This window comes from Podarcis gaigeae (genome assembly GCF_964106915.1).
Source record: "Podarcis gaigeae genome assembly, chromosome: 17".
Lineage (NCBI taxonomy): Eukaryota > Metazoa > Chordata > Lepidosauria > Squamata > Lacertidae > Podarcis > Podarcis gaigeae.
In genome coordinates this window covers 37,702,329-37,834,300 of record NC_139694.1, presented here as the reverse complement: position 1 = coordinate 37,834,300, position 131,972 = coordinate 37,702,329, and the positions used below count along the sequence as shown (strand labels likewise).

The window sequence follows — 131,972 nt, the reverse complement described above, 5'->3', positions numbered from 1 at the left end:
AACGTTTGCTGGACTTTTTTTGCTTAAAAATGGCTGGCAAAATGGTGAAAACCTCTACTCACTCCAATGGCTCTACCAGGCCCCCTCTCCCATTGCCACCTGTAGATTCACCCTCAAAATGCCTTCTTTGTTTTTTCACACTGAAATCAGCAAGGCATTTGATACAGACAAAGGAAGCAGTTTGATGCACCAGCTTTTAAAATGGGTACTGTATTCCAAACACCTAAATACCCCTAGGAACAGAATTACTGGCAAGGATCCAAAATGCTGGCATGTTTGGAACCTTTTGGATTTATATACATCTGAAGGAACAAAAACTCAACAATATTATGGTGACCCTCTTCTGCAGTTGCCCAGTAAGTACAATTCCTTTGGCTTCATGTGCCAAATGCCACCACTTTTAAGCAGCTGCTCAAGAGGGTTTGTTATTCTACTCCTTGGAAGCCACATTCCCATTAGCGAAGAAGCTTATCTATAGTCCCCAAGAAGCTATCACAAAATGGCTGCAAAGCATTTTTGTCAACAGGGCAGCAGCAGCCTGAGCTAACATGAAATTAAATGGAACTATGTTATCTTCTCCCCCCCTGGATCCCCCTACCCTTCTCACTTCTAAGTCTTACCTGTGTCAAAATCTTACCCGCCTTGGTTTTTCCAACTTCTGGAGCGAGGTTCTGGAGCGAGTGGTCGCAGACCAGATCCAGGTGCCCTTGGAAGAAGCTGCTTTTCTGGCTCCATTTCCATCAGGGTTTAGGCCTGCTTTTGGCCCAGAAAGGGCCTTGGTCGCCCTGCACCTCTGGCGAGAGACAAGGGTGACCCCCAGTCAGCTCAGTGACCCCCAGTGCCTTCCATCAGCTTCGGCTGGTGTCCCAGTTGCGCCCCTCTCTGGACAGGGGTAGCCTGACTCCTGCTGTCTCTGCTCTGGGAACCCCTTCTTGGGTCGTTCTTTCTGTTTTGATTTTGTACATTTGATATTTTATGTGAGCCGCCCTTAGACCTTCGGGTATAGGGCAGTATAGAAATTCAATAAATAGTAACAACAGTAATGATAATAATCACTTCGGCAACAGAAACGCCAGCCTTCTTTTGATGAAATGGCTTCTCCAGTTGCCTTTTAAAATAAAAGCCTTCTATTTTCTGCAATTATTCTTCATCTCCACCTACCCTTTCCTGTGCTCCTTTGTACATCCAAAGACTTGTTGGTCGAAAGGGAAATAAACTTGATTTCGCCCCTCACATTCCTTCATGTGTCTTTGTTTTCTCTTGGCTTTTTAGTCATCAGGTGTATCTGCTTTTCTTGATTCTCTTTAAAATCTTCATCTTGGTGTTTTATATGAGTTTTCAGTTTAAGTTTTTCTTGGCTAAGCTTTCTTTTGGGGGCTTTCTCAAAGTCTAGCATCTGTCCACAATTTACTCTCCCTGTTTTACTATGATTAATTCTTTTTTGGTCTTCTTGTTTTCTTTCAGTTTCCTTTAAATTTAAAATGTATTGCGTCTCCTAACACTTTTTAGGGAGTTACTGAATCTATTTATCTTCTGTCTGTATGTCTTGTCTATCATCTACAAGCAACATTTTAAATTGCCATCTATGGAGATCACGAGGGAAAATTTGTTGTATCTCTTTTTAAAGTTGTAAATAACAACTTCAGCTCTGACCAGTGAGAGGGCAAAAACCAGTATTTATTGCCAGGGACAGTCTCACTCCCTAGACTCTGGCTCGCTCCTTCCACCACCTGTCAGTCATAAGGACACATAAAAGAGTCCCTTGGCACATTAATGCAGTGGATACAAATGGGTTTGTTTTCAACATGGGATCACTGCGCATGGGTGAGAAAGTAGTGCCAGCCCCACTCTCTAATAACAGGGTTGCTGGGGGGCCATCTTGAATAAAATATGGGTGCGGGTGGGTGGTAAGCCCTGCCCTACATAGTCACATGACATCACACACACAATTAAATGGCAATGGCCATCAACTGGGGGGGGGGTTCATGGCCCCCTTAAATATTTTTTTGGGGGGCTTAAGAGGAGTTAGCTCCTAAGCCAGGGTATGTCTCATTCCTGGATCCATGTCTTTGTTTGCTTGGCTATGTGTAGAACGTGCTGTGCCTTTTAATGACATTTTGCCCATGTATCGCACTGATCTGAACATTAAAGATTTTGGTAGACACTGCAGCCTGAGTTTGAATTCTTCTTTGAGTGACAGGCAGGAAACTCTCCTCCACAGTGTGCTTTTTTGGAGGTTCTCCTTGGGGGAGGGGCCCCAGGGCCCCCAAAATGGATAGCCTATCCCTTTAAGAAAATGCTAAGAAACTGTTAAAGCTATCTACCTCTATCTATCTATCTATCTATCTATCTATCTATCTATCTATCTATCTATCTATCATCTACAATCAACATCTAAAACTGCCAACTATGAATATCACAAGTGAAAATTTGTTGTATCTTGTTTTAAAGTTGTAAATAATAACTTCAGCTTGGACCAGTGAGAGGGCTAAAACCAGTATTTCTTGCCAGGGACAGTCAGCGGCGGAGGAAGCCACTCGGGCGCCTGGGGAGCAAGCTGCCCATAGGGGCAGGGCGAGGGTGGGGTGAGGCGTCCATAGGGGCAGGGTGCACCGTGGGGCCTCCAGAGTCTGCCTGCCTCCTCCCACTCACTCGCCCTACAGCTGGGGGGGGGGGAGGCAGCGGGCGGACAGCACAGAGCCTGCGAATGCCTGAGCCACCACGTCTCTCCCAGAAGCTGCAGGCCCTGCTGCAGGCCCCATGGTGAGTGCCGCCCGGCAATTTGTCAGCCCCCTCAGTGGGGACACCTGGGGCGGCCCCACACCTAAAGTACCACCCTTCCTCCGCCCCTGGTTGCAGGTGGTGTGGCCGGGGGTTCGGGGGGGGAACTGCCCCCCTAATCAAGTAAATAAAAAAAATATTTAACTGACCAATTGTTTCGCAAGTAATTCAATTCTGCCTCCCCCCCGGTTGCTGTGTGTCCTCTTTTTCCAAGAGATATCCTCTTTTTCAGGGGTAACATTTTTTAAATTTGCCATAATGTCTCTGGCTATACTTTCTGGATAATTCCAAGACATGACTGGTGACTGAAGACTTGCTTTCCCCATTTCTTCTCTTCTCCTGCCCCCCTCAGCAATATATCACAGCTTCTATAGCCTACATATACTAAGGGTATTTAAAATGAGAATTGTCTTGAGGTCCTCTTTTTTGCTCTTTGAAATGTGGCAACCCTAACTTGCCCCCACCTAAAATAAATCCTGGCTACACCCATGGCAGGTGGTCATAGCAACAGTGCCAATTTGTTGATATAATCAATGAACAATTACCATGTATTCAGAAATTTATCCTTCTTACCCTGCCCATTTATCATCTCATTGCTGTGTTGATTCAAACTCCCAGGTAGTGCCATGTCCCATACCTGGATCGTAAAGTGAGGGCCTCCCCCGTTACCCACCTGACAGCTATTTCCATTCTGGCAGTGCCTGTCAGAAAAGTGACCATGGTCAAAGAAAGGAATATTGGGGTTGAGATTCCGCCCCCCCCCCCCCTGAACCAAAAATGTGAGCCACGGATCCCTGTTTAGTTTATAACCAATTATAATGATTTCAGAATTAATTAATTGATTTGGTCGCTTATTTTGCCAAAATGGTACACAAGTTTTTTTGCACCATTTCTTCCCTACCGGGATGGGGCTTTGCAAACCATTGGACCAACAGTAAAGGTAAAGGTAAAGGTACCCCTGCCCGTACAGGCCAGTCTTGACAGACTCTGGGGTTGTGCGCCCATCTCACTTAAGAGGCCAGGGGCCAGCGCTGTCCGGAGACACTTCCGGGTCACGTGGGCAGCGTGACATCGCTGCTCTGGCGAGCCAGAGCCGCACACGGAAACGCTGTTTACCTTCCCGCTGGTAAGCGGTCCCTATTTATCTACTTGCACCCGGAGGTGCTTTCGAACTGAACTGCTAGGTTGGCAGGCGCTGGGACCGAGCAGCGGGAGCGCACCCTGCCGCAGGGATTCGAACCGCCGACCTTTCGATCGGCAAGTCCTAGGCGCTGAGGCTTTAACCCACAGCGCCACCTGCATCCCTACCAACAGAGAGACAAATAACCAGTCATTTTTGTTTCCTCTTCTTGGCAAGCCTATTCACTCAACATGTGCATGGTTGGTCCTTAATGCAGGAGCCGGGAAGCTGTGACCCTCCAGACGCTGGAAGCCAACTCCCATCATCAGCCCCAGGCAGCAGGGATGAGGAAACCTCAGAATACTGTGGTTTTGTTCCCACAATGTTTGTCGCTAGACACTGTAACATTAGAGGATGAATTGCTTGTGTGAATTAGCTGTCTTGGGTTTAAGGTCATATATGAGACATGCGAAAACAAAGGAAAGACCGTAATTCTGTGAGCAGGGCCTGCATTGTTTTAGAAAATGTTAGAGAGAAAACATTAGACACTTTATAATTAAAATAAAAACCCTCTCCATAATTTTGTTTCTCTGCATTTACCTGCTGAATGTGCAAACAGATTTCATTGAGGGGAAACAATATTGCATTTGAAGCATGGTAAAAGTCCAGTCTGTGGTGTCCATTCACAGGTGAAATTCATTGCTGGGCGCTGCAGTGATCTGGTGATGAATATTTGTGTGTGTACCAGCCCAGAAAGCAAACTACAAAACTAAATACTTGTTTCAGGAGTCAAGTCCCCACCATATGAACCTAGACATGGTAACATCTTCTTTTGGACTGATGACGTGGAAATATGGGGCTTTTCTGTTTTTTTTTCGGATTTCACCTGAAACAAACAAATATGCTGCTACTTGCTCTGAGACCTGGGGAAAGGACACAATATAAATAAAACATCATCAGTTTACATAGCAATGTGCTATCTTTGTTTCTAACCGGAATGCACCTTCCTTCAAATGACATCTGTTGTTTTCCCTTTTGGGCTCAAACTATCTATAACTCTGTGCCTTGGTTTCTTTTCTGTATTACAAGAAACGCTTCCCAGCATGTTGGGAGATGTGCCAAGTCGTTTCTCATCATCAGGACTCTTTGAACCAATGGGGTTGGCAAGAGAATTGCCGCCACGTCCTGAGCTTTTGACAGCTGTACAGCAGGCAGCAATCCAACAGGCACAGTGTTTGCTGGCATAGGGATGTGCCAGTGAAGAAAACAGTGTTTGTCTGAATTTATGCATGGCATGTAGTTGTTCAGGAAGAGGGTGGTTGGCAGCATTAGGTGGCACGAGAACTGGCATATCTTTAGTTCAGCATCAGATTCATAATAGGCATGTTAAAGTTACGACAATGCCTTACATATCAATCCTGACTGTATACTCAGATCACACATGTATGTACATCAGTGGTGGGTATCTCAAGCTCTCTGCAGCTGAAGATATAAGCTGTTTGCCCACCTCTATTGAAAGCATTGTGGTGATATGCAAGTTCTGGTTGCATTCTTATTTCTTCTCCTACATGCAAGTTATGACAGGATGTGGTCGTGCTCAAATAGTAAACACGTATGCCCCAGCTTTTGAGGCCTTACAGCAGAATGCATGGATGACTACAGGAAAAAAGGTTTCGCCTGTGATTATCTGCCTGCGACAGCTCTTCACATGTCACTAATCCATACCGCAATGGTCACATTTACATTGTACACGTAAGGCACTACCATAACAAGACTTCCTCCAAAGAATATTAGGAACTGTAGTCTGTTAAGGGCGCTGAGAATTGTTAGGAAACCCTGCCCTGAGCTAGATCCTAGTGCCCTTAACCAATTCCCAGTTCCCAGGATTGTTTGGGGGAAAGCTATGACTGTTGAAGTGTTTTAAATGCTTGCAAATAATTATGTTCTGCCTGTAGAGTTTGATCTGTGAGGATGCAGACACATACCCAACTCTGCAATTCTATTATTCTATTCTGTATGCAGATTCACAGTGGATGCCGCAGAGGTAAACATTCAGGTGCCAACCTGTACCTGGAGGCTCCATTGATTATTATGAAACTTGTTTTTCAGTAAATGAATTTCCAGGAGAAATCTGCTTGCCTCCTTGGCTCATATAGTCAGTGATATGCTATCCTTGTAATATGTGTATGCAGTGCTCCCCCCCCCCCTAAAAAATGTTTAGCGGTACTCTCATTTTGACTCAAGAAAATCACCATTTTATAGTTCAAATCAGGGAAAAGAAATACAGTAAATGGACAAAAGTACAAAGATTCACAAAATGTTTAGGGGTATGTGTACCCCCAGAAAAAAGCACTGTGTGTATGCAAAACATGTAAGTACAATCAGAAGGAAGCATGTGTTTGCTAGATTTCTGCCTTTAATCATTTTCATTGGAGAAAATGGAGTTGCCCGCTCAGCTTTGGGTACATCATGCTGCATACCATTTGAAGTTTTTTGTTTATTCCTTCCTTAAGCCGTGTGGGCTGGGCTAGAAGTTTTGTTTTCCAAGGTTTTCAGTATTCAAAGCAAGCTTGCAAAAAAACATGGGTGTGTAGGTGCTATAGCTCTCCCTTCCAATTAGACCCTCAACAAGGAAGAAAATTCCCTTCACTTCCTTTGCAGCCAGGGCAATTCATTCATTTGAAGAGCACACATTTAACTGTGGAGGGTTCCCTGTTCAGAATTCCCCAGGCCCCAGAATTCCCTTTCTCCCCAACACTCAGCTAGCATTTCGTGGCCACTGGGCATGCTGAATCCTCTTTGACCGGTTTGGGGGATTCCCCCCTCTCCATTTGGGTTTTCTCTCTGTGTTTTAATTTTCTCTGTATGTGATAGACATGCTTGTCCTCAACGCCAGGTACAATCATTTCATTTCTCCACTTACGCCACTGGGCAGTTCTTGCATCCGTTCCTCCCTGGGGAAATTTGTAAATAGCATCTCAGTGTGAATCAGGAACTGACCTTTCCAGACAATGAGATGGTGCTCTCTGAACTTTTTATGACTGTGTCTCTTTCTCCCCCCACCCTCATCCATGCCACTCTATTCTATTCCCCGCTCTCTCCACACTGGCTTTCAGCTCCAACAATCAATCAGTCCTAATGAGGCATCTAATCATAAGCCTGCATTTTTTATCAGAGCTTCTATATTTTATCAAGGCTTGTATTTAAAAATGAGCTTAAAAAGATTTTCAAATGTTTCATGCCAGGCAAAAGACCAGCTGCTTAGAAAAGGCCTTGGCAATGTTATTCTCCTAAGACAAAGGGGCCCCCTGATTTATAGCAGAAAAACAATTCTCAAAGTCATAAAAAAGGGGGAATTACAGACAACTGACCTTGCAGATTGCAAAACACAATTAGGAATGGGCAAATAGTAAAATGATACCATGTGCCTCCCAGTAAAATGAGCCATATCTTCTTCCTAAGGTTAAAAAGGCCAAGAGCAATGGAGAGGCATCTAGCTGGCAGAAAAAGAGAGCATTTTAAGGAAATCTTTTAAAGCTGTTTCTTTTTCTTAAACTGAGAGAGTTAAAAAGGTTAAATGTGGGAAAGGCAACTGGCTTGGCTGGAGAAGAAGCTTCTTTCTATTTTATTTTGAGGCTGGAAAGGAGGGTGAAGGGGGGGTGTAAACTGAAGAGGCTTCTTTTTAAAAGCTGTTTTTTACTGAGTTCCTTCCTTTTTACTTTGAGAAGCTTTATTCTTTTAAGAGGCTACCTATGATAATGTATGAAATATATTGGCTTAAATGTAATTATGCAAAGGATTTAAGAAATGCTAGATTCTTATTTCATAGAGTCATATTGCAATAGGAGACCAGAGGGGCAAATGAGCCCAGCCTCCTGCCAGACAGGAGACGCCATCGAACACTCTTGATATATAGTTGTCAGGCATTTGTTTAAAAGACCCTCAAATGAAGGAGATCTTTCAATGATGATTAACTCAAGATCCTTGAAGATAAAAATGTAAGATTAACTATTTGTTTTAGAAGGCAATAGGGCAAGGAGGGCAAGAGGTGAGCTGGTAATTAAGATTCCTTGTTGAGACACATGTAAGATATATTACTACTTATTTGTCATTTATAGATGGAAGAATATATAGCTCTTTGTGTTCCATAAAAGGACAGAAGGAAGTGGGTGTATCTTTTGTGATTGGTTCTAGCAAACAGCCAATAGGAATTTCAACCAGGCTGATTGGATAGAGGCAGCCACAGGAGGAGCAAAGGGGGCTGGATTAAGGAAATATAAGTGCTGGCCAGGATGGCAGGAGGCCAGGCCAGAGCTTGGTAACCATATACCACTGAGCCTCTCATTTATTTGTCTGACAAATAAATTATTATTTTAATTTCTCTATTGCTGCGTTGAATATTTCATTCCAGCTAAGCGTTAACCACAAGCAGGGTGCTACATTTTATGGTGCCTCTGTGACTCGGATAAGTGGTCTGCTGGAACGCAGCCCCTTCGCCCTACTGGGCAGGGTACAAGAGAGAGGACCACTGCTTACCCAAAGCGCGCACTGGTAAATTTTTCCAGGGGGAACGCAGAAGACTCGTCTGTCTGATACCCTGCTCACTGGCGGCGACGGACCGGGGGGAAACAGGGAACCAACCAAGGGTAAGTGCACAAAGGGATTTTTGGCCCTCCAATTAACTGGGAGGAAGAGAAGTCTTGATCAAACTTCTGCGTCTCAGTAAGGGGAAACTGAGTACGCTAGGTGGTTGGGTACATCAGATGTTGGTCTGGTGGAGGAAAAGGGAAAATTGGGAGGTAGAGTGTGGTGAAGTATCTAGCGCATTGTATGTGTGAGAAAGTACAGAGCAATCTGTAGCTGACCTGAGTGTGGAGTGGGCAGTACTTCGGTTCCTAGTAAGGCGACTTCACTAGGCAAGGAAACCCACAAAGCGCGTCTGTGAGTGACTGAGTGGATACTTCACAGGGCCATACAATGGGAGTTGGGGGTTCAAAGGGGGAAAATACACCTCTTGAATGTATGTTAAATAATTTTAAGAAAGCCTTCTCAGGGGCATATGGAGTCAAAATGACGCCAGAGCGCTTGAGAACGTTATGTGAACTAGAATGGCCAAAACAAATTACTGGATGGCCATCTCAGGGAACCTTTGATATAAATTTAGTAAGCAAACTTTGGACTGATATCGCCAAAGAAACTGGAGGGTGCCCAGAACAATTTTCATATATAGATTCCTGGCTGAGCACATTAAATAAAAATCCTCCATGGATAAGGGAATGCAAAGTCAAACGATGCAAATTATTGGCTGTAAAAGCTGAAGCTAGGAAAGGAATCTTGCCAAATAAACTCAAACCCATTTTTGAGGGACCAGAGGAAGAGGTGCTTCCACCTCCACCCTATGCTCCACATCGAAGGGAGCCTAATCCAAACACTCCACCAGTTGTAACCCCAAGGCAAGAAACTGGAATGAATAATGGGAGTGGAGTCATAGAGCTTGATTCCTTGATAGATTATGATAAATATCTTCAGGAGGCACTGGAGTCCTATAATAAAGCCCAAGCAGAAGTGGTTATTCCACCTGTGACTCCTAATAGACCTCCATCTACAGTCTCCTTTAGTGGAACAACTGATTGCCCACCCCAAACCCCTGTACATCCAAGTCCCAGAGAAATATTACAGAAGTTACAGGGAGACCTTGATCGGTCAGCAAGCAATACAGCCAGGCGTATAAAGCTGCTAAAAGAACGCCTTGCGACAGATACCATCCCCTATGATTTGAGGCCCCTAGAGCAAAGTGAAGAGAAAGGTCACGTAGTAGCCCCTCTTAGAAGAGTATTTGATGCACTTGAGGAGCCTGCGCTGGTTAACAGGCAACCCGGACCACGGCCACCTCGAACTTCGACCCTGCAATATATTCCATTCACAACTACAGATCTGATGAATTGGAAAACACACACCCCATCTTTCGCAGAAAAACCTCAGGCTATGATGGACTTGGTGACTTCAATAGTAAATACTCATAGCCCTACTTGGACAGATTGTCGCCAGCTCCTAAATACTCTTTTCACCACTGAGGAAAGGAGAGACATAATTGAAAAGGCACAGATATATTTGCGTGAGCAGGCCAGAGTGGGAAATATTTTTAATATTGACCGTCATCTCCAAGACAACTTTCCCTTGGAAGATCCTAATTGGGATCCAAACAATGGAATTCACCTGGCCAGACTTACCACCTACCGCCAGACACTTGTGCAAGGTATCCACAGGGCATGCCAGAAGCCCACTAATATGTCTAAAGTCTCAGAAGTAGAACAGAAACCAAATGAGAGTCCGGGAGACTTTTTAGAGAGGCTGCAGGAAGCCTATCGTATATGGACTCCTTTTGACCCTGAAGCCCCTGAAAACAGCAGAATGATTACTGCTACATTTGTGGCCCAGTGCGCTTCTGACATTCGTAAGAAAATTCAGAAATCAGAAGGATGGGAAGGGATGCTGATGAGCCAAATTATGGCCATTGCACGCCGAGTTTATCGGAATAGGGATGAGGCTGAGAAACAAGAGAAGAAGAAGTGGCAGAAGGAAAAGATGGTAATGCTAGCCACAGCAGTGAAGCAAGACCACCGCCCCTTAAATGGAGGGAGAGGGCGAGGAAAGAATCCACCACTGGGAAGGAATCAATGTGCAAATTGCAAGAAGGAGGGTCACTGGAAGCGGGAGTGTCCTGAACCCTTGAGGTTGGAAGAAGTACGCCCAGGCCCAGGCCCAGGCCCAGGCTCCGGCCCAAGAAACCAGGGACGGGGACGGGGAATGATCCGAGATGGAAGATATCAGAGACCAGGACAGGGACGGAATAGAGACAATTTCATTGGACTGGCAGAAGAGGATTTTACTCAAGACTAGGAACGACCGGACTCCATAAAGTTAGGCTTCCAGGAGCCCACGGTCACGATTCAATTAGGGAGCCATTTAATAGACTTTATGATAGATACTGGGGCTGAATACTCAGTACTCCCAGAACTATTGCAGAAAAAGGCATCCAAAAGTGTAATCATTAAAAGTGCCACTGGACAGTCAGCTAAGAGGTCTTTCCTCCAACCTTTGGAATGCCAGATTGGGGGACATCGTTTAACCCATCAGTTTTTGTATATACCTGAGTGTCCAATACCTCTCTTAGGCAGAGATATGCTGTCCAAATTGCAGGCCCAAATCACCTTCACTCCTCGAGGTCCAGAAATGAAACTGCCATCAAAAGCAGCAGGAATAATTACCCTCTCAGTACCTAAGGAACAATCATGGCGCCTAATGTCAGCCTTGCAAGTCCAACCCACATTGGATACAGAATTAAACAAGCTCCTCCGAACTCTACAGGTGCCACCAGGAGTATGGGCCGAAAATAGCCCACCAGGAATGGCTAAGAATATAGCTCCAATTGTAGTAACCCTAAAACCTATGGCTACCCCCGTATCTGTAAAGCAATATCCCTTACCCCGGTGAGCAGCGGAGGGCATCCAGAAACATTTGGACCGCCTATTAAAATATGGTCTGCTTAAGCCCTGCCAATCAGAATGGAACACACCCCTTTTGCCTGTTTGAAAACCTGGGACAGATGAATACAGGCCAGTACAGGACTTGAGGCTCGTAAACCAGGCTATCGAGACCTTGCACCCAAATGTACCAAACCCATATACCTTGCTGAGTTTGATCCCACCAGAAGCAACATTTTTTACTGTATTGGACTTGAAAGATGCATTCTTCTGTTGCCGGCTGGCACCACAGAGCCAACCTATATTTGCCTTCCAGTGGGAAGACCCTTTGACAGGAACAAAAGGCCAGCTAACCTGGACAAGATTGCCCCAGGGATTCAAAAATTCCCCAACTTTATTTGGCACTGCCTTGGCGAGGGATCTAACAAGTTACCCCTCAATACCGGGAGAAAAGGTGGTTCTGCAATATGTAGATGATCTTATACTAGCGGCAAAGGATTTTAATACCTGTAAAGAAGGGACAGAGGAACTGCTCCACTTGCTCTGGGAAGCTGGCTACCGAGTTTCCCAGAAAAAGGCACAGTTATGTTTAGAAAAGGTCAAATATTTGGGCTTTGACATCTCACACCAACAACGAGCATTGAGACCAGAGAGGAAAGAAGCTATTTGCCTTATCAAGGAACCTACCACAAGAAAACAACTTAGGGGATTCCTGGGAACAGCAGGGTTTTGTAGACTATGGATACCTGATTTCAGCAGTCTGGCCAAGCCCTTACATGAAAGCACTCGAGGTGCAGAAAAGGACCCATTCGTATGGGGACCTGAGCAGAAACAAGCCTTTTTAGTTATCAAACAACGACTTATGGAGGCACCAGCCCTTGGATTGCCTAATTCGGAAAAACCCTTTCAGCTGTATGTACATGAACAGAATGGGATTGCAGCTGCAGTCCTGACCCAGAGATTAGGAAGTTGGAACCGCCCAGTAGCTTATTTGTCTAAACAATTGGACTCAGTAGCAAAAGGATGGCCTCCATGCCTAAGGGCAGTAGCGGCCACTGCAAGCCTTGTCAAAGAAGCTGATAAATTTACCTTCGGCCAGACAATGTATGTGAATGTACCTCATGCTGTTCTGACACTCATGGAATATAAGGGTAGTTATTGGCTAACGAACCCAAGGATGGCTAGATACCAAGGCCTATTGTGTGAAAATCCCAGGATTCATCTACGAGTAGTGAATATGCTCAATCCAGCGACTTTGCTGCCCCTACCAGAGGTAGATGATGAAGAATCACATGATTGTCTCCAAATAATGGATGAAGTTTATTCCAGTAGACCTGATCTGAAAGATGAGCCATTGAAAAATCCAGATGTTGTATATTATACTGATGGTAGCAGTTACTTGCATGAAGGTGCCAGACGAGCAGGATATGCTGTGGTCACCAATGAGGAAGTTGTGGAAGCTGAAGCTTTGCCTGCTGGCACCTCAGCACAAAAAGCTGAACTTATAGGCTTAACTAGAGCTCTGCAATTGGCAGCCGGATGTAAGGCAAACATCTATACTGATTCTAAATATGCCTTCTTAACCCTGCATGCACATGGAGCTCTATGGAAAGAAAGAGGTCTAATCGGAGCCCACGGGAAGGCCTTGAAATATGGACCTGAAGTAGAAATCCTGTTAGAAGCAGTATGGGCTCCAGAACAGATTGCTGTAATGCACTGCAAAGGTCATGGACGAGGAAGGGATCCAATAACCAGAGGAAATCATGCTGCTGACAAAGCAGCCCGAGAGGCAGCCCTAAAGCCTGTGGGAGGATTTATAGCAGCCCTCATACCAGAGATAGTTCCAGAAGAAGTTAAACCTCACTATACCCCAGAAGAGAGGAAGTGGGCTGAACAGGAAGGAGCGGTTGTGAAGGACGGTTGGATGATCCTGCCGGACAATAGGATTTATGTACCTCATCATCTAGCAGGCACAATTGTAAGAAATTATCATGAATCTACTCACCTTGGCGGTACTGCAACCAGAGAGAGTCTCAGTCGGAAGTTGTATATTATTAATCTATCACAATTAGCAACTTGCATTTCACAGAAATGTGTTCTTTGTGCTAAAAACAATCCCAGGCAGGGACCGGTACAACCTCCTGGAATTCAGCATGTGGGATACGTCCCCATGGAAAGCCTAATTGTGGACTTCACAGAGCTGGTCCCTTCTAAGGGATTCAAGTATCTCCTTGTGTTTGTAGATACTCTTACCGGATGGGTTGAAGCTTTTCCCACCCGAACTGAAAAAGCACGAGAGGTAACTAAGAGACTCCTCACTGAATTGATCCCGAGGTTTGGATTACCTAGATGCATTGGAAGTGATAATGGGCCAGCGTTCATTGATCAAGTAGTACAAGATGTATGTCGAGTCCTACAAGTAAAATGGAGACTGCATGCAGCATATAGGCCTCAGAGTTCAGGGAAAACTGAAAGAATGAATCGGACTCTGAAAACCCAATTGGCAAAATTAACCCAGGAAACGGGATTGGGATGGGTAGATGTGTTACCCATAACACTGTTTCGTGTTCGGTGTGCACCCACAAAAAGACTTAAGTTGTCACCTTTTGAGCTCCTGTATGGGAGACCGCCCTCCTTTGTTCAGGATATTCCAGCTGACCTTAAACAAATAGGAGACCATGTGACACAGGGACAAGTGCAATCTCTCTCCCGTGTTTTTGTTTCTCTTAACAGGTGGGCCCTCGAACGCACGCCGTGCAGCATTGCCGAGCCGATTCATCAGTTCCAGGCTGGCGATAGCGTATGGGTGAAAGAGTGGAAACGCGATCCACTTGCACCTAAGTGGCGTGGACCTTACACCGTCTTGCTCTCTACTCCAACAGCGGTGAAGGTAGCTGAGGTGACCCCCTGGATTCATCACTCTCGTTTGAAGAAGTCCGAAGGCAGTTGGACGTGCAAAGGTGACCCCTCTAATCCTTTAAAACTAACTCTCTCCAAAAACCCCTGTATCTAGCCCTACCGGGAACGGGCTAGGTCACGGGCAACATTTCGACGACCGGCCTGCTGCAGCCACAACCTGGAAGCTGGCTGACCTGCGCACGCCTGAAGCTTGAGGAGCGTCTGAACCAGCGACTGTGAACGGGAAGATTCTCTTATACAATTGATTGACTGCCCCCTTGTGGAACAATTATAAGTGATATTACTCATTGGGGATCCTCGGGATATATGTTTTGGTCTTGGTGGTTCCCCATTTCTGTCACTGGGGGAATTATATTGGGGCTAATAATTATTTGCTATCACAATAAGGTAATCTTTTGTGGAAGGAATGCATATGCTAGACATCAACATGATTTTATTATTAATCCTGATCCCTTGGGAAGGGGAAGGGTCCGTGAATCTGACCAAATTTGCTAAATATGGATTCCGCCATGACCACAATATGTGGGTAGGCTTAGCTGAGATGGTAGCCAATGTTGCAAATAGGACTAATTGCCTTGTTTGCTCTCTTGGGCCAGATGATTCAGAGGGAGGTATGCCCTTATTACCAATACCATTAAGTGCCATTGGTATGGTAAGCGAAATGCCACACCAAACAGAAGTACAGAATTTCCCCGGATGGAACTCAACTAAACCAATACGAGTTATACCTGTGCAAGGGGAAATCTGTGTGCATAAATCATCAGATGCAGCTGATCCTACCATGATAGGCTCTTCTCATTGTCACCATACTTGGGATTATATTAAGAATAGTCAAACCTGGGCAAACGGTACTACCTATCGAACTCGGAATACCTTGCCCTGTGCACCTCCTTTTATTCATGCATGGAAAGTGGTATGGAACATAACTGTGACAGAAAAAGGCAATCTAACATACTGCACTGTGAACTCTCTACCCCTTTTGATATTTCGCCTTTTGCACTCCACGTACCAAAAACCTCAGACCCGATGGTTGTGGTGGATATGTGGAGAATGGGCATACAAGAAACTCCCTTCCAAATGGAGTGGGACTTGTTTCTTGGGATGGGTATTACCGCCAATGTGGATTATGCCCACTAGTTCGGCCAAGCGTACACGAAGAAACGCTGATATTTCTCATATAGCAGGAGGAAGTACCCAAAGTTGGAGCGATACTGATGATTGGCCACCAGAGCGCATTATAGCCTATTATGATCCTGCCTCCTGGAATCCTGGTGAGCTCATACAAGGGGCACGGGATCCTATTTATAATCTAAACAGAATAATTCGATTGCAAGCAGTAGTGGAACTTGTAACCAATGCAACGGCCCAGAGTTTGAGACTTATTGCACAACAGTTGGATGAAAGTAGAGCCGCCATTTTGCAGCTGAAAATAGGAATGGATTATGTACTTGCCAGGCAGGGAGGCCTATGTGGAGTCTTGAACTTGACAGGGAATGCCTGTTGCTTTAACATTTCTGATAATGGTGAGGCAATCCGTGTGTTGGCCACAAAGATGGAGAATATAGCACATGTCCCAGTACAAACATGGGAAGGATGGGATATGGGATGGCTCACCAATTGGTTACCTAATGTCGCAGGACTCAAAGGGATACTATTGTCTTGCTTGTTTTTCTTGACAGTAGTAGTAATGGTTTTATGTATGATGCCATGTATCATTTCATGTTTTAGAAGTACAATTAGCAAGATGGTTTCAAATGAAACTCTACCTCATATCATGGCCCTATACAGAGCTTTACCTCAGGAATATGATGAAGGTCAAGCTATCAAGGACACTTGGGATGAAGGTCCTTGAGCTTGAAAGGGGGGAATGAGGCATCTAATCATAAGCCTGCATTTTTTATCAGAGCTTCTATATTTTATCAAGGCTTGTATTTAAAAATGAGCTTAAAAAGATTTTCAAATGTTTCATGCCAGGCAAAAGACCAGCTGCTTAGAAAAGGCCTTGGCAATGTTATTCTCCTAAGACAAAGGGGCCCCCTGATTTATAGCAGAAAAACAATTCTCAAAGTCATAAAAAAGGGGGAATTACAGACAACTGACCTTGCAGATTGCAAAACACAATTAGGAATGGGCAAATAGTAAAATGATACCATGTGCCTCCCAGTAAAATGAGCCATATCTTCTTCCTAAGGTTAAAAAGGCCAAGAGCAATGGAGAGGCATCTAGCTGGCAGAAAAAGAGAGCATTTTAAGGAAATCTTTTAAAGCTGTTTCTTTTTCTTAAACTGAGAGAGTTAAAAAGGTTAAATGTGGGAAAGGCAACTGGCTTGGCTGGAGAAGAAGCTTCTTTCTATTTTATTTTGAGGCTGGAAAGGAGGGTGAAAGGGGGGGTGTAAACTGAAGAGGCTTCTTTTTAAAAGCTGTTTTTTACTGAGTTCCTTCCTTTTTACTTTGAGAAGCTTTATTCTTTTAAGAGGCTACCTATGATAATGTATGAAATATATTGGCTTAAATGTAATTATGCAAAGGATTTAAGAAATGCTAGATTCTTATTTCATAGAGTCATATTGCAATAGGAGACCAGAGGGGCAAATGAGCCCAGCCTCCTGCCAGACAGGAGACGCCATCGAACACTCTTGATATATAGTTGTCAGGCATTTGTTTAAAAGACCCTCAAATGAAGGAGATCTTTCAATGATGATTAACTCAAGATCCTTGAAGATAAAAATGTAAGATTAACTATTTGTTTTAGAAGGCAATAGGGCAAGGAGGGCAAGAGGTGAGCTGGTAATTAAGATTCCTTGTTGAGACACATGTAAGATATATTACTACTTATTTGTCATTTATAGATGGAAGAATATATAGCTCTTTGTGTTCCATAAAAGGACAGAAGGAAGTGGGTGTATCTTTTGTGATTGGTTCTAGCAAACAGCCAATAGGAATTTCAACCAGGCTGATTGGATAGAGGCAGCCACAGGAGGAGCAAAGGGGGCTGGATTAAGGAAATATAAGTGCTGGCCAGGATGGCAGGAGGCCAGGCCAGAGCTTGGTAACCATATACCACTGAGCCTCTCATTTATTTGTCTGACAAATAAATTATTATTTTAATTTCTCTATTGCTGCGTTGAATATTTCATTCCAGCTAAGCGTTAACCACAAGCAGGGTGCTACATTTTATGGTGCCTCTGTGACTCGGATAAGTGGTCTGCTGGAACGCAGCCCCTTCGCCCTACTGGGCAGGGTACAAGAGAGAGGACCACTGCTTACCCAAAGCGCGCACTGGTAAATTTTTCCAGGGGGAACGCAGAAGACTCGTCTGTCTGATACCCTGCTCACTGGCGGCGACGGACCGGGGGGAAACAGGGAACCAACCAAGGGTAAGTGCACAAAGGGATTTTTGGCCCTCCAATTAATTGGGAGGAAGAGAAGTCTTGATCAAACTTCTGCGTCTCAGTAAGGGGAAACTGAGTACGCTAGGTGGTTGGGTACATCAGATGTTGGTCTGGTGGAGGAAAAGGGAAAATTGGGAGGTAGAGTGTGGTGAAGTATCTAGCGCATTGTATGTGTGAGAAAGTACAGAGCAATCTGTAGCTGACCTGAGTGTGGAGTGGGCAGTACTTCGGTTCCTAGTAAGGCGACTTCACTAGGCAAGGAAACCCACAAAGCGCGTCTGTGAGTGACTGAGTGGATACTTCACAGGGCCATACAATGGGAGTTGGGGGTTCAAAGGGGGAAAATACACCTCTTGAATGTATGTTAAATAATTTTAAGAAAGCCTTCTCAGGGGCATATGGAGTCAAAATGACGCCAGAGCGCTTGAGAACGTTATGTGAACTAGAATGGCCAAAACAAATTACTGGATGGCCATCTCAGGGAACCTTTGATATAAATTTAGTAAGCAAACTTTGGACTGATATCGCCAAAGAAACTGGAGGGTGCCCAGAACAATTTTCATATATTCCTGGCTGAGCACATTAAATAAAAATCCTCCATGGATAAGGGAATGCAAAGTCAAACGATGCAAATTATTGGCTGTAAAAGCTGAAGCTAGGAAAGGAATCTTGCCAAATAAACTCAAACCCATTTTTGAGGGACCAGAGGAAGAGGTGCTTCCACCTCCACCCTATGCTCCACATCGAAGGGAGCCTAATCCAAACACTCCACCAGTTGTAACCCCAAGGCAAGAAACTGGAATGAATAATGGGAGTGGAGTCATAGAGCTTGATTCCTTGATAGATTATGATAAATATCTTCAGGAGGCACTGGAGTCCTATAATAAAGCCCAAGCAGAAGTGGTTATTCCACCTGTGACTCCTAATAGACCTCCATCTACAGTCTCCTTTAGTGGAACAACTGATTGCCCACCCCAAACCCCTGTACATCCAAGTCCCAGAGAAATATTACAGAAGTTACAGGGAGACCTTGATCGGTCAGCAAGCAATACAGCCAGGCGTATAAAGCTGCTAAAAGAACGCCTTGCGACAGATACCATCCCCTATGATTTGAGGCCCCTAGAGCAAAGTGAAGAGAAAGGTCACGTAGTAGCCCCTCTTAGAAGAGTATTTGATGCACTTGAGGAGCCTGCGCTGGTTAACAGGCAACCCGGACCACGGCCACCTCGAACTTCGACCCTGCAATATATTCCATTCACAACTACAGATTTGATGAATTGGAAAACACACACCCCATCTTTTGCAGAAAAACCTCAGGCTATGATGGACTTGGTGACTTCAATAGTAAATACTCATAGCCCTACTTGGACAGATTGTCGCCAGCTCCTAAATACTCTTTTCACCACTGAGGAAAGGAGAGACATAATTGAAAAGGCACAGATATATTTGCGTGAGCAGGCCAGAGTGGGAAATATTTTTAATATTGACCGTCATCTCCAAGACAACTTTCCCTTGGAAGATCCTAATTGGGATCCAAACAATGGAATTCACCTGGCCAGACTTACCACCTACCGCCAGACACTTGTGCAAGGTATCCACAGGGCATGCCAGAAGCCCACTAATATGTCTAAAGTCTCAGAAGTAGAACAGAAACCAAATGAGAGTCCGGGAGACTTTTTAGAGAGGCTGCAGGAAGCCTATCGTATATGGACTCCTTTTGACCCTGAAGCCCCTGAAAACAGCAGAATGATTACTGCTACATTTGTGGCCCAGTGCGCTTCTGACATTCGTAAGAAAATTCAGAAATCAGAAGGATGGGAAGGGATGCTGATGAGCCAAATTATGGCCATTGGATTCTCTAGCCTTTTTGTACCTGGTTTGTGTACTTTTGCTGCTACCTCTCTCTTAGTTGGGGGAGAGATGCTGTTTAGGATACAATAAACAATAGCACTCACAGCATGCAACATCAGAAATAGAATGATGAGAAGAGACCTGCTAGATCCGATCAAAAGCTCTCTATAATTCAGCATCCTCTTCCCAAACATAGCCAGCCAAATGCTTCTGGGCAGCCCGCAAGCAAAGCATGAAGGCAACAACACCAATTTCCTGCCATTGCTCCGCAAGCCGCTGATATTCAGAGGTATTTTGCCACTGAATAGGGAGGCTCCATTTAGCTGAGGAGTGAGGAAGCCTGTGCCCTTCCACATGTTGTTGGACCACAACTTCCATCATCCCTGACCACTTGGCTATGGTGGCAGGGCTGATGGCCGTTGGGAGCTCAGCAGCATCTTAGAGGACACAGGTTCCCCTTCCCAGCTCTAGCCATTAGCAGAACCATAATTCCCAGTTCTCTCTTTTTTTAAAAAAAATAATATTCAAATTTTAAAGGTTACAAAAAGAGAAAAAAGAAAAATAAAAAAGACAGAAAAAATACAATCAATTAAAAAAAAGAACAAATCGAACCTTTACATAGCTTTCTTTCCTTTACTTATTTCCTTGACCTCCTCACACCTCCCATTTTTGTATTCTAATTCAAATTGTTATTTCAGCAAATCCTTCCAACCTTGTTTTTATCTTAATAATTTGTCTTAATATACTATAATTTTACGTTCTCTCTTTCATCAATTCATTTTTACTTAATCTTTTATGTCATTTCTGCCAAAACCACATAATTTTCTTTTTCCAACATCTTTCTAACAATCCTTAATTTTACAGTATTTTTGAAGATAAACTTTAATTTTTTTCCAATCTTCTTCCTCCGACTCTTCTCCTTGGTCCCAGATTCTGCCAGTCATAGAATCATAGAATCATAGAGTTGGAAGAGACCACAAGGGCCATCGAGTCCAACCCCCTGCCAAGCAGGAAACACCATCAGAGCACTCCTGACATATGGTTGTCAAGCCTCTGCTTAAAGACCTCCAAAGAAGGAGACTCCACCACACTCCTAGGCAGCAAATTCCACTGTCGAACAGCTCTTACTGTCAGGAAGTTCTTCCTAATGTTTAGGTGGAATCTTTTTTCTTGTAGTTTGGAACCATTGCTCCGTGTCCGCTTCTCTGGAGCAGCAGAAAACAACCTTTCTCCCTCCTCTATGTGACATCCTTTGATATATTTGAACATGGCTATCATATCACCCCTTAACCTCCTCTTCTCCAGTCATCTCAGCCAGTTCCATGTATTCCATCACCTTCGTCTGCCATTCTTCCCGGGTGGGTAAATCTTGTGTTTTCCAATACTTTGCAATGAGTATTCTTGCTGCTGTTGTAGCGGACATAAAAAAAGTTCTATCCTCCTTTCGCACCAATTGGCCGACCATGCCCAAGAGAAAGGCCTCTGGTTTCTTCTGGAAGGTATATTTAAATACCTTTTTCATTTCATTATAGATCATCTCCCAAAAGGTCTTAATCTTTGGGCATGTCCACCAAAGGTGAAAGAATGTGCCCTCAATCTCTTTACATTTCCAACATTTATTATCGGGCAAATGATAAATTTTTGCAAGCTTGACTGGTGTCAAGTACCACCTGTAAATCATTTTCATTATATTCTCTCTTAAGGCATTACATGCCCATAATTCCCAGTTCTCTTCCACTATTGAGCTGTGCAAAGGTTTGCCTTCTGTTACTAGTGCAGAATTACCTCCCTCCTTTAGACTCCAATATCTGCAGTGATGCCAGCCCAAAAGTGCCTAACCTTGAGATGCAGGGCTCAGTGCAGAATAGGATTTTAACCTCCCTCACCAAACAACAGCAGCAGCCAAGCATATGCCTTTGAATGTACACAGCACACATTTCCCTCCCCATTGTTTAGGCCGAGCCTGCCTGCACACGTCAGAAATCAGGGTGCAGAGCAATCACAAAGACAGCAACTCAGCACTGCACAGCTGGCTGTTTTGTTTTGGAAGGGAACCACTGAAGGCCACGTAACAAAAATGATTGCTGGGCTAGCAGACAGCCTCCAACTGGCCCTGAGCATCTCCTGACTTTATTACGCACACAGCAGCTGCTTCTTCCAAAGCCTACTGGCAAAGGGCACTTGACCATCCCACCCTCCCAGTATCATCCCACCCTCCCAGAGTCATGACCATCCCACCCTCCCAGAGTCTAAAGGAGGGAGGTAACAATAACAAGAAGGGGAAGGAGTTGTCAAAATTAAAGGAAGCTTATTCTTCTAACAAGGATGTTTGCTACCCACACTGGGAAGAAAGGTGTCAAAGAACTGTCTGTTTGCATTCTAGTTCACATGGATGGGAGTGAATGAAGAGGCAGAGCCAACTGTTTTGATAGCTTCTATTTAACTCAAAATATAATCCCTGTTAAAATTAGCTGCAGTGTCATAGGTCCAAGAGAAACCCCACCAGCCCTTTCTCCCATAACCCCTGCTGCCACATCTCTCTTCAGTCCATAGCTCCCAGACACAGCCTGCTGCTGCTGCTTCACATACCCCCCGATGTATCCAGCCTCCCTAATCTTACATCTCTGTAAATTATGTTATTGCTAGCCACCACCACAACCCCCTCCTCCTCCTCTCAGGCTCTCTTGGCCTGACCTTATGCCTAAGAGTTAAGTATTTCATGTGAAATGTGCTATATTTTAAGTTTATAGCATGGTTAATTGGCTAGCGCCTTAATCCAAATAAATCTGAACTTGAACTGTTGCCTTTTCACCTCACAGGAACAACGTTCATGAATACCTTGCAGAATCCAGATTGTTCATTGTCTAAGTCCGAGAGCATAAATTGATAATATTGTGCCAACATCCATCTATGGTGTTGATTACCCAAGCGGCGACATCTTGGCGTAGATCTAGAGTGAGGAATCAGTTCTCCTCTGCCCCCAATATGTTGCTGGACTCCATCAGCCCCAGCCAACGAGGCCAATGGTTAGGGATGATAGGAGCTGGAGTCCAGCAACATCTGGAGTGGCAGATGTTACCCCCCCCGATTCCCACTGCAGTATGGGCTATACCAGGGGTAGGCAACCTAAGGCCCAGGGGCCGGATGCGGCCCAATCGCCTTATCAATCCGGCCCACGGACAGTCCGGGAATCCGCGTGTTTTTACATGAGTAGAATGTGTCTTTTTATTTAAAATGCATCTCTGGGTTATTTGTGGCCCATCACATGGTCTGAGAGATGGTGGACCGGCCCACGGCTGAAAAAGGTTGCTGACCCCTAGGCTATACACTGTAAGTAAGTAAGCAGAACTTGTAAGTAAGGCCTGAAACAAAGAGATCAACGACTGGACTTTCCTATGTGTTTATTCACCTACTTAAAAAGCAAAGATATTGGGAGAAATAGGAACTAAACCCTTCCTAACAATTCTATGATTGTTTCCCAGATCTAAATTACCCTATCTAGACACACAAACACCAAAGATGCTATGATCCCCACAGTGCTGAAGAGGGGAGAAAGAGAGGCTTGCCTTTTCTTGCTAGGAAATACTCAAAGCACCTTTTGGGCAGGGAGATTTAGAACTGACAGCATCGCTGGTGGGGTAGGGGCTGGTCACTCTCTCCCCTCCCCAGAGCCATGGCTCTGACAACATGCATAGCTCTCTGCAGCTGCTTTTAAGTGAAAAAGAAAAAAATGTTGGATATTCAGTCCCAGATCTCCTGCATCATGTCCATTTTGGCTTGCCAGTAGTGAACAGTGTCTTTTTCTTCTGCACAATCCTGGAATATACACAGCCTTGATTTGGGATGCCTTTCCGTAAGACAGATCCAGTTTCCTTGAGCTGGTTATCTGGCTACCATTCAGAAACCACAAAAAGAAATATTAGCAATTGCCTCTGACAGCCACATAAGCAACAACTAAACATCTTCAGAGCGTTTGTTTGTGGCATCCTGAAGATGGAGGATCTACCACGCTGTTTGAATGAGGTGGGGAATCTTTCATACAATCTGAACAGGATGAGTCAAGAATGATCTGTACTCTTAGACAAATCATTCTGTAACTTTTGCCTCCCCTTTCCCCTCCTACTGGCATCTGATTGGATGCTGAGGCTGGAGGTGGGTGGGGGAAGATGATCTGCCTGATCCCTGTCTGCTGCTGTTTCTGAGTGGTTAGGGACCTGCTTTGTGAGATCTGCAGCATGGGCTTGAGTACCAGTTGCACATCACTTTACGCTTTTGCAAATGATATTACCGTATTTTTCGCTCTATAAGACACACTTTCCACCTCCAAAAAAGTAAGGGGAAATGTGTGTGTCTCTTATGGAGCTCCTGCTGCACACCGGAGGCTTCGCGTTGCTTTCACTGAAGCCAGGAGAGCAAAAGGGATCGGTGCTGGAGAGGCACTGCACAGCTTTCCCTCTCTGCGCAGCACCCCTGCAGCGAAGTGGGAAGAGAAATGGAAGGGGCCCCGTTTCTCCTGCCGCTTCGCTGAAGGGGCGCTGTGCAGAGAGGGAGAGAATATTTTTTTTCTTGTTCTCCTCCTCTAAAACTAGGTGCGTCTTATGGTCGGGTGCGTCTTATAGAGCGAAAAATACAGTACTTCCCTTGCTTCACAGGCATTCAGAAGGCAACTAGGACCATAGTTATCCTTTCCTCCTAAGGGGCTCACACTCCTGGCTCCTGCTTCTCAGCCCCTCTGGCCCATGCAGTGAGCCTATGGGGGCTACTACCAGTGTGTCTTCGCCCCTGCCTTTGGCTGCTTGGCAAAGGAATCTTCTTCACCCTGGGCAGGTCTTGAACCCTTGTCCATAGGAGGGCCATGTATACTTCCTGCAGGACCCCTACCCAAGGAACTATGGAGGTGCTACGTTCATTATGAGGGTCATCCTCTCTCCCCTCTGTGCATTTGTGTGTTGTGTTCATAAGGAGCATCAAAATATTAAAACCTCTGATTATAGGGATGCCCAGGGACTAGTGCTGCTGGGGCCACTGCTGTTTGTTCTACAGGAACTGAGGGAAAGTGGGTATGCTGGCATTACTGTTGACATTATGTGTGCAGTGATGGAGGGCTGTGTGATGAGAACATGTCTGCACCTTGGTGATTTCATTGGCTGCCTCTATGCTCTGGGGTAAGCATTATACAGGTGGCAGTGCCAGGACAGTCCCTGGTTAATGGTTTTTAGTAGGGTGTCCTGGAATGCTGTAACCATCTCTTGTTGATTTCCTGTTTTTGTATTTTCTGGGCTGTGCGTTTTTCCTCCTCCAATGAGCATATATTGGATTGGATTCTGTGGCTGCTCTACTAGCAAAAAGGCAACATCGTTCTGCTCCCAGCACAATAGAAGTCTGGTTCTCTCTCTCTCTCTCTCTCTCACTCACTCTCTCTCTCACACACATATATGAAAGCATCAATATTAAGGTTTTCAAAACTTGTATTTTAAATTTGGGTTATTCAGATTTGATTTTCTGTCTGAAAATTTTGGTAAACTTTATTTTTAGGATGGCCTTTGGATACAACAATAAATATGAATCTATTAGATGCAACCAGGCTTAGGTGATGAAAAAGAAACCCCCCATATTATTAAACACAGCAGCACCCAACCCCAATGGCAGCTGCATCTCTCAGTACTGGGCAAGCAATCTTTCCCCAAGAGTCATTCCCCCACTTCGGATGAACACACTAGACAGAGTAGATCATTCTCACCCATCACCACCTTTAATGGACGGGGAGTGGCTACAGATGCTCTGTGCCCCTTTAACAGCAGTCCAGAGGGATCGCCCCCATTAAGCCCCAAGCTGGGCCCTGCCCAGGGGCTCTCTGTCCAAAAAGGAAGGCTCAGTCCCCAAGTTCACCAGCTAGTCCAGAAAGCCCATTTCTACAGCTTCAGCCACCTCAGGGTGAAGCAAGCGTGTGGCCAAGCGCTCAATGTCATCCAAGCTCAGTAATCGAAGGCTTCGCTCATAATCCTGGGATGGGGGGGGGGGAGAGGAGAGAGAGAAAGAGAGAATTGAACACATCGTTCAGAAGCACACCTGCCAGATTGTCAAACATTTTGTAGTTAAAAGGGCCCCACTGAGAAACTGCTGTGTGTGTTAACCAATGCAATACAGTGACAGATTTTGATGTGGGAGACAAAAGTTAAAAATCCTGCTTATTGGGTGATCTTGGGCAAGTCATTAGTCTGATTCATACACACTTGATGCATGTGTGCGAGTGAACCAGGTGCCTGGCTCATTCTCAGCTCCCGCTGCCATCAAATAAAAGCAGGTTATTCCCAAGGAGCTGTTGGGACATCGGCAGCACAACAGCTTATATATGTCTTCTCAGAAGTAAATCCCACTGAGTTTAATGCGACTTACTCCCAGATAACTGGGTACAGAACTGCAGCCTGAATAAGATAAAGACAGCAATAATGTTTTGCATGCTGAAACTGCAAACACAAGCACACTCAGTCAAGATCAAGGCTGCAGTCCTAACCCCACTTGCCTGGGTGTAAGCCCACTGAGTTTAATGAGATTCCCGCTCCCCTCCATGGCACATAGTTAGGACTGCACTGTAAGCCTCACTGAACTCGGAAGGAATTACTTCCAAGTAAAGGCACTTAAAGGATGCAGGTGGCACTGTGGGTTAAACCTCAGAGCCTAGGACTTGCCGATCAGAAGGTCGGCGGTTCAAATCCCCGCGATGGGGTGAGTTCCCGTTGCTCAGTCCCAGCTCCTGCCAACCTAGCAGTTCGAAAGCACATCAAAGTGCAAGTAGATAAATAGGTACCGCTCCGGCGGGAAGGTAAACGGCGTTTCCGTGTGCTGCTTTGGTTCGCTAGAAGTGACTTAGTCATCCTGACCACATGACCCGGAAGCTGTACACTGGCTCCCTCGGCCAGTAAAGCGAGATGAGTGCCACAACCCCAGAGACGGTCACGACTGGACCTAATGGTCAGGGGACCCTTTACCCTTTACCTTTAAAGGCACTTAGGATCAAGCTGCAAAAGTGTCAGAGGAACCAATAAGCCAAACCTGAGGGGATTCCCACCTACACTCTTCAGTCTTACCCATAGAGGCTAGTGGCGCAGGGTGCCAAGTTCTAGAGGGCGCCAGGGAAGAGGCGGAGGCTGGACGTGTGCCTCCCGGCATCAGCTTGCCGCCCTCGCCCGCCTCTGTCATGCCGCGCCGAAGCAGCACCATGCACAGTGTCTTTGTCTGCCATGGCCACCACGGCACAAAGTGGCCAGCTGAGCCAGGAAGCGTCGTGTCCAGCTTCCACCTCCTCCCCGCTGGAGCCGCACTCCAGACGCTGCCCACCTCCTCCAGCCCCGCCGGCAGCGCTGTCCTCCCTAAAAAACTCTGGGAAACCGGGGGGGGGGACCAGAGGGAGCTTTGCACCACAGCGCCGCATATGCTTAAGACGGTCCTGACACTCCTGTTAGAAAGTTACCTTTTGCAGTTGCTCCAACACCTTCTCAGCATCAGCTACGCTGAAATGCCTGCCTAGGACCTGGGCCAGTGTGTGCCAGATGACAGGGTTCTGTGGGGGTCCAGCTCTGCGGCCAGGTTCCTCGGGCGATGCCTTCTCTGGCGGCTTGATCACAAGGTTCAGTTTTGACTCGGGTCCAATAGAGTAATCAGAGAGACGGTGTTCATCTAGGAAGGAAGCACAAGCTGCTGAAAAGCCAGGTGCCAGCCAGCAAGAGGCCTCACTCTGGCAACCAGAACTTCCACAGGGCCACAAAGCTATGGACTCACACCAGCCATAGCTTTGCACAGACTGGAAGGATACAATTTTCTACAGAAAACTAAAGGGCAAAGCATCCAGCTAGTGCAGGTGTGGCAAACCTCTGGTTTTCCTTATGCTGCTGAATGTAGGAGCCAACTTTTAGGGGCCGAGGTTCCTTCAGCTCCCTCTATAAAATATTTGAGGGGCCTGGCGCCCCCACAAAGTTCATGGGCATTGTCATTCAAATGGTGTGTGTGTGTTGTGTCATGTGATCAATTATGTGGGGTGGGGCTTAGCTCCCCCCACCCCAATATTTTATTCAAGTTGGCACCCCTGCTGCTGAACTACAACTCCCAACAGCCCCAGGCAGGCATAGCCAATGTGTGTGTCCCCCCGCTGCGAGAAGTGAAGTTACAGGGAACTAAGTACAGGGCCTTCTTGGTAGTGGCACCCACCCTGTGGAACGCCCTTCCATCAGATGTCAAGCAGATAAGCTACTACACAACTTTCTGAAGACATCTAAAGGCAGCCCTATATCAGGAAGTTTTTATTGTCTGATGTGTTTGCTGTGCTTTTATTAAGCTGGAAGCTGCCCAGAATGGATGGGGAAACCCAGTTAGATGAGCAGGGTATGGAATAAACTAATATCATTATTATTATTGGAGTTGTTCATCTAAAATGCTAAATTTTCCACAATCCTAGCTAGTCACATCTCCATTTGCATTCAAAGTCAAAACATCCTTTGCTGTGAGTTCAGAGCAGAAAATATATGCCCCCCCCATAAAGGCAAAGATTATAGATTCTTAATATCTGCTGCAAAATAAATCTGTGTTTTGGCTTATGAAAACCAGGTTATTTCATATTGTCACAGAACATCCAGTCCCCACAGCGACATAGGAGGTTTTTTTGCAGGCATATTGGCAAATCTTAAGAGACTATTCTTTTCTATGAAACATGTCACAAATCTCACTGCCATGAGTCTAAAATGAAATAAGGGCAAATGAGATTTGAAAAGGCTTAGAAAAAAAACAGCACAAATCAGAGCTATAGCTGGGATGCTTTGGGAAGACGTTAGGGAAATGAAAGGAAGTCATCAAGCTCCATTTGTAGGTAGCAATTTTTTTAGAAAGGTTGCAAGCATAAGAAAATATACTTTCAGTACAGATAAAAGCTTTCTTGAATTTCAAACATCGCATTTCCTATATCAATGCAAATCTCTTACATATACGTACAGGTCATTTACAAGCCCACTTACATGCCCCAAAACCAATCCCACTGATTCCTATCCAAAGATGCCCTCCTTCTCTCACACACAGTCAGGTCTGGTCCAAGACAGGAAATCGCACAAACACCTCACTCTGAGAGTAAAATACAATAATAAAAAATAAACTTCTTCCTACCCTTTCAATAAACTTAGCTGCCTGAGACAGCTGCTTTATTATTATTATTATTATTATTATTATTATTATTATTATTATTTATTTATTTATTATTAAACTTGTATACTGCCCTTCATCTGCAGATCCCAGAGCAGTTCACAACATAACATTGCAATATAAAAAACACAAATATATAATAAAAATAAGAACAAAAACAAACCTATAACACCTCCCTCCCATCACACATTTAAAAGGATAAAAGGTATATATATAAAATATATAATAAAAATAAGAACAAAAACAAACCTATAACACCTCCCTCCCATCACACATTTAAAAGGATAAAAGGTAAAGGGACCCCTGACCATTAGGTCCAGCAGTGACCGACTCTGGGGTTGCGGCACTCATTTCGCTTTACTGGCCAAGGGAGCCGGCGTACAGCTTCCGGGTCATGTGGCCAGCATGACTTAGCCGCTTCTGGCGAACCAGAGCAGTGCACGGAAACGCCGTTTACCTTCCCACTGGAGGGGTACCTATTTATCTACTTGCACTTTGATGTGCTTTCGAACTGCTAGGTTGGCAGGAGCAGGGACCGAGCAACAGGAGCTCACCCCGTTTCAGGGATTCGAACCGCCGACCTTCTGATCGCCAAGTCCTAGGCTCTGTGGTTTAACCCACAGTGAGGGTATCGGATGCCACGTAGCCAAAGGCCTGGTTGGAGAGGAATGTTTTCACCTGGCGCCTATTCTACCTAATGATAGGACTGGCCTTGCCATACTCTAACATAGGGGGCCACCAACACAGTCACACCAAACCACCATCAGCACCCACCTGCCAAAGCTTTGCCTTTGAAAAGCAGGCGCTGTTGGGATACTGGGACATTCAACTTCTCGGAGACCAAGCGTTTGAGAGAGGAGATCCGTTCATCTGGGGAGACCTGAGAAGAAAGAATGTGATGAAGTGGGGCTGCACCCCAAAGTTGACAGGCTCAGAGCAAGGGCTTTCATATGCTGGAGAATATAGGCCCTGGTCAAGCACAGAACTAGAAAAGCTGATCAAACCTTTTGTTCAGTAATATACACTACACTTACAGTACCTGTCTGTTCTCAGGTCCTTCTCAGAGTGAATTCCCACCCCCCCTCCAGTTGCTCTAAGAAGCTTGCCCCACTGACAAATTGGTCCACAGGAAATAATTTTGTTCTATTTATGGCTGGCATTTTTTCTTTCTCCTTCTGGCAAAGCTCCTGTGAAAGGTAGAAGATCAGTAAGTGCAGCTTTTCACAGCATGAATATTTTCTGCTTTTCAGGTAGTTGTTAAATAATATTACTGAGTAGGCACATAGTGTTTTTCAACTTAAGTTAGTGTTGGCTCCTTTTTCTCCCAGGCATGAAAATGCTGATATAACTTGAAGGTAGAAAGTACAGTCAAACCTCATTGATGAAAGTAATCTGTTCTGGAAGTCCATTCGGCTTCCGAAAAACGTTTGAAACCCGGAGCATTTACTTCTGGGTTTTCGGTGTTTGGAAGCCGTAACGTTCCAAAATGGAGGCTTTCAGGAGCCAAGGTTTGACTGTACAAGGTATGAACTGGAAATTCATAGTTAAAATCTCTGTTTTCCCTTGAAACCACTGAAAGTCTGTTCCCCCAGCTGTAACATGACAATAATACTATTATCATTTATTGATATCTTTATAAATACAGGGATGCCTTACGCAATTGTTATAAGAACGACCATGTTCATGCGCGTGCAATGCTTAGGAAGAGCAATGCACATTAAGTGCTGGTCCTGGTGCTCAAAGCCTTCTATACAGCTTGGGACCAGGATACCTAAAAGATGGTCTCACCCTTAATATAGCCAGCCAACCACTGCACTCTGTAGGAGAGGGCCTCTTGCAAACACTTATCTCAGCAAGAGTTCTGTTCCACACAATGCAGGAATTGAGTTCTTAGTGTGGCAGCATCTATCCTTTGGAACTCCCTCCTACTGCATATCAGACAGGCACCATCTCTATTGTCTTTTTGGTGCTGCTGAAGACCTCCTGATTTTTCAACAGTTCTTTTAAGTGGAGATTGTTATGCTCTTATATGAGAAACTGTCTTAGTTGTTGATTTTTTTACTGTTAAATCACTTGAGATTTATGAAAAATGAAATACATTTTTTAATGTACTTCTAACGTTACTGGATGTTCCAACCTTGGAAGGAAGTAATCTTTTTTCAAGGTACAATCTGAGGGGATATAAAAGCACAAGAAGAACCTTGCCAGATCCGATAAAGAACCATCTAGTCCGGCATTTGGTTTCCAAAGTGACTAACCAGATGCTTGTGGGAAGTTTGCAAACAGAACACGAGTACAACAACCCTCCCACATGATGCAACCACTTGCTGAAGCTGAGGTGGTTTAGGTCTGGTCTGCTTTGAGCGTTATGGAAGAAATGTGGGGTATAAATGTGCTAAATCAGGGATGGGGAACCTCTGACCCTCCAAATGTTGCTGGGCTCCCAACTCCCACAGGTACCCCAACCTTGTATTAAGAGCCCTTAACCCTGACCCAAAGGCATGTGGTTACTTTCCTGCAAAGTGAAGACACAGAATGCACGGTTAGAAACACTTACCTTCCTCTTTCCAGATCCTGGGCCTGAGCCCTAGTAATAGCAGACACTATAAAGCCCTTAAGAACTTAGGACCAATTTACCTATAAGATCGCATTACCCTAATCAACTCATCCAATGGATTGAATTTGCACTACTGCAGGTTCCACATTTGTAAGAACTTGGCTGTTTAGCATGCCCACGCCTACACTTTGGAACTCCCTGCCTATTGAGATCAAGCAGGAGCCATTTTGGTACAGTGAGGGCTCCTGCTTGATCTCAAATAGGTACAGGCTGTTTAGACAAGCCTACCCCACCCAGATACTTAGAAGTTGATGCCACTTTTAATCTGTTTTAGCATTTTAACTTGATTCTGCCATTTTGTATTTTTGAGGTTTTTGGTTTGTTTGTCTTTTACAACTAAGCTGTGTACACATTTTATGAAATGAAGCAATACCACCACTCTATTTTGCCTTGGTCAGACCACACCTGGAATACTGTGTCCAGTTCTGTGCACCATAAATTAAGAAGGAGATTTGACAAGACGGAATATGCGCAGATGGGGGAGACCAAGAGGTTCAAGGGTTTGGAAACCAAGCCTTATGAGGAACGGTTGAAGGAGCTGGGTATGTTCAGCCTGAAGAAGAGGAGACTGAAAGGAATGAGACGACCCTCGGGGTCCCTTCCAACTCTACCGTTCTATGACTCTATGAAAATAAATATTCCAGTGGCAGAGCTGAATTCGACTTTGTAAACAGAGGAAGAAAAAGGCGACAGGAGAAACAGCTGAAGGCGGGGAGGTGTCAGATCTGCCCAGGAGCCCCCACTCCCAGAGTGCATGAGATCCCTAGATCCCTTCACAGCCATCTATATGATACGATAATCTTTATTGCCATTGTCCCATACAGAACAACGAAATTGAAAAAATCTACATCAAACATTCAAAACCCAACAAGCCTGCTATCCCAGCCTTGTTAGCCCCCTAAAAACTGATAAAGGTAAAGGGACCCCTGACCGTTAGGTTCAGTCGTGACCGACTCTGGGGTTGCGACGCTCATCTCGCTTTACTGGCCGAGGGAGCCGGCGTACAGCTTCCGGGTCATGTGGCCAGCATGACTAAGCCGCTTCTGGCAAACCAGAGCATCACACAGAAATGCTGTTTACCTTCCCGCCAGAGCGGTACCTATTTATCTACTTGCACTTTGACATGCTTCCGAACTGCTAGGTTGGCAGGAGAAGGAACCGAGCAACGGGAGCTCACCCCGTTTTGGGGATTCGAACCGCCGACCTTCTGATCAGTAAGTCCTAGGCTCTGTGGTTTAACCCACAGCGCCACCCGCGTCCCTAAAAAAACTGATACCCCATAATTAAATGCAATACACTCCTTTGGAGACTGCCTTACACTGCATTTAAAACCAAAATCGCATTTGAATAGAGACTGTTTCTCAGTCAGCTAGTCCTAGGCTTTATAACCCTGTACCTTCTTCCAGAAGCTGAAAGAGATCATTTCCGGGTGCGCACTGTCCTGCGCTATCTCTACAGCTTTCTTATGGCACCTGGAAGCATAGATTAGATCCAAGGTGGGAAGAGTGCACCCAATTATTCTCTCTTTACAACCCTGGACAGCATTGTTTTCCCCCTGACCGTGCAGCTCCCAAACCACACACAGAGACCATAAGTTAATACACTCTCCACAGTGTACAATGGTAAAATGCCATCAGCAGGTCCTTTGAGAGATTGCTTTTCCGGAGGATTCTCAGGAAATATGACCTCTGCTGTGCTCTCTTCGTCCTGGAAGGGAGCCCTCGCTGCCCTCCGACCCCCCGCCCGCTCCTGCCGCCCTCGGCCTCCTTCCTCCGGGCCAGGTCCTCCCGGCGGCTCCTCGGGGCTCGGGGCGGGCGAGGGCTCCACCCAGGCAACAGCCCACACCCAGCTCGGGCCTCGGCCCCTGACTCAGCATCCCAGCGCCCGGGAGCAGCAGCACGAGGGATACCTGGAGGCTGCATTCCCGGCCCTGGAGCGCCTTCACCGTAAGCAGCATCTCGGGACCCCGCAGCTCGGAAAGCCAGAAGCGGCCCCTTTAACTGAACCATAGACACGCGCGGAAGAAGCTGTCCGGAAGGCAGAGCGGCGCGGCGAAGGGAAGCTACGTAGGCGAAAGGAAGACGCGGGGGCCTCTCATCTCGACGGGGGCCGCACGCGCAATGAAGCTGCCAGAGAGAGAAAGCGGCCAGAGAGGCGGAACTTGAGTCTGCAGGAGGAGCGCAACGTCCGAGAGACCGGAAGGCGGCGGGCGCGGCGAAACCCAACCTCTTCTACGTCATATGAAACTCTATGATGCAAAGGGCTCACGTGTCCAGGCGTGATTAACCATAGAGTGGAGGTGGGGTAGAGCGGGAATAAGGGAGACTGAGGGTCGCAGGGGCCGCAGCCTGAGAGACTTTAATAAGATGCTTAGAAAGCGGAGGTAATTTTATTTTCATTTTCATTTTCGGTATTTTAACTTGTGTATGTTTTGAAGTAGGGTTGTGAGTTTCCCCCCCGATTCTGTTGTTTTATCTTTTTGTAAACCGCTGTGAGGGTTTTTGAGGTGTGTAAATTTTATGAAATTAATTAGTTGATTAACTGATTTCAGATTGTACATTGCGGCGCTTAAAATCTGCCAAGCGCGGGGCGAAATCAGTAGAAATGGAGCCAATATAAAAGGCCGAAATCCAGGCGGACTCGAAGCTTTCCTTCGCTGAAGTGCTTTGAAATATAAATAAATACAGTAGTTGTGCCGCCAGGGCCTTGCAGAGCCAGGTAGAGGCCCGAGACAGGTAGATCATGTGCCCCCCCTTTTTTTTACCCTGGGGATAACTGAAGTCTTATAAATAAGTAAGTATATAAATAATTTTCACAGAAGTTATGCTGACAATTTTATTTCAAGGCTTGAACCGTATCTGCATAGAAAGACAAAATGGAAAATATAAATATGCTGACCGAGGCCCCCTTTGGAATCGGAGGCCCGGGCCAAGTGGCCCATATGGCCACCCCTCTGTCTGGGCCTGTGTGCCGCCTCTCAAAGAAAGCACAAAAGAAGCTAGAAAATGTCGCTGTGTCGCTCTCTCTCTGGGCAGGCTCACTCACAGAGGTGCCAACTTCCTGGGGCCCTGGAAGCACCCATAAAATTCCCCGTGAAAGGGCTGGGGACCCACACCTTTCAGTGCCAGGACCATGGGCGCTGCGGGCACCCACAGTCGCAGGGCCAAGCTGACACTCCTTTACATCTTGTGTCTGTCATGTGTCTATAAAAAAAAAGGATGAAGTTCAGTAGGTTGGTCCCGGCTTTCTTTCCTCTGCTATGGAGAGCGCAAAACGTTGAGTTTTGTTTTTTCCCTTCCAAAAAAACAAAAAAAAATACAAAGGGGTCCCTGACACACAGACCAGATCACATTCAGTGCACTTGCCTACAAAATCGGTGGTTCTAATTTGTGAAAGCATATCATATCTATAATTTTGCCTTTACAAGCCAGCTGCTCTTTTTGCTGGCCAGGCAGGTGCTTCTTTTTAAAGTTTTCATGCATGAGTCCCATCAGGGAAAAAGGCAAGGAAATAAATAAATAAATAAATAAATAAATAAATAAATAAATAAATATTGTACTCATAGCCTGCCTGTGGACTTCCCATAGGCATGAATGTAGTGGCTGTCGGAAACAGAATGTTGTGTTAGATAAGCCATTGGCATGATCCGGAAAGAATTTTTTAATCCTGCATTGCAGGGGGTTATACTAGATGATTCTTGGGGTCCCTGCCAACTCTACAGTTCTATTATTCACATGCTGTTATCATCCATCCCAACCCCTCTTACTTACCTTTTTCATAAACCAAAAGGTACTACAGTGGTAACTCGGAAGTCCAACGGAATCCGTTCCAGAAGTCCGTTCGACTTCCAAGGCATGGATTCTGATTGGTTGCAGGAAGCCACGTCAGACATTCAGGTTCCAAAGAACATTCGCAAACCGGAACACTCACTTCCAGGTTTGTGGTGTTCGGGAGCAAAAACGTTCAACTTGCAAGGCGTTCAGGATCCAAAGTACACCTGTAATCTATATAGCCTTTCTTCATGGGGAAGTGTTCCATTCTGATAAATTGGGCTGCCTTTTTCTCTGTAACACCTTTTCTTCTGAACAATCAAAGATGAAGCAGGCTCCTCTAGCAAGTGATACAACTTTTGGGGAGCGAACAGGCATGGTTATTTCAAAACACCTGAACAAAATGGGAACATAACTCAGCCCTGCTTTAAAAGTTTGCTTTGTTTCCTAAGCCCCTTCTGCTCTTGCTCCTTCACTCTGAGTGTGCTAATTGCACTGGAAATATGGGCGGCATGGAACACTTGGCAATATTGTTATATCTCTCCAGTAACATTAAGACACTGGTTAGCAGAGAAACCAGATCACAGAGATCCAGAACAGGATACAGGTAACCAGAACAACTTGGTCTGTGAAGACTGGAGCAATTACTAGGAACATACCTTTGTTGATGTTAGTGGTTTCATTTTCTGGGTATGTCTCCTGTTCATAATTTTGGACACTGTCACATAAATATTCCACTTTCCATTTTGGTTTCCACCAAAGCCATCTTTGGTGGGAACCTGATTTATGTTTTGTAAAGCAGATGTTTGTGTGATAATTTGTATGCAGGAATTTGTAATAGCTGTAAGTGAATCTGTAATATTACTAATTGATTTACTTTGTCAGGTGATTTGTTATATACATTATTTATAGCCAATTGCTGTTCGACTGGCAATGTGAGCTGGTTTTGTATTTTATATATTGTACAGTTGATGTTCGGGTTGCAAACGTGATCCGTGCAGGAAGCACCTCCGCAACCCGCAATGCCGCGTCTGCGCATTCGCAGGTTGCAATTTGGCCCTTATGCGCAAGCACCGAAACCTGAAAGTAACCCGTTCCGGTACATCCGGGTTCGGCGTGGTGTGCATCTTGAAACCGTGCAACCCGAAGCATCTGTAACCCAAGGTATGACTGTATATTACCGTATTTTTTGCACCATAACACTCACTTTTTTCCTCCTAGAAAGTAAGGGGAAATGTCTGTGCGTGTTATGGAGTGAATGCCTGCGGGTGGCGGGAGGGATCTGCTGCAGTCGTGAGCAGAGGATCCATGGTTCCCCTTCCTTCCCTCCTCCATGGTTACAAAGCATGGATCCACATGAATCCTCAGGATTTTTGCATTGGGCTACTCCAAACTCACTGTCAGATCACATGTCTGTGGCCACAGCATGAACCACAAAAAGCATATATCTGCTATTTCGTTTAGATTATTTTTTTACTTGTTTTCCTCCTCTAAAAACTACGTGCGTGTTATGGTCTGGTGCGTGTTATAGAGCAAAAAATACGGTATATATTTCCCTTGGTCAGTGTGCCATTCTGGAAATAAGTATCTTACCTTTGGCTTCAGTCGAGAGAACACTAATTATGGAACAGGACAACCACACTTAAATGGCCCTAATTCTTTCCTTTTGGATTGGGTCATGTAAACACAGTATTTCTTTATAAAAATAAAACTTCTAATATATAATCATAGAATTGTAGAGTTGAAAGGAATTCCAAGGGTCATCTAGTTCAATATAGGAATCTCAGCTAGGTCATACATGACAGATGGCCATCCAACCTCTGCTTAAAACCCTCCAAGGAAGGGGAGCTCATAGCCTCCTGAGGGAGATTGTTCCACTGTCAAACAGCTCTTACTGTCAGGAAGTTCTTCCTGATGTTTAGACATAATCTCCTTTCTTCTAACTTGAAGCCATTGGTTTGAGTCCTAGCCTCTGGAGCTGGAGGAAAAAAAGCTCGCTCCATCTTCCATGGGACACCACATTAAACATTTGAAGATGGCTATCATATTCTTTTCAATCTCCTCTTTTCCAGGCTAAACATTCCCAACTCTCTCAACCATTCCTCATAAGGCTTGGTTTCCAGACCCTGTAGGTATTTGTTTCAGCTTATCAATATCCAATCCAATCCAAATAACTTTATTGTACTAGTAACTGGCCATGCCATGACAAATCTGAATCAAAAATAAATACAAGCAAAAGGGGTGTTGCGCCACAAATAATGGTCTCTATTTATATCTCTGCATCTACCTGTGTATCCTTAAATTGTAGTACCTGGAACTGCACACAGTACTCCAGGTGTGGGCTGATCAAGGCAGCATAGAGTGCTATTATGATTTCCCTTGACACTATACTTCTATTGATGTAGAAGATATTTTTGCTGCTGCATCAGACTATTGACTCATATTAAGCTTGTGGTCTACTAAGGCCCCCAGATCCTTTTCACATGTACTACTGGCCATCCAAGAGTCCCCCATCCTATATTTGTGCATCTGGTTCTTCTTGCCTAAGTGCACAACCTTACATTTGTCCCTATTGAAATTCATTTTGTTAGTTTGGGCCCAGTTCTCCAATCTGGTAAAGTAATCTCAAATCCCAATTCTGTCTTCAGTGGTATTAGGTACCCCTCCCACTTTGGTGTCATCTGCAAATCTGATAAGCACCCCCCCCCCCGTACCTTCATCCAATTCATTTATGTTTTAGTTTTTCTGTAAACTGTTGGGCTGAGCAAACATACACAAATCACAAACTGGAAGGATAGATGCTGCAGGCACACCCCAGTGACAGCCTTCTGCCCCATTGCACACACAACACCACCTTATATCATATGTGGTGGACCTGTCCCCAAATTAAAAAAAAATGGAACATGGTCTATGAAGAATTAAAGAAAATGCTCAGACAAACATTTTCCAAAAGACCAGAGGCCTTCTAACCGGGCATAATGACAATAAACATCTCAAGAAAAAGCAAAAGAGCATTTCTTTATGCAACAACTGCGACTAGAGCAGGGGTAGTCAACCTTTTATACCTTCCGCCCACTAATGCATCTTACTTGATGGTAAAATTTCCTTACCGCCCACCAGTGCTCGATGGAAGGAGGATTCAGCTTGTGCCGTAGAACCCCCTACCGCCCACCCAGAATCCTGAAACGCCAACTAGTGGGTGGTAGGGACCAGATTGACAACCCCTGGGCTAGAGTGTTAATTGTCAAGTACTGTATTGGAAATGGGACTTGATTCCAACTAAGGAAGAATGGCAGAAGAAAGTGTTGTGAGTATATCGAACTAGCCAACATGACAGAAGCAATAAGAAATCACTCGAGCTTAAGGATCAAAAAAGAATGGGATTGTTTTAAAAATTATATGTTTAAACATGGTTCCTAGATCAAAACTTGGATGTGCTTAGAGTAAATTTCACAAAATCACAAAATATTTAGAGGAGTTATAAAGAGAAGGTTGGTAGGATTTTGACACAGTACAAAAGAAAATGAAATAGAGAAGAAGTAGTTGTTAAGAGGTAGAGGGAAGTCAGTAATTATTATTTAGAGTATGCAAATATGTGTAGAAGAATAAAGTAGAAGATGTATGTCAATGTAAAGAAAAAGTTGATGTGCACCTGGAATTTTAAATTGCAATAAAAATCATTTTGTAAAAAAAAACAAAAAATCAAACCCTCCCAAGAGTCCAGTGGAACAGGCAGCAGTAACCCAGTTGCTACAGGGGCAGGTGTTCAAGTTATAGCACACACTGCACACAAGCAGCATTTCTGAGTACCAGACTGAAAGAGAAGGAAGGAGAGATGATAGGTACATAGGAAGCTGCCTTATACTGAGACTGCACACACCCCGTACATTTAAAGCGTATTTAAATCACATGGCTCCCTCTGAAGAATCCTGGGGACAGTAATGTGCCCCTCCCAGAGCTACAGTTCCCGGCACCATTACAGTTCCAGGATTCTTGGGGAAAGCCATGTAATATAAATGTACTTCAAAAGTATGACGTATTTGCAGCTTCAGTATAAGGCAGCTTCCTACGACCTTCCTTTCTTCATACTGGACTTTTCAAATTGCCATTGCCAATTATATTGCCATGTTCTAGAAAATACTTTGCTGTCAGCATGGCATCAGCAGTTTTGAGAAGTTTACAATTTAAACAGCCCCACTAGTTGTTCTGCTAGAAAAAAACAATATCATCCATTAGACTGGGCTTGGGATTTATGCAAATAAAATGTTTCCTACGCCCTCCTTGATATGTTGTAGTTTTCCATTGGTTGGCCATCAAAGGCCCACTAAGGCCCACACTTCCTTTTGTGCCATGTTTCCATGGATTGCCATTTGGTCTGATTCAGCAGTGAAATGCTGGTTTTCCTGGGGAAAGCGCCAGGGGAAAACCCTGCTCAGACGCAGAGCTGGAAAGCCCAGACCTGTGTCTGGAAAGTGCAGAGCAAAAGTAAGTGTAGATGAGCCCTAAGTGAGCTTCATGGCAGTGTGAAGATTTGAATTGACATTGCACCAGTTCAAGCCTATTCTGTCTACCATGGCCAGCTAATTAACACATGGATTGAACAACAGGAAGGTAACAGCACTGGGATCTGAGGCAGGTAAAATCTTATTACCATAATTAGCCATGTCCCTTGGGATATTGCTACAGCTGTCTGCCAGAAAGGCACAGCCAGGTAGTACTTCAGAAAGATATCTGCAGAGGGGTGAAACTTGGGCTGGAACAAAAGATACTGGAATCTGAAACACAAAGTTTTTCAGTCACAGATATTGTAGCATATTGATCAGCTAATTAACCCATCTATTGTGATTAAAAAACAAACGTCTCTGATCCGATTCAATTCACAAGTGAATCAGTCAAGGCAGTTTCAACATCAATAAATAGCATTGCACATAAATACCTGTGCCAGAGGAATAGAGTTTTAAAACTGAGATTTGAAATACCTACAGGGTCGCCAACTTGGCCCCTCCCAGTACCCCTCTATGACCACCCAGGCCTTCTCTGGAGCCCAGTGTCCACCTACCCTGCTGAAATTAACCTTGAAACAATCACTTCATTGTAGTCAATAGAGTAGAAAGTTGCCTTCTACTGAGTCAGACCCTTGGTACATCTAGCTCAGTACTGTTCACACTGACTGGCAGCTGCTCTCCAGGATTCCAGGTAGGGTTATTTCCCAGCTATACCTGGAGATGCCAGTGGGGACTGAACTTGGGAAAGCAGGTGCTCTACTACTGAGCTATGGCCCTTCCCCAATAGGCTGCCCACAACAGTTTCTCCACTTTGCAAATATGTCCACATGCGCCAAAAGCTTGGCAACCTCTGTAGAGACTGATATTTAACCAGTTTCACATCTTAGTGAGGAGTGTCCCCCCCTTGTATTTTTTCATGTTAGGAGATGCTTGTAGTGGCCAGACATGGACAGTGTTTTCATTCTTTCAGAAATAAAACCAGTCTGGTACTTGTGAATCTCATTGTATTCCATCTGTTAATGCTGCTGATATTGCGGAATCATCTTCCACTGTTGTGGCATATATGTCTCTAGTTACAGAGGGAGAAGGTGTTTTTTCTTCTGTAAACTGAAGGTAATTACGGAGTGTGATCTTATCTCATGGAAATTTCCTGTCTACAGTGCCACTGCAGGCGTGTGCATGTGCGCACAGGTGTGCAGAGCGGATTGCATTCCACCTGCCCTGTCAAGTTAGATTAACCTTGCCCTCAAATTAGTTCTCTTCATTCCTTTCCACTTATCAGTTTCTCTTTCCTTTTTTTTGCCTCTGACCTGACTCAAAGGATAATAATATATAGGTATTTGTGGATAATTTATCTGTGTGCATCATGGGAGCAGGTGCTGAATAGCCTGTATTTTTGGATTCAATATCTTAGGCAAAGCAACAAAAGAAAAAGAAATGCCAGACTTAGACATGTTATGATTGCATTTCTTACTTTTAAAAACTAGTGGAGGCATTGCCATAATATAACGTCCAATCCAATTGCCTGGGCTGGCAATACCACTCCAAAGAACATCTCCACCACCTTGAAGTCCAGTTCTCAGAAATGAGCATTACGGTTCTATAACTTCCCCCAAAGAAAAGCTTGATGGGGTTTCTTGCAACTTTTACAAATGCATAATAAATGTATTTGCACAAAATGTTTATATTTTTGCTTTCGTTTATTGAAAAATCAGAGCTCAGCAGTAGTAGGCTGGGGATTGAGAAAGACCATCAAAGCTCTATGCATGTGAGGAGTACAAGATGAAGAGATTTGTAGAACAATTCTAAAACTATGAGCCACTCCCCCCCAATCTATCAACCATCCACTGGTCATCATCTGATTATGGGATATTCCACATTCTTCAAGATTTTAGGAGTGGGTGTAGAATATGGGGAGAGAAGCAAAAGTTTTTAATGTGGGCATGCTTATCTTCAGATAAATAAGTCTTATTTCAATAAGCGCCCTCAAATTCCATGTTGGTAACATGCTAAGTCACCAACACTTGCTCCACTCACTGACTCACTCCTTACACAAATGATTCTTTGCCATAGGGGTGAGGTACGTCTTATCAGGGACCATTAACCTACAGAAGAAAAATCAATGAGGAGCTTTGATTCCCCACCCCCATGGGTCAGTGGCTAGAGGGACACATTTGAAAACATGAATCAGGTTGGCTGTCAGCCAGTTTGATCAGTACCTTCAGTCAGCTCACCTCATTTAAGAGGCTGTCCAGTGCTCTGAAAGTGCAAACTGGGCCCACTAACACCCAGACTGGGCTGCATGTAAAGGAATCCTGAGAACTGCAGCTTGTTAAGATGCTTTGCGAAGGGTAAACTGCAGTTACCAGGATTTGGGGTGTGGGGGCTTTGAATATATGGTGTGCACACAGCCCTGACCTGCGCTTTCAAAGGTATTCCTCCTGAAATGAGTTGGGCAATATCTTGCCTGAGAAGAATTCCTCACCTTTGTAGCTCCCCTGTGTTTTTGGCAGGAGCCTTTATGCCCTTCAGCCATTTACTCCCAGTTGCTACTCTACACATTTTATTTATTTGTAGAAACAGATGCTGATATGGAATAAATAATAATATACTTATATGGAACCACTGTTTTTGTGTTAACATAGTCACAGAAACCCCTAAGCCAAACTGACAAATTTCAACCTGCTCCTTTGAATGGCTATCTACACATCACAACCTCTAACGCTGTGGGAACTAAGAAAGATATCAAAGGGGGGAAATGAGCAAAAAGTCCTCATAAAATCTCCCCAATACTTTTATTCCAACACATTAGTGTCCCCCATCTTGCCTTTCAAGCCCTATCTCATACTCCCTTCACGGGAAGTAGAGCAGTTTAGAAGATATGGGATTTTTCTTTTATCAGCAGGGGTGGGGAAATATTAGTCGACCACTTCTACTTAGCAAAGCACAATATGGCAGTCCTGCTAGTTCTGCCCCTTCAACAGCCTACCTTTGGGTACACTTGGCACTCTAGGTGGGCTCTACCAAGTGGCCTTCATGCCAACACTTTTTTCTTTTTAATCTGTGAAGCCTATGTTAATAAAGACATTGCCCAGAAGCTCTTCGGTGAGCAGGTTCCAGCTCTGCTACCCAACGGGGCTGCTGAGTGGAGGTGTTGGTAAAACTGATGCAAACATCCTGGAAGAGCAGCTCTATCTGGGCTGACATGGGATATGCAAGGAGGAGAGAAAAACATGACACCTGACCACAAAGAAGTTATTTCGAGAGTGGAAAGTAACCGTCCTCCAACACCCACCTCTAAGTATAATGGAAATAGCCAAGCAAATCGACAAAGATAATGCCCAGCAATGGATTAAAGGATACGGGAGCTCTACAACGACTGAATTTGAATTCTATACATCTAATGCCCTTAGGCAACCCTCATCCACAGATGTGGAACCGTTATGAACATCCTGCTAATCCCACAATTTTCATTAGTTGAAACCCCTCCCCCACCCCGACCATTTCCGGAATGCATCTATGATACCACTTCTCTTTTTCATTTAACTTCCTCTTCAAAGCTAGATTACAACTTCCATCACACACCATTACTCAAACTTACAATGTAATCCTATGCATATTTACTCAGAAACAATTCCCACTGAATTTCAATGAGACCTACTCCCTAGTGCGAGTAGGATTGCAAACATTAGCTAGTACTCATTCTTACTGCCCTATCAAACAATGAAACAAACCATTCCACGAAGACTTTTGGAGCAGAACATGCCTCTCCCCACCAAGACTAGAACAGAACAGGCATCTCCTTACCTCTCCTGAATAATTACAACACATGAGGGGCTCCCAGTTTAGGTAGGTGTGGGTGTGGGTGTGTCCTAATTTACTCTATTCTCTGTCTGATTGTTAATCCATCTCCAGTGCTGTCCACCCAACCAGGCAGTGCAGGGGATGGTGAGTGGGGTGATGAAAGGGAAAGTGGTCCATAAAATGGATTTGGGGCCATAGTTGAAAAAGTAGATTGAACTCTTTAAGCTGACGGGTGAGAAGGGCAGTTTAGTAGTAGTAAAGTCACTGTTTTCCTCTGGCACAAGATCAAACACCTTTAATTGAGACACTCAACGCAGCAAACGATTACTGCCCTCAGAACAAACTGTGCTAGACGAGAGGACTGGGCACAAATGTCACCACCTTCCACCATGTCCCCTGTGGTATGCCAGACACAGCCAGCCTGGAAATAGTGAAAGGCAAGCAGGCTGTGATCTATACTCAGCAGGCATTCTGCATGAGTAGTGAGAGCTGAAGTTGAACTAGCTCAGAGGTGGCCAACGTGTGGTTTTCCCACTGTTGGACTTTAGCTCCCTTCACCCCTGACCACTGGCCATGCTGGAGCCGGAGGCCAACAGGTTAGTGCCTGCTGGTCTAGGAGGATACTGAAGGTTGATGCAGCAGAGCTGGCTCTTCAGAGGCCAGAGGTAGAGTTCCTTTTGTTCAGACTGCTGAGCGACAGCATGGTCTGCCTATACAATTCCTCACTGCCTCCATTTAACAAACTTGTTTAACGGTGCAAAAACATTAATAAGAAATTTGTTTACCAGAAGCAACAGTAGAGAGGATGCATATATATTCTTACACACCCTTATGCACACACAGGGAGGGAGACTACAATGCCCCTCTCATATTCCCTGTAATTCTCTGAAGAAAACGATCACCCAACTCCAAACTTTTTTTTACTTCATTATATAAAAAGCAAAGGTAGCTATCTCGGTCTATAAGAAAATAATAATAATCCAAAATCCACAGTTGGGCAACACCTTTATTAGGTCCTACAAGTGACATTTTGGTTGGCTGTAATAAAAGGCATCGCACAAGTGTGGATTTTGGAGTTTTTATTTGTTTCTGACATTTTCACCCAAGCCTTCAAGCACATTTCAGGGGCGCTAGCTTTTTTAAAAAATGTGAAAAAATCCTCCTAGGCTGCCTCCACGTCTGCCCATCACTCCACAAAGCCCCATTTCTGCAGCTCCTGGAAGGAAATAAGAAAGACAGCCACACAGAACATATTATCTCTTCGTTTTATTCAAACCCTGTATCCCTGGTGAATGGGAGAGAAGAAATGGGTCAGTTCCACCCCCCATCTTCCACCTCACAGTCAGTACAGCTCTAGCTCTAAGCTCCAGAGGCACCACTTGCTGTGTAGAAAAACAAGTAGACAAGAAAAAAGAAAACAAAAAAGGCCAGATGATGTGGATTCCTAACACACAAGCAGCCTCTGGGAGGTGTGTGCTTCTCACTTCAAAGGGCCCCTTTGGTACCCAAGCCACCCCTTGAAAGGTTGAGAGGCTGAGGTCTTGGAATCCACACTCCAGGGATGGGGGAAAGCACCCCAAGACCAGCTTCTAAGGCCTATGGTATCCGTCTCTTCTTGTCGGCCACAGCCAATGTTTTGACATCTTTGGTATCTGCCTCCCCTCACCCAGGAGCACTCAGGAGCCAGCAGAACAGAGTCTGTTGTATGCCAGGTTCCCCAAAACCAGCAACAACATCTCTGAAGTGCTGCTCAGGGCCACAATGAAGGGAGCCTGCGAGGCAAAGTCAGCCTGGGCCCGCTGGAAGGAGAGCTGCAGCACAGCCAGAGCCAGCAGGCTGTTCTGTACCCCAACCTCAATACTAACCGTCCGGCGCTGTGGCCCAGGCAGCGCTAAGCACCAAGCTAGCAAGTAGCCCAACAGCAGGCCAAAGAGGGGCACAGTGACGCCCGCCAGCACAATCGGGGCCTGCACATTCGCCAGGATAAAGGCGCCCATGTGGTACGCCATGAAGAGTCCTCCTATAATGAGGGTGAAGCTGAACGGCTTGATCAGGAGCAGCAGGAGGCGGGCGAGGCGAGGCAGCTTGCACTTGACCAACATGCCAGTGGAGATGGGCACAGCGATGAAGAGCAGGGTGATGAAGATCTTGAGGAAGGGGACGTGGAGAGTCTCGTGGGCACCCAGCAACCAGCCGTAGAACGTCGAGGAGAGTGGCATCAGCCCCGTGGCTGCAATTGTGGACAGGAGGGTCATAGAGATGGCCACAGTGACGTCGCCACCCAGCAGCAGACTGTACAGGTAGCCACCGCCACCGCCAGGTGAAGAGCAAGAAATGACCAGTCCCAAGGCCAGCGGCTTAGGCAAGGAGAAGGCCACGGACATGAGGTAGCCATACAGTGGCATGACCACAAACTGGCCTAGTATGCCTAGCATGACCGGGTGGGGTTGACGCACCAGGTTCCACAGGACCTCCACCTCCACCTTGCAGCCAAATGCACATTTGTTGAGGAAGATGAGAGGCAGGAGAGCATAGAGGATGGGGTTCTCAGAGAAGTGGCCCAGCCCCGATGATGCCACCGGCTCTGGAGCACTGACACGGATCTGGAAATCGGCTTTCTCGATAAGTCGGTTCTGCTCCAGCAGCTGCAGCTGCAGAGGAGCTAGGCCAGCTAAGCTGGACTGAAACCCAACCATAAAACCTCCTCCCCAGGAAGCGCTGACGTTCTCAACGGCAACAACGGTAGGCTCCAGAGATTCCGCACTCAGCCAAGCGTTGGGCCCTGAATAGCGGCAGGAAACCAGCAAGACACCACGGCTGTTTGCAGGGAAGTCAAATTCCAACGCTGTCCCGTCCCCCACACTAAGGTAAGGGCTGTCAGCAGTCGCTCCCTGAGCCCAACCAGCCACCAGCAGGTGGAGAAAGAAGAGGGCTGCCCCACCCATGGCACAGCTGGCTGGCAAAGTCATGTAAAGGACTCATTCCATGCAGAACTTCTTTCCCTCTCCAGCATGGACAGAACATGGATTCACTGCGCAGGGGCCATTCTCCTTTTGGGCTCAGGTCCAAGGGCACCCTCTGCTGATGCAACAGTGATGGCGCAGAAGCATCCAACCTAATCCGGGAGTGGATAGGGAGGCAGAGTGTTCAAGCACAGTGCACAGTGTTCACCTACAAGGAAATAAACACTGGTTAATTCTTAGAGGCACACACACCATGACCAAGTAAACCACTTCATCTGATCTACCAGGGGTCAGCAAACTTTTTCAGCAGGGGACCGGTCCACCACTGTCCCGGGACTATATATATTTTAAAAGAACAAATTCCTATGCCCCACAAATAACCCAGAGATGCATTTTAAATAAAAGCACACTTTCTACTCCTGTAAAAACACCAGGCAGGCTCCACAAATAACCCAGAGATGCATTTTTAATAAAAGGATACATTCTACTCATGTAAAAACATGCTGATTCCCGGACCGTCCGCGGGCCAGATTTAGAAGGTGATTATGCCGGATTTGGCCCCCGGGCCTTAATTTGCCTACCCATGTCCTAACCCAAGGAAGGATATTCTGGGCCTATAGCAATGTGACACCCTCCAGACGTTGCTGCACTCCAACTCCCATCAGCCCCAGCCAACGGCCAGTGAGTTTAGCTACTCTTGGCCTAGAGCATCCCAAGTGAGGGTTGTCATAATACTAACTGCAGAACCCTCTAATCTTTAACAGTCTTGCAGCCACAGATCCTCCTGTTCCACTGTTCCCTCCATTCCCAACAACTGGAACAAGGAGGGCTCTCATTCATTTGACCCTAAGGCAGGAAGGGTCACTGGGTGCTGAGACAATGAGCATGGCCAGGAACCCCCATCTGGGGGCAATTTCACAGGCTGGCTTGAATATGGGAGGGTGGATGACATAATCAGGATTATGAGAGGGGCAGAGGGATTGCCAGAGTGCTCCCAGCCTATGCAACCCTTTGCTCAACAGAGCTAATCCAACAAAAAGGCAAGTTGGTCAACCCACTGGGGCACCCAAATTTCAGGGTTCCTGCCCCAAATAGCTAAACAATGGTATGAGGAAGCGCCTGCCTGCACTTTCAAGCTAGGCAGCACCCCAGTAACCCTCAGACCTTCATCGGCTGCCCTGTGTTAAAAGTAAAGACGAGCATAACAATCTGTGTGTCAACATTTCAACTTGCCTAGGGCAGCAATAATACACGGGGGCAGCCCCACATTTATCTTTTCTTAAAATCCTGACAAGGAAGTACGTTTCCCCCTAACCTCCCTTTTAAATTCAGCAGATAGTTTTAAAAAGAACCGTGCTACTTCCCCTAGGCAGAGAAAGACTAAAGAATGATTTCCCCTGCCTTTCCATCTCAGGATTGTTTTAAATAGCACCAGGCTTGCCATAAATGTACTCGCTCTAGGTGTGTTCCATTTGTTTTGGCTTGACCTCCTACCATTCCCCTTTCTATCTGAGGTGTGCGTCTTTAAGCTGCTCTGTCCAGGCCTGAAGTGTTTCCAATTCCTCAAACATTTTTAAAGCCCACGAGGGCAAGGTGTTTCCCACAGGAATTGGCCCACCACCCATTGCACTCAGTGGCCCCTTTGGAAGAGGGGGCGCGCGCGCGTGAGCGAGAAAGGGGCAGGGAGATGAAGGGGAGCAGGAGGCGCAGGGCACCAGCAGCGCCCCCCCCCCCGCTTTGCTCTCCTGCTTCCCCTGCAGTTCAGCTGAGTCACTTCTCTCCCCGAGCCATAAACACCTGTTGGGAAAGAGCCGCTGGCCACAAAACTTGCTCTCTCTCTCTCGCCCCTTTTTTCTTAGGCAAGAGGAAAAGCTCGCCGCGCTCTCGCAACACTTTCCTCCAAACCGATTCCACTTTCCCTGAAAGGGAGGCGGCCCGTCCCTTCACCCCCCCCACCCAGTGCGTCCTCTTATCTCTCTCCCCCCCTCCCCCCGCCAAAAAACCCGCTACAAGAGTCTTACCAAAGAAAGACCCCCCAAAGTCAGCAATGATCCAGCAGCAAGAGCCTTGGGCAGCTCCCCCCCCTCCCGATTCTCTCCCCAGCCGTCCATTAAACAGAGTCCTCTGCAAAGGAGCGCTCAGGGAAGCCGCGATCCTCAGCCCGAAAATCTGCCCTGGTCTGACCCCTCCGCCTCTATCGCGCTCCCACCGCCTCACCTGCCGCCGCCGCCCCAGAGCTGAACTCCGCCGCTGGATTTGCTTGCGTTCTCCTCCTTCCTCCTTCCTTCCTTCCTTCCTTCCTCTCCGACTCCGCCCCCCGGGGGTGGCGGCGCATCACAATCATAGCCACGCCCACAGCAACTGAATGCGAAATCATGGCAGGATCAACCCGGGAGTTTAGCAGGGCATGCTGGGATTTGTAGTCTCCCCCGCAAAAAAAACATAAATAAATGCTATTTAGGTGCAGAGAACAACAGGAAAAACACTTCGGATCTGGTAGAAGCAAGAAGAATTCCCTGCCATGCGCTGGTTGGCTGGCTTGTGTGTGTTTTTAAATCTCAGAGAGCAGCAGGAGGCATTAAGCTCGCTCTGTGCCTCGATAAATAGGATCATAGGGGCTCTCTGGGTTCTGATTGGAGGAAGTGGACAACCACGTCTGTCCTAAATGGGAGATTAATAGCTACGTTCTGCTCTGTTTAGCAAAAACCCTTTGCCGGGTTGGCTGGATAAGCAAACTCGCTGAGCGCTGATTGGAAGACACGGATGCACTCCACCGCTAACTATCTCAATGGGATTAGGCGGTGATGTGATGGAATGGATTATGCTCATCCTTTTATTCGATTGGGCAATTTAAAGGCCTTCTATCCTCGGATTGATGGGATTGGGAGGCTTTTTGCTCTGCTGGGATTACGGATTCACTTGTATCAATTAAATGCATTTAGTTAGAGTATTTCCTGTGCTCAAGCAGAGGGTTTGGGATTATTATTTTTATTCAGGGATGATGAGAGGGAGGACTTTAATCATTGTTCCCCTTGTGCAATGTTGTGGGGAAGATATAAATGCAAGGAAGAAAACCAAAAAGCAAACAGATTCCTCCCAATGCCATTTCCTGTCAGCTCAATAACAATATGGCACCAGGGGATGTGCTAAGCAGAGGTTGATAGAAGATAATGGGTGGAACTTAATATTTAGGATCTGGGATAGCTCAGTTGGTAGAACATGAAACTCTTAATCTTAGGGTTTTGGGTTTGCGCCCCACATTCGGCAAAAAGATTCCTGCATTGCAGGCGGTTGAACTAGATGATCCTGGGAGTCCCTTCCAACTCTATGATTTTCTGTGATTTATATACCACTTCAGATTGCTCAATATACCACTTCAGATACCACTTATATACCACTTCAGATTACTCATCATGTCTTTTGCAATACTGCACGTATTTACCTGGGTGTTATCCCTATTTTACTAAACAGAGCTTGCTTCTAAATATATATGAAACATAGCTGTCAACGTTTTCCTTTTTTAAGGGAAATTCCCTTCTTCTGAATAGGATTCCTCCTAAGAAAAGGGAAAAGTTGACAGCTATGATATGAAATAGGATTGTACTATTAGCCACAAGACTGTATCATTTGAACTTGCCAAATTATGTAACTCCAAACCACCATGTTAAAGTGGAACAAATGGCACTTGATAACAATGGAGGTTTTTTCAAAACACATGGTTTACCTGTCTGTGTCTTTTTAAATTTTTAACATCTGTAGGGATTATGATTGGGACTGCAATCATAATTTTCCTTGTTTTATAGCTCCATCTCAAGATATTTACCTCCTGCTTTGTAGTCCCATCACCTATTAAAAGTTCCTATGATTAGGCCTTCAAAAGATGTAACAAGTATACCAATTAAACCACCTTAATGACTGGCAAGCTTGATTGCTGCAATTCTGGTCTTTGTGCATCTGAGTCCCAGTCACTGGGAAAGAACAGCAGGAGAGGGTGATTGCCCTCATCCCCTTGTTACAGGACTGGGGGGAGTGGTGGTCTGGATATCAGCTGTGGGCAGAGGCATACCTAGGCTCCCTTGTGTCCTTGGCAAGGAACTGCATTGGTACACACTAACACACACACACACAGTCATGTGCACCTTTGGCAAGATGTTTTGCTGTGGAGATGTGTGATTTTTGCACCCTTTCCTGGGTGGGGGCCAACTTAACGGACCCATAGATAGGACCCTGTCTGTAGGTTCCCTCCAAGCCTGTAGTTTTATATCTGTAAAATGATATTCTGAAGAAAGAAAGGCTACTGAAGTAGTCAAACCAGTCTCTTAATAGCTCTAGCCAGGCCTGTTTAGCATCTCTTTGCATGACTAAGAAGTCCAAGTGACTGATTTGCCGCAGAAAGTATGACTGGAGATGCTTTCAGAAGCTGAGCAAAAAGTGGACAGGTTCCCTGCTGCCGCCCCACCTTTGAGGTGATGTCATCAGTGAATGTCGGAGGAGAGTAGATCATCAGCTAGGTCAGTTTTGGCTTTTGTGGAAGTCTGGAAACTTAATGGTGGAGCATGATGTGTTTGAGTGCTAATGCTGTGAACCTTTCCATCTTATACTCAACCTGTAGATGTGTGTAAATAAAACCATGTACTATAAAGATGTATCTATAGCATCCTTATTTCTAAGGGTAGCACACTCAAGGTGTTGGTATCCTCGAGATCTCGTACCACTCAGGAGTTTAGCCTGCATGTAAAACCCCACTTGTGGACTTCCCAAAAGCAGATCCATTACTATGGGGAGGCTAGCCAGGTTGTGGTTTTTTTTGCCCTGGGTGAAGCCTCCAGAGGGACCCTATTGAGGCTCCCAGCCTGTGTGTGTGTGTGCAAATGCACATGGGGTATGTGTGTTCCAAACAGGGTCTTTGACTCGGGTGAAATAAAGCCTAGTTTCACCCCCTGCCAAAGGCGGTCATTGTGGAGACAGGATGCCAGCTTACATAGGCCTTGGGTCTGATCTAGGTTGGTTCTTCTTATGTATTTTGTCTGCATGGTAATGATCACTGTAATTGTGAGCAAAGATGAAGGACTCTGGTGAGCCAAAATAATTGCTTTAAAATTGCTTTCAGGGAAAGGGGCAGGGGAACAAAAGGAATATTACCATGCAGACAAACTACTTCAATCCATTGCTTGTTGCTGCCCACTCAGAAGTCACAAAGCTGCAACAAAGCCCAGTTGAGGGAGACTACCAAGTACGTGTCAATAGCAAAAAGTGTGAGGGGACAGAGAGAGGGAGACAGCCTAGGGGTGCCTTGAGCACCCTAGAGCCTGTGGCCAGTCTTGGAAAGCAGAATTGAGAAACCCCTGGTCAATAATAATAATAATAATAATAATAATAATAATAATAATAATAATTTATTATTTGTTCCCCAGCCACTGGTCAAATCCCAGAAGAGCTCCTGTCAGTAGATCAACTGTTCTAGGGGTTAGATGTGCCAGTTGTCCAACTCCATACAAGGCAGCTCCTTCTCTCCAGTGTGCTTACTTTGGTCACTGACCCAGCAGAAGGCAGAGCAAGCTCCATTGGTAAATCACTGGGTGAGAAGTTGGCAAGGTTTCTGACTCCCTATTGTTTAACAGTAACAACAATGGATTTTTGTATGGAAGGACTGAGAGCTCAGCTCAGTTCTGGCACTTAAACTAAATCCATTTGTTCAGCAGTGGCCCAGAGCCAGCATATTCTTAATTCTGTTTTTTGCACCAGGCTCCACTGGCCATGAGACATGCTCCTGTGTCTTGCTCCTCTGATGCATCTTGATTTTCTGCAGCTCAAGGAACTTGTCTAAGTTATCTTCCTCAAACCATTCCCATTCTACAAGGAATTTATTCCACTTCTGTAGGTACTGTCCGCGGACACCTTTTGCTCTCTGTTCAACAGGCAAAAGTGATTAGTTTAAGCTAGGCTTCCCTAAATGCTCTATTAAAACTGCACAACAGCAGTCATAGGATGCAGCCAGCCCAGCTTTTATGGACATGATCCAAGGAAAAACTACATGTTATTCACACTCTATAAACATGTGTCAAGTGTCCACTAATTTAAAGAAAAAGCAGCTGCTGATCTGGATTGGGGCCCCAGTATTATTATTATTATTATTATTATTATTATTATTATTATTATTACTACTACTACTACTACTACTACTACATATTGCTCTGTAGATCTCAGGGCAGTTCACAAGGTCCCATGCCAGTTTCCTAACCTAAGTCTCCTTCCTCAGCTGCTATTTACCCTCAAAGGTGCCAATGAATGCAAACAGCACCTTTGAGGGCAAGGTGATGTTGAGAGAAAAAACTGATATGATAAGAAGCGAATACTGGAATGGGGCAGTGCCTACTTTTTCTTCAACATAAGTGGCTAGTTTTAAAAAAGAAGTGTGAGTAAAATCCAGTTTAGTCTTCAGCACAGAGACACATGTATGTCCCAAGTCCCAAGCGTCAGGGTGATTGTGAGATTGGTAGAAGTGCTTCCCCCTTCTGAATGTTGCTCCCAGGCTTGTCCACCCTGCTGCTTGTCCTGTGCTTTCTAGGCACAGGTCTGAGCAGTTTTGCCTTTGCCACTTTCCCCTGAAAATCCTACTCTTTAGCGCTCAATTGGAACAAAGGCAGTCCACAGAAAATCTGACTGCCATTTGTTCCAATTCAGGGCTAAACAGAGGGTTTTCCTGAGGAAAGTGCTGGGGCAAACTATGGTGTGGATAAGCCCATCTGGTGGCAACATGATTTGGATCACCATAACTCTGTACACAGTCTTACATTATGCTCGCGGTGATGAAAAACCATGGACAGGGTACATGTTGGGGAGAAAGCAGGGGAACGGGTGAGGGAGAAGATAGTAAGCCCAAATCCTGGAAAAGGGCTAGAGAACCTTACCAGCTGTATTCACCTCTGGACAACTCAGTTGTGGGCAAAGGTGAGAAGAGCAAAGAATGTAAAGTTTTACCTTTGTACACTAGGCTAGTTTCTACTCACACTCTTCTTTGTTTTCCCTCCATCCAGGGAAGCAAGAGGCTTTATCTGAGTCAAGGACACATTCTAGCCAGGCTAGACAAAAACACTCAAGGAGAGCACAAAACAAGACTAGGAGGGGGTAGGGCTGGGAAGAGTCCCAAGGGAAGCATTTGTCTTCAGTCCCTAAGGCTCCCCACCCCAGCTATTAAAAGAGCTGCTGTAGCCCAGGTTCAGACATAGGTAGCATCCTTTCCTTCCAGGAATGTGTGAGCTGGGTCCTCCTACTGCAAAGAAAGAAATTAGGATCCCACTCTCCAAGGGCAGATTAGGCGTTATCTGCAGTGGAAGGCCAAAATGCTGGTGGCAGACCTCTACCTAAAGCAGAAATGGAAGAGTTTACAAGAGTGCAATCACTCTCTTGGCCACTAATTGCGGATCCCAAGGGAACAGCACTGGTTCTGCTCTTGAAAGAACAACAATTAACCAACAGCTGCTGTGCACATTGTTTATTGGAGATACCGTTTATCAACAAGTGTTCTGAAAAAAAGAAACTCAGCTTTGATTCCTTTCCACAACAATGTATGAACAGTGATCCATCTCCAATTCCCATCACAGTTTAAGTACCAACATTGTATTTCAGGAAACAGCAACTCAACATTTTTCAAGAGATTCACCAAAACCAAAAAAAGGATTGTCCTTAATCTCCTTCCTCCTATATATTAGTGTCTGTAGTAGTGGAAGAACTAACTTAAACCACATAAACTATTATAGAAAAGTAGTGGTCCCTTTAATGCAGGAATGAAGAACCTGTGGGCCTCCCAATGTAGTTGGGACTACAACTCCCATCACCCCATAACCACTGGCAGGGCTGACTGGGGCTGATGGGAGCTGGAGTCCAGCAACATCCAAAGGGCCACAGGTTCCCCACCATGTGAGCAGATCACTGTGGAAAAAGAAAGACTGTCACATAAATACACTTGCTTCCTCTGAGCAGAGGGCACCAATCTGCTCATCACATTCAGAGCAACAGGCAAAGGGGAAGTAGGATCAGCTCTTCCAACCAAGAGAAAAATAAGGCACTAGGGGAGAGTTGGGGGGGGTGGCCTCACATATACCTCACTTCCTTTCCCAGGGTTTGGGCCAGACGTGCCTTTTGTGGAAAGGAAAACTTGATTGCCTAGTTGAGGCAGAGGCTGCTGGAGAGAAGGAGAATGGATAGCTGCCACCATATGGGAAGACAACAACAGGTGGACAAGCAAGGACCTTTCCCCCACCACAAAAAGACACCGCAGGCTTCAAGGAAACAGGTCCTCGCTAGACCTCAGCAGTTCGCTGTGGAATGCAGCCCTCCATCTCAAGTGCTTCAGGCCAACCCTCATACTTGTTGGAGCTCTTTTTGTTCTTGACGTGCTATGAAAATAACAAAATCAGGGTTTACATGGATATTTCACACTCCTCTGCTTCTCCTCCCAGATTTTATCTAAGGCAGAGGTAGAGAACTTCCAGCCCTCCATATATTGTTGGACTCCACCTCCCATCAGTCCCAGCCACCACCAAAATAAGTCAGAATCAATGGAAGTTGGAGACCAACAATATCTGGAGTGCTCCAGTTTCCCTCATGTGTGAGCTAGTGATTTCAGGATTTCTCTGAAATACAGACATTTCAAGGTGACATCTGTGAAAAGGAAAAATGGTTCAGTACCTGTTCAAAAGGACTTTTGTTCTGCACCCCTTTGGCTCCTACAAAAACCCAGCTATCTCGAAAAGCTAGGTCTTTGGCAACCTTGCTGCCCAGTTCTGAGAAGATTTTACGGGTCTCCTCATTCATCCTAGAGGGAACAGAAAATGTGAGTAAACAAACCTCTACTACTCACTCTTCTGGTCCCACCAACACAGTAAAACATTATTCTTTCTGGAAAAAGTTCAGTGTGGTGCCAAGAAACTACTGTACAGAGCAAGACTTTCAACTGGAATTTCTTCTCCCATCCAAATGCTGTAGTGGTGTGAGAAGTTGTACTTAAACACAAGTTATTAATTCAGGTGAAAAGGCCCTGTCCTGCACCAAGTCTGGCAATCTCCCTTTGATCCAATATTCAGCGATGGGGAACCTGTGCCCCCACCATGTTTCTTGTCTACAACTACCATCATCCCCAACGACTGGCCATGGTGGCTGGGAATGCTAGGAGTTAGGAGTCCAACAACACCTGGAGGGCCCCTGCTTCCCCATCTCTGTCCTAAACCATAATATAAAGCCACCATATCTTAATTTCAAACCCCCTCTCTTATAAGCTTATTCATACATGCATGCCCATCATTTGAAAGTTGCAGCATCAAGCACCACACATTGCCTGTGTGGAAGAGTCATTACCAATCAGACAGAACTTTCATATTTCATGTTTTCATATTTTAAACACTTTTTTTTGTCTTGTTACCCTATTATGTTAACATAAGAGTCTCTGTGGCAACTTAACATTGAATGGTGGCATATAAGCATACCAAACATTTCTCAGGACATTCGGACACATGTGCTTGTTAACAGGTCCAGGCTGCATGTTCATCAAGGTGTGCTGAACCAAAGGTGAACTGTTTCAGAGGCTTTGCTAACGCCATCTTGTTAGTCAAAATAACCCCACCATTAATTGGCAGTTGCTGTAGCAATGAGGTCATGTATGTTTATATACACTTGCTTTGATATAAGCTAATTGGCTTGCTTTGATGTTATCCTTATCTGTGGGCTTGGGGTGCTGGGCTCTGACCTCAGAAAGGGGAACTATCTGTAACACTTGGGTATTTGCCACCTATGCTGTCATTTGGGCAGATGAAGTGATAGACAAAGTAACATATGTTGGATGATATGGAGTTATGCAACTCCCAAGGAGAGAAGTACTGTATTTTTCGCTCTATAAGACACACCAAACCATAAGACACACCTAGTTTTTGGATGAGGAAAACAAGAAAAAAAATATTCTAAATCCCAGAAGCCAGAACAGCAAGAGGGATCGCTGCACAGCGATCCCTCTTGTTGTTCTGGATTCTGGGATAGCGGCGCAGCCTGCATTTGCTCCATAAGATGCACACACATTTCCCCTTACTTTTTAGGAGGGAAAAAGTGCGTCTTATAGAGCAAAAAATACGGTAACTTAAAAACCTTGAGAAGACATCTGAAGGCAACCATGTATAGGGACTTTTTATTGTTTAATGTTTTGTTATGTTTTTTATATATGTTGGAAGCCGCCCAGCGTGGCCGGGGCAATAACTAAAAATTGGGGTATGAATAAAAATTGTTCTGGCACCTCTCACCACACCTCTGGCTCACAAGAAGATTCTCCCTGGAGCGCAAAGAGGACATCCTCTATGGGCAATGGAGAGGGTCTTCTCATGAGCCAGAGGTGCACCGGGGCTTTAATGAGGCGCTTCAGCCTCCCAGGCTAATAGTTGATGCGCAGGAAGAAGCCTCCCCTGCCTCAGCTCTGCAAGCTGCCCTGTCTCTCCAGCTTGTGCAAGCAAGCAGAAGGGACAGAGTAGCTTGCAGAGCAGACACATAGGGAAAAAGCTTCTCTGCTCATCTGTTCTCCCCCTTCCATAGAGTTGCCCTGCCCCTCCTGCTTGTGTGCGGAAGCAGGAGGGACAGGGCAGCTTGCAGAGCAGACACACAGGGAGGCTTCTTCCCTGCGCATTATCTCTGCCCGTTCGCACAGCAGCCCTCCTTCTTCCACTGGTGCAGAAGCAGGAGGGACAGGGCAGCATCCCTGCACCTGTTTTTCTAGAAAAAAAGCACTGTTTGTATTCACTTGCTTTGATATAAGCTAACTGGCTTGCTTTGATGCTATCGTTATCTGTGGGTTTAGGGTACTGGGCTTTGAGCCCAGAAAGGGGAGTTATCTGTAAGACTTGGATATTTGCCAATCTATGCCTTCATCTGGGCTGGTCAAGTGATGGGAAATTCTAGACAAAGTGATGTATGCTGCTTTGTATATAAAGAATGTGTGCACATTTGCTTGGGTGCAGACAAGCCATCTCCCTGCTGCTGTGTCTGTCTCGAACATGTAACGGCTAGGAGACCTGGCAGGCTGTAAGTCTACTCCTTTCTTTAATAAAGCACTCTGGTGTTTTTGGCATCCTTCTTCAGGATACCTGCACTCAGCCACTCCCATGATCCCTCCTTTGGGCCAGCGGTTCAGGACACAAAGGCTGAGTAATCAAAGGATAAATAATCAAGCCATGGGCATGCAGGTCTGAATAAGCCCTCAGTGGCCCCCATGCTAGATACAGGATAGACCACCCTCTCAGTCCTCTGAAGGAGACCAACTTTGGATCTCAGAGTCTCAAATGCTAGGCATCAAAAAACAGATGCAACAAACGGCTGTCTTTTCTCAATACACTCCCAATTTTACTTCAGTACCTGTTAAAAAGGGGATTCCCCAGCCTCCCCAACAACCGCTTTGCATTAGTTTTATATAAGTTAGGTAGCTTACTTTCAGGCTAAGTACATTTTTACTACATGAGTTGAGCGTAACCTGTGCTGGCTGTCTCCCTGTTTTGTTTTTGTTAAAGATTTTCTTGTTTTACAGAAGTAAGTATAACTGTCCCCCTGTTAACACTCACTTTGTGGCAGGATCATCGTATGAGGCCACAAACACCAGCGTCCCCTCGTGCAGCGGCCGGATAAATTTTAACAACTCGTTCACATCTGGAAGGGTAGGGAGAGAATGGAAGGAGATCTCAGAACAACTGTTCCTCCCAAGTGTCATAGACCAAAGGCTTGCATAAAGGCTACAATTCTGCAGAGATGGTGGCATAGGGTGTAGAATTCAGCATTATGAAAAACGTAACTTTAAAAACTCCAAAGTAGTTGGGGCAGATATGCTCCAAAGTGCAAGTGGGCAATGCCTGCTGAATTATTAGATGATAGAAGGGTGGCTGGACACAATTCTCAGAGGTTAGGTGTGAGGTTTCAGCACTCTGCTTAACCTCTAGCCCTTCCCCAGTACTAGCAGAGACAAATTAGGAATACATTGTGCAAAAAAGGGTGTAAGTATCAACACAGAAAATATGCAAGTGGGATCAATGTGCAAAGCAATTATTTTATGATCATGACCCCTAAAGTCTGTTCCTTTACAAGGGATGCCCTCCACATCATCAATATGTTGCAATCTGGATGTGCCCTCTTGATGCATTTACAGTGTCTTGACCTTTGAGGATCCTTCAGCACACGCACTTGTGCTGGGTCTTCTGCTTGACTCAGGGCCCATTCCCCCCATCAAGCATCCAGAGTTGTGCTGGGTGTCAAAGCACATTCTGGTCTCCTTTCAGGTCCAGTATGCACCAGTACCACAAGCTATTTGCGCAGCCTCAGGCGCCCCTGTTCACACAGACCTAGCCTGCAAATCCATCCACTGTTGTTCCGCCTTCTGCCCAGAGCTCTTGGCCTGGTGAAAAAGCAGTATAGAGTGGAAGCAACCCTATGCTACAGCCTCTTCTTAGGCAGCCTCTATCTTCTGTAATCCAGTGCATGTTAGTCAACATGGCAACCTTCCTTGAAATTATTTTGCCTTCCTCCTAAAATTGATGGACTATGCAGAACTAGATAAACTAACGGGAAGAATTTGAAACCAGCGGGACCGGACATTCACAGAAGATTGGCGTAAAATTACGGACTATTTGAAAAGTAATTGTGATGATCAGATTACATTTGTAGGTTTGCAGGAAGTTTTGTAAAGGGAATGATTTGAATTATTGCATTATTGAACGAAAAGGATGACGTTAGTTATAATTAAAGGCAATATGAATTTAAGAACTGCAGAAGAAATCGTAAAAATGGGAGATCATCAGAGGTGCTGATGGAAGTCCAAAAGATTGTATAAGAGGTGAAATTTTGTGGAATGTATGACAATTAATATGTTTTAAAATGAATAAAAATTATTATTATTATTAAAATTATTTTGCCTTCCTCCAAATCCAAAGGCTGCTTGTGCCCCCATAACCATATTGGAACACATCCTTAAGATTTCACAAATAATCCCTGTATCTCCCCTTCTTTTTGCCCCATCTTGAGTACCAAACTCCTACCAACACAGCACACTCACCTCCTGCCCACATGTCAAAGAACTTTGCATCAATCAGTTCTCCATTCACTCCTGCAAAGCAGAGCAGAACAGGACAGTGTTGGTGACTAGTTTTTATGTTGCCCTACAACAGCATCACTCATGCCCACCACCCTCTCAAAAGCCCACCTTACCATTCACCAGTGCAACGTTCAGGCCCCGGCCTACATTGTTCTTCACGCTGCTCATTAGCCTGAAAGGAAGATCAGGGCTGGTCAGAAAATGTCCCATCAAGAGATCTAAGTGAGGCTAGAGTGGGGTCACATCTGGTTGGTAAGGCTTTCCCCTAGTTTCTTCCCCCACTCTAATAGCCACCCATAGAGGATTGCACCTGAGCAAGTAGATGCAGCCCATGAGCATCACCACCTCCAGTCAGGTTGGTTACAGAAAGGCTTTGAGAGCCACAGTCCTCCTCAGTGGCAATGACTCACATTTTATCCTCAAGGCAGATCTTGGGCCCAATGACATTAGCTGCACCGCTCATGATCCGGAAGGCGAACGAGTTGTCTGGGCAGGCCCGAGGAAGGCCACACTTGTACTTCTTAGGCCTAGGTTCTAAGTAGACAGCAAAGGAGAAATCCCAAAGCCCCGTCGTTACAAGTACCCTTTTGCGCCAAACAGGATGCTTTCTTGCCCTGTCAAGAGCTGGGCAATCTGCGGACTCCAATTCCCATCAGCCCCAGCCAACAGGGTCAATGGTCAAGGATGGGAATCCAGCAACATCTGGAGGGCCACAGGTTCCCCAACCCCACACTGCCTCATTGCTCTTAACTGCCGGTGATGAGGAGAGGCACAACAGTGCTTTAGTCATCCAGCCCCAAGATACAGCAGTGAACGTCACCTAAAAGATCCTGCCCACCTTATACATAATAATAATGGAATTCCTGGGGCAATCCTCTCTGGGAATGCCTTGCAGGAGATTCTGTGATGGCTGCCAATGCCACAAGGCTAAGTGATGCCTTTTGTCTCATTCCTCCCCAAGTAGGCTGACTTGTGCTTTCTTTTGCTTTTCTCACTGCAAGAGTGACCATCCTTCCCCCCCACCCCCAATTCTAGCAAGGAGGAAAAAAGAAGGGACAGCAGAGGGGGAATAACAGAGGCAATGGGCTTTTTCTATTAGGATAAGGAATGCTGTACAACAAGGCAAGTAACTTTTAAGGTAAAACTAGACAAGAAAGATAAAAGGCTTAAGAGTGGACCAGGCAAAAAAAAAAAAAGGCCAAGAGAGGCAAGTGTAACTAATCTGAACTTGGGCAAGGCAGGGAAGAAACCAGGGTGGAGCCTTCTCTACCTGCCTCAGGCTTCAAAGCTGCATCAATTAACCCTGTCTGTCTTGAGGGAGACACCCCATGTCTGGACATCTCCCTTCCACTGACAGCCACTTTTTGACCAGCTGAAGGAAAGCTGTTGCCAGGAACTGAAGGAGACTTTTGCATGGAACTGGCAACAGCTCTCCAAGATGCCGGGTTGTGGATTTTCCTGACATCAAAGCAAACATTATTTTAAACCCAAAGACGGTAGAAAGTTACATGGAAAGCACGTGCTCTATGAGTGAACTATGATAACACTTCTTCTTCTGACAGCTAGGGCAGGCCAGAACCTGCTCTTAAAGTAGGAATGAGGCTTTCTGATGTTCCTTTGGGACTCCAGCTCCCATCAGTTCCCCAGCCAGCATGACCAAAAGCAGAAAGCTGGGAATAAGTCTTGCTTTGAACAGGCCTTCACATGCTCCACTGTACTATCCTCTACTTCCACCCTCTCAGCTCATCTGAACTCACTGCGGTGTCTACTGTTGCTGCCTGCTTTCTCTGCCGTGACCACTCTGATCTCATCAAGCATGCTGGCCAATTCTTGGCGAATAACCCGAGGACATTGAGGTAAACCAGTATTTTCTAGGGATGGCAAAACACACATAAAGAGCCAGAGGAGATGCAGAAGAAAAAGTGACGTGGAACCCTCATTTCCCACTTACCCTAACAAGCAGGAATGGGCAAACCCTCTAAATTGTGTGTCAGGACAAGTCAGTGTGTCGGCGTGTTGCAAGAATGCTCCTTGTGCTCCTCCCAGGGCTGGAAAGCGGTTAGTTTAACCTCTGGTTTGCTAGTAAAACTGTATTACTGTGTCGCAAAATGATGCATGTAAAAAATGTGCCACCAACATGAAAAGTTTGGGAACCTCTGCTCTAGGTGCTGTTGGAGTCCAACGCCCATCAGCCCCAGCCAGTATAGCCAATGACTAGGGATGATGGGAGTTGGAGTTCACAGTACAACATCATCTCTCCTGAACTGGTCACCTCAAACTCATTTCCTACCACAGTGGAGTGGCAGGGAGTCACTACCACCACATCTGCTGCTAAGGGAAATTAATGATTCCACTTTATCTTAAGATATACCACAAAGCCACCCCAAACTGAACCCCACTCTATCAGATAGCTACTGAGAAGTGCAATACAGCACAGAACTGTCCTAGATAGCCAATGAAGACTTCTCTCTGCCACCCCCTTAATTTCTGTGAGCATTTTGTTTGGTCTCCCATCACTGCTTGGTAGTTGGTGCTACATGACAAACTGTATGTCCCTCGGCTGGTGGTGCTGTATGATGGGCTATGATGAGATAAATCTCCCATTTCCCCCTGAGGATTTCCTTGCTCTTTCCTTTTGCCTTCTCCTTGATCCAAAGTGACAATCAGCACTGTGAAACAAGCAGGATCTCTCTGGTTTATCTCAGTTGCACTATGGGAAGTTTAAAAAGTCTCTCCATTAAGTGGCAGAACAGTTCAACACAGTTTAAGAGTGCCCAAGCTCCAAAACCTGTGTTGCTTCCAACAAAGTCAGAGTGAACGATGGGTTTGCAAACCGGGTGTGTGTTAGTGTAGACCCCATAAGAATGTAGCCAAAGCCATCTACCTGATGTAGGAGGATTCTCAGGACCTGCAAGGAAGCAAAGAAACAGCTGTATCAGCAAGATCCACTCCAGATCTTGTGCCCTGCCTCATCACTTCAAGGATGTAGCAGCAATATGTCAAGATTAAAGTTCCTTTACTCCTCAAAACACCCCAACAGGACAGGTGCCAAAGAACTGATTTAAAACCTCTTCAGTTTATTTATTTAAAGTATTTTATCCCACCCATCATCACAATGCAATACTAGGTCAGGAGATCTATATATATAATTGTAAGGCTTGGAGGCGATACTCAAAAAGCAAGAAAAGAAACACTCTTCTTGCAAACTTGGAAATTATGTGGATTGTATCACTAGGCTGAGCTATCCAGTTTGCAAAATCACTCAATTTCATCATTAAAATAACAGTGTAATGTTTGCAGGGGGAAAAGCAGCTTCTTTATGGTGAAAAGTAGATTAGAACTTCCCAGCCAAGCAACCAAGGGCGCCAAAGGCTACCTGAGCATACATATATTCCATCACTGAAGAAATAAATGTGTAACATCTCTAAAGCAGTTACAGATAGGTAGCTGTGTTGGTCTGCCATAGTCAAAACAAAAAGAATTCCTTCCAGTAGCACCTTAAAGACCAACTAAGTCAGTTCTTGGTATGAGCTTTCGTGTGCATGCACACTTCTTCAGATACACTGAAACAGAAGTTTCCAGACCCTTCTATATAGAAGGGTCTGGAAACTTCTGTTTCAGTGTATCTGAAGAAGTGTGCATGCACACAAAATCTCTAAAGCACTATAAGAACTAGGCAAATGAGGATTTAGATGTAGGGTCTAGACATTTAACAGGAGTGAAATCTCAGGTGCCAGAAAAAAATGTAGATCACACTTTAGCTCAGGGATGGGGAACCTGTGGTCCTCCAGACAATGCTGGATTACAACTCCCATCAGCCCCAGGCTGATGATGGGAGTTGTAGTCCAGCAACAGTAGGGCCACAGGTTTCCCACCCCTACTCTGACTAGTAAAATTTAATAATGTCAGTTAAAAAAACACCATATGGGATGGCTCCTGCATTTCCACACTATAAGCTGTGATAAAGGGCGGTATATAAATCAAATGAATGAATGAATGAATAAATAAATAAATGTGATCAAGTTTGACACTATCCACTTCAACATGGGTCTTCAGAGTCCAAATCTATGTTTCAGGGATTAGGCACCTGCGGCTCTCCAGGTGTTGGACTACAACTCCTATCAGGCTTGGCTACTGACCATGCTGGCTCAGGCTGATGTGAGGTGGAGTCCAACAACATCTGGAGGGCTCCAGGTTCCCCATCTTTCCCCTACATTGTCACAAAGCTCACTCAGTGACCCTAAGGCCATCACTTTCTGTCTGATCCAACCCAGACTAGTAAACAAGCTCACAAAAAGTTAGAAGCATTCAAAATTTCTTAGCAGCCTGCTGGGGGTTTGCAGGGGAGGAACTGAGGGGTCCAGCTCCAAGGGCCTTCTGGTGGTTCCCTCCCTGCAAGAAATGAGGTTACAGGGAACCAGTCGGAGGGCCTTCTCGGTAGTGGCGCCCGCCCTGTGGAACACCCTCCCATCAGATGTCAAGGAAATAAACAACTACCTGACATCTGAAGGCAGCCCTGTTTAGGGAAGTATTTAATGTTTGATGTTTTATTATGCTGAGGAAACCCAACCACATGGCTGGGATATATCTATATCTATATTATTAAGCTCTGCATATTCTCCAGCATTTCTACACTAGGCATGAAGGAGACAGCTGCCCCCCACCTCAGCAGCCTGCTTGGATCTCATGCTAGGTTCAGAGGCGTGATGGTGCACCCTGTCCATCTTCTACCAGCCTACATGCTATGGCTAACAAACAAGTGCTTAAATACAAGGCTGGCCTAACCTCCTTTACAGGAGGTATCTGAAGAAGTGTGCATGCACACGAAAGCTCATACCAAGAACTGACTTAGTTGGTCTTTAAGGTGCTACTGGAAGGAATTTTTTTTGTTCTCCTTTACAGGGACATTGATAGGGGGCGAAAGTGTTAAAGCCCATGTACATGGCCCTCAACTCCCTTGGGTTACAAAAATTAGCAAGGCAGGGAAAGGGGGGAATAAATAAACTGCATTGGAACGGTAAGTGCAAATTCTGCAGAAGTTACATAATTAGTACTCTTGGAATTATTCATTAGAGTAACATCTCATGTCTGAGGAAGTAAGTGTGAAAACATCAGCAGAAAATAAATTGCACTCAGTAAATGTCAGAAGATTTTGCCATGAGGGATCTTCTGTTTTAAGCCTAATTACTCTTCTAAAGTCACATGTTATAGGCACAGAGACTTTAGTGACCTGCGACTGGGCTCCATAAAGGTCTCTAATCTCACTTCTTGTTTAGGGCCATGTAGAGCTAGCCCAAGACACTGAAACACTCACAGATACAATATGCTCATAGCACAGTGGAACTTTCTCTGCAGCTCACCATGCAGCCCTCATGGAGCAGGTGACAAGCATGAAATGAATGAAGGCAGGGGCCTTCTCCCCTTGTCCGTCCCTAGCAGCTGGTATTTGGAATTACACTGTCTGAAAAGGTCCACTTGGATCTCATGGCTAATAGCTCTTACTAGACCTATGCAAGGCTAAACTAAAAATCATCCTAGCCTTCCAGTTATTCTGCTGCCAGTTCCACACAGCCACCTCTAGATCAGGTATGAAGAACCTGTGGCTCTCTAGAGACTGTTGCACTCCAACTTCCATTAGCCTCAACCAGCATAGCCAATGGCCAGGGATGATCAGAGTTGGAGTCCAACAACATCTGGAGGGCCACAGATCCGATCCCTGCTCTAGGTTTAACAACCATAGTTATCCTCTCTCTCCTTTTCCTGAACCCAACAACATGGCTGGGACTGAAGCATGAAGAAGCAGGCACAGGTAAGGCAGTGGCAGCTGCAAAGGCAACTGTTCCGCCATGACCCAGTGTTCCAACCCTTCCCCACGATAGCCCACCATCCCCACTCCTAGCTGTTCTGGTTCTTACTCCTGAGGAACTGCTGCAGGCGAGAGAAGCCACTCTGGGTACCCAACAAGACGCTGACAAGGATCCAGGTCAGTCCTGCTGTCAAGACGATCACAACAACACGAAGGGGACCTGAGATGGTTAAGACAGACAAAGTCAGATCTGCAACAACACCAGCAAACCCCTGAATGATTAAACCTAACTGCCATCATAATGCAGTCCTTCTTACTACATCTTTCCCTTGTTGTCCCAGGAGCTTAAGGGCTCCAAAAGGCATATCTGATATCACTGGCCAAGTGCTGCAATTCTGTGTCTTAACCAAATCTAAATGTTTCTTCCAAGCTAAAACTTTCAATGCTTCTTTCAAGCTAAAACTCACCTGCTAGTCTCATGGCCCCTTGAGGGTGTCCGGAACCAGCGACAATCCAATGCTACTAGGCTCCTGAAGTGCCAGGGCAGGTGAGGGATTCTGAGATGGGTTAGTCACATGCACCCTTCAAACTACAAAGATCAGAAATGGTAATCTGAATCAGCGCAAAGAATTTTTAAAACGCAAACAGCCCATGCTGTAGTCTGCACTACTCAAAAAGACATAAACATAAAAATGTCAAACAATATTAAAGTGCTACTTTCACAGCACCCAACGAGACAACCAAGATAACAATCCTGTACTATTTCCAGGCTATGGGCCATTTCAGACATTTATACAGCAACAAACCCTGGTTTGCCCTCTCAGCAGGCAGCCACACTCAAACCCAATTTTAATTTTATTTGAAATAGATGTATTCTTCCAAAACAGTCAATTCAGGCCCCTGTGGTGGCAAACTATTACGAATAATTTATGTACTAATAAATGAATCTGTAAAAAAACAAAACCTTCAATTACTAAAAACTGTTCTGAGGCTTTTTCTTACAATCAAGTGGTATGTATATATATATGTGTGTGTGTGTGTGTGTGTGTGTGTGTGTGTGTAAAAATGAAATGAATAAATAAAATATATCAACATCAGACTGCATAAAAAACCCCATCAACCCACAGGGAAGGGGAACCTGTACCCTCCAGGTGTAGTTGGACTACAATTCCCATCATTATTGCTTTATTACTTTTATATCACAAAGAGGTTCTCCCCCTCAGTTAATCCCAACAACCCTGTGAGGTAGGTTAGGTTGAGAGGCAATGACTGGCCCAAGGTCACCCAGTGAGCTTCATAGCCAAGTGGAGATTGGAACCCTGGTCTTCCAGGTCATAATCTGACACACAAACCACTATACCTCACTGACTGCTGGCCATGCTGGCTGCTGTAAAGATGATGGAGCTGGTGTCCAACATCTGGAGGACGCTAAGTCCCCCAACCCTGTGCTAAACCAATTATCTCTTCTAAAAATACTCTTCTAAAAATGAATAGTTTTCATTAACCTCCTAAGTATTTAGACCAATCAGGGGAATTCCATTTCTGGAACATCACAACCCTCAATCATGTTGTTGCCAACCATAAAGGGACCACAATTATACCTGCCAATTTCTCAATGGTGTATGACTGACAAACAGACCTGGCTTTCCCTGACCTCAGAGGCACCTAACATCTCACTGCTTTCTGAGTGACTTGGAGCTAGACAAAAATTCAGGTGAAACCCCTACCTACTCTAGTCCCAGACTCTGTCCTTTGTTTATGTTACAACAGGATGAAGTGTCTCATCCTTGCCTTCTACCCCAGCTCTAAACTGGGGGGGGGGGGGTATCCTTGGACTTGTATTAGCATCAGAAGCGTTTGTTGCACCTAAAGGTAAAAGGTAAAGGTAAAGGTACCCCTGCCCGTACGGGCCAGTCTTGCCAGACTCTGGGGTTGTGCGCCCATCTCACTTAAGAGGCCAGGGGCCAGCGCTGTCCGAAGACACTTCCAGGTCACGTGGCCAGCGTGACATCGCTGCTCTGGCGAGCCAGAGCCGCACATGCACCTAAAGGTAGCATGACAGAAATGAGTTTTGCATTCTTTCTCTCCAGCTCAGAGCTACTAAGCCAACATTTGCAATACCCCTCAATCAAACATACGAAAAGTGAGCAGGTGAGGCGGTGGGGAGAGCGATGGCCGACAAGATCAGCAAAGCACATGTGGTGCAGCCAGGCAGAAACACTATCTTTGGGAAGTTCACCCACAAAGAGATCCCAGGGAAGATCATCTTCGAGGACGATAAGTGCCTTGCCTTCCGTGACATTTCCCCACAAGCTCCAACCCATTTCCTAGTGGTTCCCAAGAATCTTATTGCTCAGTTCTCTCAAGATCAAAATTCTGATGACGCTCTTCTTGGATACTTAATTATTGTGGGCAATAAATGTGCAACTCAATTAGGGCTGACCAGGGGATACCAAATAGTGGTGAATGAAGGGCCAGATGGTGGTCAGTCTCTCTAACAAGTGCACCTCCATGTCCTTGGACATGTCAGATGGGTTGGCCTCCAGATTAAGAAGGTGGGCAAGAAAGAATGTTGCCCCCAAACTCCCTCAACAAATGTTTTCAAAACCCAACTATGATCAGTAACTTCAGTAACTTAAACTTTCCTGTGAGTACAATTGAAGTTGTGCAATTATTGGACAATAAAGTTACAGGCATGCTAGCTCATCCAAAAAGAAGAAACCTGAAAAAGTACAATAGTATGTCCAATAGGACTTCCTCTTAAACCTGTAAGGCAGGTTTGGATGTATCCAGATACATCCAGTCTCCAGATACCCAAGACCCTAGCTAGTCTCCCTGCGTTCCATGGGACTTAGTCAAATATCAGTGGGTTTGGATTGAAGGTCAACATAAGCGCAATAATTGCACCTGACAACTTATCTGTAACCAGTGCAACTCCTTCAAAGTAGGTATTATACTACAAAACAAGAGTTTTGCACCTACTGGTACATTTTTTAATCAGTTGTAACTACTGGACACTTTCCAATCTCAAAGTAAACACAGCAGGAATCTTTATGGCTAGCTGTGCAAACAACTGTGCTCTGTTTTAAACATGTCTTTGTCCTGTTTAAAAATCCAACAACTTCAGCAAGTCACCATGGTAAAGATGTTTTACAACTGAGATACAGTGACTGAGGAATGTCCCAGAAATGTTGTCAAACCACTCACTGGACAGCAGTGAGGCCTGGTCTACAGCAAAACGAGGTGGTAGGATGGATTATACGCTTTTTGGCAGGAGCAATGTTTTGAATGCTCTCTCACATTAAACAAAAAACAGGTGCACAGTAGACTGTGAGGGAGACCTGGGCTAGAACTCTCCTCCCACTCTGCTATGTTTTTTAGGTGGTTTCTGTTCACGTGCTTGTTTACAATGGAGAGTTTTGGGGAAAGAATGTGGCTTCTGGCCTTGTGACTGAAGTGGTACAATGCATTGCAGAACCTCAGAATTCTCTATCACCCTCTCATTCTGCTGCCTGTCTGCAGACCAGGCTTGAAGTGGCTTCCACTGTATATTAGCAGCATTGGCCTAGGGTTCAAGTTCCTACTCCACTATGATCTCTCTGGTCACGGGATCTTGGCTAGTCCTGTTCCTCTCTGCTCCACATCATCATTTGTCCTCAAAAGCCACAGGGGCAAAACAAGGGTAATCACCTCAAAGAAATTGCACAGTACTGTAGTTAATAACAACCCCCTGGATTCTAGGGAGTTGAATTGACCTCGATATCTTTCCTGAGCCCAGGATATGGCGGTGGGGCCTGCCCTGCCACAATTGCCATCAGTGAACCGCTCCTTGTTTGACCCTGGGGCTCTTTTCCTTTTAACCTGCCCTGGATCACCTACAGTGTCGGGGCTGGGGAGCCAATGATCCACTCATCGCTCGACACTGGAAGGGAATCTGATACACACAGAGAGAGAATTTAAAGCTGCTCGGATTTCCCTCCAATCTGGACCTTTGGGGGCAGCGGAGCTCAATCCCCCATCTTGTTCTCCAACCCTCCCCACGTTACTCTAAAATCAACCTTTAAAAAAAATTTTCTCCCTCCCTCCCCTCAGGTGACAGGCGGGCCCCGAGCCTTTAACCGCTGCACGGCTCCTGAAGCCTCCTCCTTCCCGCCCGCCCGTCGCTGCGCAGAAGATGCTGCAGGGAAGCGAGACCTGTTGCACTTCTGCCTGCCGCGACCCTGGAAAAGACGCCGGGCCCTCGTCGCGAGAGAAGACGGCTCCCCCCGTTGCTCTCGCTCGACCGACACCCCCTCGCGCACCCCCGTCCCTTCCGCCCGCCCCCCAAACCCCAAGGCAACCCCCTCGTCTCTCCGCGCGGGGTCAAGTCCAGCGGCCCACATACTCAACTCCCCCGCCCAGCGATCTCCTCCTCATGGCGCCCCTCGATTCTCGCCCTCAGGCGCCGGCCTGGAAAAGCGCCTCCGAGAGGCCTCCGAATCCCGCCGCTCCTGCGCCGCCTCACCCGGATCCGGCCTCCAGCAGGATCTTCCTGCTACTGGAGCTCGGCGGCGGCGGCGGCTCCTCCCGCCGGCTCCGCCCAGCGCCCCGGGGCAGCCGGCGCAGGCAGAGGTGGCAGCGGAGGCGACCGGCGCCAGCTCCACGGAGCGGCGCCCATCACCCCACCTGCTCCTGACGGGACCATCAACCGCGCGAGGCCTGAGAGCGGGAGGCCCGGGGCAGCTGCTCCCCCACCTCACCTGAGGCGGCTGCTACCTGGGCGCCCTGAGGGAAGGGACGCCCAGGCCAGGGAGGGCGCCAATGCTGGCATGAGAGCTCTCAGTCTCTTGACGTTTTATATAACGTATATATAACCAGTGCTTTACAATGGTAAACTGCCTTGGATGCCTTGGCAAAAAGGCAATAAAAAAAATCCAATAAATAAATGTTGATAAGTCGCATAGCTATTGTTGCAGGAAAAATAGGGCGGGGGGTTGGCTTTTGCTGCCCAATTCCCCAAGGGACTGAGTCCCCTAAGTCCATCATGGGTCAGAGATGAATGGATGGAGGCAAGATCCATAGAAAGCAAGGCAGATCTTTTATTTTTTCTGTTTGCAACAGAGTCCCACCACCTCCTTGCAAGGAGGTAGGAGAGACCCAGAAAAAAAGTGTGCAGGAACCTTTAAAGACTTGAGACATTGCCTAACCCCTTAGCCAAAGACCACCCTCAAGGCATCATGCGTACATCACAGAAGGAGGTGGTCTACACAACAAAAATTTGAGAGTGAGGTTATCCCCTGTCTGCCAAGATTTCTGATAATGTTAAACTGATTACATTACCTAGGCAGTCTGATCATTCTTTTGAGATGGTAAATGCTTTAGTTCGTGAATCCAGGTCACGGGTCTACCCTATTCATGCACAAAATATGCCCTTAGGATTTGTAAGTGAAAGAACTATTGGAAAAGGTTTCTCTTCTGTAAAGGAAATATTTAGAGTCATCAGGAGAGCCAAGATGCCTTTTTGGGATTGTTCGGTGTGTTAAAATAAGGTGCAATTTTCTTAGGGAACATTTCCTAAATTTTGAAGGGTGAAGGATTGGTTTTCTATGGAGTGTGTATCTGCTATGTTTGTGCAACCTAAAATTTTATAATGCTAACTACCTAAGATATTGCACTGTGATATCTGGGTGACTCATGCTGAACTTTGTCAAGGGTGTTGCAAGTTAAAGTAGCTTTATTATACACATGCATTTGGGACTGCAGCTGGTGTTAGCTGCATTGTTTTATCCTCCAAAATTCAGATTTCATTTTTCACTGCAAGCTCAGTTTCAGTATTTTAAGGGGTCACCAGGAATAGGACCAGGGGCAGCTATTCCACAATGGGAGTTTTAGTCCCACAACATCTGCAGGGCCACAGGATCCCTATCACTGGTTTGGCATAAGGTCTGAACATCTGTGCATTCCCCACCCCACAAGCACAGGCTCTTCTACTCCATTTACACAAGGGAGGAGGGACATTTATGCCAGCGCAATAGTGGTACTGCAACATGCACTATATATATTCCCAGCACATAAGTGGAGAGAGGGCAGAGCCGCAGTAAAAAAAAAAGCACACATGCAAAACTAGTGTAGAGTTGCCATATTTCAAACAATGAAATCTGGACGTATGGCAATCTTAAACTAGTGGCAACACTGTTGTCCATTACCATTTATGGTGTTGTAAACAAAATCTGCCCTTATATCCTTATGGGGTACACAAGATTCCTTATAGAGTCCTTTGTAGGTTCTCCATCAGTAGGAGAAAAATAACAGAGGCCAACCAGAGAATATTGAGAAGCAAAGCAGCTGGTAAGCCTAATCTTTATTAAACAGTTGCAACAGGGTGCTCCCCCCACAAGCAGGAGGAGGACCACGAACCATGTGTGCTTGCCATTATATAGCCATTTTGAAATTCCCCGCCCTGGAGCTTAAGACCACCCTTCCATACATCATTCATAGATCACAGAAGAGGCAGCCTACAACAGAAATTTGAATGTTGTTGTTTTTCCTGTCTGTCAGGTTATCTGATAATGCCTTATCTGATTGCCTTTTCTGGTAGTCTTGCCATTCCTTTGAGATGGTGATTACTTAATTCCTAAGACAATGGGAAGGTTTTTTTCATTTCCTCTTTCCTTGCAGAGAAACATTTGGTCAGTTGGGGAAAGTTAAAATGGTTTCAGGACTGTCTTCCTGTGCTATTTCAGACATGTGGTTTATATATTTATGTACGTGTATCTTAGACCTTAAAATTCTTATGTATCTTATGTATCTAAGACCTTAAAATTCTTATTACAATGGGTTACGGTGGTGACAACATCCCTGTGTCACTCCTCCAAGGAAGGAGCCAATCCATTCGCACTGATGGGACTGTGCTCCCATGGCACCTTCCAGATGACAGAGCACCCTCCACTGCACAGTGTACTGCTGGTCTCCAGGAGTTCCTGCAACACACTGGTTCAAACCTTGTATACTGTTGCCACATACATGCACACTGCTCAAAAGAGCAAAAGGAAGGTAAAAGGCAGCACGGCATCCAAATATTTCCTCTATCTTTCATGTACCAAGGTTACATTAGCAAAGCTGGAACACTTCACCTTTGGTTCAACACAAGGACAGAGCAAGCTTATTTTCTCCTCTCCTCTCAAGGCTAGGACTGGAACCAATGGAAGGAGATTTCAACAAAACATCAGTAGTAAGAGCAGTTTGACAGTGGAACAGATTCCCACAAGAGGTGGTGGACTCCCCATTCTTGAAATTTTTTAAGCTGAGGTTGGATTGCCATCTGTCATGTATGATCTAGTTGAGATGCCTGCATTGCAGAAGGGTGGACTAGACGATCATCCAACTATAATTCGACGGGGGGGGGGGGTTTCCTACTAGGCAGTTAGCTTTCCACATTCAACGGGACAACTTACCCAGCTCTCCCTAGCACTCAACACACTTTGCTTTGCTTAAGGACTGGTATACTTTCTTCCCCCACCTCTATCTTCCATGTGACAGTCCTTGAGATATTTGAAGATGGCTATCATATTTCCTCTCAGCCTCCTCTTTTCCAAGCTGAACATACCTAACTCCCTCAACCAGAGGTTCCAGCTTAGGTCCAAGATTTAGAGGGTGGGGGCATCGCGCCATGCATGTGGGAGGACTGCTTCTGTGCTGCCAATCCAGACCACCAGGGGCCTTTTATCTCTCCCCCACCCACTGCCCTGGCACTTACTTGCATGCACAAGGCATAGGTTACTGCTGACCAGCACCAGGACGACTGCTGGCCAAGGTACAAATCTGAGAAGAAACAAATCTGACACTGAGCATGGGTTGAAATATTTGCCCTGTTTTACAATAGGAGCTTTAAACGTGCATATCTTTATGAGGGCATTATGGTTTTCACAAACATGGGAAAACCAAGACCATTGCAATATTTTCTACCATTTTTCTTCAAAATATATGTATTTGGGGGGGGGGGGGATAGAAGGAACTTTATGTGGAGTAATGGCCGTAAAAGGAAAATTGCTGAAGAAGGGAAATGGATTTAAAGTGTTGCATTTTAGCCATTTCTCAACATAGCTACCTGAAACATGGCTAGCTCATAGCACTCATCAGGTAGATATGTCATGATAAATTACAGAAAGTTTAGACAAGTTTTCTTCATTTTATTATTTTTTAGAACATCCAGGTTTTTATAATGGTGGAATATATCAAACTGTCACAAATCTCACCTGCCCCCAACTTTTGCCACTATCAATCTGCTATTGTGGTTGAAAAGCCCCCTTTGACGACCTACCTGGAAATAAAGTAAATGACTGATTTCAAAATGACTACAGTTTAACTTTTAAAAAGTAATTTTACTAGTAACATGCTTCAAAAGTAGAATTTAACACAAAAATTATTGAGGAAAGTTAGACCCTGCAATGTTAATTTAAATTCCTCATTAGGCTATCAGGAAGCCCTAGAGAAGAAAACAGAAGATGTACAGCAGAAGTGAAATATTGGGTTCATAGCAGAAGAGAAAACAAACAAAAAATGCCTAGATGAAATATTGAGTTCATTGTAAATTGTTTTTTTTACTTGCCAACCAATTGGAAGCCTATTTTGGCATTAAGCAGCATATAAATAAACAGATCAATAAATAACTTCAATAAGTTCTCCCTGCCAAATTAACATTACTCAAATACCCCAAATCAGTGTTACAACTCCTGTGTCAAGACAAAGTCAACTTGGCACTGCATGACTCCCTAGAGTGGAATTTACTTCTGGGGTTCAGTGGATCTCAGCAGTGCTCTGTCACGTCTCCCTCCCTTTTCTTCTTTTGTAAACATGGGAATGAACTTCAGGTTTGTTTGTTTGTTTGATATAAAAAATAAAAAAAATACTACAGTGTTCTTGAAGTGGTATAGCCACAAAAATGAGCATTAACAATCATTATAATCATTATAATAATTTTATTATTTATACTCTGCCCAACTGGCAGGGTTTGAGACCCCAGTTACTTTAGGCATTTGGTAATTTTCCTTGCCCACTGATATTTGGCAAAGGACCCCTGATTACTTCACTATTTCCATGTAATCTAAAAAAGAAAAGAAAAGAAAAACAATAAGGATAGATTGCACCAGTGATAAGCATTGGCCTGTTCCACAAGCAGTATGCAACACACCCTTGTAGACATTGTGAGTGTAGAAAGGAACATCTAATAGAATACTTTTCTGAAATTCTCAAACCAGGATACAGCAGCAACATGCCAACATCTTAGTTGCTACCCGGCTTGTCGCCACCCGCATTGTCCTCCAGCATTGTCAAGATCCAAGAAATAAACTTCTATCTTATAGCAATTCTCTCAAGGACAAGATTGCCTTGCCCTGCGTGCACTGAAGAAGCTCATGCTGAAGCCTGTTGGATGGATTGCAATTAAAATGGAAAAGCCAGCTGCTGGACCAAGATATATTTGAACAATAGATTGCAAAGAATCGGGAGTCAAAAGTTTGACTTGGCCTTGTTCCTAAACGCATCGCATATACGCCTAAAGGAGTCCGCATGAGGTAATCTGTCAACAATATGCAGCTAATGATCCTGCTGATAGAAACTGAACTGAATCGAACCAGCTGTGAGGTTCAGGCTGCTCTGACAACTGAATGGGTGGGGCTAGCACTTGCCCCGCCCACTCGACCGTCCTCCCCCCTCTTCCTGTTTTCTGTTCTCTGGCGCAGGCGCGATGCGGCCCTTTAAACGTGCGCAAGGAGTTCCAGCAACCACATTCCCCTGCTGGTTGAATCCTTCCGCCTTGGCCCTGAGGGACTTTTTCTTCTGCTTTCTTTTGCTTCTGGAGCTCCCGACGTAACTCAACGCACTTAGCTGAGCCGTTTGGATGGGGGTTCCTGCATGAGATAGGTCATTTTAGAGGCGCGCGGCGACATTTGGGGGAGGCTCCTTTCGTACCTGAGGAGAGTGGCGGAGGGAGACGCTTTGTTGTTGATGGCACAGCCTCAGCGGAGGGTATTGAGAAAGTCCAAGATGGCGGCGGCTGCCAGGCCGAGGGGACCCGGCAGGCCCTGAGTCCGGGAAGGGAGGGCTGTGAGAGCGGCACCGGGCCCGGAGAGGCACCAGGGAGACCCCGGAGAGGAGGCGGGAGCAAGGCTAAGGGGAGCGGCGACCCCGGGGAACCGCTACGGCCGAGCGGCCTAGTTAACCCTCTTCAGTCAGGCCTGCGGCTCAAGTGAGGGGGAGGGGCCGGGTATGGCCCCCTGAGGGGCCCCGGGAGGGGGGAGCGGGCGGGGGGCATGGAGTCCCGGGAGGAGCTGGGGGAGCAGACCGAGGCGGGAGACCAAGGCCCGGGAGACTGGGCGCCTCGCGAGGAGAAAGGGGAGCGAGGGGTGCGGGGTTCGAGGGCGGAGAGAGGCCCTTCAGGCGAGAGTTGGGAGCACGGGGATTGTGGGGAGCGTGGTCCCAGGTCCGAGAAGGCCGAGCGGGCTGCCAAGGGGGAGCGAGGGGCTCCCAGGGGCGACAAGGCTGAGCAAGGGGATGGGGGTCCCCGGGGAGATCGAGCTCTTCGGGCTCCCAGAGGGGCGGACCAGGCGGACCGGGGGCTGTGGGGGGCAGAGCAAGGCGAGTGGGTGGAGCGTGGCCCGGCCTGGGCAGGGGAAGCCGAACCCCTGTTGCCCCCGGAGGATTTCTTGCCGCCGCCCGAGTGTCCCGTCTTTGAGCCCAGTTGGGCTGAATTCAGCGACCCACTAGGCTACATTGCGAAAATCCGGCCCATCGCAGAGAAGAGCGGCATCTGCAAGATCCGCCCTCCTGCCGTAAGTATGGAATACTGTGGGCAAGGGGACACGAGTTGGGGGGCGCCAGTGGATTTCGGAGTAGCCCGTGCCTGCCAGTGGGCATGCGGAATTTGGAGCAGCAGGTTCTTGGTGTGCGACAGGCAGGTGCTTAGAGCAGGTGAGGGCCGTTGGGGCTGGTGTCCGCCAGTGAGCAAGTGGAGTAGATTGAGTGGGAATTGTATTGGGGTGCTCCCCTTTCAGTGGGCGAGAGAGTTCATTTTCAAGAAGCACCAGTGACAGAGCTTGGGTGTGGATAACATGACTTCAAGGATGTATGGGGCTGTTGTAACTCCTGAAAGGAACTATTGAGAGCTGTCATAAGGATGTAGGGGGCTGTTGTAACTCCTGAAAGGAATTATTGAGAGCTGTCATAGTTATGGAAAGAGTAGAGTGTGAAGTGGAAGATGTATGGCCTTGGTGGGTTTGAAATATTTGGGTTCTTCCAGCAAGTCATAGCAGTGGGAGCCAACCCAGTGCCCACCAGAGGTTGTTGAACTCCAGTTCCCATCAGACCAACCAGAGTGGCCTAAGATCAAGGATGATTGGAGCTGTAGTCCAACAATATCTGGAGGTCACCACATTAGGTGTTTTTAGTCTTTGGGATGCTTCTCTTGGCATGATAATAAGAATGGATACGTAGCATCTGTGGATGCTAGAGGCAGTGATGGCCAGCATGCTGTTTGGGAGCTGAACCATCTGCATTCACATTGGAGCATCACTTGTGACATAATCAGTGAATGGATGCTGAGTAGATGAGCAAGTTGATGGAGTGATTGGCTTTGTTTGGAAGAATGTTGATTCTCTGTCTTCATAGTATTTGTATCAACCTCTGTCATATTTTTGTGGGCTTGGAAGAGGCTTCAGTTTCTGATTGAGTTGTCAAGATGTGGTGAAATGTGTGTTTTGATGTAGAGCTTGTTCTTTTGCAAAGTTGTAGAAGTTGTAGATTGGGTTATCTCTTGCTTCTATTACGTCATGATTATTTCTACATTCTGGTGTCTCATGAATTTCTTATTTTTTCCCTTGCTGGGCCTCAGCTGTAAACTGCACTACAGCTAACAGTTTCATTCAACAGTGATGAGGTTAAGCTTATATTATTGATTTGCATGCATGTTATTTAGTTCTTTCCCTGTTGTATTATTTTGATGCCATAGCCTAAAGATTTCAAACCCCAAAACAGAAAGCATTTCTGTAATGTCCAAGTGACATAAACTTTGTCTAAGAAGCAGTAGAGGGAAAGGCTAGTAAGTATTATTAGAAGCAATGCTGCTTTTCTAGCAGAGATTGTATCAAACGAGGCATTGCATAGAGTTTTGATTCTTCTGTGGGACCAGAAGAGATGGTGAAATGGAATTCAGGTAGGTGTGTCTAGAGGAGGGGACCCATCTGTTTTAGCATTTCTTGCCCTCTGGTCCCACTTAAGCTATTGAAACAACACCCACCCTTCTTTCTCTTCTTCACTGAGAAACTATTGTGGTGTTTAGTCAGTGCACCAACGCCTGTCCAGTGAATAGTTTTTTGTGTGAAGGTAAAATGGAACATTTTGAACAAGTGGGTTGTTCCACATTTGTTTCTAGAGAGGTATATGTTGTAGTTTAAACTAGTCAGTGTCCTCCATATCGACTGTTTCTGCTGTAGTCAAGCTTGATGTAGGATGGGAACCTGGACGATGTGAGTCTGGACAATGATGTGAGTCTGGACAATGGTGCCTAAGAATTGTCTTGTTAGCATGTTTGGTTTTCCTCTTCCATTTTTAGGTTTTGGAATTTTAAGAGGCATTACTGTTTGATATCTTTGTTATGATTTTGTGTGTGTGCTAACATTTAGTAGAATGTATGGCATTGTAGATCTGCTTTATTCCTTAAGCAAGCATTTCACTAGAAATCAGCAACGTGATGAAATGCCTTGCAACTGAGAAAACAGGAATTTTCCAACTTAGCCTGCCTCTTAAGTTTGTTCTTTTTAGTTGAGTTATGCTGTTAGAAACCAATAAAATACTATTATTTGCTGCCACAAGTCCAAGAAATAGCTCATATTTATATGAATCATATCGGAAAGGGGGGGACACAAATCCTGGTGGCTGTTCAAGCTGATCAAAATTAAAATGTGTAACCATCAATTTGTCCCACTTTTCTTACGCGACCTGGAATCTCTCTCTCTCTCTCTCTCTCTCACACACACACACACACACTCCTTCACAGGCCTTCCCTTGTCTTTATGTCTGGCATTTGATGACCATAAGCAGTTGCCCCACCCTTGAAGTGGCTGTGTATCAGCATCAGCATAGTTCGGTTCCTGTATGTCCGGTGCCTTGGGGAAGAATATTGCTAATGGGTGAAAGAGACACTGATGATGTCCTGTGCTTCTGTCTGTATAAATGGTCAAGATGAAGACATACACATGCGCACCACTTTACACTGCCTAATGCATTCATGCTTCACTAGGAGGCATCCATGTGGAAAGCTAGGCCTCTTTCAAGTGTCAGCTGTGTCTCTGCTTGATCTCTCTTGTGTATGGGGGGCTGTTTTGTTGTTACATCAAGGGTTTTCCCCCTTCTGCCAAAGTTTTCCTGTTTTTAATCTAACTAACGTGCTTAAGCAGTCTAAGCTTAAAATCAAATGGGATCCTGTGAGACTACTTTCTGAGTTTCAAGGCACGTAGATATTTAGCTTAATCCTTGCTCATGGTGGTGTGTTGTGAGCAAAAGTACTGGAATCTCTTGCTGTTTAGATTTAAAAGATTTACATGTGTGCACACAGAGCATTGGGATCCTGACCACACCATCTTTCCCTCTCATTCTTAGGACTGGCAGCCTCCCTTTGCTGTGGAAGTGGATAACTTCCGGTTTACCCCACGAATACAGAGGCTCAATGAACTAGAGGTGAGTCTTGCAAGTGTAGAGACAGAGAACTGTAAGGTTCCCTGCACATTTTTGATAAAATGAATAAGCTAGTTAAGACAGACGTCATGCCTTCTTGTGTTTTTGGTACTGGAAAAGGTTATCAGGAGAAGCCTTTAATAATTGCAGCAAAATTAATATAATTTGAGAAATATGAGAGCATCCTGGAGGATAATGAGAAATTGTGGGATTTCTGGGTTTAATGGCTGTCAATTTTGTATGTAGTATATTTGTTTGTATTGTAGTAATTGTCTTACAATTTATTTTAAGGGTTTCCCCACATCTTCATTGCTTTAATTAGAGTATCTCTGATTCTCTGCTCTTGTTCTTTATTCTCTTGTACTTTTCAAACGATTTATGTGCATAAGGTACTGGCAAGATGGTACAATCCTATACATGTCTACTCAGAAGAAAGCCCCATTGAATTCAGTGAGTCTTTCTCCCACTTAAATGTGTATAGGATTGCAGCTTGAGTTGTACTTGGTGAAATAAGTGAACATTCTGAGGCTGCAATCCTAAATGCACTTGTTAAGCTCTATTGGAGGCACTGAGAATTACTTACATAGGATTGTGCTGTAGGGAGTTAAGGTGTGAGATGGTGACCTAGCACTCTAGCTTCCTTTTTGGAGTGAAGTAGTCAAAATTTAAAGTCTTAGCTATGTAGATGAGAAAAGTTGAAATATTACTATAGTGCACATGTCTAAGCCCAGTTCAATGAGTGTGTCTGCTATCTACAAAACTGATTTCATCATGGCACCATGAAAATATGTTAGAGGTCAGTAATTGGTGATTGAAAGATTCCATGATTAGTCGAAAACTAATGTAAGTCATTGATATGAGAAAAGCTGACTGCAGTTTGTCATGTCCCTATTGCCAGGCACAGACCAGAGTGAAGCTGAACTATTTAGACCAGATTGCAAAGTTTTGGGAAATCCAAGGTTCTGCACTGAAAATCCCCAATGTAGAGAGGCGAATCCTTGACTTGTACAGCCTCAGCAAAGTAAGTTGGAAACTAAATTCCTCCATTGAAAATAAGCTATTCCTTAAAAACAGAAATGGGAGATAATATGTAAAGTTTAAAAGGGATGGTAGAATGGATGGATTTCATTACTGGTTTGGTGAAGGGACTGCCAGGGCTCAGCCTTGGGTTGCTGTGGATCTTGATTTGGAGACAGGGATAAAAAAAACCAAGTATGATACTGGAATATGCATCCCTTTTGTGTGATGATTGTGTGAAATTAGCCAAGCTTGGGAGGAATAGTATTTCTCAATATTTTTGTATTCCAGATTGTGATGGAGGAAGGTGGATATGAAGCCATCTGCAAGGATCGGCGGTGGGCACGAGTGGCTCAACGCCTTTCCTATCCATCGGGGAAGAACATTGGATCCCTTCTTCGCTCCCACTATGAGCGCATAATCTACCCTTATGAAATGTACCAGTCCGGTGCCAACCTGGTGGTGAGTAGCAGATCTCTTAAAACCTCATTGCGCTTGCCATTTCCTTCTTATTTTAGATGCTTATAGGAAAGATTGGAACCTCATGAATGCATTCCCCTTGGGAACTATTCTGTTCGGGAAAATGCTTTTTTTGTAGGCAGGAAGGCAGAGACTTGAGCTGCAAAAAAATTTCATGTGCTCCCTTGTGTTAGTCTCTTGCTCTTGTGGGAGAGCTGGATTAGGCACTTGCTATCTGATCCCTAGTGATGGGTCAGTGTAGTCATGAGGTCTGTTTGGTGCTAATTCTACTCTCCCCCAGCAGTGCAATACCCATCCATTTGACAACGAAGAGAAAGACAAGGAGTATAAGCCACACAGCATCCCATTGCGCCAATCGGTTCAGCCATCTAAGTTCAACAGCTATGGGCGCCGGGCCAAGCGTCTGCAGCAGGAGGTGAGTATAAGACACACCTTCAGCCCTAATTACAATTTTTGTTCTGGGTTGGGCCAGTCACTAACTCCCAGGGCTGTTACACACATGCATCTCCCTGACTCTGCAGAAAGCCTTGTTTCTTCCTAGACCTGCTGGGGTGCATCCCTCCCACATAAAGAAGTCTTGTCCTCACAGGTCTTAAAGACTGGAAATGTGTGTCTTTGGACAAAGCATGGCTTTTGGAAAGAACAAGCTCAGTGATTTTAAATTACTATGGCAGGAAGAGAAAGGAATGGTGATAAGACCAAGTAGATGAGAGTTTACAAACGTGGGTGTTCTTTTCTATAGAAGGGATATTGCCTCACTTTTTTGTGTGCGAGTTTCATCTTTATGAGCTAACAATGTAGCTAACAGCCTTAGTCAGCTGTGAACCACTAAAGGTTTATTGGAATGTAGTTTTGCGTTGTTGTTTTTTTAAAAAAAAGTTTTGTTTTTTGTTGGTTGGTTGGTTTTAAGAAAGCAAAATCTGGCTATTCTTGTACCTGTATAGTACAGTATGTGTAAATGTTGAATTTAGTTGTTTAGAGCATGTTCAAGGGACAGGTGTGTTTATGCATTTTTATTAATTAAAATACATAAGCTGCTTTGCAGCAGCTTCTTTGAAAGTGGCATGCAATAAAATAACTAAAATATGATAAAAGATTCAATAAAAGAACAGCAGACACCATGTCATTAAGAGTTGGATGAAAATATGCTGGTTTGTGGAGTGTGGATTATTCCAAGATGAAGGCCTGTCTAAAGAGGCCGTCTTTCAGTAGAGGAAAGGGGTAGAGCAGACTCACAAGAGAGAGCATTCCAGAGTATGGGTGCTGCAACTTGAGGGAGCCCTGTCCTGCATAGCCACTTGCTATCCTTTTGTCCAGAGGTAGGGAAAACTCATAGGTGAAAAACCATATTACCCCAGTGGGAAGTTGTCAGCTGCATTCCAGTAGCGGGTGGTGGTGGGGCACCAGCCCCAAAAGTGGATGGAGCCAGACCACACAGTCATATTCACACACGCAAAGCTATTTCCCATGGAAACAGAGACGTATGTTTAATTCTTAGTAAATCTGCTCTAGTTTCACCATTTCTAGTTTGTTTTTAAAAGTGTAAAAAAAAAGTTCTTCAAAACCCTTTATCCTGACTGCAAAAGGCACACACACAAAAAAAAAATACCCTATAATACCAGCAGAAGAATGCAGATAACCTCAATGCATCGCTGAACTTCAGGCCCTGCTTTGCAGCTATTCAAAGCCTCATTTCATGCATTCAGTTGCAATATGTACAGATTCTTTTTGCATATTTGCCAGGAACACAAGACTACCTCCTGGCTGATCTTACAAAGAAAGGATCTGTATTTGCACACTTTGCACAACACCAAAGCAGTCTTCCCTCTCAGCCATTCCCTGCTGAACAGCTGATGGGTGGGATTGGAACTGGCGAGCCTGAAGGAGTTCCGCTGAGTTCTGTATCTGGTTCAGAAGTTGGCAGTTCCCCATCCCTACTTTAGGCAGTGGTGGAACATGAAGCAAGACCTTTCTGCCATATCTCAGCGGGTGAGCAGGATCATGAAGAGCAAACGACATTTTGGATGTCCTTGTCCCAACCTTTTAAGAACTTATCTCAGGGTTGGCAGGGACATGAGTCTTGTGGTTAACAGTGTGCAGTTGGAGCATAGCCTCATATTTTGTTTTCAGTTATAAAATGAAAGACACAACCGATAATAGTAAAGGGGTTGGGAGTTGCTCATCTTTAGGAGCATGGAAATTTATTGGGGTATGTCTCGCAAACAAGGTTAGATCTTTGGCATTAATTAATCTGAAATAACCTCATGATTCCATGGTCTTCATCATGAATATGGATTAGAATCCACACTTTGTCTGTTTACAGTGAAAGGATAGCTCAAAATCCACATTTTCCTACTCTCAAAACTCTGAAATAACTAGGGTGACAGCATGGTTTAAAGGTGTGAATGGCTAGCTAATTTACATTAAGGTGCCTTGGGTGTCTATAGCGGATGAGGGGTGGTGGTAAGAATTAAAATTCCAGGATTATTTCTCCCTTCCCACATTTTAAGCTTTGCTGTGTTGCTGAATAGTTCCCCTCTTGATGCCCCATCAGTAAAATGAGCCAAAAAATAGTTATTGTTTTCCTCCCCTTTTCTTCTTGCCCCTTCCCCCACCATGACTACCCTGAAATTCTTGAGGAATTCCAGGAGAGAGTAAAGCCTAACCAGTTTTAGCTCCATTGTAGCAGATGGCTTTCAATTGTAAGGCACCTTAATTCCTTTCATTTCTAGATGTTCAAGAAAAAGAAGTCATAGACCAGGCAGCCATCTCCTTCATTACAATCCAGTACTACTCCCTTCATTAAAATTCCTGCAGCCCTGTTGTTGATCCCTACTCCCCACTCATTTTGTCGCCCTCCTACAGGAATCCGAATCGTGCCTTGAGCCTCCCAGCGCCCCAGCTCTGTTACCTGAGCGAGCGCCTCAAGCATGGGTACAGTTCCTGTTCTGTCCATCTCTCCTGCCTCTCTTTTACTCTTACTTACCCTGCTTCATGGCTGGAAGTCCATAGACCACATAAAATGGGAAATACAGCCTAAGGAGACTAAATCTCCCATAATACACTCTTGACTTTTGTTTATGTTGCAGTATGGCATGTTTCACATCAGGGATGTATGTAATCAAGAATTCTGTTGCACAATGTGAGGTTCTGCCCCAGGAGCTCAGTCACAGCTTAGCACTATCCTTGCATTATCCAGTTCTCCCTATGCAACAGTTCTTCTCCCCAGTCTATCTTCTACTGTTGCTTTCCTTTGCTGCTGCTTTCTTCGAGTGTTTGTGACACTGTTTAAGGCTGGTAACCTTATATAGTTATCCCCTTTCTAATTACACCTTCCTTGCAGCCAGAGCCAACAGAGGAAGACATTGAGAAGAATCCAGAACTGAAGAAACTGCAGATTTATGGTGCTGGGCCTAAAATGCTCGGTTTGGGGCTTGTGGCCAAGGACAAGAATATGCGCAAGAAAGGTGGGAATTGTGAGCTAGCCCTGCATTTGAAAAGCCGGAGGCAGAGTCGGCCCTCTCCATTCCTAAGGTTATTTCTCCCCAAATATAGACAAGGAGATGCCTGAGTGCCCTCCAACAGTGATAGTGAAAGAGGAGGCCCCTGTTCCGGAGACTAAGCTGGAGCCCACATCACCCCGACGCTATGCAAACATGAAGGAGGAGCTGAGGCACAGTCCAGAACCTTGCACCAAGATGACAATGCGCCTGCGTCGCAACCACAACACTCAGTTTGTAAGTGGAATCTTCTGTGTTCCTACTCATTAGTCAGGTGCCCTCCATTTACCCCTCTATATCCTGCCTTTGAATTAAGTATCCTTTGTTGGCGGAGGAGGGCATCTAGAGCAGGTTACCTCCTCTCTCTTGTTCAAGGTCTCAGGATCTCATTTTCCTCTTTATCAGTGATGGAATGGATCAAGAGTGACTAATAGATGCTGGTTGCAGGGAGATGTGACCTCAGTCACACTTTGCCTGCTTGTATTCAATAGCTGAATCACCGTCCTGTACTTTCCTTTGGAACATACAGTGATGGTTCATGTCAAAGAAACACTATTGATAGGGTTTAGCAGACACATGTTATTGATTCTTATATGAGTGCTTAGGGTTTGCTCTATTTTCTTCCAGATTGAGTCTTTTGTTTGTCGTATATGTGCACGGGGAGATGAGGATGACAAGCTCTTGTTATGTGATGGCTGTGATGACAACTACCACATCTTCTGCCTACTGCCCCCCTTACCTGAAATTCCAAAAGGCGTCTGGAGGTGTCCTAAATGTGTCATGGCGGTAAGGGGTCCCTTTCTGCCTCTTGACAGCAGGCACAGTGGAACATTTTTTGCATGTCTAGATGTGAAGATGCCTGATCTAAATGGATCTGTTTTTGATTAAAAAATAATTATGAATCTACTGCTAACCTGATCATCATTGATAATTTGGTGGGAGGGGGCAGTGGCCATGTCTGAATCCTTTTACTTATTTTTTTCTGTCTTTGTTCTTCCATAGGAATGCAAGCGCCCACCGGAGGCTTTTGGGTTTGAGCAGGCCACTCGAGAGTACACACTACAGAGCTTTGGCGAGATGGCAGATTCTTTCAAGGCAGACTATTTCAATATGCCTGTACATGTGAGTCACAGTACCCTCACTGTAGGCTAGGCCATGGGCTAGTAGGACCCAACTTATTTCTGGGAAGGTTGTGGAATATGCTGGGTGCTGGAAGGAAGGAACACAGCATCCTGTTCTTTTGCAGATTCTGCCATGCAGTTTCTAGTGTCTTGAGTTTAAAAATGTGGGGTCTGTATTCTTGACTTCTTCCTCTGCTTCTTTTCCCAGATGGTGCCAACAGAGCTGGTGGAAAAGGAGTTCTGGCGCTTAGTAAACAGCATTGAAGAAGATGTAACAGTGGAGTATGGGGCTGATATCCATTCCAAGGAATTTGGAAGTGGCTTCCCCATCAATGATGGCAAAAGGCAGCTCTCTCCAGAGGAAGCGGTGTGTACCCTATTGAAGGCAGACGTCCTCTTGCCTACATATCTTAAGCTCCTCACCTTTTGTAACTTGAGGCTTACATTGTACTACTAGCCTTACCCTCTTTCTTAGCTCTCTACATGTGATTGCAGGAGTATGCAGCTAGCGGTTGGAACCTCAATGTGATGCCAGTGCTGAAGCAATCAGTGCTATGCCACATAAATGCTGATATTTCGGGCATGAAGGTTCCATGGCTCTACGTAGGCATGGTGTTCTCTGCTTTCTGCTGGCACATCGAGGATCATTGGAGTTACTCTATTAACTACCTCCACTGGTAAGACATCTGGGGTGGGGAGGGGAGGGGCCATGGAGGCTGGATTTGTTGTCAAGTGCAAGGCTTCTCTAAAGGCAGCCCAAGTTGGAAGTAAGAAAGTCACTATTACAAAGAGTAAAAAATTAAAAATCACAAATAAGGCTGAAGGAATATTTTATTTTATTTTAATTAAATCTAAATAGAAAGACAGATGAAAGAGAAAACAGTGAACACAAGTCCGCTTTCATGGCACTTTGCATGGAATTTAGAGGACCCCAGAAAGAATTCTGCTATAATGGAGCTCACATTATATAGTCTTTAAATAATAAGCCTTTAAGATAAGCAGTGCAGCGAGCACGCTTTCTTTTGTTACTCTGTCAGTTTTCCTCTCTTTTTCTGACTTCCTTCACTACCACCTGTTTTTGAACCTTGATGTGAACCAGTTTGGGAGACAAAATTTGTCTGAAATAAAATTTGCCTCTTTCTATACATTTCAGTAACCATATGTCTTGAGGGGGCATTTTGAGGCTGCAAATCAGTGGATGCTCAGGCTGCCTTCTCCCGTATTTTAGGGATAGCTGAAAGCAGCACTTCCTGACTCAATTTCTTTTTCAGGGGTGAGCCCAAAACCTGGTATGGGGTCCCATCATTTGCTGCTGAACATCTGGAAGATGTAATGAAGAAGCTGACCCCAGAACTGTTTGAGAGTCAACCAGACTTGTTGCACCAGTTGGTGACGCTCATGAACCCCAACACACTCATGGCTCATGGGGTCCCAGTGAGTAATCTATCTGTCTAAGTAGCATGTATGTGTGTCTCCCTTGCACTGCCCTGTTCTCATTGCTTCCCCCTGTATGCTTCTGCAGGTTGTCCGAACCAACCAGTGTGCTGGAGAGTTTGTCATTACCTTCCCTAGAGCCTACCACAGTGGTTTCAACCAGGGCTATAACTTTGCTGAAGCAGTAAACTTCTGTACTGCTGACTGGGTGAGTCATATTTCTGCATTTTAAGAATATTTTTCTTGTAAGAAAGAGTGTGGTGGGCTACCAAAGCAGGACTTCAGGGTGATGAACGTGGGTTGCAGTTTATGACTGTGGAGTATGTAAGGTTCACCTGACAATCCTGGGAGCCAGAGATCCTCAGTTGTATTGACGAATGGACTTCTTTCTTTTTCTTCTTAGTTGCCAGCTGGTCGCCAGTGCATTGAGCACTACCGCCGCCTCCGTCGATATTGTGTGTTCTCACATGAGGAGCTTATCTGTAAGATGGCTGCTTGCCCTGAGAAGCTGGACCTGAACCTGGCAGCTGCTGTGCACAAAGAGATGTTTATTCTGGTGCAAGAGGAGCGCAAATTGCGCAAGGCTCTTCTTGACAAGGTGCAGGGAAATATGATGGGTATATGATGCAGGGGCAGGGAACAATTGTATGATAGCTGTGGATGCCTGAGCAGTTGATCATTGTTTCTTCCCACCCCAGGGTATCACGGAGGCAGAGCGGGAGGCCTTTGAGCTGCTCCCAGATGATGAGCGCCAATGTGACAAGTGCAAGACAACATGCTTCTTGTCAGCACTAGCTTGCTATGATTGTCCAGATTGTCTTGTCTGCCTCTACCACATCAATGACCTCTGCAAGTGCCCCAGCAGCAAGCAGTACCTCAGGTGGGCAGAAAGAAGTAGACTGCTTTGTTTGTTCATTTAAATGCATTTATAAACAACTTTAGACTTCTTAAAAGCTCTAAGTAGTGTGTAACATAAAAGCAATAAAACATCAGTTTAAAACCACATGAAAAGAAGAAATCAGATAATTTAACCAGCCAGAGCAAAAAGATAAATCTTTTTAAATGAGTTATTTTGAACAAGTTCTTTGTCTCCACCCCTTATTTGTATTTGTTACCCTGCATCTGGCTGACTGGCCCTTTCAATGCTGAAGGCCCGAACTAGGTGTTTTACATTGATTTGAGTATTATAGCAGCATTGGAAACATGTGACACTACTTTTTTTAAAAAAGCAGCTAAGATCTTAAGACTGTTTTCTTGGTGTCACTTTAGAGGAGAGGTACTGAGTTGGACACAGGGAAACGTATGGTTTATGACTCCTGAAGTGTTACTAGGCTCAGCTTCTGTATAGGTGAAATCGTCATGACTGTCACACTTCATTCAAAAACAAAATTAACACAGGCAGCCATCTGTCTAGCACACAAAATTGGCAACAGTCACAACTGTTCTAGGAGTGATGTGTTTACCCCAGTGGTCCACACGGCAGCATCTTGGTACCCTGACTCAGATGTTGGGGTTGGGAGACACCATGGGGAAAAGGTGGGCTTGGGAAACTTGTTGAGAACATTGCAAGATAATGGCACATCTGTGCCTGCCTGACATTTCAGGCTTGCATGTGGAAGTTTGGAGGATACCTTATTACTATGTTAAGAGTGCTCTGAAGAGCTCCTATAAACATATTGTCTGTAAAAAGGCTGCAGAATAGGAATGCTGAAGGTTTCACTTTTTCAGAGATGCTGACTTGGAAGTGATAAGCAGTAGCCATTAGTAATATTAATAATTTATTATTTATACCCCACCCATCTGGCTGAGTTTCCCCAGCCACTCTAGTAACTACAACACAATGAAAGTGATAGGAAGATTGACACTAAAATAAATTGTAGGTGCATTCAAAGTCTTAAAAAGATGGTGTGTTGCTTTGTGAGAGGAGGAAATAATAGTTTCAGTACAGGTTGTTAGGTTTGAGGGTTGATGAATGGACGTTTGTGGGCTTTGCTCTGATTTTGAGATCAGACTGATCCCTTCTTTTTACTCCTCCATTCAGGTATCGGTACACTCTGGATGAGCTCCCAGCCATGTTACACAAGCTAAAGGTTCGAGCTGAGTGCTTTGACATGTGGGCCAACAAGGTTCGAATTGCTTTGGAAGTCGAAGACGGACGCAAAAGAAGTAAGTGACCTTGGGCTTCTTATTTCATAAGGCACTGGTATCTTCTAACGAATAAGGTTAATCTCTATGGTCTCAGTGGGGAAGTGTGCAATTATCCCCCAAGGCCCTGCACACAGGCTGATGTGAGCAGAAAGTATGCACCCTTGCTGTAAGCATTAGGGCTTCCTTTTGTAAAGCAGAATGTGAGAAAAGCAGTGACAAGTGGGACACGGTAGTAGGAATTGAAGCATAAAATTCAGAATGAGAGTGATGGAGCAGTGTCACCCACTGATTGAGAGACAAGAATCCCACAACTGTTGGAAAGCTTTTGGCAACTCGTGGGCTTTTTTCTGACCTGGGTTCCTGAGGTTAATAGCAGGAGGTGTAGCTGAAGAGGTGTAATTGGCTCTGAACTTCATGAAGTGTGTCTGCTCTTGCAGCCTTGGAGGAATTGCGTGCCCTAGAGTCCGAGGCACGTGAGAGGAAGTTCCCTGAGAATGAGCTTCTTCATCGACTCAAAAGCTGCTTGAGTGAAGCAGAGAAATGTGTCTCAGAGGCCCTGGGTCTGATAAGCAGCCAAGAAACTGGGTGAGTGAAGACTGCAGATAATGAGTTTTATATACAACAATATAAAGTGTGGATGGCATAGTCTTGCATCCAGCTTTATATGTCCATTGGGCTGAGGCAGTCCGTTTTCCAGGGTGCCTCTTCTGCAGGGATACTCTTCTTTGTTTTAATCGTACTGTATTGGTGAGGTGGCTGTTTTCTTCAGTAGTTTTCTGTGGGATCAAGTTTTGTTGTGTTTCTCTCTTTATAGCTGCTAAGTGCATTCTGTCCTTTTTCCTGCTTGCTCTTACAGGGAACCATCAGTCCATATGACAGTGGAAGAATTACGTGTTTTCCTAGAGCAAATGAGCAACTTGCCTTGTGTCATGCACCAAATCAAAGAAGTCCAGGTGGGATAATTGGTGGTGTATTGTGGCCCCCTGCCACAACTGGAGATATATTGTGCTCCACTGGGAACACTGATGACTGGTGTTGCTTTCTAGGTGAAACACTTAGTGACTGTAAAGGAATCTGTCTGACTTGATGATATGTATCATATTCTAGGGTGTGTTGGAGAAGGTGGAAGCTTTCCAAGCCGAGGTTCAGGAAGCTCTACAGGACCTCCCAGGCAACTCCCCAGAGCTGCACAGACTGCTGGCTCAGGGAACATGCCTAGGGGTGGAGGTGCCAGAGATGGAACTACTGGAGAGACAGGTGCAACAGGCTGTCTGGCTGGAGGAGGTCAAGCAGACTCTGCGTTCACCCCAAGATAAAGTCACTCTATCTGTTATGAGAGCACTCATCACCTCTGGTTGTGGGGTTGCACCTAGCCTTGCCGTGGACAAAGCCATGGCTGAACTACAGGAGTTACTCACTATTGCGCAGCGTTGGGAGGAAAAAGCCCAGATGTGCCTGGAGGCCAGGTGAGGTTTAAGCACCATTGTTGACAGGGAAGAGTTCAGATGCCTGGGTATCCACAGCTCTTGTTGGGAGGGTTCACCTCAACAGAACTTAGTTATTTGTGTATGTGCCAAAACATGCCCATGAAAATCCTTGTCTGATGACTTCCCACCCCATCACTTGCAGGCAGAAGCACCCACCAGCTACACTAGAGGCCATCATCAAAGAGGCAGAGAACATCCCAGTGCACCTGCCCAATATCCTGTCACTCAAGGAGGCTCTTTCTAAGGCACAGGCTTGGATTGCTGATGTTGAGGAGATCCAGGTGTGCTGTAGCCCTGAGGATTTGGGTAACTTTGCTGTAAAGGCCTCAGAATCACACAGTAACCTCTTCAATATGTACTATAACCTCTTTACAGAATGGGGATCATTATCCTTGCCTGGATGACCTGGAGGGGCTTGTAGCTGTGGGTAGGGATTTGCCGGTGCGTCTGGAGGAACTGCGTCACTTAGAAGTGCAAGTGGCTACTGCACATTCCTGGCGGGAAAAGGCTTCCAAAACCTTTCTCAAAAAGAATTCCTGTTACACGTTACTTGAGGTTAGTGTTGGTGTTGTGCATGTGAGATGGGTGGATGCCATTCTAGGGCCTGACCTCTTGAATCAAAGGCTTCATACCTCGCCTCTTTCTCCCAGGTGCTGTGCCCATGTACTGATGCCGACTCGGACAGTGTCAAACGCACCAAGTGGCAGCGGGAGAAGGAACCAGGCCTATACAAATCTGATACAGAAAGCCTGGGCCTCTCAGCACAAGACCTCAGGGACCCTGGCTCCGTTGTGAGTGGCTGGCTTGAGAGGGCTGTTTGTATTATGAATGGGGTCTGGGGCCTTTTCTCCTATGAGAGGTGTTGGTTCTGAACTAGCCCCAGGTTGGTAGGATTGTTTCTCATACCTTCACCTGCAATGGTGATGGATTTGATTTGATCTAATATTTCTGAGCTCAAAGCAGCTCACAATCATCACAATAGCATTAAAAAACAACAGACATTGCAATCACTATACTATCAAACACAGTAACACATGAATAAAGCAAGCAACAAGTTCATCAAAATGATGATACAATTCAACAAAATCTTAGCAATGCTTATACAATTCAATAAAATCATAGCAATGCTTTAGATATTGCTGAGGTCCATATTTAAATTTTAATGATTCTGAAAGTAAGTAGGACTGCATTGCTATTGAAATATAAAAATTGATATGATGGACTTGTCCTTTTGTAGATGAGTACTGAAGAATCTGGGAAATGGGTAGCATGTCTGGATTTCTGCTAATAACTTACTTTAGTTCAGAGATGAGGTAGCTGTAACTTTCCAGCTCCTATAAATACCCAGCCAGATAGTGCAGCAACATCTGGAGGACCCCAGATTTCCCATCACTAATCTAGTAGTACCTTGTTTGGAGAAGGGGAAATTAGGTTCTAGTGAGGAGAATGGGATTTTGCTTAAGTTTTTACTTCTGTGTAATCACGACTATGTAACCTTGTGCCAGCAGATCTTGGCCTTCAAAGAAGGTGAGCAGAAGGAGAAAGCGGGGATCCTACGCCTACGTCAGTCAAATGCCCAGAAGCCTGTGCCATCAACGCACAGTCCTCCTGGGGGCCAGTACTGTGTATGTTCCCAGCCTCCAAGCCCTGCTATGCTGCAGTGTGAACTGTGTCAGGACTGGTTCCACACCACCTGTGTGGCTTGGCCCCGCCTTGGCAACCCCCGCCCCTCTCCTGCATGGTGGGAATGGGAAGCAAAATTCCTCTGCCCACTCTGCCAGCGCTCTCGCCGGCCCCGCCTGGAGACGATCCTGGCTCTGCTTGTAGCCCTACAAAAGCTTCCTGTGCGACTGCCTGAGGGAGAAGCCCTGCAGTGCTTGACAGAGCGAGCCATCACATGGCAGGATCGTGCCCGCCAGCTCCTAGCCTCCTCAGATGTAGCAGCTGCCTTGGAGCGTCTGGCGGGGCTGCGGCAGCGACTGGTTGGAGATTCGGCCAAGGAGGCAGGTGCTCTCAAAGAGAGCAGCTGTAATGAACAGACCAAGGTAAGTGAGTACAGGGGGAGATGGGTTGGTTTTTAGTGCTAACTAGCCAAGTCTGGATTGGGAGCGTAAGTGTGGTGCATGTATTTGTCTTTCATATAGGTGTGTTTGCTTTCCAGTGGCAGAATGTTCTTATTTTGTAGAAACGTCAGCTTAGCAATAACAATAAAAAGTAAATGTATAGATTTTCTGTCCAAATAGGTATCTAAATGAGATTGATGGTTATAATCCACATGTTCCAGTGTAGAAAGGGCAGTGAAATCTTCGTACGGTTGTGCAGTTGGTGTATGGTGGGTGTTCATCCTTACAGCCTTTGCAATAACTTCTTTTGTTGTATATTTGTTAGTGCCCACGCCTACTGGCAAAATTCTGAATACACTTTACTGTATTTGGGGCCTTCGAAGAATTTGGTAATTTTGGCTTTTAAAAAAATGTAAATTACAAAAAGATACTGTAGGGAGAGAGATAAGGAGGAACAATAATCTTTCTTCTTTACAAAAAGAAGTGCTGGAACCATTAATATGCAAGAGAATGGAGCCACTTGGAAAAATACAATTCTTTGCCAGCTTCTGAATCTTAAATCTTTTCTTCTGTTCTGGAAACCAAATAATTATTTGATTCAGATCAGTATGTGAAATTCATCTCCCACCCCTATTGCTTGGCCTTCATTTCCCTTGCCACACTGCTATAATAACAGGAGGAGCCACTGCTGCCAGAATTTTCCCTTATACACCCCTGCCTGCCCACTTCCTGTTACTAATGCGCAGTTGTCCTATCGCCAGACACTGTGTGTTATTTTGCCCCACGTCCATCACCCATTGGTTCTTCAGGCCACTGTCTAGTTTGTCCCACTTGGTTTTAGCCACCCTCTTTCTGGACCACCACCTCCAGCATTCCTCTCTCTCTCCCTCACTTAGTATGCAGCACTTCTCCTTAAGCACTGGAAAGTTCATTCAGTGTCCTTTTCTGCTTTTCTTGATTAGTCCCTTGCCTCAATTCCTAGTTTTCTCTGCATTTCTGCAAGCCTTTTTCTCCTGACACTTTCTACAGGTCTCTCATTGTATTGCCTATTCTGAACCCCTCTTTCCGTAGCTGTTTCATGTCCTGGGACCTCCTCACAGTCCTCAGACTGTGTGTGAGATTTCAGCCTCGCCCAAACCTACCACATTCTTCCCTCAAAAGCTGGTTTGCCAACTGCTTTGTTCCTTAAACAGCTGAGCATTCCAATCTATCACACCAGTTTAGCCACTCTGTCTCTCAAAGGTTTGAACATGACAAAGTATGATGTAATATACATCTTTTGAATTGCCTTGCCTTGACTACCATGATCTCAAGTGAATCTCTCTGCAGGGCTACATTAGTCCCTGTGCAGAAACTGCATTTGTGACTTGGAAGTCCATTTCATCACACATCTTCTTTTTCCTCAACCAGGTTTCCTTGGAGAACGGAGACTCCACAGCTCCAGAAAAGAATGGCTCCTGTGCCTCAGGTATTTCTCTAGTAAAGCCCTTATTTTGCCAGCTTCCCTACTTAGAATTTAGGAAGTTTGTAGTTGAGTGTTCCCCTTATTTTTAGGCACCTTTGGTGTCTGCCTGGTTTAACAATTATTTGGGGAAATTAGTCCTAGCCCTGTTGTGCAGCAGAGGATTCTAGCTGTTTCTTCTCCTCAGTTGCCTTTCTGCCCCTCTCACAGACCTGGAGACACTCTGCTCTTACCTGCCACGGCTGCAGGGCCCTGTGCTGGAGGTGACAGATGCCATTCGCCTACCCCTGGAGGAGCTGCTAATGGAGGGAGATCTTCTGGAGGTGACGCTAGATGAGAGCCAGAGCATTTGGCGCCTGCTGCAGGCTGCTTCTGCTCCCCAGCTCGACAAATTCCACCAACTGCTAGATGTAAGTGACCATGCTTCCCCCCCCCCCCTCTGGGGGCATATTTTAATTATCATCAGAAATCCTGATCTGATTCCTTATTTGTTGGGACTTCTTTCACTAGCCACGAATTCATTATGGCCTCCTTCATCACAGGAGTGCTGGAGGAGGACTCGTGGATGTGGCATTTGTCAGTGAATTAGGAATAGATTCATACCTCGAGGGACTCTTATCAAAGCTGGAGTCGCTCATGAACTGAGCAGCTGGTTGTTCTTTTTTTAAAAAAATTGTTACACTTGTATCCTGCCTTTCAAAAAAAAGGTGCTCAGCTAACAGCAATAAGAAAAAATACAATGAAATGCCTTGGGGCACCTTTAAAAATGTCATATTTGTTGTGTCTTTAAAGTGCAGTAACATTCTTTGTTTTCCTAACATGGCTTCTTTTATCCAACCTGCTCTCTAGCAGAGAGCAGATCTAGAATCCAGAAAAGCTGAAGGCGGTTTATTAGAATAAGTGGTAGACTTCTGGTGTAGAGTAAGTGTGCCTATAGTTGCATTACCTGTGTGAAGGGGCCTGAGGAAGGGCTTATCATGTAGTCAGTGCAGAGAGGTTGAGTCATAAGTTAACAACATTGTAGAAGCAACTGATTACTACGTAGGTATTAGAATTACCTGCACAGGATTATCTTGGAATTAGCTTTTAATCCATCCTTTTTCTTTTTTTTTTCCTTTTTGCATTTTGCAGTAACTGCAGCAGTTGTGTGATATTCTCTGGAAGTCACACAGGGGCAGAATTGGAGCACCCTGGTCTTGCTCTATATGGCATCAAGGAAATCAACCCTGCCCATTGTACTTTGTACATTTCCCCAATATTGGGTTTCTGAATAGTTTGAATACTTTTGAATACTTTGAGTGAGTTGGCTGCAGCAACTTCACAGGCACAGATGAGTGCCCTCATGACAGATCTGATTCTGTGGTGTAGTTCTGCCATGAAAAAAAAAAAGAAATTAAGCCAAAGCTTGCAGTAGGTTAGGATATTAGACTGTGTCTCTGTAAGAGGCATAAACTACATAATAACCCCACATAAGCATCAGAAAAACAGGATTTGTCAGCCCCTGCTTTCTTGTTTGTTCCTTTTCAGCTGGAGCAAGCAGAGCGGCGTGGCACCCGTGGGAGAGGCCGAGACTCTGAGCGAAGGCGGAAGCGGAAGACAGAGCGCGGCGACTACCCACCCTTGCCCAAGGAGGAATTAGAGCCAAAGAAGATCCGGGGGGCAGACCCAGCACTGCCTCAGGGTGGGGCTCCCCCTGCAGCAGGCACAGATTGCAGCCACAATGGAGTTGGGGTAAATGTGGAATGGGGCATGTTCTGAGCTAGTAGTGGAGCACTCAGGGGTTTGGTGTTTGGTTTTTTTAAGTCAGGCAAATAGTTAATGTGTAGTAACTGTCTTCCTTTTTCCTAGCAGTTGTGACGGCTCGATGATGCCTGGATTTCCCCTTCCTGGACTATACTGCACTGCAAGGGACTCTGGCAGCCCCATGTCACCCTGTTGGTTTGACTAGCACTCTGCATGGGGGGGAGGCACCTAGTCCCAGAAGCTGGAGGCTACAATCTCCCCCACCCGGACTCAGCACTGGCCCTGCACCAGACTATTTTCAGATGATGTAATATTTCATTTTCTTCTTTTCCTCCTTTTGTATTGTTGATACCTCGGCAGGGGGAGGCATTGCAGGGGTCACCATGGGCACCAAATGCAGGACCCACCAGTTCCCTTTGGTGGAAGCAGCAGGGTGCACCCTGTTGCTGTAAGGACTAGAGCCTTGCAGAGATCTGTTGTGGGTGGCGATAGCAGTGTGTGCTGGGAAAACCCCCAGCTCCTTGCTTCTGGCAGTAAAAGGAGTCAGGTGCCCTCTTAAGGGCAGTGCCCTGCTCCTCGTACCAGCATTCCCTAGATACAACAGGGGCAGCGCCTCCTGTTGCACAGAGGGGCAGCTCTCCCCAAACACCCTTATCTTCCTCCTGGTACCTGTTGGGTTTTATAGGAACTGGGGTAACCACTTTGTTCTTTAGGGTGGTGGACGGGGCAAGGAATCTTCCCGTTCCACTCCAGCCTCTACTCCACCCTGACCTTCCTACCCCAAATCATGGGCCCCATGCTGCCTCAGGCTCTGACACTAAAGTCCTTTTGTCTTTCTCTTTTTAGTGTTTTTCCTTTTTTCCAGCAGGGGAGGGTGGGCTGTTGAGGGTAGGGAGGGGTGTGTTATTTTATTGTATTATGATTTTTTATTATTATTAAACTTTGGAGGTTAATGAACTTACTTGGATTTTGGGGGTGAACGCCACCTCATCCGTCAGGGGTGCTTTTAGCAGTTGTCATGTAAAATGTAGGCATGCACAGGTCTAGTGACTGCTCCTGTCTTGTAACTTCCTGCTATGTAGGAGGGTAGCTGTGGAGCACTGAGAAGCCCTGATTAGCTGCTTTCTCCTTTTGAAATTCTGAGTTCTGGCACCCTAGTTTTCAGTAAAAAATAGTGTGATATGATTCTTCCAGGTGCCTAATAGTCACTGTAGAGCCAGAGTGGGGAACCTGCAGCCCAAGGGCCAGCCTAATCCCATACTGCTGGTGATGGTGGGGAACCTACCAGAAGAGGAGAAGGAGGGGGGTGGAAAATTCCACAATTGATCAGTTCAGTCCTGTGGCAAATGTAATCTGTCCCTTTCCCTAGCAGTCCACTCTCTAGGGAGAAGTGGGTGACAGGAAAATAGAGAAAAAGGTTGCCCACTTTTGGCAGCAGCCTGGCCCATCATTGGCACATGGTTCCTGACAGAAAGTTTCCCATACTCTGGCTGTAGCAAGCCCTGCTCTCCCTCCAGTAGTGAATTGCACATCACCAAGAAAAGAGAAAGTCCTTTAGGCCAAACCTACATACGTTGCCAATAAGACACAAAGAAGGAATTTGAGGGGCAAATTGTTATGGCTCTGCTCTGAAAATGGATATTTAAAACTTTTTTTAATACTTCAGAAGCCCTGCCACCCCCCAAAAAGCCCAGAGAAGTAGAAGGAGCAGTAGGTGACAGAAGGGTACTGAACAAAGACAGAAAGAGTCAGGTTAATAGATTTCTCTGTGTCAGATGATCTTTGAGACTTTACAGCGAGTGCACCTGAAAAGCTATGTTAAAGAGAGGTGAGAAAAGATGATATTTCAGAACTCAATTGTCAAATAAAAAATTAACATCAGCTGGGCTGGGCTGCATGACACTTTAACCAAGGCATTTTTCCTCCAATATTAAATCATTGATATTTTGTGTAAAACAGGAAAATTATTTTTTTTCCTTTTTTTGGAGAGGAGTTGAAGGCAGGCAGTGGAATAACAGGGTTTTTAAACATCCAGGAAATTAGAAAGCCATTTCCCCAGGTAAGCTGGTAGAAAGCATTATTTAAGACTAAGATACTTAAGTCTACATAGGACTGGCCTTCCTGGTGATGAATCAACATGGAGGAAGTCTTGCCTCCTTAACATCTTTGGAATTCAGTGTCTCGAACACTGAGCTAAGACCAATCAGCATTAGATGCTTGGGATTCCAGAATGCTTTTGACTGTCCCTCCCCATAGCTTCGTAGGAAAGCTTTGCAGTGAGAGATGAGAGGAAGAATTTTCCCATGGACCAGTAACTGGCTATAAAGCAGGGAGAAGCAAAGGGTAGATGTGATTGAGTAGTTTTCACAATGGAGAAGAGCAGCCAGTAGTGTTTTAAGTGTCCCTCTTAGAATTGATGCTATGTAATATTTTTAATCAAACTATAGGCAGGGAATAGTAAGTAGCCAAGTTCTGCAAATAACACCAACTTGTTCAAAATGGTGAAATTCCAAGGAGTCAGCGCAAAGCTTCAAAAGGGGCCTCCGCAGAGGTGTATACTATTTTATGCTACGTGTAACTAGCCTACACAATGTGCTTTTAGTTGTTATAATAATAGCACCAAGCTTCGATGGTTTTTAAAAAGGATTACATAAATGTGTGGAGGACAGAGCTATTGCTACCCATCAACAATAGAAGCTTAATGGAAATTACATGTGCCAAAACAGTGTTCTGGAACACCAGATTTTTTTGGAGGGGGGGGAATGGTAAGATGGCTATTGTTTCCAGCAGCTTCTGCAAAACACAATGTTGAACTAGATGGGGCTTGATCCATCAGGGAAACCTTTGGTTCTTGAGCTGGATACATGTCCTTCTGGAGCCTTTGTAGCACCATTGCTAGGTCTCCCCCCTTACCCTTCCTCCTTGGTCCAGCACTTGAAGGTAGGTCTGCAGGGGTGTAGGCAGAACCCTCCTACAACTGAGGCATAAGGCAGTTCCCCTACCGTGGGGAGAACATGCACACACAGAACATGTAAAGGGGTGTCTTTCCTGCTGTAGACAAAACAGAAAAGCTGGAGAACTCCAATCATCTGAATAACCTGCAGTCCAAAGCCTGCTACTGCATTTCAGTTCAACAAGCATTTTATACAGGACTCAAAAAAATAATAATAAGCAAAAGTAGCCTTGTCTTATAAGAAAAACTCCAAACTTCACATTAGAGCAACAACTTAACCCAACCAAACTCTCACAAAATTGTTATCCAGAACACTCTCATCAGGCTAGATGGCAAGCAAAGCAGGGGGGACTGTAGACGTCAGCATTTGTCAGTCTTATGGTGGCATGTAGAAGGAGGTGGCAGACATTAAAATGAGAGACTTGAGCCTGATGACTTGTTTCCCCAGACTGAAATGAGAGCCCAGTCAATCCACCAAGGATGGCAAAAGGCATAAATGCACCCATTCTGCTGGTGACCAGCAGTGTTTGCGGGAACCATTGCCAAGGCAAAGAACCGTATGATCTAGTTGAGATTCCTTCCTTGGAGGGGGTTGGACTAGATGGCTTTGGGAACGCTCCCAATGCAACAGTTCCATGATTCAATGAGGTTTTGATGATTAAGCGGTATATAAAGCACATTAAATAAAATGCTATAGTTGCAGGTTTCAGGTTGCATCTATGGCTGCAGGGAGAAAAGGCACACATGATGGATGAAACCTGCAAATTACCTAGCAGTGTTTCATTTGAATGTCTGCTACATCCTCCCACATTCCATCTTACGATTCTGACTAAATGTAGTCTCCATGGTTTCAGCACTAGCCAATTCTCCCCTCCCTGCTTTTGTTTACCTGAAGAAGCATTCTAAAGAATTTGAAACCTTTATAACATTTTGGTTCACTTAATAAAAGTATTTTCCTAAGTTGGATATTGAAATATACAGAGCAATTGGTCTTCCCACTCATGCAAATTAACTGTATTTGCTTATTTGGCCAGAGACCAGACGAAACCTAGGATAGATCTGTCTGTTGATTACTTCCATTCAAGGGTAAGGGTCAGTTTTATACCTGTGTTGTAGCCAAGGTAAAAGTCAGCTTAATAACATGTTTTTTATCCTTCTCTGGTGTTGACCCTTCCCATTCTTGGTAGGTCTTTGATCAAACTGGATGGGGCATTACAACTACATTTTAAATATAATTTTAGGATCACTGTGCAGGAATGTTGTTACTTTCAGAAATTCACCATGGCCCTCTGCATTTTGTTTAGAAAATAAACTGGCATTTTTATTCTCTGCAGTCTGCTCCTGTAACAGAGGGATAATAAACCACGAGGTTAATGTTGAAGGAAGCCCCACCATTTTCCTATCACAGTAGGAAAAACAGTTTGTCATGTGGTGGTGGTAGGTGGGTGGGAGTGAATGAGCATTGTAAAAAATAGACTCTAAAACCAAAGCCCCTGGAATCTGCACTGGTCATGTATCTACAGCTGTGGGAAAAGCCAGTGAGCCTTGGTCCTGCAAAACCTTGGAATTAGCCTGGACACACAACACAACACACACTATTAGCATCAGTGCTGTCCCCTCAGTTTGAGGAGGAGAGAGGTTTCCCCCGTCTCTGCATTCACCCATCTCTTACAAAGAGTCCCTTGGAATGTCATTCTCTCACGCCAGAGAACGTGGGTTCAAATCCTCTCCCCGCTCTTTCCCCTCCCATGAAGCTCAACTCCGAGGAGGGGAATGGTGGCCTGTCCATGGCTTGGAGCGGTGGTGGTGCTGGCGGCGGCGGCTACTGCTGTTGATGCTGCTGCTGCTTTGGGAGTGCTGGGGACTACTTCTGGTCCAGTTCAGAGAGTGCTGGGTGGCTCTGTACCAGCTGCTTTGCTGTTCCGAGTCCCACAGACTAGGTCCAGTGTGGGACTGGCGGCCGCTCCGACTACGCCGTGTATCCTGGCCTTTGTTGAGCTGTCGCCAGTAGCTCTCGCAAATGCCAAGAGCAGGGGCCTCCTGGGTGATGGCCCCCTCCAGCAAGGCATGTGGAAGTACGTGCAAACGAAGACGGCGCAGTGTGTGGCGGAATCTGTTCTCTGTGCCTATGCACTGGTAGAGCCCACCATCAGCCGGTGTCACTGGGCCTAAAAGCACACCCTGGGGCGTGCGCAGCAACACACGATCACGGGGCAGCTGCAAAGGGAAGAAGAGAGTGAGGTAACTGAAGGGATTTAAATTTTCTCTTTAGAAATTGCACTCTGTCCGCAAATTGCTGCATCAGTTAGTGTAGCTGCAGTTTTTGCGAGCTAAGTAAAAGCTGCTCCCAACATTCCTCTTATGTCAGAGATGCTATCAGACTGCTTTTTTTTTTAAGACAAATGTCAGTGTGACTACTCCCCCCCCCCCCCGAAAAAGTTTAACATCTCCACAGTCCACACACTCATAGCTAAAGGCTATTCAGGATGAGGGACTTACCACCTTGCGCTTGTCAGAATTATCAGCTTGCATGAGCCACTTGATGGAGGCATGGGGAGATCGTGGTTCACACTCCAGGAATACACTTCCGCCTTCTAGTCCATATTGAATCTGCTCATGCAATTGTTGCTCTACTGTAAAAAAAAAAAAAAAAGTTTGCAAATAAGTCCAGGATTTGTTGAGTGTTATAACCCCACTGTAATTCTGTATGTTCTGCAAATTTGTCTTGGTTAGCACAGAGGTTTGCTTTTCCAGAATTGTTGCTGCAGAAATAGTTAACTCAAGAATTCAGCAGTCATCGCCCAATCCCCCATGCCTACACCACATCTGTGTTGCCCAAAGCTTCATCTCTGTTCCATGTAGTAAGAGACAGCAGTAGGAATTCCCCACAGCCTTGGAACTGGGCACCATGACGTAAGTACAGCTACCTGCAGCACACCCAGTTTTAGGCTACACCTACGTTGAGTAGAATATAGGCAGTGCTCCTAGAAAGGCAGTAAAATGACAAGCATTACAGCTTAGCACAAAACAGAGCACTTCTGCACCTGTGAGGGAGATGTGCAGACAGGGCCAAGTCCTGGTAAGTCTTCAAAAGCAAAGCAATGAGCTCAGTTAATGAGAGGCCCAACCAGATCAGCTTGTTCAATGGTTGGGAATATAAATCCCAGGAGGACCAATGCTTTTTTCTGCTAGACATTTCAAAAGTCAACATAATTTCATCCCAGTCTTGTTTGATGAGAGTGGTGTGGGTTCAGTTATCTAAAGCCGTAACAGCATGTTATGAACTATATTAAAAGCACTTCTGTCATTAGGAGCTATGGATCACACCAGTGATGCCTTACTGAACGCCTACAAGCAGCCCTCATTCTCCAGTGCTTCCAACAGATAGGAATGAGTTGTTCAAGAACCCACAAAAAACACAAGCCAATGGTGCCTTTGATCAGGCATGGGCAAACTTGGCCCTCCAGATGTTTGGGGACTACAACTCCCATCATCCTTCGCTAACAGGACCAGTGGTCACGGATGATGGGAGTTATAGTTCCAAAACATCTGGAGGCTGAGTTTGCCTATGCCTGATTTAAATACATCGTAATAAGTTCCAGTGGAGGATTAGTAAAGCTGCCAGCCACCTGGCAAGCAGTAAATACGTTGGGAGATCACACTTTGCTGAATCTGCAATAAATGTGACGGAGCTGAGCAGCCAAGTCAGTCACAAGGAAAAGAGCTAGTGCTGGATTCTGGACCAAAGTGTAAGGCTCACGCAGTATTACAAAAATTTAGGAGAGTCTGTCACAACTTCAACAGAGGCTAATCATGAACAAAAAATACCCACCATATCTGTTTAAAAATGTGTTGGTTTGGATGGAGACATATCCTCAGCTGCAAAAATTACAAAAATTAAATAAAAAACATAAATTTGCTGCTTTCCTATTGGAGATCAGAAATGCAATGGAGACTAAATTTGCCCAGCTTCCTTTTAGTTAGACTCCATTTTGAACCCTGTATCTTCTGGGCCATCAAAAATGCTTTTCATTCCCCTCTCCAACTTTCCTACTTTCTGAAGTGGAGGACAAGAGGAATGACAACCATTACCAATTATACCACACCTCACAACGCAGGAAGACTGCCAAAATTGCCAAATTAATGTAGAAAAGTCCAGGAACAGGGATGTACAGTTAGCTCTTAGGAAGTGTTCACTGCCAATTTGAGATAAGGGAATGCCTTCATTGTGGAACTGATGTAGCATCTTTTTAGTATAACCAAGAAAAAACATTCTGCATCTGAATAGGCGTATGACAAAAACAAACACACTCTTGCAGCCAGAAGCAGCAAGCAAGCAACACTTAGAAATCCCTGATATCCAAGAATTTAATAGAAGAATTTAACCTTCAGATAAGCTGAGAATAGTACAAGAAGTACTAGTGCACACACCCTGCTTTGATAGCTGAGATTCCTGTGATCCTCAAACCTACCAAGCTTGAGATGATCCTGCTGTACAGTTGACAAAGCACTAACTGGATGTTCACAATCTCAGCCCCACTCAAGCGCCAGCTAAGGCAGGAAAGCGAGCAAAGCTGGAAACACCACTTCAGCAAAACTGTGTATGATTACATCTTGACTGTCCTGACCTGGCTTAAAAGTTAGATTGCTTTGCCACAATTTGCATAAGATTTGGCCCAGAAGACTGTGCTAAAGGGGCAGGCCAGTGATAAAGAAACATTCTCCAGGGAAAGTACAAAACAACTTTAAAATAAATTAAGCTTTGCACACCATTTCTCCCGTTGATGAAACTGTCAGCCACTGAGTTAGCAACTAACACATCCTGACCATGACTGATATCACAGCCAAATCCTCTCAGAGCTGGCCTAGAGGTGCAAAATCCCACACTACAAGAGGGATAGGGAACCTATGGTCCTCTGGATGTTGCTGCACTACAACTCCCATCATCCCTGGCTCCCATTATTGGCTCTGCTGTCTGTGACTGATGGGGGTTAGAGTCCAACAACATTTGGAGGACCACAGTTCCTCCATTCCTATTCCTTGAGAAGGCCTTGCCCATTACGACAGTTTCCACACTCCAAAAGCAAAGTACACCAAAAATGATCACTGTATCTAAGGAGTCCATCAAAGCTTGTGCCATAATAAAGTATTTCTCTTTGTTGTTGTTTAGTTGTTTAGTCGTGTCCGACTCTTCGTGACCCCATGGACCAGAGCATGCCAGGCACCTCTGTACTCCACTTCCTCCCGCAGTTTGGTCAAACTCATGCTGATAACCTCGAAAACACTATCCAACCATCTCGTCCTCTGTCGTCCCCTTCTCCTTGTGCCTTCCATCTTTCCCAACATCAGGGTCTTCTCCAGGGAGTCTTCTCTTCTCATGAGGTGGCCAAAGTCTTGGAGCCTCAGCTTCACGATCTGTCCTTCCAGTGAGCCCTCAGGGCTGATTTCCTTAAGAATGGATAGGTTTGATCTTCTTACAGTCCATGGGACTCTCAAGAGTCTCATCCAGCACCATAATGTCTCTTTAAGGTGCCACAAAAGGTTTGTTGTCTTTGCTGAAACAGACTAAGACAGTTGTATTTCTGGAAACACTAACATGAAGACAGGCATCAGTCAAGATAACCTTTGCATCTCACATTCTTCCACCAATGTTTTCACTCGGAGGCAGGCAATCATCTCAGGCAACAAGTGTGTGTTCTGCAGCAGTGCCTGCCTATGTTCCACCTGAGAACATCAGCCATTCCCCTCTGTGGCCAACCAGAGCTGTGTGTGGCCTATAGCTTCTCCTGCAACCTCTAAACTGGAAGACACTGTCCCATTGCTAGTGCTAAAGGTACCCCTGCCCGTAGGGGCCAGTCGTGTCAGACTCTAGGGTTGTGCGCCCATCTCACTTAAGAGGCCGGGGGCCAGCACTGTCCGGAGACACTTCCGGGTCACGCGGCCAGCGTGACGAAGCTGCTCTGGCGAGCCAGCACCAGCGAAGCACACGGGAACGCCGTTTACCTTCCCGCTATAAAGCGGTACCTATTTATCTACTTGCACTTAAGAGTGCTTTCGAACTGCTAGGTTGGCAGGAGCTGGGACCGAACGATGGGAGCTCACCCCGCCGCAGGGATTCGAACCACCGACTATACGATCAGCAAGTCCTAGGCACTGAGGTTTTACCCACAGCGCCACCCGCGTCCCTTTGCTAGTGCTAAGTTTGTTTCAATTTCAGCCCCAATCTGTTTGTGTGTGAGGAGCAGGGGACACCATCTTGTTCTTTGCCCCAGGAACCAAAACATCTTGGGCCAGCCTTAGACAAATTCCTTTGGAAAAAGTAAATAAATTGCAAGAATCTTGGTCAGAAGCTGCCACTGATAACAATAAGAAAGGAAATGACTTGGCAAGCGCTTCTACTCAGTTGGCAAGATGAGTAGGCTTTTAGTAAGCCTTCCTGACGATAAGCCTTGATGGTCTTAGCCCCATTCTTTTCTGTTGCCTCTAAAGTAGACTGTCTTTCTTTCTGCGATGATGTCCCTCAGCTATTCTTCATAAGCAGGGAAGCCCAAGAGCTGCATAGGTGTAAGCAATCTCACCAACCCCTGTCAAAAAAATTATAAACCCTCCCAGACATCTTGGAACTAAGAACACAAGAAATTAGGAACTACGTAGACTGAACACAAGGAACTAGATATTAACACAAGGAATAATAACATAAGGAAATGTGTAAGGGGGAAGTATTTGCTGGGCAGAGGGCTGTTGTGCTCAGGTCCTTTGGGCTTCCCTTAGGGATCTGGCTGGCCACTATGAAAACAGGATGCTAGCTGTCCCATTGGCGTGATGCAGCAGGCTCTCTTCACATTATTAAGGTCTTGGGAATACAGGGTTGTTCACATGTCACATTGAACATAGGCGCAACCATGTGAAAAAGGGCATGCGTGTGGATTTGTGCATCACAAGTATTTACTTGTGGAATCATGCCATGTATGCCCACTTGACCACTTTGATCTGCAGAATTAGCACTGCCATAGGTGCCGTATTTGTAAGAAATTGTTGTAAATTTTTTTGCAAACTGCTTAGAGGTTGGTGGTACATAAAGGTTGTGTGTGTGTTACATATGAATACCACTTGCTGAAATTCCCTTTTTCAAAGGTACTGAAGATTTTGTGTTGAGCCCCAGACTATTGCTGATCAGTCTGAATCTGCTTCAGCAAAGCCCTGTGGACCCACCAGGCCACCCTAAAATCCTTAGGAGGATTTGTCTGGAGGGAAGGAGGCAGAGTACACCTAAGTAGCAATGAGGTCACTAGGATAGAGCAGCATACAGTCCTAGTTGAACCCACTTCAGCAGAGCACAGCGCTGAAAGAGGTGCAGAAAAAGATAACCTCACATGATCAAGGGGTTAAAGCATCGTCACTGAAAGCCTAAAGTGTCTGATGCCTTCGTGGCTTACAGTGCAGGAGGACAACTAAGGGAACCACAGCAGAAGTTCATAAAATTCTGCATGTTGTAAATAGAGAGGTTTTTCTCCCTCTGTCATCACATTAGGCCACCCAATGGAATTAATGGGCAGCAGATCCCCGGACAGACAAAAATAAGCATTTTTTTCAACCAGCACATCAGTTTATGAAATTCACTGTCTCACAACAAGGTGAAGGCCATTGTCTAATCCTCCTTTAAAGTCATTTATGCCAAAGTCACATAGGATGTAGCTATTAGCCATGAGGTCTATATGGAACACCCACTTTCAGAGGCTGAATTTCAACTACTGTGGGGCAAGCAGCGGAGCTGTGTTGGCATCATGCTCTGTTTGCCAGGAACATCTGACTGGGATGCCAGACTTAGGCGGACCTTTGTTCTGAAGCAGCAGGGCTCTTCTTACACTTCTATAAGATTTCCATGGCCTCAAGGGTTTTTAACAAAGAAATTATTCAAAATAAACAATTAAAAAACAAGACTCTAAAAGAATCTCCCATCTTTCACCTTTGTCACCAAAAGGATGAAACAGAAACACAGGTTTGGAGCACCTTGTAACTTTATTAGAGAGCAAGACTCTCTTTCAGAACCAGCATACACAACCCATCACAGGTGGCATTTCTTCTGGTAACTCGCAGCAGTTCTTGTGGGGCAACCCATCTTGCCATCGTGCAAGAATTACTCTTCCATTACAGGAGTATCATGCATAGGGGTAGTAATGTTTATGTCTCTTTTTCATTCCCCCATGGCCAACCTTCTGGAGTCTTGTTGGTTGGCAGTGCTGCCAACCAACTGCTGGTGGTTGTCAGTGACAGAGGCCAAAGGGGGTGGAGATGCTTACTTTTGCCAACGGGCTACATTCCAGCCAGCCAAAAGATGAGATTTCTACCTCCACCCGACCTCTCTCTATACTTTATCTGAGCAAGCAAGAGTTCTCACGCTCCAAGGACACATTCCCACCAGGCAAAAGCACAAAAGGGGTATCAAAAGTGGCCTGGGAAGACTCCTGAAGGCCAGACAGAGATATCAGGAGGGCTTTGTGCCAACTTACACAAATGCTTCCCATGGGTGGAGATCACATTGCTTGCCCATGCCACCTTTCCCTGCACAACCCCAGTGCTGGCTCTTAGCATTATCCCACTCCCCATTCCTAATCCACTAGAAGGTCATTGTGCTCCCCTTTTGAAGATCCTGGCACCCATCTCCCCTGCACTAGTAAATCCTCAAATGGTCAATTCAGTTCATTACCCACTCCCACAAATCTCTAATCTAGATCGTCCTCTGACACTCAATGTAGAGAAGAAATACCTTCAAATTTATCTTCTAAATCCTCATTATGTTTAACACAGCATATGCAATCCTCCCCTTCTAATTTGGAATTACATTACTTTTAGGGGAAAAGGAAGCTGCCTTTTACCAGGTCAGAATATTTATCCATCCAGCTCAGTATAGTACTCTGACTGGCCACAGCTCTCCAGGGTTTCAGCCAAGAGTCTTGCCCATCACTTGCTAAACCAACCCTTCTTTTTAAAAAAAAGCTGTAGATGCCAGGGATTGATTCTGACACCTTCTGTATTCATCCTATGTGCTATGGCCTCTTCATTCACCAACAGAGCTGGCTTTTATAAAGCCAGGAGTTGCTGCAGCAGCCAAACCACACAGAGTTTTCTCTCAACCTTTATTACATTACCTTCCTTGCAGAAGCAGTGAATTTGTTTTTCTTTTGAGAGTGCTGAGCAGGCATGTCCTGGTCTGAGCAGCTGAGATAACCCTTTCCTCCTGTGGCAATTAGGAACTGAGCTTGCCTCTGCCTTTTGATCCCCAGAGGAGCCGGACTTCCCATTCCACACAGCCCTCCCGAGACTTGCCAAATTTTGTCAACATTTGCGTTAAGGGAAATGGCACATTTGTTGGCAAGCACTTCTTCACACAGCACACAGTTGGACTATGGACTATGGATCTCCATCAGCTTGGATGGCTTTAAAAAAAGGATTAGACAAACTCTTGGAGAATAAGGCTGGGATGGTGCTGTGAAAACCTACCTTTGGCATTAAAACCCCGGCACTGCCGCAGAGGGTCACCATGTTTGATGTCCTGACGGCGGCTCCTCCTAAATGAGAAGGAAGATGTCAAACTCATTCCCTTTTCCAACCCAGGAGACTTCCTTTTGAGCAGCTAAAGGAAATTAGTAAACACCGACCAACCATAATCATGATGATAGGTAAAAGTAAAGGGACCCCTGACCATTAGGTCCAGTCGTGGCCAACTCTGGGGTTCATCTTGCTTTATTGGCCGAAGGAGTCGGAGTACAGCTTCCAGGTCATGTGGCCAGCATGACTAAGCCGCTTCTGGCAAACCAGAGCAGCGCACATAAACGCCGTTTACCTTCCCGCCAGAGTGGTACCTATTTATCTATTTGCACTTTGAGGTGCTTTCGAACTGCTAGGTTGGCAGGAGCAGGGACCAAGCAACGGGAGCTCACCCCATCGCGGGGATTCAAACCGCCGACCTTCTGATCGGCAAGCCCTAGGCTCTGTGGTTTAACCCACAGCACCAGCCACGACCCATCAATCATGGTGCTTATTATTTTTCTGTTTAACAGCCAGGGATAGAGCACCTGTGGCCCTCCAGATGCTGTTGCACTACAATTCCCATCATCCCTGACCATTGGCCATGCTGACCAGGGGTGATGGGAGTTGGAGTCCAACAGCATCTGGAGGGCCATCCCTGATTTAACCGACTCATCCTGCCTTCCTTCAGTTTAGTGCTTCAAGGCTGCTTCTATTTGAACAAAATAGTTTTCAGTCCAATTTCCACATGCAGACCCTCCTCTTAGAACAAGCTGCCTTGCTCTCTGCGCTTTGTCCACACTGGAGAGACACACCACAGGCAAATAGGGCAAGGCGGGGAGGGGAGGAAATCTCAGTACTGGTGGCAGCAGCGGGGCTGGGGAAGCCGCCTCGGAGCAGCCACCGCCCAGACCAATCTGAGAGTGGAGGAGAGAACCACCAGGCCAGGGATACTCCTGCCACAGCCACAGTCACACATTACAGTGGTACCTCTAGTTAAGAACTTAATTGGTTCTGGAGGTCCATTCTTAACCTGAAACTGTTCTTAACTGTTCTTAACCCACTTTAGCTAATGGGGCCTCCCACTGCCACCGTGCCGCCACCGCACCATTTCTGTTCTCACCCAGAAGCAAAGTTCTTAACCCAAGGTACTATTTCTGGGTTAGCGGAGTCTGTAACCTGAAGCGTATGTAACCTGAAGCGTATGTAACCTGAGGTACCACTGTACTTTTGCTCAGGCATCAGACCTGATGGCAGTAAATAGCCCTCATAGGAGTGGGCTTAGAGAAACTGACCCTTTCTCTTTCCCTTGCCAGTGGTGTTTTTGGGTGCCTCTGCCAAAGAGAAAGCCCTACCCCTGAAATGGAATTCTCTCCCACAAGATGTAGTGATGGTCACCGCCAACATGGATGGCTTTAAAAGAGGATTAGACAAATCCATGGAGTGGCTGCTAGCCTTGATGTGCTACCTCCACTGGCAGAGGAAGCATGTCTGTGAATTGCTGGGGTCCGGCTTGGGGGCTCCCCACGGTTGGCCATTGTGAGAACAGAACGCTCAACTCAATGGACCACTGGCTTGATCCAACCTCCAGGCTCTCCTTACATTCACGCTTTCCTCCCTCCTTCCCACGGCATTTGCGTTCCCAACGTAGCACTCTCAGGATGTTACCTTTTGGCTGTGTGGCTGTAGCGTGTGCAGCGCTGCCCATCCCAAGCGCAATAGGGATCCCTGGCCAGGCAGCAATCGGCACAAGCTTCACCATACTCGCGGCATCGATGGAGGCTCAGCTGGGAGACCCCCACGTCTGAGGAGGCGTACAGCTGTTGCTGCAGAGCAGAGAGGAGAGAGTGGCAGCTGAATGGGAACCTGGATTTCGCCTCTTGTTGCCAGACTACCCGCTTGCCTCCTACAAGATGAAGCCAAGGGTCCTGGTCTTCAGCCTCTGCACAACAGCAGCGGAATCCTAACCTCCCTTCTCAGAGTTGAAGGACTAAGCCCACAAGGTCCTTCAGGTACCTGGACCCCTGTCAGAGCAGCGACCCAGAGTGCTCATCTCCTACTTTGCTCCTCAGCAACAGGTACCTCAACCACCTACCCGTTTAGAGGATATCCACAGGGTCTTCACAGGTGCTCGAGCCTGTAGGGCAAAAAGAGGAGAAGCCAAAGTTGAGAAGGGCAGAGACGGCGGCAGTGTTAGGGCAGCAATGATAGGGAGCCACGTGTTCACTCACCCTGAACACTTCCACCTCCTCCAGGGTCAGCTCTTCCAAGTTGCCCTGTTCCTTCGGCAGCACAATCACCTTCTGCACTGTGCCCTGGTCTGGAGGAAGAAGACCCAGACATCTCCCTTCAGAAGCTGTCTGAATGGAGGACATTTTACTCCAGTGCTTCAAAGAGCTGAACTGGTTGCTTGTGGACAGTATTTAGGGACAACTTCAAAGGTGTTGGTGTTTACCTTCAAAACCCTACGCTAGGGATGGGAAACCTGTGTAGCTCTTTAGATGTTGTGGGATTCCAACTCCCCTCAGCCCCAAGCAGCACGGTAAGGGATGATGGGAGTTGTAGTCTGAGAACATCTGGAGAGTCACAGTTTTCCCATTCAGCCGGGGAAATTAAGAAAAAGAAAAGTCACTCAGGTCACAGCTGGGAATTCAATGGTATTCAATATGCACTTGAGGCACCTATTAGAACCTTTAACAAGAACAGATAAAGAGGTGAGTTTTCTAGGTGACTTCCACCACAGCCTGACTGATGGGGGCGGTGGGGGTGGCTGAAGAGTGACAATGTCAGAAAGCATCCCTAGCTAAGCACTCTCCAGCAACTCTAGCACCCATTACTCACCTGTCCCAAGAAAGAGAACCTCGTAGCGCCCGTCCACTGCATCCACTAGGTCCACGGCCAAGGTGGTGAAGCTGTAAGGCACATTGGTCCTCACAAGCAGGGGGCGGCGCTGCAGTGGGTAAACAGCATTGTACATCAGAGGGTGGGCACGCACAAACGTCACCAGCTCGTCCGAAAATTCGCGTGTGGAGCGAAGTCCTGGGGTGAAGGTTCCTCCTGGGCACTGAGAAAGAGAGCCGGGTGGTAGAGTCAGAGTCTTGGCCAGGGTGGGGGAAACTGTAGGGGTCCAGCTTTCCCCACCCTACCCTGCTAATCTTCTTTGTACCCATAATGCAAAGGAAACACACAATTGAGTGTAAAGCAGGACAGGGGATAAATATAAGGAAGAAATGGCAAGGAGCTTAGGAAAGGAGAAAAGGGAGGCAGACAGTGAAATCCAGGCGCTGAGGGGACTAACACATTAGGAGAGGGAGAGGCCTTGGTGACTCACAGCTCCAGGGCGAGGGTAGGGCACCCGTCCCGTGTAAGGGCCCCACTGGTAGTTGTGTCCCTCCTTGTGGGCAAAGGGCCCATTGAAGACTGTGCGAATGTCGGCCATGGAGTAGACGCAGACCGCAGAGCCACGGAACACGGACCTGGAGGAAGGGAGAAGGGAGAAAGGGGCACACACCTTAGCTGAGCAGGCTAAGCCCCAACACTGAAGCCCAGCTGTCCCCACCACAGGGGGCTCACTCACCCCAATGAGGAGAACACCCCATAGAGCAGAGGGTGCTTTTCGTCCTGAGTCGGCAGCAGGAAAACGTCACCTGGAAGAGGGAAACAAAGAGGCAGAGCTTCTTGAGGGAGGTGGGTAGGTTGTGCGTGAAAGATTGCCAGTCCCCATCTAGCCTATGGCCAACCCCCTGCATCAGGTGTGACAACTTGAATAAAATATTTGGGGGAGGGGGGTAAGCTCTGCCCTGCATAATCAATCACAAGACGCACACACACCATTTGAATGGCAATGCTCATCAACTTTAGGGGGGCAGCCCCCTCAAATATTTTTTGGGGAGCCAAATAGACCTCAGCCCCTAAAAGTTGGTGCCTACACCTTGCATGTATCTCTCAATTACATCTGTGCTGTGGCTTAGGGGGACATACTGAAGCAAATGGCAGCGAACAAATGGCATGGCAAGGGGTTGGATTAGATGATCCCCAGATCCCGTCCAACTGTCCAGTTCTATGATTCTATGAACACACATGGAAATCCAAGGGTTCCTTCCAAAGGGTCATAGGAATGGATCAAGTCCAGAGAAATAGGTTGCTTACATCAGAGATGGGATTGATGGGAGTTGGGAATCCACAGGATCCCCATTCTTGGCTACACAGTGAATTTAGGGAGATCTACAAATGGCCAAACGAAGAAAAGCATTGTTCATCCCAATGGCCACTGGAATACACAGGGCTGGGATCTTCCAACTTGACCTGGAATGCTAAGAACAATAAGCATCTTGGCAGATGACTTTTGGAATGGCCTCAAGAACCCCTTGAAGTTGGCAGAACCAAGATATTTCAATGGCCACTCTCTGGTTACGCCTGGCTTTAAGTCATTCAAGCTAATTCTTTCTCCAGAGCTTAGGGTGCAATTCTGTCTCCTGACCCTCTGCACACACAGAGACAATCACTAAGCCTCAGGTTTCTGCACCAAGGGTGGAACCTGAAATCCTTATGGCCTTAACCTCCCCCTGCCAACATAAATCATTTCTGTCCTGCCAAAACAAAAACCCTCTCCAAAACAGCAGCTCACGGAGCTCATCAAAGAAAGTCTCCACGCCGTCCTCTCCAATCACCGAGCAGACAAGCCGAGCTTTAAGGAAAGTCGTCCACTTGTTCACCAAAGAGCGCTGCCCGCCATCATCATTCTGAAAAGGGAAATGTACAAGGGTTTGTCAGCTAATCCCTACAGTGGCCAAAGCAAATCACATGCTTGGTCTCTGAGTGCAAAGCTTTTCTTGCAGAAATAGACAGCATGTAGAGCCCAGTCTGGATTAGGATATTGGGGGGGGGGCTTTAGTTCTCCCCCGCCACCAGTATGCTCCCATTCTAGAAAAGAGGGTGATGTACTTGCAATCTGCATTGGGTCAGGGGGGAAGCTTTCATTCACCCCTGAAGAACAATAGATCCAGCAGCCACCTCTGGGCTGGAAGATGAAGAAAGCCATTATTTGTACTGGGACCTCTTCCCTTAACACCAGCATGCAAGCAAGAATCAGAAAGCTTTTAAAAAAATTAGAACATGGAGGGCATGGAATAGGAAATGGTAGGAAAGTTTTATCACAGAGGAGCAGAGAAAGCCAAACAGAGACCTTAGGATTTGGAGATCTAAGAGCAGCAGGAGACTCTTAGTTGATTCAATTAGGGGGTGGATCAAAATTCTCTAACCCAGGGATGGGCAGGCTTCAGGCTTGAAATATTTAACTGTATCTTTTTTTTAACCAAAACATCAAGGTCCACCCATCAGAGCAGTGTGCAAAATAGTGGCTGGTGGGTGGGGCGGGGGAACACAGAAATAAGGAACAGGGTACCCTCTGAAACCTTTGCTGATCCACTGCAAATCAGCCAGAGATCTATCAACAGAGCTTGGTCTTTCTGTCTACCCCTGTGCTAACTCTTTCAGCAATAGCACTGTTACCCAAGGAGAAGACAGTTGGGTCAGCACTAATTTCCAGAGGAGAGCTCTTCACAATCAACTTCAATTGTGCGACCTGAATTTGCTGGTATCTGAAGTGGCACCGTTTCAAGATCTACACAGTTAAAGATTCAGGAACTATGGTGGATCTTGGAAAGTGAAGGACTCTCCTTCCTTGGAGGTTTTTAAACAGAGGTTGGGTGGGCATCTGTCAGGGATTCTTTAGTTGCAATTCCTGCATTGCAGGAGATTGAACTAGATTGTCCTTGGTCCCAACAATTCTATGGTGCTATAAATATATGGCCCCACCACCCACTCACAGCACACTCTGGAAAAACTTAGAGGTTACAAAAAGAAAGCACATGGGTCTGGCCCACTTTTCTTTGAACCATACCTTGATTATTGAAAAATAAGGAAGAAAAGTTTAAAAATAAAAATGAACTGGCCTAAGGGACAAGAGTAAGTAAAAAGAATGCCAGGAAACCGGGAATTATGTTCACATGTGGTGGGGGTGTAAATATGTACAGTTTTTTGGGCAAAGGGTGTTAAGGAGATAACAGAAATCACTGGGTAAAAGCTGACCGAAAGTCCAAAGGTAGCATTATTATCAATTTACGACGGGGTGGAAAGTTTGCAGGCTATGAAGGACTTGCTCACAAATTTATTGACAGCTGCACAAACTATTATAGCTAGGAAGTGGAAGGGGCAAGGTGAATATAAAATGGAAGAATGGTATAAAGAGGTGTGGGATATAGCTATTAATGATAAATTAACATGTGCTATTGAGGTAAGACGGGGAATATGCAAGAGAAATGATTTTGAGGAGATATGGAAGGGGTTTGTAGAATTTGTACTGTTAAAATGGAAAAGGGTCAAACCATCGCAAGAGAGGTGTTGAAATTTTGGGAAGTTGGATAGCTACAATGGAATGGTCTTGTGGGTGGGGTGCACATTTTTATTCTTTATTTATTATTATTACTTTGTCAAAATAAAAAATAAAATAATTTTTTGAAAAACAGTAAGGATGTGGGGTAATCTGTTCAGGCATCCTTTATTATGTGCTGCTGGGCAAATCATTAGGCTAAGTCAAACAGGTTCCCCCCACGCTGGGTAGGGTTCTGTACTTAATGTAATTGAGAGCATTTCAGACCTGAACAACAGTTTGAACTCTCATGAATGTCCTGTAACTCAGAATGTAGTGGCTCTTCCCTAATCACATGACAGGGTATCAGTGGCCATGTGGTGAGTTGTCAGGGAAATTTAAAATATTAATCACACACAATCTACCAGGAAGTTCCCTGCACAAGCCACAATGAAAGGATGAGGGAATCTGGGCTCTTTTCCAAGCTCCCATTAATTTCAATAGGGATTTTGCAAGAAAGCATTTCACAACCTGTGCACAACGAAGACCAGAATGGCTGTGCATATACCTACACCTTCCACAGGCTCGCTATGGTGCACAGATGTGCCACAACTGGCACAGGACCAGCGTGCTTGCTTGCGTGTCTGCATCTCTGTGTGCTTGTGGGAGTGCAGAGAGTAATGTGGAAGTGGGGAGCGTTCCTGTTCAGGGTTCCAGCCCGCCAATAGTGCTCTCTTCCACAACACACCATCACCCAACAACAACAGACACCGAGTGTTCATTGGGCTGTTAGCTTTTCTGTGTTGGTTTCTTCATTGCCACACAAACACATGCCCGGCCAAAGATAGCCTGCACTTCTGTAAACTCTGAGGTTCTCCCAAGCATGCTGACACCTCCCTTTTATTCCTCAGTTGCCTAATTTGGTGCTGTAATCCTGCTGACACTCACCGGCAGAGTTCACTAGCTGAAAGGGAGTGATATGGCCCAAAGCAGATCCCTGCTGGAACAGACCAATGACAGTTCTAGTCCATTATCCTGTTCCTTGGGGAGTTTACAAGCAAGGCATCAGGCAGCTCCTGCTAGATTTCCCCAACAGCAGCATCTGCCATACTGCCTCTGAATTCCTATAGTACAGTAAAGCATTGTCTGGTTATTAAATACAGCACACTGTATGGTGCTTGTAAGTGTGTGGATTACCACTAGCACAACAGGACTCCCTCCCCATCTCCTCCCCCTACACGTGCCCCAAAATTTGCTCCAGGGGGTTGGAGGAACCCTAGAAGAAATTTAGATGTATTCAAAGGTAGGATGGGGGAAAGTCCCATTGAGCAAGCAGTAATCCTAAGGCTAGTGGGACCTTGACTTAGCTACACTTAAGGCAGCCCAGAATTTGGAACCCTTTTCTAGGATCTCCAGGTGCAATTTTAGCTCTGCAGGAGCGGGGACACAGCCATCGCCACCAGCAAAACACACACTCACACACCCCTCAGGCGGCAGCCCCCGGCCTGCTCCATCTTTCTCAGCCTGGTTCCCCATGCCTCAAGCCAAAACTCAACCGTGTGGGTGGGTGTCTCCCCCACTCCAAGCGTCGCTCACCAGGCAAACCCGTCCCACCCGAGCGAGCACAGCAGGCCCCACGGCACCCTCAAGCGCTTTCTCACGGAAAAAGAAGTAGAGCTTGTCATCGTTGTGGTCGGAGCTGTCGGGGATGACACGGGCGTGGAGGAAGACAGGGTCTGGTGGGGAGGGGAAAAGTGCCGTTACCTTGGTCCGCCACTAGGCAGCACAAGCAAACACTTTAGCCCAGTGGCTGCCAACCTTTGGGGGCAAGCGTGCCACAACAAGCCAAGTACAACATCTAGGAAATTTTCTACTTTAGTCCAGGCTTCCTCAGCCTCGGCCCTCCAGATGTTTTGAGACTACAATTCCCATCATCCCTGACCACTGGTCCTGCTAGCTAGGGATCATGGGAGTTCTAGGCCAAAAACATCTGGAGGGCCGAGGCTGAGGAAGCCTGCTTTAGTCTGTACTATAACACATCTTCTTATGCATTGGGGTAATGCTCATTTTTTCACAGGGTGGGTGAGTTGGATCTGTCCTTTTGCATGATGAGCATTCAGATTCATAGTCTGCTCTTTGTGCACTCAGGTTTTTTTTAATGCCATGAATCACTTTAACTCACTTTTGTGAAAAAAGTGACAAATGAACACAAATAATAATGAGGATGAGGACGGGCGTCAGTCTGCTGAGCTGAGTGGCAGGCAGCAGCCTAACAGAGGAAAAGCAGGCAGGGCTGCAGGTTTCGCCTCTATGGCACTGCCAAGTGCAAAGCTCTCCAGGTGTGCCACAACACGCACCCTGCTACCTGTGCCACTCACACCACAGGAGGTGAGCCATAATTCTCTCCATTATCCACAGTCTGCTATCCCAGCACTCATCCCCACCCACTTCTGGCTACCTCCATCAGCCTCATACCATAGAGCCAGCGGGAATCATGTTGCTCGGTGCGCACAGCCGGTCGAGGCCCCATCGTTCGGAACACAGCAGCATCAGTGCCCATGAAATCCACATGAACTCCAGCATACAGTGTGTTATCTGGGAAGAGGAGAACGGTGGAAGAGGCACATGACAGCATTAGTCGAATAGACACAGAGAACCATGTAGACATATAGCCGATGCAAACCTGAAGGAAAGGGAACTGGGTACAAGAGCGTAGACCTTTGGTCCATCTGCTCCAGTATTGTCTGCTTTAACTGAGAAACAGAAATCCAGAACATTAGGCATGGGTCTCCTAACCCTCTTTTTGAATCTCCTTTCAACTGTGGTTAAACATGGGACCTTATACTTCCAAAATATGTGCTCTGAAACTAAGTTATGGGCCCTCAGCAGCTTCTTGTTCCCTGCCAATCAGCTGTTTAGCGCTAACTGGCTGCTTAGCTAATGCAGCATGTCTAGTAAATGCAAGAGCAAGACAAGTCATCAAACAATGGTGGCTGTAAACACACAATGACAAGGTCTCTGGCTCAATTGGGCAACCTGTGGCCATTTATATGCTGACAAGCAAGATGGATCACACTCATCTAGAGCTCTCTTATAAGAAAAACAAGAGTTAAAAGACAAATACATGTATACGCACAGCACTACTGGTACTTGATAGAGATATCTGGTAGCAGGGTTGCATCTAGGGACACGTGCAAACTCACTCAAAGTCACTTACTGACAAGCACAGCCGTGCTGTGCTGCCGAGGGTCATATGGGCACTTGCCCTTCCCGGGCTCCAGTGAACGAGGCACCATGCGGAAAAGGTACTCCTTTGAAGGGATGAAAAAAGAAGAGAGTATGAATATTAGCATGGAAACCTACCTTGAACACCTAACCTAAAGCCCAGCTCATTTCCAAAACTGTGGAGGGACAAAATCCCACTCTTGACCTGCTCTCCTTTTCAGAAGTACCCTCTCTCTTCAGAAGCTCACACAGGTAACTGCCTTAAACTAAGGCTGTGTACTTACTAAAGCACATTTGTAGAACATTCTTTCCCTCAAAGAATTCTGGGCACTGTAGTTCACCCCTCACAGAGTTACAACGCCCAACAATCCTGAGCAAACTATAGAACCCAGAATGTTTTCTCTTAAAGGAGATGGTGGTATAGGATGTATGCAGCGTACATTTGTCTAGCGAACTACTGGTCCCGCTAACTTGGAAGGCTTTAAAAGAGAATCTGACAAATTCATGTTGGAGATGGCTATCAATGGCTCTTGGCCATGACGGCTATGTTCTGTCTCCACAGCTGGAGGCAGCAATCTTTCTCAACTCCAGTGGCAGGAAACTACGGGAGGGGATGGTGCTCTTGTCTTCAAATCCCACTTGCAGGTTTCCCACATGCATTTGGTTGGCCACTGGGAGAACAGGAAGGTTGACTAGATGGGTCATGTGCCTGCTCCAGCAGGCTCTTCTTGTGTTTGAACTCACTATGGTCAACAACAGGGAAACCTGTGGGTCTCTAGATGTTGTTGGCTGCCAACACCCATCAGTCTCATCCATGTCCAATGATCAGGGATCATAAGAGCTGTAGCCCAGCAGTATCTGTGGGGCCATAGGTTGCCCACACCTGAGTTACATTGACTCAGTTACATTGGGCAACCAAAATGGTCAAAGGCCTGGAAACGATGCCTTATGAGGAACGGCTAAGGGAGCTGGGCATGTTTAGCCTGGAGAAGAGGAGGTTAAGGGGTGATATGATAGCCATGTTCAAATATATAAAAGGATGTCACATAGAGGAGGGAGAAAGGTTGTTTTCTGCTGCTCCAGAGAAGCGGACACGGAGCAATGGATCCAAACTACAAAAAAGAAGATTCCACCTAAACATTAGGAAGAACTTCCTGACAGTAAGAGCTGTTCGACAGTGGAATTTGCTGCCAAGGAGTGTGGTGGAGTCTCCTTCTTTGGAGGTCTTTAAGCAGAGGCTTGACAACCATATGTCAGGAGTGCTCTGGTGGTGTTTCCTGCTTGGCAGGGGGTTGGACTCGATGGCCCTTGTGGTGTCTTCCAACTCTATGATTCTATGATTCTATGACTGGCAGTGGCACTCCAGGGTTTCCGACTGGGATCCTTCCCAACTCCACCTGGAGATGCCAAGGATTGAGCCTGGGCCTTTGGGCATACAAATCATGTCTCTACCACTGAGCTGTGGCTCTCCTCCCAGCGGGAAGCAATCCAGGTTCTCTGCTTACTTCAGAGCGCCAGCCACGGTTGACGAGGGCACAGACTGGGTGGTAGGCCCCTGTTCCACACACGTACAGGTGAGTGCGGTTCAATGGCTGCATAAGCCGGACGTAGTTGAAACATTCACCCTGGAGGGTAAAGAGGAAACAGGGCATGAGCTGGCAGACATCCTCCTGGCAGCCAGACACTGGCTCAAACCCCATTTTCTCACCCTGTCCCTTCCCCAAAAAATATAGAGGAAGGGGAGCTGACTTCTGGTGGGGGGCATTGCTCAGAGATTAACTTTCAGATTGGGTAGTGTTGTTAGAAACACAACAGCTCAGAAACAGGCTATGCAGGATCAATGGATAGCAAAGATGCTGTCATGGAGGTAACAGCTATGTTTGCTTTTTTTGGGGGGGGGGTTAATATTGTTCTTAGAGGTACACAAGAAAACCCAGGAGTATTGCCTGAAGGGGTATTGCCTGAATGCACATCATTTTGTTGAAGGTAAGCAATTCTGGGCCTGGGAGCCACATGCATGCCACCTCAGGTTCCACAATGAAAGAAACTAAAATAAGGAGTCAGATGGATTCAGGGACAGCCATAGCCACATTGACAAATGGTCTTTCCACAGGGATTTCGGGCATTTAAGACCAAAAAACCCACTAGCTGTTGTGAGGTGATACCCAGGGTGATAATAAGAGAGCGATGGAGCAGCAACTACGACTCACCCTCTGCCCCTTCCCTGCCAGGCGACACTCATTCTGGTGGTTGGGAAGTGCTGGCCAATGAATCTGTGCAGAGAGAGACAGAGAGAGATGAACAGGATGGGGATTGGCTTTGAGAGACTGGAGGTATTTCTCCCTCCATGCCAGGCCTTCACGCACTTGCAGTTAGCTGCCTTCTGAAGCTTGGCCAAGAATCCAGGGTGCCCATCTCCCTGGCTGCCTCTGCTCCAGCCGATCCCATGTTCTTCTTCACCTCCTCCCACCCCCATCAACCAAACCCAGCCTTTTCTGGACGCATCCACCGGACCACAGCCCAACCCCATAAATGCTGGGCAATGTGGCCCCTTTCGTTCTGACCCAGCGCGGCTCTCCTTGAGGCCCTCTGCAACAGAGCTTACAATGAGTGGCTCCTTGTTGATATTGTGAAGATCCAAGGCCACCAGGAAGTCTCGTGCCCCCAGGTAGAGCCGTTCCTGGTCTTGGTCCATCAGCAGGATCCGATAATCGCTTGTGTTGAAGGAAAAGCTGAAGGGGCGGGCAGTGCGTGTCTCCAGGAGTTCTGGGGAGAGACATCCTTGGAGTCAAGGGTCATTCCCACAAGCCAGCCCACTCCCTCAGCCCACTGGCCTCCAAAAGGAGGGTAAGTCTCAAGCGTCCTCATCCCCCTTCTTTCTTGCTGCCTTCCCCATAGAATGGGCAGCAGCGGGAGCAAGCTAATCTATGTGATCCCTGGTCTGGGCTCAGGCCGAGCTGAGCTGAGCTCAGGGGGTATTTTGGTCCCATGAAGTGGCTAAGGCGGAGCCGACGTGGGTGGTGGGGGGAGGGCGCTCAGCGGCTGGTACAGCAAAGAGCCTAAATCCCCCAGCAATCCCCCTGGCCACATTCCAGAGGCGAAGATCAGAGAGTGGCCTGGTGAGCTTCCCACCTGCGGTGACCTTGGGGATGTGGCCAGAGGACAATCAGCCTCTTTGCCCAGCTACTTTCTGCAGCCAAGTCTGGGCAAGAATTCAGAGACCAGGGACAGAAATTGGCCTAATCCCTGTGGACAAGTGGACAGAAGAGCAGATTTCCGGGGAGCTCAGAGAGGGAGACAGGTGGGGAGCGGGGAGGGAAAGGAGCCTGAGTGGGATGAGGAATTAAAATGAAAGGAACAAAAGTAAGTGCAGGAGCAGGACTCCAGGGCCCTCTCCTCTGTTCCTTCTGCTCCAATTCAGCCGACTGACTAAGTCTGAACGCCGGAGACAGAACCCGGAGAACCTGGTGGAATTCCCCAAGCATTAACACATGGCAGGTGGGAGACTATCATTCCCCACCCTGCAATAAATGTCAGGCAGCCCCATGGCAGGATGCCCAGGGCAGGGTGTGTCACGCATACCCAGATCTGATGTATACAATGACCATTATATAACACTGCATACACCAGCAGTGCTGGGGACCCCTTTCAGGGATATACACACAACCAAGCAATACTGGATTATTTCTTAGGCATTATAAGCAGCGACTTGAGAGGGCATGGGAGAGTTTTTCAGTCATAAAGGAGGTGTGGCGGTAAACCTGTGACCCTCTGGATGTTGTTGGACTCCCAGTATCCTTTGCCTTCGGCCATTCTGGCTGGAGCTGATGGGAGTTGGAGGCCAACAGTATCTGGAGGGTCACACACTCCCCACCTGTGCCATATGAAAACTGAGTGTTATATAATTACCAGTGGGAAACCGTCAGTTATGATAATTAATTATTAGGTGTTAGGTGAAGGTACAACTTCCCTGATTTTCTCCTCCGACAGGAAGGGGAGAAATACCACAGGGTGCTCTTGCCATGCCAGCAGCAGTTTGGGAGGCTGTCTATATGGGACCCCAGAGACTTTGGAGAAAGAATGTGTTTATGACGTTTACACGGGATAAATCTGGAATCTCTCTGGAAATAACGTGCTGTTGTTTTTTCTGTCTGGGGAAATTCATGTGGTGATTCTGTTGCTGGATAAACAAAGGCACAGTTGCTAAGGAACACAAATCTGCAAGGAAAAGGACCTTTTGGGGCTCTGAAAACCCCTCACGTCTTCTCTCCTTGATTGGGCCCAACAGTGGCAATGGATGGTGCTTTAGATGTGTCTCCACCACAACAATACACACAATACTTTGAAAGCTGCCCCTAATTTGCACAGCCAAGGTGGAGGGAGGCTTCTACCAGCCAAAAACCAAACAAATAAAAAACATCATTTCCTGTAATCACACAACAGGCATTTGGGCAACTTTCTCAGGAGCGTGCAGGAAGACTCCCTGAAATGCATATCCAGACCAGAGATGTGCCACTAATAAGAGCCTTGCTAGATCAGACCAGAGTCCCATCTAGGCCGGCATTCTGGGGTCACAGTGGCCACCCAGAGGTCTCTGAGAAGCCCACACACCAAATATGAGTGCAATAGCTCTCTCTCCTGCTGTTGTCCTGCAAAGACTGGAGCTCAGAGCACATAACTGCTATCATGACGAGTAGTCATTGCTAGCCTTATCCGCCATGAATGTGTCTAATCTCCTTTTTAAAGCCGTCTAAATTGGTGACTGTCACCACATCCTATGGAAGCAAATATCATAGTTTGAGTATGTGCTGTGGGAAGAGGTACTTCCTTTTGTCCATTTCCACACAGAGAAGGTATTAAAAACTGTCACCAGACATTTATTAGAACCAGGTGGGGTATCCTCTTGCAAGGAACCTCGTTTGGGGTTAGTGTTTGGAGGAAATCAGTTGGGGCATGAAATGTGGGAGGCAGTTATGGATTGACAGTTGGGATGGTGATCAAATTTTGTTGGTTGACAGTGGAGGGAGGAGAGGATGAAGGGTAGAGGGGATTAGCTGAGTGGGAAGGGGTTTAGGAGATTACTGGTTCTAATTGCATTCATCCCAGACTTCAGCTGACTGAATTTATTTTCATTGTTCCTCAAATAAAGCACTTGGTTGTTAGCCCTGGATAACTGTCGGTGAAAAACATGTTTAAATGGTTTGAACACCTACCCCAATACACCTATTCACTACCTGACCGTGGGGTTGTAGTGGATAGCTCAATTAAGACGTTGTGAAAACAGCGTGGAACAGTTGCTGCCACTGCCCCGCCCCCCAAATTCCATGCTAGGAACCATTAGGAAAGGAATTTGAAATAAAACTGTCAATATCATTATGTCATTATACAAATTTTTGGTGGAACAGCACTTTAAATACTGTGTGCAGTTCTGGTGGTCTCACCTCAAAAAAGAATATGGTGGAACTAGGAGAGGTTCAGAAAAGGGCCACCAAACTGATCAGGGAGACGGAGCAAGTCCCCTGTGAGAACAGCGGCAACATAGGGGGCTTTTGAGTTTAGAAGAAAGGCAAGTAAGAGAATACATTGGTACCTCAGGTTAAGAACTTAATTCATTCTGGATGTCTGTTCTTAACCTGAAAATGTTCTTAACCTGAGGCACCACTTTAGCTAAAGGGGCCTCCTGCTGCCACTGCTCCACCGCCAAGCGATTTCTGTTCTCATCCTGAAGCAAAGTTCTTAACCTAAGATACTATTTCTGGACAAAAAAAATTCCTTCCAGTAGCACCTTAAAGACCAACTAAGTTAGTTCTTGGTATGAGCTTTCGTGTGCATGCACACTTCTTCAGATACACTTCTTCAGATACACTGTGTGTATCTGAAGAAGTGTGCATGCACACGAAAGCTCATACCAAGAACTAACTTAGTTGGTCTTTAAGGTGCTACTGGAAGGAATTTTTTTTGTTTTGACTATGGCAGACCAACACGGCTACCTATCTGTAACTGGTACTATTTCTGGGTTAGCGGAGTCTGTAACCTGAAGCATATGTAACCCGAGGTACCCCTGTACGTGGCAGAGGTGTATAAAATTTAGCATGGCATAAGGAGAAAGTGAACAGAGTAAAGTTTTTCTCTCACACATAACAGTAGAACTTGGGGACACCCATTGAAGCTGAAAGTTCAAAGATTCAGGGGGGGCAAAAGGAAGTTATTCTTCACACAGCGGAGCCATGGAATCCACTCCAACAAGATGCAGTGATGGTCATCAGCAACCCGGATGGCTTCTAAGAGGATGAGGCAGATTCATGGAGGAGAAGGCTATGAGCAGCTATGAGCCACCAAGGCGATGTTCTACCTCCACAGACAGAGGCAGGGTGCTCCTGAAATGCCAGTGGGTGTGAATCACAAGTGGGGAGAGTGCCTTTGCCCTCAGGTCCTGCTTTGAGGCGTCCCATAGACATCTGCTTAGCCACTGTGGGAAGAGGATGCTGGACTAGTTGGGTCTATGTTCTTTTCCCAATAAAACTGCCTTGACACTTCCTGCATCTACATACTGCTGTTAGCACAGCAAGACTACAACACTTTTGGAAAACCATGAACTTTAACAAGCCTCTGGAAGTCAGCACGAGTGGCAAGTGACCCTTGCAATAGAACTTGCTGTCCCCTCTGCCCCAAGCTCACTGGGTGGCCTCACTGGTTCTACTTTATATCACCCAAAAATAAAATGTTGTTACATGCCTTGGCACAGGATAGCCAATCAGTTGGACATGAACAAAAAAGTGACCTTCCCACATCGGGCAACAGCAGGAGAACCCACCATATCAAAGGCACACACAAGCAGAACCCGCTTTGTAAAGGTGCATGGGCTCTTCATGCGGCAGACGTGTTGAACAGCCACAAAGAACATTGCGCCCCCAGCACAGATCTTTGCCACACCCTGGCGAAGCCCACAGTGCAATCTAGGCTGCAGCAACCAAGCGGCTTCAGTTCCCAAAGAGCAACTGCACAACACTCTTCTCCCCACACTGATCCCAAATAGTAATGCCCAGCCATACTTCCACTGCACACCCTCCTGCCTTCATGAAACATAAGCTGGCCAGGCTCCACATGAGATCACTGACTCCCCAAGCCTGCAATCCATGACATGCGTTCTCACCACATGCAGTCCTATGGGTGCCCACAGACACAGGCAAACACACGTGTCTATGCATGTGTGCATTCATGCGCACGCACACACTGGGCAGAGTGGTGTTCAGGGCTTTGCCTTTTATAGGCAGGATTGCTGCTGCCAAAAGGAATGAATTGTCCTTTGGCCAAGGATGTTTCTCTCTCGCTCTCTTGCACACACATGCACACCCATCCACTTCAAGGGCTGGGCTAGCACCAAATGCCTTAGCTGAAGGAAAGGAGGGGAAAAGGGGCTGCAAAGAGGACAGAGGGTTGGGTGCCCGTAATGGGGGTTGCGGCACGCACTCCCCCAGCAATTGAACGATCTCCTCTCTGCCCCAATCTCTCTCACTTCCCCTTCCCAACAATGTGCTTTGAAAAGGGGAACCCGTCCAACTGTGTTCCAGCCTCTTCTCTGTATGGCATGCTGGGTATTTTAAGCCCTTCTGGGAAATCCTTTCCCCCTGTGACTGGCAAGTAACCAGATCCCGGAATCCCCGAGAACAGAGAGTGTAGGGGGAACCCAGCAAGGTCACAGGAGATGAATTTGGGGATGGGGGGAGGGCAGCAGCAGAAGCCAACATGACAGCAGAGGACCCACACATACCATGGCATGCGTTTGTGCAACTGGGGAAAAACCACACCTGTAGTAAGGCACTTTCCACAGTAAGAACACGGTCTAGGCGATTTTCCTGCCTTCTGACAGTATCTCAGCATGCAAGGGCATGCCTTGAAGGTGACGCTTGTGCCAAATTCGCAGGTGTCATTGGCACATGAATTGACATGATTTGCTGCATAGGACGCCGTCAGGGAGAGAAACTCACACAAGCAGACTTGGCCCTGCGCACATTGACTGCATGGCCCACTCATGCTGTCCTACACATGGCACAAAATGCTGATTATATACATACAACTCATGGCAACCATCGTGGGAATGTGTTCACTTTTGCTTATGTGTGAATGGCTTTATAGTTCACATATATAGTTGACGATCCCTGTTCAAAGATCTGCTTGTGGCTAAACGTTCCCATTTAAGTGTAACCAACTGCTCACACACTTGCCAGCACACGGAAAGGTGTTGCTTATTGTGAGACTACACACATACAGCTGCCGGAATAAGGCTGCATGATTATGTGGTGACTATGGAACTTATTGCCACATGGTGGTGCGGCTGCTACAATGAGCAAAAGCAATTTTTTAAAAAAATCACAATTAGATGAATGTAAGGAAAACAGACTTCGCTGGTGGCTTCTAGGCATAATAGCCAAAAACGCAGCCACCATAAAGGAAAACAGCATCTCTCTGGCTACCACATCAGAAGGCTTAACAATGAGGGGTGGACATGGGCATCAGACTGTGCTTGCAAATCTCTCTGAGGATTCTGGTTGGCTGCTGTTGCCAGAATTCCAAGCCAAAAAAATCCAGGCCATCGGTCAGATACCAATAAACAAATTTCCTGATCTGACAGGAGACCGTTTCCTGTTGCCCCGTGGAGGGACCCACTGCACAAGCATAAACATAGGTAGAAAGGGGTACCTATTTTCTAGATCAGGAACATCCAACTCCCAATAGACTGGAATCTACCCATTGTCATTGGTTGGACCAAAGTTGTTGAGCCAGTTGTTTTCCCCCCTTTTTTTGGGGGGGGGGGAGATCACTGAGGGGCCAAAGATCTACCAGGATCTACCAGGTACACCCTGCCATCTACCAGTAGATCACAATCTACCTGTTGGACATGCCTGTTCTAGAACACCTTACTGTGGGCTATGTGGTTCTCATAAAGGAACATACATGCTTCCTTGCGTCAACCAACTTTCATGGTGATAAATGTGGCATTGTTCTTTACGGGCCTCATCCGCATGCAAAAAGGGCATCTTCATGTCCTCCTCCATTTGCAGATGGGTAGATATAAACATTTATACTCCACCTTTTTTGAGCAGCTCACGGCAGCACACAGCACCCATTATATCCTCACGGTCTCCCTGTGAGGTAGGCTAGGATCAGAGATAGTGACTGGCCCAACATCATGCAGGAAGTTTTAGAGCCAATTGTATATCTCTCTAGCCCAAGTGGCCTTGTGTCAGGCTAGAGTTGTGAAATGCCTACATTTTACACACACAACCCAAAGCCCTTGTCCACCACTGCCACAAGCACCTGTGAATCTGCCCCCGTTTTTCTTCTTTCCTTTCATGTCACTGCTTACTCACATACAGCCTGCCCTCTGACTGATCAACACACAGTCTCCTCCTCCTCAATGAATGGCTATGACTTCAAACAATTCCAAGGATCTTGGAGTACAAACACAACAAGTGAACATTATAGAGAAAGCCACGTGTGGAGATCCTCAAGATGAACTCAAGTGCAAATTCAAGGAGTGAAAGATCTCTCTCCCCAAACACCCCCTCCACCAGGCTCATAGCTGTCAACGTTTCCCGTTTTTTAAGGGAAATTCCCTTATTCCGAATAGGATTCCTCGCAAGAAAAGGGAAAAGTTGACAGCTATGACCAGGCTCCTGCAGAGTAATAATGCACTATTATTATTAGTAGGGCTGAAAGGTTTAGCCAGTCAGTGAGACAGAGCAATTCAAAATCTTGTAGATATAACTGGGCAGCAAATTTAAAATAATTCACTAGCTTTTACCCATGCACATATGTTTGAATTCACAGGCAGCAAGCACATTCAGATGAGAGGAATCACCCCCTTCCAACTTTCTCCCAAGGAGGGAATGCCTCTTCTGGGGTGGGGACACCCACATGCACCCACTATTGAAGAATGCTACACTCCTGCCTCAGAACTGTAGTTTTATTCATATGCAAACCAATGCAGATACAGTCAGTTGCTCAATTGATTAAAAATCTTGCATGGCTTAATCAGCTTACCGGTTTCTTTCACCAGCTGACAGCCCTAACTATCCTGATCTTTCGGTGCTGCCTGCTGCCATGAGAACCCCATATTAGGCTGGCTGACAGAAGCAAACAGACACATTTTAGTATGGAAAGACAGTGTTGTGTAATGGTTAGTGTTGGACTAAGGAGAGATTGATTAAAATCTCTGCTCTGCTGCGAAGTTCACTGGTTGTCTAGTCATTACCTATTTCCCTAACCCTACCTCACAGAGTTGTTGAGAGGATAAAAAGGAGGGGAACCAGAACTGTGTGCAATGCATTGCCTTGAACCTCGAGACAGGATATCAATAAAATAAAAAAATAAATGCAATGGGCTGTAGCCAACTAAGTTCTACTCATAGTAGACCCATTGAAATGAATGGACCCAAGTTAGTACTGTAATGTCCATCAATTTCAGCAGGTCTACTCTGAGCAGGACTAACACTGGATACAACGCAATGAAAATCACACACCCCTCCATAAGGGTTCTCAGTTCTAAGCAGCGCCAATCCCAGAGTTGCCCCAGTACCAGAGCCGGCCCTACCATTAGACCAACTAGGCAGCTGTCTCAGGTGCAGACCTCTGAGGGGCACGATTTGACACAGATTAACTTTTGTGACATCTTATAAATTCCTGATAATGTTTTACTTTTATATTTTGAAGAATCTTATGTCTACAAGACGTGTGTTTCTGAAGAGTGAAGTTAGCAATTTGGGAGGCGGGGTGCTGGATACTTAGCCTTGCCCAGGGGGCAAAACAGCCCGGGCGCCGGCACTGCCCGGTGGTGCCACACCTCCCGCTACCCTTCCGTGCCCACCTGGAAGGCGACGCCCACGCGGCCTTGTCCTCCTCCACCCCCAGCCCTGGGCCTCACCTGAGTCCCGCTGAGCCGCCCTCTTCTTCTTCTTCTTCTTACCTTTGTAGGTTAGGTAGACCCGGGGCGCGCCGGCGAGGCTGCTCTGGCCCAGGCAGCAGCAGCGGAGCAGCAGCGCCAGCAGCAGGAGGGGTGCCCAGGGCGCCATGGCCGAGGGAGTCCTCGGGACACCTGGGGCGGGAAGAGAGAGACACCTGGAGGCGCGCCCTCCTTCTGCCGGGCTCTGGGGCACCGGGCGAGGGAGCGGGCCAGGGATACGCGCGCGCCCCTGGGCGCTTGGCGGGGAGAGGCCTAGAGGGCGCTGCGTCCGAGGGCGCCAGATCAAAGGCGCTGCCTCGCCCCCCCCCCCCCGGCGCCCGGCCAAGGCGCTGTAACCCGAGCGGGGCCGCGGCTCCTGGGCACTTCAAAGGCTCGCTCTCCCTCTGCCCGCCTGGCCTGCGCGCTCCCCCCTCGCCATTCTTGCTCTCCCCTCTCTCCCTCAGGCCGGCGGCACTTTGAAGTTGGGGGAGGCGGGCTGGGAGTCCCCAAATGGGGGCTGGATCCCGGTCCACCGCACCCCCCCCAAAAAAAAACTCTACCTCATTGGACGGCTCCTGGACCCCGGGAAATGGCGCCCCCTGCCGGCGCCCCGCCCGGAGCCCTTCGCCTTGGGCCGGCCCCCTTCATTCTGGAGAGGGCACCGATGTTGCGGCGGCCTCCTGACGCCATCACTCTCAGCCCAAGGGGGCAGGAACGGCAGCAATCCCTCCCCGAGCCCCAGCCGGGCTATAATCTTCCCCATGCCACACAACAGGTGCCAGGGGACAATGCCAGCAGCACCCCCTCCGCGCGCCCCGCCAGCACACGCAGCTCCCACTCCGTGCCAGCGGGGCTCGGGCTGGGCGCTTTGATCCGCCTGCCTGCCAGTCCCGTCCCTTCGGCTCTCCCTGCCCTGTCCTGTCCCTAGTTCCGCCGACGTGCTGCAACCTGTCGCTTCCATACCTGAGCCAGGTGCAGCTAAGCGAAGCAGGGCATGCTGGGACATGGAGTCCCAAATGGCCCCAGGAGCCAGTGGGGCTTGGCTCACCCCCGAAATCGAGGGCCCGTGCTTTGCATGACTCCGTGTCCCCCTCGGGTGCAGCCTCAGGTCCGCGCCCCCCGCGCCCAGATCCGCCACACTTTTGTTTTGAACAGGACAGAAGCCTCCCGTTATTTGCTGCCTGGCCCTCACCCCAGAAGCGGCTGCATCGCAGACCAAAGTTGCAACCCCAGCGCGCGCTGTCCCGGGAGCGAGTCCTGCTCAAGCGCCCGCGGAACGTCTTTTGGGTAAAGGCGCACAGAGCCAAAGCGAGAAGCGAAGTAGAAGCGGCGCAAAGTGTGCGCCCCCCCTCCCTCGCTTTCGAGGAAAAATAAAAAACAGGAGTGGAGAGGAGGAATGCTGCAAGCGAGGATTGCAGTGGAGGTTGGTGGGGTGGCAATCTGTTCGTGGGACACAGAAGGGGCGAAGGAGCAGGGCCAGGATCGTGGCCGGGGCTGCGGAGTCTCCGGCAAGGCAAGGCGCAGAGGCCACTCACCGCCCCTTGCCCGCTTCCCGACCAACGCGGCGACTCAGAGCCCGCGGGCGCGTCCCCCCGCCGGCGCGCAAGTAACTTTCTCGGTGGTGCTGTTCCTCCGGAGGGGAGCGGCTCGCCGCGTAGGGAAGAGGCGCATCGCTGCCCGCCGCCTCCCCAGCCGCGGGGTCCGGGCTTTTGTCACTCTGCCGAGGGAAAGGGAAGCGGCTGCACGTCGCCCCGCCGGGCAAAGCCGCCGCGCAAGTTCCTGCTCTGCCTCCTGGAGCCCGAGCGCAGAGCCGCCTCTCCCGAGACGGGCGGGACGCCTTAACCCCTTCGCTGCTCCCGGAGCCGAAGAGGGAAGCGCTGCCGAGGTGGCGTGGCGCCCCCTCCTTCCCCGAGCAGGAGGGATCCGGGCAGATGGGCGGGGGGTGGGGAAGACCTTCCCCAGCTGGGGGTCTCAGCCCTGCGCCCGTGTCTTTGATCCCTCCTTGCCTTCTATGGGGCGCTCCTCCAAATCTGCCCCATAGCCAGTGGCGTAGCGTGGGTTGTCAGCACCCGGGGCAAGGCAAGTAATTTGCGCCCCCTAACCCGTGGATTTGCGCCCCCTAACCCCCAGATGTTGCGCCCGGTGCGGCCGGCCCCCCTGCATCCCCCACGCTGCGCCACTGCCCATAGCCTTTGGGTGGTAGTGGGGGGGGGGGGGGAGAATCTGGCTCCAGGAGCAAAGTCCGGAGTCCGGAGGAGCTGAGAGGTTTTTTACCTGCGCCAGGATTGTGTGTCACAACCGCCCCCTCTCGTGCCAGGCGGGCCCAGGAGGCTCCGGGGCGCGCTCCTCGGGAGCGGTTTGCATCCTGCCAGCCGCACCTTTGGCCTCTCCCCAGCGAGGAGGAGGGCGGCACCTGCAGGAGGCCAGGAGAGGGGGGTCCCTGGCAGCGGAGCCGGAGAAGGCGGGGCGCGAGGTGCTGGATGGAGCCCGGGGCAGATCCGGCTGGAGGAGGAGAGGCGAGAAAGACGCCTTGACAGGTGGGCAGGCCACCCCCTCCAGAATCCAGCTCTTTCCCACCAGCGCACCCTTCGCACCGGGCGACCCACCTGATCGAGCTCCTCTTAAAAGACAGGACGGCGCCAGGCTTACTTTGGCATCTAGCGGAGATGGGATGGGGCAGCTCTTGCGCAACAGAGCCCAGGATGTAGCTTCCAGGAGTGCAGCTCACAGGAGCACCTCGGCACATCTCTTGCCTCCTTCAATGGGCGCAGAATCGAAGAAAGTCTATTTCTCCAACCTCCCCCCCCCCCTCCCTGATGCATCTCTACCTTCAAAATCCCAGTGGGTTTTGAGAAAGTGGGGCTGTCAGGAAAGGACAGCAGTCTGAGCCCCCAGAGCGCCGCAGGGCTGTCTCACCGCATTTTGAAGCTAGCGAAATAATATACTTTATTGTTCAATGTTTGACTGCCCAGTAAGACCATTTAGGGTGGCCCAAACATACCACTGTTCTGAGGTTGCTTTCCTGAGCTTTGGACCACATCTTACATACAAGGCATAGCGAGCCCAAGATCCAGCCCTGAAAGTTTGCTCTAATGATGCCTCCAGGGTCATCTCTGGTGAGGCTGTTGCATCTTTTCCTTTGCTACAGTACAGGAGAAACACTGAACTCTAAACGAAAGACCCCCAAAAGCAAAGGCCCGTAAATATAGTCAACCACAGGCACTACAAAACTATGTAAAAAACATGAGTCAGTGAACTGTAAAAGAAACACAGCACACATGATTTATACCAAATATGGTCTTGTGTTGTGCAGGGATGGGGAACTGGTGGCCCCCCCAGATGTTGGTGAACCATCGCTCCCACCACCTCTGATTATTACCTGTCTGAGGCTGATGGGAGATGGCGTCTCACTCTGACAACATTGAGGGCCACAGATTCCCATTATATTTTCACAAAGTGGGTCATTGTGAACCTTGGTCTAT

The 131,972-nt window shown here is 46.4% G+C and overlaps 5 protein-coding genes, 1 long non-coding RNA gene and 1 pseudogene across 32 annotated transcripts; 3 read left to right on the top strand and 4 right to left on the bottom strand.

Moving 5' to 3' along the window:
- Positions 1-25,276: 25,276 nt before the first annotated feature.
- UBL4A (ubiquitin like 4A) lies at positions 25,277-33,571 on the bottom strand. Its single transcript, XM_083719991.1, has 4 exons — positions 33,259-33,571; positions 29,507-29,612; positions 27,018-27,223; positions 25,277-25,549 (listed from the first exon to the last, which is right to left on the bottom strand). The coding sequence occupies exons 1-4, from the start codon at positions 33,304-33,306 to the stop codon at positions 25,439-25,441; spliced, it is 471 nt and encodes a 156-aa protein (XP_083576117.1). The 5' UTR covers positions 33,307-33,571; the 3' UTR covers positions 25,277-25,438.
- A 1,337-nt stretch (positions 33,572-34,908) lies between these two features.
- On the top strand, positions 34,909-41,303 carry LOC310835314. The gene is made up of 2 exons (XR_014559541.1): positions 34,909-36,283; positions 41,039-41,303. It is a non-coding gene; the product is annotated as an uncharacterized lncRNA (long non-coding RNA).
- A 3,385-nt stretch (positions 41,304-44,688) lies between these two features.
- On the bottom strand, positions 44,689-48,952 carry SLC10A3 (solute carrier family 10 member 3). 2 transcript variants are annotated; one of them, XM_083719416.1, is made up of 2 exons: positions 48,609-48,952; positions 44,689-46,599 (listed from the first exon to the last, which is right to left on the bottom strand). In XM_083719416.1, exon 2 carries the CDS (start codon positions 46,395-46,397, stop codon positions 45,105-45,107), a length of 1,293 nt encoding a protein of 430 aa, XP_083575542.1. In that variant the 5' UTR covers positions 46,398-46,599; positions 48,609-48,952; the 3' UTR covers positions 44,689-45,104. The 2 variants fall into 2 exon arrangements, with proteins under 2 accessions (XP_083575542.1, XP_083575543.1); XM_083719417.1 differs by having other exon boundaries at positions 48,413-48,632.
- A 4,919-nt stretch (positions 48,953-53,871) lies between these two features.
- On the bottom strand, positions 53,872-70,047 carry FAM3A (FAM3 metabolism regulating signaling molecule A). 7 transcript variants are annotated; one of them, XM_083719784.1, is made up of 11 exons: positions 69,696-69,982; positions 65,779-65,900; positions 65,421-65,531; positions 62,390-62,413; positions 61,263-61,376; positions 59,916-60,039; positions 59,619-59,677; positions 59,467-59,517; positions 57,986-58,070; positions 55,083-55,209; positions 53,872-54,790 (listed from the first exon to the last, which is right to left on the bottom strand). In XM_083719784.1, exons 2-11 carry the CDS (start codon positions 65,789-65,791, stop codon positions 54,695-54,697), a joined length of 804 nt encoding a protein of 267 aa, XP_083575910.1. In that variant the 5' UTR covers positions 65,792-65,900; positions 69,696-69,982; the 3' UTR covers positions 53,872-54,694. The 7 variants fall into 7 exon arrangements, with proteins under 7 accessions (XP_083575910.1, XP_083575912.1, XP_083575911.1 ...); XM_083719786.1 differs by having other exon boundaries at positions 69,816-69,834; XM_083719785.1 differs by lacking the exon at positions 69,696-69,982 and adding an exon at positions 69,506-69,588.
- LOC310835217 (adenosine 5'-monophosphoramidase HINT1 pseudogene) lies at positions 66,385-69,434 on the top strand (annotated as a pseudogene). The gene is made up of 2 exons (XR_014568635.1): positions 66,385-67,183; positions 67,362-69,434. The product of XR_014568635.1 is annotated as an adenosine 5'-monophosphoramidase HINT1 pseudogene (transcript).
- A 5,037-nt stretch (positions 70,048-75,084) lies between the features above and the next one.
- On the top strand, positions 75,085-96,430 carry KDM5C (lysine demethylase 5C). 14 transcript variants are annotated; one of them, XM_083718284.1, is made up of 28 exons: positions 75,085-76,119; positions 78,944-79,021; positions 79,917-80,039; positions 80,327-80,497; positions 80,799-80,930; positions 83,381-83,449; positions 83,859-83,982; positions 84,071-84,252; positions 84,643-84,801; positions 85,018-85,137; positions 85,345-85,503; positions 85,632-85,813; positions 86,408-86,570; positions 86,659-86,778; positions 86,974-87,168; positions 87,269-87,450; positions 88,612-88,736; positions 89,156-89,303; positions 89,575-89,671; positions 89,826-90,184; positions 90,348-90,486; positions 90,581-90,760; positions 90,856-90,996; positions 91,711-92,250; positions 93,679-93,736; positions 93,941-94,140; positions 95,258-95,461; positions 95,582-96,430. In XM_083718284.1, exons 1-28 carry the CDS (start codon positions 75,601-75,603, stop codon positions 95,585-95,587), a joined length of 4,875 nt encoding a protein of 1,624 aa, XP_083574410.1. In that variant the 5' UTR covers positions 75,085-75,600; the 3' UTR covers positions 95,588-96,430. The 14 variants fall into 14 exon arrangements, with proteins under 14 accessions (XP_083574410.1, XP_083574408.1, XP_083574407.1 ...); XM_083718282.1 differs by having other exon boundaries at positions 95,579-96,430; XM_083718281.1 differs by having other exon boundaries at positions 80,796-80,930.
- A 2,166-nt stretch (positions 96,431-98,596) lies between these two features.
- Positions 98,597-131,342, bottom strand: LOC310834696 (semaphorin-3F-like). 6 transcript variants are annotated; one of them, XM_083718800.1, is made up of 19 exons: positions 130,765-131,120; positions 130,026-130,207; positions 128,515-128,643; positions 120,155-120,315; positions 119,760-119,822; positions 119,055-119,174; positions 117,542-117,635; positions 116,800-116,919; positions 115,921-116,060; positions 112,582-112,696; positions 111,532-111,601; positions 111,286-111,430; positions 110,796-111,018; positions 110,186-110,274; positions 110,050-110,091; positions 109,623-109,780; positions 107,928-107,995; positions 100,926-101,059; positions 98,597-100,643 (listed from the first exon to the last, which is right to left on the bottom strand). In XM_083718800.1, exons 3-19 carry the CDS (start codon positions 128,618-128,620, stop codon positions 100,182-100,184), a joined length of 2,310 nt encoding a protein of 769 aa, XP_083574926.1. In that variant the 5' UTR covers positions 128,621-128,643; positions 130,026-130,207; positions 130,765-131,120; the 3' UTR covers positions 98,597-100,181. The 6 variants fall into 6 exon arrangements, with proteins under 6 accessions (XP_083574926.1, XP_083574927.1, XP_083574925.1 ...); XM_083718801.1 differs by having other exon boundaries at positions 131,097-131,115; XM_083718799.1 differs by lacking the exon at positions 130,765-131,120 and adding an exon at positions 130,671-130,729 and having other exon boundaries at positions 130,026-130,520.
- Positions 131,343-131,972: the final 630 nt, after the last annotated feature.

Bases quoted from the DNA above. Each gene is read 5' to 3' on its own strand.
- LOC310834696 (XM_083718798.1), bottom strand. From the start codon at position 131,236: ATGTGCCGAGGTGCTCCTGTGAGCTGCACTCCTGGAAGCTACATCCTG. The intron at 120,316-128,514 runs GTAAGAAGAAGA...GTCTCTCCCCAG, and splicing joins GGTCTACCTAACCTACAAAG to AACTCCTGGAGACACGCACT. The intron at 112,697-115,920 runs GTGAGCGACGCT...TTCCCTTTTCAG, and splicing joins GGGTGGGACGGGTTTGCCTG to AATGATGATGGCGGGCAGCG.
- UBL4A (XM_083719991.1), bottom strand. From the start codon at position 33,306: ATGCTGCTTACGGTGAAGGCGCTCCAGGGCCGGGAATGCAGCCTCCAG. The intron at 29,613-33,258 runs GTATCCCTCGTG...CTTTCTTCTCAG, and splicing joins GCCGGGAATGCAGCCTCCAG to GTCTCCCCAGATGAACGGAT. The intron at 25,550-27,017 runs GTAACTTTCTAA...CCCCCATCCCAG, and splicing joins TGTTGGAGCAACTGCAAAAG to GATTATGAGCGAAGCCTTCG.
- FAM3A (XM_083719784.1), bottom strand. The intron at 62,414-65,420 runs GTAAGAACCAGA...GCTTCCTTGCAG, and splicing joins CCTGCAGCAGTTCCTCAGGA to GTCCTGAGAATCCTCCTACA. The intron at 54,791-55,082 runs GTACTGAACCAT...TTATTTTCATAG, and splicing joins ACAAAAGTCCTTTTGAACAG to CACGTCAAGAACAAAAAGAG.
- KDM5C (XM_083718274.1), top strand. From the start codon at position 75,601: ATGGAGTCCCGGGAGGAGCTGGGGGAGCAGACCGAGGCGGGAGACCAA. The intron at 83,450-83,858 runs GTACAGTTCCTG...CCTTCCTTGCAG, and splicing joins AGCGAGCGCCTCAAGCATGG to CCAGAGCCAACAGAGGAAGA. The intron at 89,304-89,574 runs GTGAGTGAAGAC...TTGCTCTTACAG, and splicing joins ATAAGCAGCCAAGAAACTGG to GGAACCATCAGTCCATATGA.
- SLC10A3 (XM_083719416.1), bottom strand. From the start codon at position 46,397: ATGACTTTGCCAGCCAGCTGTGCCATGGGTGGGGCAGCCCTCTTCTTT.